The sequence below is a fragment of the Taudactylus pleione genome, unplaced genomic scaffold (assembly GCF_031769625.1).
Source record: "Taudactylus pleione unplaced genomic scaffold, aTauple2 ptg000093l, whole genome shotgun sequence".
In the NCBI taxonomy this organism is placed as follows: Eukaryota; Metazoa; Chordata; class Amphibia; order Anura; family Myobatrachidae; genus Taudactylus; species Taudactylus pleione.
In genome coordinates this window covers 4,532,826-4,677,004 of record NW_028284495.1, presented here as the reverse complement: position 1 = coordinate 4,677,004, position 144,179 = coordinate 4,532,826, and the positions used below count along the sequence as shown (strand labels likewise).

The 144,179-nt window shown below is 42.7% G+C and overlaps 1 protein-coding gene across 1 annotated transcript; it reads right to left on the bottom strand.

Annotated features, from left to right (window-relative positions):
- Positions 1-24,196: 24,196 nt before the first annotated feature.
- Positions 24,197-136,980, bottom strand: OPRK1 (opioid receptor kappa 1). Its single transcript, XM_088469755.1, has 4 exons — positions 136,871-136,980; positions 99,311-99,640; positions 61,304-61,656; positions 24,197-25,122 (listed from the first exon to the last, which is right to left on the bottom strand). Exons 2-4 carry the CDS (start codon positions 99,607-99,609, stop codon positions 24,599-24,601), a joined length of 1,176 nt encoding a protein of 391 aa, XP_088325881.1. The 5' UTR covers positions 99,610-99,640; positions 136,871-136,980; the 3' UTR covers positions 24,197-24,598.
- Between the last annotated feature and the right edge of the window lie 7,199 nt (positions 136,981-144,179).

Genomic DNA, 144,179 nt, shown 5'->3' with positions numbered 1-144,179 from the left:
GCAGCTAAGAATGTTCTAAAAGTAGAGATATAGGGCCTAATTCATCTTAGGATGGAATCACAAAGCGGCATGCAAGCAATTCCGTCCTTGCTAATATGCAAATGCAGCAGGAGGTGTATGACACCCCTGCTGTATTTGCGATCCCAATGGTGGATGGCGCCGGCTGCCGGCCAGTTGAGTAAGCCTCAGGTTACTCGGGATGGCCGGCTTACGAGGCCAGGAAACTGGCTTTGCCACTTCCAGAAAACAGGATGGACACACCCCCTTTTTCGGGAACATACGTGCAATGCTGAAAGAGCTCCATAATGTATCTGTCAACTCAAAATCTCTGAGAAAGAACAGAATGAAATATTGTTCTGGGCAAGGATAGGATGTCCATTTATAAGTAATCAACCCAGTGAGCTTTAAACTAACATTTCCTCTTTCTCTCTGCATTCTTAATGTATTCCATATATTGCTTATTAATTGTTTCATCACTTTTTCTAAGAGGCCAAGCAAATCCTTAATTCTCAGATTTCCATAGAAAAAGTTACATTTCTGGAAAAATAGATCAGATAAACATACCTGGATTGTCCATGCCACTGTTATTGTGAGAAATTACATTAAACATTTTCTTTAAATAAACTTATTTAGCATGAAGCCAAAACTGACCTTCTAAAGCTTACTGGGAGCAGCTGTGGCTGAGCATATGCAGCAACTCCCAAGCTACCCCTGACATTCTGTTTGTAGAGAGCTCTGCAGACTAGAGTCCTCTGTAGCGTCAACTGCGGTAGCAGTCGTGCTTGTGTTATGATGGAGACACACCTGTCTCTGTCTCTGAAAAAAATAATTTGGCCCATCAGGGAGGGTTTCTGGGTATTCAGAAACCCCCCTGCATGCGCCACTGAGAAGGGAGCACGCACACCTGCACTTAGAAGACTCTGACACATGACCAAATCTTCATCAGTAAGCAGGGCATATAAACCTGCTCAGTAAATTATAAATTATTTGTCCTATTCATAACTTGATGATGTTGGAGAGGTAATTCCCCAGTGTATGTGTACCTAATTTTATTTTCTACGTACTGTTTATAGACCATGAATACCTTTAACTTGTTTACGTGTATTGGCGTGTTGCCTTTTCTAAGAGCAGATCTACAAATTAGTGTTACATAAATAAAACTTACATGTTAAAAGTTCAAAACATGCCCCCTTGAGGAAACTGAATGGGTCATTGAAATGCTAATAGCTCCCATATTAAGCAACATTATACATTGCAAAAAGGAACGATTTGTAAATATGTTTTTTTATTAGTGGTTTCAAATATATTTTTAATAGTTTGTAAATGTGTAACTGTGGGGCCAATCATCTCAATACACTGTGAGCTAGTGTGGGAAGTTATAGTTTAGGCATTGTCTCTACTATACACTGAAGCTGATTCAGAGGGGAAAAAAAACAATGTTTTTGAAGTTAAGAGATTATTGTTAATCTGAGCATGCATCTGAGATGTGCTGCACATGATTCAAGTGTAATTTTCGTTGTCACTTGCAGTGAGGATTCATTCACAAAGTGATTGACAGACAGGGACTGTTTGTAGGGGGGTGGCAACTCAAACGCAGGTGTGTTGTGACCATTTTTAGGGCGTGTCTCAGGCGTATCAGGTCCCACGGCCATTCTGTGGTTACTCAAAAGGTTGAGAATAAAAATAATGGATCTCTATAGAGCTCAGATAATATTTACAGATCCAAATACGTTTGAGCAGTGTAATCATGTCTGCCATTCTGTCTGGTACATTGGTGCCAAGAAATAGACTGTGGATAGTGGATATCACATAGCTAAGGGAGAAATGAGGGAGCACTCACTGTTTTTAATTGGGGGCTTTCTAGCTATACTTGGTTCAAAAAATGTATTTTTACTTTCTGTATTTTCTTTATGCATTTTCTATGTGCAGCTGTCTCCTGTGATTACACACAGTACATTGAATACACTTTTTTCCTCACTAAACTGATTTAAAATATGAGCACATTAGATTCCAACTCATGTCCTGAGGTTTCTTTATAGCTTCTCTCATAACGAAAAGTAATGTAAACATGCACTTTCTGACGTAGTTGCAAATCACGCCTAATGTCCAGGGATAGGATCAGTTTTTCTGTTTTTATTCTAAATCATGTATACCATTAGTTAAGATATATTGAGTGTTCAATTTTAAACTGTAATGAAGTTGAAGGTTATGTTGATTTGGGTAGTGGATTGAGTTATGTGTGGCATCAATGCACTGAACAACAATTTGTCCAAAGAGATTCAATTCAAAAATGTTACCAACAACACAAAATTCAGTGTGTTTTAAAGCTATATTTACAAATACTAGTATTGATTGTGCGCTGACCCCGCGTTTTGTTTTTGGATCTGGATTCATTGTTTTTGCGAATCCACCCTGAAGTGTTTTGGTTTTGGTTCTTTTTTTGTCTTTTTTTTTTGATAAATTTTAAACAATAAACAGCTCTAATCATAAATTCAGATTTCAATTCTGAATTCCAAACCGCAGGAAGATCAGAACCTCAACTATCATCTGTCTGGATCTCCTCAGGAGATCAGAACCTCGACTCGGAACTGTCCGGATTCACAAAATTTGGGTGGCTTCAGATTTCTGTAGAACTGAACTGCACATCTTTAGTAACAGTATCAAGATTAATTATTATTTATAAAGCTAGTAGCAAATAGAGATGTGCAGATTCAGCTCTTTTTGCCAAATTAGCACAAGTTTGGATTTATCTTATTGGCTATCAGGTGTCACATGTTTTGGATAGCCAATAAGATAAATCCAAACTTGCACTAATTTAATGAAAAGAACCAAGTAGAACCAAACCCGCACATCTCTAGTAGCAATAAAGGCCACAGCTTCCTGCAGTCACCGATATCTTTTAGCACCAACTCTATAACCTCTAACAACATCACACTCTTATTTTTATACTAAAGAGTTATAGGGTTAAAAGTTATAGTCTTTGACTTGCAGACATCTGCGAGCTTCCAGAAAATCTGGCTGATGTTTTAAAGGGTCAATCATTTAAAATACAAAACCAGCTAATTTGCCTTAAGAATGACTGCTGCTATAAAACATCAGCCAGAATCGACGGGATTTTGCCAATGCCTACAAGCTGCAGGCTATTACATTTCCACCACAGAGTTATTGAGGGTTAATCTGGTTTATCCTACTCTCCACCAGTGGTGTTACTTCCACTGTGTTATGCATCATCTGTAGCATAAAGAAGCATACAGTAGTACATTTGTGGCATTAGAGATGTGTGCGGACCTCTGTGTTTTGGTTCTAATTCAGCGTCGTGTTTTGGCATTGGGTTTGCCAAAACCATCCTCAAGTGTTTTGGTTTCGGATCTGGATTTATTTATTTTTATAATATAAAATAGCTAAAAGCATGTTTTTTGGGTCTATGTTTGTTCCTACAGTATTACTAACTTCAATAACATTAATTTCCAGCTCACAGAATTGTATTCAGTTTTCACCCTTATTGGTCAAAGGCTGCAGTGAGCTTACTGGCTAAACTAAGTAACAGAGCAGTGGCACAAACACATGGCAGTTTTAAAAATAATATAGCACATCTGGGAAACATAGTGGCACTGCAGTGGCAGACAAAACGGCAGTTTAATATAATCTATACAATGCTATAGAATGTTTAATTAATAACAAACTAGATCACAGACCTGAGGCAAGCACAGGAAAATTGAGGTGGAGTACTATAGTGGAAGCCAGGTAAAGCATCAGTTGGTTGATTGATTTATTGTTACTTCAGTCAGTCAGGTTGTCAGACAAGAAGGACATCTGTACCATTCTCAAACAAATCACATAATTTCAGAGCTCTCACAAAACCTGTACTTTAGGCTACACAGTTTTGAAAGAGAGTCTGGAAAAGAAAAAGTATACTTTTACATTAGTAATCCACTGTGCAACTGGATGGCAGTTTTCCTACTTGCTTTCTCTTGCAAGGGATTGTTAATTGTTATTTGAAACTACTAGTCTTCTTGGTTCCCCTCTTGGATGAAAATTCACCCCTAACAGCAGCAGCAGCCCTAGTATACAAGGATTCTTCTGAGAATTCTGGATAGGGGAGTAGTCAGTTACCCTTCACAAATTGTATGCAGGAGTAGTACCTCTGATCATTAATGAGGAGATTGATGATGAAGGTGTTAGCAGTGGAGATTACATAAACTGGGATCTAGCTGAGAGCTGGGAGCTATCTGATGATGGGAGCTAGCTGATGCTGGACTGTTGGTTATTATTTTACCAGATTTTTCAAAAATGTTGCATGAACATGCTGCAAATGATGTAACAGAATAATTACTCACAATAGAGGTGGCTTTTTTAGACTTACTGTATACCCAGGCATGACAATGGCCTTCTAGTTATCATTGGCAAGAACAGCTACCACAGGTGGCTGACTTACTTTAACACAAACAACATCCTCATCATCAACATCCTCATTAATATCAGATGCACTAATATCCCACTCAACCTGTTGCACTTCCACAGTAGCATCTTCAGTTTTCTTTTTTTTATTAAACAAATGACACAAGATCACACAACACACTGCTCTTAAATGGCTTTTTTTATGAAACACACAGTGCCCCTTTAAGAACACATTGCTCGATAATGGCATTTTTTAAATAACACAGTGCCCCTGCCTTTAGTGGCTTTAAGATACACTGTGCAGTCCAAAATGAGTCAGTGCCACTAAGTTTGTTCATTTTTGATTAAGCCAATCACAGAGCCATGATCACACCCTCTCTGTCGAATCTCCTGTGTGAAATGGTGCCCGAACATGAGAGAGGTACTTTTATATGCAATCCAAAACATGTGAGATCCAATGGTGGGAAGATGACATTTTGCCTCATATTCAGATCTAAGCCTGATGGCTATACCCGAGTCGGGACTTAGAGTGCCTCATGAAGAATAAATTCGGGCGAGTTAGGTTTCAAGGGAACCGAACCTGCTCATATCTAATATTGTTATTATTTTTTCCATTGAGAAATTGTTGAAATGTTGCCCTGCAAGTGAAAATTCTGTGATTGTTAAAATGTTAACAGTACAAGAAACCAGAAAGGGATCCAGTATTACGGAAGTGGGACATGGGCAATCGGAGCACCCATGTACTGTATTTAGCTGCCACTTCTGGGTTTCAGTTCAAAAACTGAAAATCCTAAAGAAGCTTCATTGCAGTTTGTCTTATTTTAAGTTTAGTTTAAAAGACAACTTGGACAAATCTTCTCCCAAAGCAAGGTTAATAAATATATATGTGAAGATTCAAAAATGAAATTGCTGTGAAGATAAACTGGAGATTGAGTGAACTGTACGAATACATAAAGAATAGCAAGACTGAAGCTTCAAATAATAAAACAATGTTCAAACCAATTATTTAGCTCCAGGTAGTTGCTAAGCTGAAAAAAATCATTCCATTCACAGCTATAAAAATGTTTTTAGCCTCAAAGGGGTTCAATTTTAATGGAACAGTTCAGCACAAGAATTACATTTTTCTCCCCTGTGCTATGAAATTACTTGCCCACAGCATGGCTGGTTTACTATTCTGAATGACTTTGCAAGTTGATTTACAGCATTCCCTATCTGTATTGGCCTATGAACACAAAGTATCTGATTTTGAGTTGTGAGCAAGTTGTTGGAATATGTGTGTATAGGTGGCTGTAGTATGGTAGAGTGTATGTACATACCAGCGAATGCCCTGAGACAATTAGCATTCCAGTACTTAACCAGTGGGACAGTTTATTTAGTAGCAATGTGAATGTATGCAGAGTGGAGCATACAGGTCACCAGCTGATCATTGTATGTGGGTAGCAGTGCAGGTTGCATGCGGTATCAGCATCTTTAACAGGGTTGGATAGGGAGTAATTGCAGGGTCTTTGAGGAGCTGAATAGAAGATGTTCATCTCCCACTGTGGCGCTCTAACACACTGACAAGATGGAGCTGCTCATGCACAGAACTACAGATGGCAGCCATCTTTGTAAGGTATTGAAGTCTCCCTGGAGGATCCAGTATGGAGTATGCACAGTAGCACTCTCCAGCTCAGGGCTGGATTACTAATGGGCCGGGTGGAGCTCCAGCTCCAGGCCAACCATTAAAATAGGCTCCGCTTCCCTGGGTCATCTGAAGCCCAGCCCTTTCACCCAAGGGGCCACTACTCCCCTCCTCCCTGCGCAATGAAATTAAACTATAAGGTTAGCCTTTTGAGCAGAGTGCAGAGGCTGAGCAGCTGTGAGAAGAAGCCAGCATGCTTAACCAGCGTTCCTTCCCACAGGTCAGTGTAATGTCTGGCATCTATTAAGTGTGTGTATGTACTGTGTGTATGTGTGTGTATGTATGTATGTGTATGTATATTTGTGTATATATACACAAATGTGTGTATTTGTATGCATATATATATATATATACTGTGTGTATATATGTGTGTGTATATAATATATATATATATATATATATATACATGTTTTTGTATATGTGTGTATATGTATATATATATATGTATATGTTTTTGTATGTGTGCACATGTATGTATATATATATATATATATATATGTATATGTTTTTGTATATATATATATATATATATACATATATATATATATATATATATATATAGATAGATAGATAGATAGATAGATCAGTTGTTGAACCTGGCACTCCCATACTCGCAGTGGTGTATCTATAATGAGTGCAGTGTGTGCGGTGCCCATTTTTTTTTTAAACTTACCTGTCCGAGGTCCCGCGTCGGGGGTCACTGCTGCTCAGAACACCGGAAAAATGGCTGCCTCGCCCATTTTCCGGCGTTCTGCGCATTTGTAGTAGACTCCGGGCACACTCTAGTGCACGGAGTCGACTAATGCTCCAGTGACTAGCCAGCCGCGTCAGTCGGCTGCCAGCCACCAGGGAGAGAGGAGGGGGCCCCGCACGAGGAGTGCACACGGGCCCCCTCCTCTCTTAAAACGCCCCTGCATGCTCGTAAATAGAATTTGCGCCAGTGTCCTCCTTAATTTCCAACTTCTGCAATTATGCCAATAAATGCGACCCTGATGGTGATTATGGACCACACAGGACATCCAATTGCTTTCAAAATACAATAACTCTTTAATTAAGCTGGGTACACACTGATAGATATATCCCCCATTCCACTGAACAGGCAATATATCCATAGTGCATCACCGTGTGTGTACAGCGTATATGTCTGTGAACGACATGGTTCACAGACATATCCGATCTGCTGTGCAGCTGTCAAGGCCGGGTCATCGGGCAGATGATTGGTCGCGGGTCAGTCCAACGTCGACCTAGTGTGTACCTGGCTTTAGGTTCTTTCATGATTAAAGAACCTAAGTAAAGAATTGTGAAACATTGAAAGCATCTTGGGGGTTTTGTGTGATCCACAATCGCAGTCAGAGTGTCGCCTTCACTGGTATTGGATGCGGTCATTATACCGACAGTTGGGATTCCGGTGCTTACAATGCCAGCTCTGGAATCCTGACACCTGTCAGAATCCTGGTCCCGGCATCCTGACCGCCGGCATTCTGACTGTAAGTACTGGGCTTAGGGTTAAGCATTAGGGGGAGGGTTGGACACTAAGTAGAGAGGGTTAGGTTTACGGGTGCAGAGGGGAGAGGTTAGGATTAAGCACTAGGGGGGAGGGTCAGGATACTGACCAGCAAGTGTTGTTATCCTAACCCTGGCGGGATGCCGGCGCTGGAAACCCGTACCCAACCCATTGATATATATATTAGTGTTTATATACAGTGTGTATATATATATATATATATATACTCAGGCAATCTAGGAAAGAGGCGGCACTCCAATAGAAAAAAATGCAATTAGTATTGATCAAATAAATATCTACATAATCAACATGTATGTCGACGTTTCAAGGCCCTTAGGCCTTTTCATCAGGACACGAAAAAGAACCTTTTTCGTGTCCTGATGAAAAGGCCTAAGGGCCTTGAAACGTCAACATACATGTTGATTATGTAGATATTTATTTGATCAATACTAATTGCATTTTTTTCTATTGGAGTGCCGCCTCATTCCTAGATTGCCTGAGTGTATTCTCATCTTTCTGGATCCTACATGTATTTATTCAAGGAAGGCACCTGCTTTTTTTGATTGATTGTCCTGAGTGCCGGACTGTTCTATTTGTATATATATATATATATATATATATATATATATATATATATATATGTCTCTGTGTGTATGCATATAGGGAGCTGCTGCATCTATGAGGGGTGATTATGGTCAATCATAACCTCCAGAGGTGCCGCAGGCCGCGGATGGCACTTTCACAAAAGAAACAAAACTTTTTTGTTATAGCTCCACTATAAATTTGTTAAAGGTAGGCGCAAGTTTTGCCCCCATGGACATAGCGATGCCCCCTGTGTAGACCACATCACTGGTCACACTGCCACAGAAGTTATCACACTCCCCTGCAGTGCCACACAATAGGCCATTCATAAATTTCAGCTCCAGGCCCATGTGGACCTTAATCTGGCACTGCTCCAGCTTCAACACAAGTTACTTTGTACCTTGGTAAAACAATGTTGCACTGCAGATGGGGAAGATTTAAAAGGAGCAGAGAGATTTAGATTTGGTAGGGGCCTTTCCAAACTAAACTATAAAGGTGTCTAGTACTTGTGGGCTACATGAAAAAGCAGCCAGTATTTATTTTGTTGATATGAGTCGTACTATTCTATAGTGTACACAAGTGATGAATAGTAGATACCAGCGGAAAGAACTATTGGAGAATATGAGCCCAATAGCCGGATAGACTTAAGTTTTGGTTTATTTGTAGCGCACAGATATAGCACACCCATTCTCACAGATAAACAGATGGATTGCAGAGATGGAGCAGAGCATACAGCAGAGTAGCCAATCATGTACTGTATGTAGGCACTGGCAGCAGGATAGCGAGGGTGCCCCATGGAGTTAAGTGGTATAAAGCCATGTACCACTGTGGCGCTCAAACACAGTGACAAGATGGCACAGAGCATGCACAGACTAAGGGCCAAATGTAATAGGGTGAGAGTTTAGAAAATGTCAGAGTTTAGGGAAAACATCTGGATGTGAATTTAAATTGTGAGATTTTTTTTAGTATAAACCCATGCGAGTTTCCTTGTTCTCAGACTCTATTACATTGGCTGAGTTTAAAAAATTTGAGAATTTACTGCTAAACTCTCAGATTTTCTAAACTCTCATCCTATTACATTTGGCCCTAAGTGCCAGTCGCCATCTTGGTAAAGGAAGATTATTCTGGTAATGGAGCATCATGGAGGGCAGAGCAGAACACACTCCATATTCCAACATATTTATCCTGCATGCAAAAAAAATACAGTAAATGAATTTGTACCCCTTGCGTTACAGCATGATTTGTTCACGATACAAAGACACAAGATACAAAGTTACTTGCTGTTTTTGATTTGTTCCCAACTGAGAATCAGCTCTACAATCTGTTTGGTTCAATTGAGCTAAAGGTATGCGATCAGGGGCGTATCTATAATGGGTGCAGGGGGGTCCGGCACCGCACACCCTGCACCCATAGCATACTTACCTCTCCGGTGTCCCACGTCGGAGCGGGGGTCCGACGCTTTAAAAACGACTGGAAAATGGCTGCCGCAGGTATTTCCCGGTTACCTGTGCATACTCTACAGACTCCGGGCGTACTCTAGTGCCCAGAGTCTATAACTCTGGCATTGGCCACGCACAGCACACTGCGCTGCCGGCTGCTGGATAGAGAGGAGGAGAGGAGGGGGCCCATGTCAGAGACTGCACACGGGCCCCCTTCTCTCTAGAAACGCCCCTGTATGCGATGAAGATTAGTTGAGCTAAAAATGTCCCCCTCTTTTGGGAAGTGTAAGAGGCTTCATTTTGGCACCACTTCTATAGTAGTGTTGAACACTAATGTTACTTGAAGAAGATGTTTGACCCTGCATTATGGCTGCAGTAATAGAACAATCTATGGAACATTTCAAGCTTGTGGAACTCTGATTTCCCAGCACACATTTAGCACTGCAAACAATAGCCCTCTGTCTAGTTTATGCAGAGAATAATATACTGCACAGCACAGTGTTTATGTCACACTTTTTTAGCAGCAAATATAAAGGAATTTAAGGAATGAGAATATATAACATGATTTCCTTACAATTGAAGCAACTTTTTCTCCAATGTTTTGCATTGTGACCAGTCTACTATTGCAGACAGCAAATCCAAAATCGAGGACACCATTTTCTTTCTATTGAATTATATTTTTAGCTTTAGGAAATAAAGATGCGTCTCCATGCTGTGATTTTTTTATGACTAATTAGGTAAATTATTTTAAAACATAGGCCCTCATTCAGAGCCGTTCGCTATTTGCGGTCGTTCGTTTAAAAACAAGGGGTGGCTATTCAAATGATCCGTACGCACATTGCAGTCTGTTCACACCTCTAAGTCTGAATGAGCGTGCAAAACATACGCTCGTTTATTTGTTAAAAACGCCCCCTGGCCGCTCGCATCCTACGTCATGTCCGCTATTTATTAGATTAATCGAGTACATCGACAAGGGTATGAACTGCTCGCTATTCTTGTGGTTGGTGTTTGCTACCACAAATTTGCGAGCAGTTCTGGCTCTAAAATAACCCAGTGACGTGATCAATGACGCTGCTGTTTTAAATATACACACCCATAAAACGCCCGTTTTGACCTTTAAGCACGCCTGCGTTCGGATCTCCACTCCCCATTTTCAAGCACCTTCCCCTGTTACCACCCACATACGCCTCATTCTGTCACTCAAAATAGCAGGCACTCGCTATATAGCGTACAAACGATTTTCGGCCTCACTGACTGGTTCGCGCATGCGTACTAAAAAGCGTACGCATGCGCAGATGTGCAAACATCGCTCCGAACGAGCGTACTGCCGCTAACGAGCGGCTCTGAATGAGGGCCATAGCCACAAAATACAGCATAAAGTCAGCTTGAGAACAGCTGATCTTGATAAACATTAGATTGGTTGGGGCAGATCAAAAATGTAGTTAGACAATGTCCACATACAGTATGACCATGTATACAGTCTTTGGCCCTGATTCAGAGCCGCTCGTAAGCGGCCGCTCGTTCGTTCTGACCGATGTTCGCACATCTGCGCATGCGTACGGATTTTAATACGCATGCGCGAACCAGTCAGTGCGGCCGAAAATCGTTTGTTCGCTATATAGCGAATGCCTGCTATTTTGAGCGACAGAAGGAGGCGTATGTGGGTGGTAACAGGGGAAGGTGCTTTAAAACGGGGGTGTGGAATTCGAACGCAGGCGTGCTTAAAGGTCAAAACGGGCGTTTTAAGGGAGTGCATAATTAATACAGCAGCGTCATTGACCACGTCACTTGGTTTTTTTTTACTCAGAACTGCTCGCAAAATAGCGGTTGCAAAAACCAGCCTCAAGAATAGCGAGCAGTTTATACGCTGGTCGATGTACTCGATTAATCTAATAAATAGCGGACATGACGTATGGTGCGAGCGGCAAGGGGGCGTTTTTTACAAATTTACAACCGCAAGTTTTGCTCGCTCGTTCAGACTTAGAGGCGTGAACAGACCGCAATTAGCGAACGGTTCATTTGAATAGCCACCCCTTGTTTTAGAACGAACGACCGCAAATAACGAGCGGCTCTGAATCAGGGCCTTTGTCTGAGCATGCTAATAGCACACATGATCAGATTAACAATGGGTTGTATGGGACTACAGTAACATTGGACCATCAATATGACAGCATGATGACCAGCCGGGCATGTTGGATAGATTGTCAGCCATACATTTTAAGTATTACATTTGTATTTCTATTTTCCAAAATAATGCCATTTTTTTCTACTTTTACATATTTAGGAGACAATGTGACTAATAGTGTAGTGAGGCCCTGATTCAGAGACGGACGCTCTGAAAGAGCGCTCGCTCTGAATCAGGGCGTTTATTTTTGTGCAGCCTCCTGACCACCCACAGCTATAGCAAGCGGCCAGGATGATGGTTGCGATGGTCAAGACCATCGCGACCATCGGGCTTGCGATGAGACGCTTATGGTAGGGTCTTGTGGCCGCAAGCCCCAGAAAGCTTCTGGCTCTAACAGAGTCAGAAGCTCTCCCACTGACATCACTGGTGATGTCGGTGGGGCCGCCCCCAAATGGCAGGCGTTCCTTCAGGAATGCCTCCGTTTGGCCAGCCCCCCCCAGCCGCCTACCAAACGGGGCGACCTGTCAATCACCATCGACAGCTCGTCCCCTTTAGTGCGAGACCTGGAGCGACGGAGCACCCGTCGCTAGCCGGGTCTCGTGCATGTGCACGATGGAGCCAGCTCTGTCATGCGCATGCCCAGTGGGTAATCATCAACCCAGTTGCGAGCGCTCACCGCTTGTGACCGGGTCTGTATCAGGCCCTGAGTGTGCAGACTCACACAGGACTTGTCACAACTCCTCTGATTCTCACAAAAGGCACTTGATCATTTTTAGCTGCAGGCCCTGGTGGCCCTTAATCTGGCCCTAATGGTAGACTGTCTGATCTGCTCTTTGGCCTGAGTGTCTATTTGGTCATGAACATCTATGAATCCAGGGACCTGGCCAACATTAGTCTACATAGGGTATTTTAATAGACAAGGGGGGCTGTGTTCAGCAGGCTCTCTCTCCCATACCCCCTCACCTGTATCAGCAGCCAGCGTCAGTGTACATGCAGTAGCTCCTCCCTTTACCTGCTCCCAGTAGTACTGTCATCTTTCTGGCAATGTATTCAGGAAGATGGCACATCCGAAGAAGAGATCAAAGACTATGGCAAGGTGCCTTGCTGACACCATCCCTCTGAATACTCAAACTTATGGCACCACCAAGAGCACATATAAGGAGGGCACTGTGTGGACACAATGGTGGATATCTCATGGGTGAAGGGTGTGCACCCATGTGCCTGTTGGCACCACATACCCTGCACCCATTATAGCTATGCCACTGCAACTACAGTATGTTCAGATTACTGGTTTTCAAATTGTTTATTTTTCACAATATTGTTTGAGTAGAAGACAATGTTTCACCTCCACAATTCAATCTATTAACATTTTTTTAGTCCAGCTGTAATACTATGCAATTGTGAGGTATCACTTCAAAATGTCCCAATGGCAGCTGCAGTTGTCTGGAACTACAGCTCCCAGGATGCAGAGAAAGTAAGAAAAACCACAAGAGTTTTAGGTTACAAGAGAGATAAGTGTGACGCCATGGGAGGAAATTTATCAGAGTTGGAGGAATTTGACAAGAGGACAGAAATGACACAAATGAAGAGTCCAATATGGGGAGATGTGCAAATTGCCTGGCAGGCAGCAAGATAAATATACATACAGGGGTCTATTCATTATGTTAATTATTGGAGTCCCCGATAATTAACATACTAACTCGCTGCAAGCGCCGAAGCAATTCATCATCGCTCCAGCATGGAGAAAGCTGATCCGAAAATCAGCTGTCTCCCCAAAGCACTTCACTGCTCCTTTCGAAGGTCACAGAGGCTACAGGTCACGCATGCACACAAAAGCCCCGGCGTCCAGCGGGACTGAGGCGAGGGGATCCAAAAGGATCCCTCTTCACAATCCGGGACTCTTTCCCCCAGGGAAGGAGCAGGTTTGCGAGACACAAGTGGGAACAAATGCCATCCGAAGATGGCGAATGCTCCTGAAGTCAAGCTCTGAAAATATTGTATTTTCATAGCCTGATGAATTCTGTCTCCATACTAGTGTATGGAGACAGCGGGCCATTCCGGGAGAGGAAGGTAAGCAGGAGATATCTGTGATACTAGTGTATGGGGACAGCGGGCCATTCCGGGAGAGGAAGGTAAGTAGGAGATATCTGTGATACTAGTGTATGGGGACAGCGGGCCATTCCGGGAGAGGAAGGTAAGCAGGAGATATCTGTGATACTAGTGTATGGGGACAACGGGCCATTCATAGAGAGAAAGATAAACAGGAGATATCTGTGATACTAGTGTATGGGGACAGCGGGCCATTCAGGGAGAGAAAGATAAGCAGGAGATATCTGTGATACTAGTGTATGGGGACAGTGGGCCATTCCGGGAGAGGAGGTAAGCAGGATATATCTGTGATACTAGTGTATGGGGACAGCGGGCCATTCAGGGAGAGAAAAATAAGCAGGAGATATCTGTGATACTAGTGTATGGGGACAACAGGACATTCCAGGAAAGGAAGATAAGCAGGAGATATCTGTGATACTAGTGTATGGGGACAGTGGGCCAGTTAGAGAGAGAAAGATAAGCAGGAGATACAGTATCTGTGATATCTCCTGCTTTACATTCTTAATGAATGGCCCAGATACTTAATTTCTACAATTGCATGTTCATTTTCACCTGCTTTTGTAGAAATGAAGTGATGATGAATAGACTCCACAGTGAGAAAGCCAGAAATACGAAACAAGTGAGAGAGACAAGCTGCTATAGCAGTGGCGGAACTCCCGGAGACAATGGAGTCATTTGCCGCCGGGCGTCAGCCCTAAAGGGGGCACCTGGCTCCATTATCCCCGGGAGCTGCATGGAGAAGGAGCGCCGCTGATCGGCGCTCCACCTCCTTTGGCGTAACTACAGAGGGTGCAAGGGGTGCGGTGGCACCCCTGCACCCTCCATTTGCCGGGCGCCCGCTGAGTGTGTTACCAGCGGGCACCCGGCTCCTATCCTCCTGGCGGTAGCCGGAGGACGGAGCTCCCTCCGTCTCCCGGGTCCCGCAGTGTAATATGGGAGTGACGTCATAACGTCACTCCCATAGTGCCGAGGAGCGGACGCCGGGGACGGAGCTCAGGAGTGAGCTCCGTCTTCCGGGTCCCGCAGTGCACTATGGGAGTGACGTAATGACGTCACTCCCATAGTGCCGAGGAGCAGACACCAGGGATGGACGGCAGCAGCACTGGAGCGGGGATAAAGGTAAGTGTTTGTTTGGTTTTTTGTGTGTGCACGCAGTGGGGGCCATCACTACTGGGGGCAACTACAGGGGCTCACTACTGGGGGCAACTACAGGGGCTCACTACTGGGGGCAACTACAGGGGCCTACTACTGGGGGCAACTACAGGGGCCTACTACTGGGGGCAACTACAGGGGCTCACTACTGGGGGTAACTACAGGGGCCTCACTACTGGGGGTAACTACAGGGGCCTCACTACTGGGGGCAACTACAGGGGCCTACTACTGGGGGCAACTACAGGGGCCTCACTACTGGGGGTAACTACAGGGGCTTCACTACTGGGGGCAACTACAGGGGCTCACTACTGGGGGCAACTACAGGGGCCTACTACTGGGGGCAACTACCGGGGGCTCACTACAGGGGGCAACTACAAGGGGCTTCACTACTGGGGGCAACTACCTGGGGCTCACTACTGGATGTACTGCATAGGGGGACCATTACCGGGGAGCACTACATAGGCGGACCACTACTGGGGGCATTATATAAAAAGAACTGCATAAGGGGGGCGGTGGCAGCTGGAGCTGGCATAGGTGCTGGGGGTGGTACATTTTAGTTGGGGGGGGCACCAACATTTATCTTGCCTCCGGGCACCTGGGATGAAGTTACGCCACTGTGCTATAGAGAGATTGCATTAAAGAGATGTCATGGATAAAACTGCCTTATTAGTTCTGTTGCCGTACATTGGCCCTCATTCAGAGCCGTACGCTCTGAGCAGAGCGCACGCTCTGAATGAGGGCCGTCCCCCATAACTATGGAGCATCCTCCTGGACGCTCGTATAGCTGTGGGTCACCACCCACAGCCTATACGAGCGTGCAGTTTGTTGGCCGCGATGGTCTTGACCATCGCGACCATCGAAACTGTGAGCCGGAGCCTGTGGTTGAGGTTTTCAATCGCAAGGCCCGGAGTGATTTTGGCTCTATCAGAGCCAAAATCACTCCCACTGACATCACTAGTGATGTCAGTGGGCCGGCTTCTGATGGTAGGCGTTCCCTTAGGAACGCCCCCGTCTGGCCACCACGCCCCCGGCACGCCCACCAAAGGGGGCGTGCTGTCAATCAATATCGACAGCACGCCCCCTTTGATCAGACACAACGAGCGAAGGAAAGTCCTTCGCTCGTCGCGTCTGGCGCATGCGCACGACGGAGCTCCCTCCGTCGTGCGCATGCTCAGTGCAGAACATCGACCCACTTACGAGCGGACAGCCGCTCGCGAGTGGGTCTGAATTAGGGCCATTGTGTCCTGGACATTACCACCCAGTACAAGGAATCATTCATCTGTTTTAGGAGAACTTTCCTGGAAACAAACAGTACTGAGAGCATATAAAAATTCATGTTATTGTATTATTTCATGCTTACGTAACAAAGTATTATTGTAAAGCATTAAGTAAGTTTTATTGTGAAATGTTATGTAGGATTGTACAATTATTGGTACATGATATGCATCTGTGAAGAGCTATCTATTTTGTATTTGTCATATAGTCAGTGAGGTAATATTTGGTAGGAAGCATCACCAAGGTGTAGGTGATATTGCATTAGTGAATCCTGTATTTAATGTGATTTAAGAAATTCTTGCCATCTGTTCCTTATATTGAAGCAACTTATTTTAGTCTTTATTTGTAGTCACTAGAAATAAATAAAAAAAATCCTGTTGCATACATTTGTTTGTGAATGGGTAAGTTTTCATTGCCTCTCTGTTGTGGTATAAAGAATGGAAAAAGCTATAGTGCTGGTAAGGACAGAGGGCCTGATTCAGACCCGCTTGCGAGCGCATATTGCTCGCAAGCGCGTCGATGGTGGCCCAGTGCGCACGCATGGCGTGTGCAAGCCCTGGAGCGAGTAAGACCTTCACTCGCTCAGGAGCTCGCAGCAAAACGGCGCGGCTGTCAATGTTGATCGACAGCTCGGCCCGTTTTGTAGGCGGGTAGGGGGGTGGCTGAACAAACGGAGGCGTTCCCGAAGGAATGCCTGCCGTTTGTGGGCGGCCCTACTGACATCACTCGTGATGTCAGTAGTGGACTTCCGGCTCTATTAGAGCTGGAAGTCCACTTGGTATTGCGAGTGCTGAGACCCTACCACAAGGGTCTCCTCACAATGCCGATGGTCGCGATAATCGCGACCATCGCCAGGCCGCTCGCACAAGCTGTGGGTGGTCACCCACAGCTGTGCGAGCGGCCTGGAGGCCGGAATTTAAAAAAAATAGGGACGCCCTGATTCAGAGCGAGCGCACGCAAATAGCGTGCGCCTCTGAATCAGGCCCAGAGTGCTTGAGTAATAGTAGATTCCTGCTGACACACTGCATCTCAATAACATTACGACTATTATAATCCTACACACTTTGGGCCTGATTCATTATGGATCGCTATTGCTATCGTTGATGTGATTACGCACGCAGGTCTGCTGCGAAAATATGCTTATGAATGCAATCGCAAAGCCGTTGCACAATTAGCACAGAGACGCCCACTACCGATATCTCACATCCGTAATACATTGCAGTCCTGCGTATACATTGGGTACATCACGTAACATCGACCCCTTATGCACAATTACAACAGGTCTGACCTTACTCAGAATTGCTAACCTTGTCGCACTCAGTAAGTACTACAGTCGCAGTGGCTAATTTATGCACGCCCATGCAAAGGCGTTCAAATGGACAAGCACACCTGCATTTCTCCGACCACGCCCCCGTCACCACCCCCAAATGCTGACGTCCCGTTCCTCGATCTGCGATGGCTTTGTGTCTCTGTAAGTGATCGCAGTGCAATCACAATGCTAACTCACGCACGCGCACTTCGGTGCATACATATGTGCTGTACACACCATCGGCTGAGCTGCGTACGTTGTTGCAGTTGCAATCTGTGATGAATCAGGCCCTTTATCATCTTCTATAACTTTATTTGGGGTACCACACAGCTAAACAAAGCACTTACCTCTATTTACTGCTATGCATTTAAACATTTAATTAAAATCATTCACCTACTAAGATCAGATCTCACATTTTGAGGTGTTTTCATGACATGACATTGGTGGGGTGATATAAACAGCATTATTATATGTCACTGGTTCCTGATTTTTTATATTATTTCTGCTGTTGTTCCCTCTAGTTCCCCCTGAAGGTACTGTTCTACTTTATTATACTTTCATTTTATCATTACATAACTTTCAAGTCTAAATAGAAAACTGTATTCATGTCTGAAATATTTCACTTTACAGTATTTGTTTTATATGCATTGGCTAACATTTCTGTGATCATATGTCATGTCGATGTTCTGAATTCAGTTCTACTCGTTCACTATAATATATTTCACATTGTTCTCACTTTATTGCTCTGTAAATAACGTGATTGATCCAAATGCATGAATCAATATGCACACATGCTTACTTCACTTATTAAATTGTACACGTACAGTGAGCTGGACCAAGTACATATTTTGTCAACCAGAAAGCGGGTGATTTTCACATGATTTACAATACTTTTTTTTGGAATAAAAAAGCTATTGAGGGATCACATGAACAATTAGAAACCAGAAAAAATGTTGAAGAAAAGAATACCAGAAGTCCTGAATACTTTATAGGGAGTATTGGCCCTCATTCAGAGCCGCTCGTTAGCGGCAGTACGCTCGTTCCGAGCGATGTTTGCACATCTGCGCATGCGTACGGATTTTAGTACGCATGCGCGAACCAGTCAGTGCGGCCGAAAATCGTTGGTACGCAATATAGCGAGGGCCTGCTATTTTGAGTGACAGAATGAGGCGTATGTGGGTGGTAACAGGGGAAGGTGCTTGAAAACGGGGAGTGGAGATCCGATCGCAGGCGTGCTTAAAGGTCAAAACGGGCGTTTTAAGGGAGTGCATAATTAATACAGCAGCGTCATTGACCACGTCACTGGGTTATTTTATAGCCAGAACTGCTCGCAAATTTGTGGTAGCAAAAACCAACCACAAGAATAGCGAGCAGTTCATACGCTGGTCGATGTACTCGATTAATCTAATAAATAGCGGACATGACGTATGGTGCGAGCGGCCAGGGGGCGTTTTTAACAAATAAACGAGCGTATGTTTTGCACGCTCATTCAGACTTAGAGGTGTGAACAGACTGCAATGTGCGTACGGATCATTTGAATAGCCACCCCTTGTTTTTGAACGAACGAACGCAAATAGCGTACGGCTCTGAATGAGGGCCATTGTCAGATATAAGTGGGGTAGAAGTGTTAACTCACTTATAGCTTTTGCAGACGTATAATAATATTTAACTTTTAAAATATGTTTAATTTATTGACATGAGTTTTACATAAAAATGCTGTGCAAATGGAGATTCTGCTCCTTCCCCTATCTAACGCTCAGGGTCATTATCAAAGGTACGCGCTATTGCAGTCGCAGTGGCGATAATATGCACATGCTACTTACAGTTTTCCCCTTGTGTACTAGTGTGTGCTGGACTGTGCAAACCCTGAAACCCACTTTCAATGCCCGTGGATACTGCAACTTCACCAGTGGTTCTTAACATTCTACCATCGGTGCACCAAAATGCTTATGGTAGGTGTAGTGTCCCATTCTGAACCCCATTTAAACATGGCCTCTGTGGCTACAGCTCTGCATCTGAGAATACAACTGCTGTCACTGACACAGGGGGCGTCTTAAGAGAGGAGGGGGCCCCTGTGCACTCTCTCCCCGGTGGCCGGCAGCCGACTGATGCGGCTGGCCAGTCAACGGAGCATTAATAGACTCCGGGCAATAGAGTGTGCCCGGAATCTACTGCGCATACACAAAACACAAGGAAAATGGCCATTTTCCGGTGTTCTGAGCAGCGCTGACACCCTGACGCTGGACCACGGACAGGTGAGTTTAAAATAATATGGTTGTAGGGTGTGTGGTGCAGGCCTGTGTGCCCCGCACACACTGCACCCATTATAGATACGCCACTGCACTGACACGCCTGCGATACGCTCATAACACACACATAAGACAGACTTTTATTGGCATTCACCTCCCAGTCACCACCCAGGAATGCCCATGGTTTTGCCTCACCATTGCTAATGTCAGTGGTCTTGTATGCAACAGTATGTCCTCCATACTGTACATCAGGCAGTATGGAGCCGCATGCAGCCCGAATAAACATTTTTTCTGGCCCGAGATTGTGGGCTCACATATATATAATATCCAGCCCACACCCCTACCATGATCGGAGCTCATCTCCGATCGGGCAGTGTTTACTTTGTTTAAGCTGGCAACGCTGGATTCTGAAGCAATCAGAAGCCTTTGATCCGCTTCAGAGGCCAGCGTTCCCAGTGATGCAGTGCACGGGTTATTTCATAACGTCACCCGCGTTGCCTGCGATTAGAGGCGCCTGTGTCTGCCGCTCTGGATCTAATTAGATCCAATCAGCAGCAGCGTCTACATGGGATGGTTTGAGTGATGACAGCGTGGACTGTAGCGGTGCCCAGCAGCCATCGTGAAGAAAGGTAAGTACTGCACAGGTAAGTGGGGCCTGTTCTATACTGGGAGGAGGCACAGCATAAGGGGCATTACTGGGGCTCTGCTTAAGGGACATTAAAGGGGCTCTGCATAAGGGACATTATTGGGGGCATAACATAAGGGACATTACTGAGGGCTCTGCATAAGGGGCATTACTGGGGGCTCTGCATAAGGGGCATTACTGGTGGCACTGCATTAGGGGCACTACTAGGGGACATTACTGGGAACACAACAGAAGGGGCATAACTGGGGCACTGCATAATGGGAACTACTAGGGCATTGCATAAGGGGCATTGCATAATGGGCACAAATTCAGGGGCCATTGCATAAGGGGCTCTAATACAAGGTGGAATTGCATAAGGGGCACTACTACAGGGGGCACTGCATTGTTTTTTATTAATAATAAACCTTTCAAAATAGTTTTTTGTTATGGCCCACACACTCTTAAACCTTGAGTTTTCGGCCCGGTTGGTATTTTGAGATTGACATGACTGCTGTACATCATGATATTGCCTTTGTGACATACCATCACATGAATAGATAAGTCAATGTCTTTCAAAAGATCAGCACACTCACCTTCTACTATTGTCAACATTTTGATTATTTACTATGAACTTTCTGGTTACTTATTAAACATCAATGAATAGTAGATGAAAAATTTATTAAATTAAGTGATCAGGCCATTGTCACAGCCTGGACCCATGTTTAATACTTACTACAGAGTCCTGCATCGGTGCTTCAGCAGCAGCACAAATCACTGGGAAAATATTGCGGCGACTGTGATGTTATTGCATTAGATATGCCTAATGTTTGTAGACACTCCCTAACTTGTATGTGAAAGCCTGAATCTTCAGTGACGGTCCCTAGGACCATGGGGAATGCTGGGAAGTGGGTGTAGTCTGTTGTACAGTATGTCTATAGTTTGCAAATGGCTGAATAAAGAGCATAGCAGTTGACACCCATTCATCAGTGTCCATATGATTGCATATACAAGCATTCAAACAAAACAGCGGCCATATTACTAGAGTTTTTACGCAGGCGCCATGTTACAGGAGACCAGTGCATGCGCAGTAGCCTCTGACACAATGCCAGAGTCTATTGGACCACAGAGAGGAGGAAGCCTGCACAAAGTCTGCACACGGACCCCCTCCTCTCTTTAACTGCCCCTGAATTAGGCTATAATTAAATACAATTTAAATCTGAAAGAAAATATCTGGTTGTTTGCTCTGAGGGCCTAATTCAGAGAAGGTTGGTAACGCAGCCATGTTCGCAGCCGCTCTAGTAACAGTCATTGTAGTAAAATGCAAATGCTAATCTCAGCTTTTCATTTGTGATGGACAGTGCAATCCAGTGGACGAACATTGAGATGTCCACTTTCAGGCTCCATGGTCTGTGCATTTGTGATGGAGATCGACGCAAAATCAGTTGGACTTATTGATATTTGTAGCAATCTAGTTCTACTGTAGCTACAGTACTCTCCTCAAATACAACTAAACGTGGCCTCTGAAGCTGTAGATTTGCAACTGAGACTACAACATCATTCCCAGACATGCCCGTGACACTCACATAACATGCACATGAAACTGCCCCTTTTTGCAATCACTTTAGGTCACCTCCCTGTCTCCATCCTGAAACGCCCATGGATCATTAACTCCTTCTCAAGTGTTAGTGATGCCAGTGCCATAGCTAGTGATCCCGAAGCCTGGTGCAGGCCACACCCCTTCACATGATGTCACATAGAGGGGGCACGGCCCGGCACTGGGAGTGGGTGATTATAGAAATGCGCGGAGCATCCTCAGGTTGCTCCAGGCTGCTGTAAAGGCAGCATTGTGACTGCTGCAGAGATTGTGGCAGCAGGGTGCAGATGCAGGAGCTGTGGGTGAGTGGCGGGGTTGTCCACAGAGGGCTGCTCTCTGTGCGCCCGCACAGCTCGCACACCAGTGGCGGGCTGGGGCGGGGGGGCAGGGTGCCATGTGCCCCCCGGGCCGCAGCATCATGCGGGCCGCGGGCCGCAGGCCACGGGAAGTCTGTGTCACTGTGACACAGACTGCACCACGTGTGTAGCGCTGACCGGACGGAGTTCGGTCAGCGCTACACAAGTGACAAACACACAGCCGCTGGCTCCAGCAGCTGTGTGTTTGTTTTGATCAGCAGCCAATGAGAGTCTGTCAGACTCTCATTAGCTGCTGCTGCGCCCACTGCAGGAGCCGCTCCATCTTCCGGCTCCCGCAGTGGGCAATGGGAGAGGCATCATGATGTCATATGACGTCTCTCCCATAATGCAGAGCGGCTGGGCCCGGGAGGACAGACGGAGGAGCAGATGGCAGCGGTGGCGGGAGCGGGGATTCAGGTGTTTTTTTTATTTTGTTTTTTATATTATGTGTGTATACTTGGGGGGGGTCTGGCACTACAATGAGGAGACCACTACTGGGGGCACTACAAAGGGGGGGACTACTACTACTGGGGGCACTTCAAGGGGGTTGGGGGACTACTACTACTGGGGCTACTACAATGAGGAGACCACTACTGGGGGCATTACAAAGGGGGGACTACTACTACTGGGGGCACTACAAGGTGGATGGGGGACTACTACTACTGAGGGCACTACAAGGGGGGTGGGGGTCTATTACTATTGGGGACACTACAAAGGGGAGGACTACTACTGGGGGCACTACAAGGGGGTACTACTACTACTGGGGGCACTACAAGGGGAGGGGACTACTACTAGGGGCACTGCATAGGGGGGAGGGGACTACTACTAGGGGCACTGCATGGGGGGAGGGGACTACTACTAGGGGCACTGCATGGGGGGAGGGGACTACTACTAGGGGCACTGCATAGGGGGAGGGGACTACAACTGGGGGCACTGCATCGAGGGGCCACTGCTGGGGGCTCTATATAATGGACAATACTGGGGGCACTGCATAGGGGGAGACTACAACTGGGGCCCCTATTTAAGGGGCATTGCATAAGGGTTACTACTACTGGGGGCACTGCATGGGGGGTGGACTGCTACTGGGGGCACTATATATGGGGCACTGCATAGGGGGTCCCATTACTTGGGGCACTATATAAGGGGCTTACTACTGGGGGCACAAGGGGCACTGCATAGGGGGATCATTACTGGGGTCACTACTGGAGGCTGCATAAGGGTGTTCTCTCCTGTGGCACACGGGGGCACTGCATATGGGCACTACGACAGGGGGCTGCCCCTAATCTTTATTTTTACCTTACATTAATCCCATATGGACCCGCCCCCTCCCTGGAAGACTTGAGGGGGGGCGGCGCCGTAGCACGCACGTTTTTCGGGCACCCTGGCTACACGCTACTCCTCTGCCAGGGCCGCCTGCATGCATTTGCCCCCCAGCCTAAAAATTACCAGCCAGCCCCTGTCGCACACCCTTAGTTATGACCCTGAGTGATGCTATATGCAATTGCACATGGCATAGGACACTTGGTTTCGCACATGTGCAGTAATGGATTTCTGGACATTGCTTAACTGCATAAACATCGGCAATGCGTCCCTCTGAAACAGGCCCTGAGTTATTTGCCAATTGTACACATTCATACACCATGTTATTATATATATATATATATATATACATATATATATATATATATATATATATATATATATATATATAGGTGTTTGGTTTTACAAGAACATTCCTTTTCATATGTACATTTTATTTGGTAAGATAAGATTTAAACATACTGCACATTATACATAATCAAGTAAAGTTGAGCAGCAAACCAAGAATAGCATAAAGCATATATTTCATGGCTGAGAATGGTAAATAACACTCCAATATCAAATATCACATTACAGCATTTACAATATTTATAGGTATATTTATAAGTATGTTAGTTACTTTTATTTTGCCCAGCGATCAATATATATACATGAAAATCTCTTCCAACTCTAATATCATCACTTATTTTACAGCACGTAAAACGCAACTTTCTACCATGAATAAGTCAATAGATTTTTAGGACTACTAGAAAGTTTCTAGCACTAATCTAATGACATCTGTGTATTGAGAGAATTATACTGCAGAAGTTATCTGAGTTAGTCCCAATTCATTTGTTGCACCACTCCCTTGAGGTGTGTAGGAAGTCATCTCCACTGCTAGTCATACTGGTTTGTTAGTCCGATCGCCATCTCTTGCGTAGGCTGGATCTTGTATAGTGTTCCTAACTCTGCTGTTTCCTTGGCGATCCAATCTTAGTTTTGAGGGAAAGCAAAAGTCTTTGAAACACCTTTTAAAATTTTCATCTAGGAATGCATATAAGATTGGATTTAAGCTGCTATTAGTGTATCCCAAAGCAATGCAAAAGTAATAGATTGAGCTTACAGCAATGCCTGGAGGTACATCTACAAGGGTTTCAACCAGCACAAAAATATGAATCGGGGTCCAGCATATGATGAATACTGCTACAACAACCAGCACCAATCTGGTAATGCGACGGAGATTTCTGTCTTTTTCACGAGATCCAGAGAGCAGACGGACACTTTTTAACCTCAAGATCATTAAGGTATAGCAGATAGTAATAATAAATACAGGAATGATGAAAGCAAAGATGAACACACAAATTTTCATAACAGTGTCCCAATACCAGTAGTCAGATGGAAATTGAAGAGCACATTCTGTGACACCTACAAATGAAAAAGAAAGTTAATGTTAATTCCTGCATTTGAAGACTATGAAAGTATTCCATACTGCACATGCCTACTTTTGAAAAAGCATTTCAGGGAGATTGCAAAAGCAACACATAATCATATGGCGCTAAAAAGAACGTGTACTGCTCCATCTGTGAAGAATGTCATAAGGTTGACTTATCTTCCAACTTCAACTGATGTTTCTGTTTTTCCCAAATTATATAACAGTTTATATAACAGCCTCATACTGTGATTCTAGGGTCTATTTACTAAACAGTGTTAGGATACAGAGGCCCTGATTCAGAGCCGGACGCTCTGAAAGAGCGCTCGATCTGAATAAGGGCATTTTTCTTTTTTGTGCGGCCTCCTGGCCGCTCGCATAGCTGTGGGTGACCACAGCTATAGCGAGCGGCCAGGTTGATGGTCGCAATGGCCAAGACCATTGCGACCATCGGGCTTGCGACGAGACCCTTGTGGTAGGGTCTCATGGCCGCAAGCCCCAGAGAGATTTAGTCTCTAACAGAGCCGGAATCTCTCCACTGACATCACTCGTGATGTCAGTGGGGCCGCCCCCAAACGGCAGGCGAACGCCTCCGTTTGGGCAGCCACCCCCACGGCCCGCCCACCAAAGGGGGTGAGCTGTCACTCAACATCAACAGTTCGCCCCCTTTGTTGCGAGACCCGGAGTGATGGAGTGCCCATCGCTATCCAGGTCTCGCGCATGCACACGACGGTGCCGGCTCCATCGTGAGCATGCGCTCTGGGCATGCGCACGATGGGGCCGGTTGCGACCCAGTTGCAAGCACTCAGCGCTTGTGACCGGGTCTGAATCAGGTCAAGTCTGTGATAAGGTGCCAGCCAATCAGCTCCCAACTGTAATTTTTCAAACACAGCCTGTGACATGGCAGTTAGAAGCTGATTGGCTGGCACCTTATCACTTTTCACTCTGTCTTCTACCACTGCTTAGTAAATAGACCCCTAAATGTGATGTAACGCAGTGCTTTGTGCTGACTAATTAAGTTTGCAAATCATGCAGAGCTGTCACGGTAATAAATAAGTCTGCATTGGTCTCAGAATGAGGCTGCATAGATGCCCAATAAGTCTACTATGAACCCACAAACATGAAATGTTTTACCATAAGCATCCAATTATTCTTTTCACTTACCTTATTTAGCTCTACGTTAGGGGTTAGATTTACTGAGAAGGGGTTTGTCCATGTCACAGATCATCAGCGGTTTTGACCTATAGTTTTCAAATTGCAATAGGAATAAATGCAAAACAAGCATGGATTAGCATTTATTCCTCTTGTCATTTTAAAATGACTGATTTGACAAACTGCTCCTTAGTAAACTTACCCAGATTAACAATGGCTCAAATGGGACTCCTCATATAAATAGGTCTATTATCCTAACAGCATGAAAGTGACCAGTCGACAACTTGCCACACGATTGGCCATATAAAGTATTAAAATTATGTGTCTATTTTCCCTCACAATATGATGATATGTTTCTACATATTTTAAAGGAGCCTCTGGGGCTGATAGTGTATAGTGTAGGGGGTACAAAGTGGCAAACGCAGGAATTCTAGAGGGGGGTTTCCTAGTGGTTGATTTTAGAGCGAGTGTGGCCAGTCCATGAAGAGGGCAGCATTAGTACTTAACCAGCTATAATATGCGTCATACAATGTGCATTGTGTGTCATAATACCAGCATATACAGGATCACAGTAAGTCATTTGATGCGGCAGTAAGCCATCCTGCCTGAGCTGAGTTTTTATTTTTGAGATGTGAGCACCATTCCAGAGTATTAGAGCAAGTCCGTGAGCCTGGAGGAGCAGCAGAAGAACCTAACACTGCCCTGAACATATATGTAGATATTGGGCTCTATCACAGTGCATCCCTAACAGTGCATGTGTGGTGCTAATTATTTCATTTGTGATACTGAGTACATGTAGCACTAGTAAAATTCTATTATATTACTATTCTACTGTGGTCATGGTATGTGCTGGGGAGGGGGGTTTCCATGCAGATGGAAACCCCCCCTGTGTTTGCCTATGTTGCACACAACCACACTTCATTGGTCACAGCTCCTCCTATTCTCATATAGGGCCCTTGATTATTTTCAGCTGCAGGCCCATGTGACCCTTAATCTGTCCCTAACCCCTAAGGATCAATTATTTTTAAATATAACCATTGACCATTGGTCTGCCTGTAAGCATTTTCTGTATGCATGCACTAGCTTTACCATTTTGCACAGCTGATGAATTGAATGCCACAACTTTTACTTTCTTTCGAAAAAAGTTAAAATTAAAAAATCAAAGGTGTGTATATAATATATATATATATATATATATATATAAAACATTTATGCACTATTACAAAAAGAAAAAAAAACTATTTCAAGAAATAAGGTGTTTCATCCTATAATTATTCCCTGCTGTGGTGATAGCGATAAGAGAATTGCAGCTACACTTGTACTGCTCATATCCTTCTTAAATCGGTAAAAAGTTTATCTTTCAGTAGTAATCCTTTGATAAACAGGGATTACTGGTGTTATTGCTGGAAAAAGGGTTTATCTACTTTTGATACATACACAAAGAGAGAAAGCTACTGACATTAGATGGTGAAACTACCGGCACAGTTGGGTGAAAAACAATACCCATTCATTAATTGTGAAGGTACAGATATTAGAGAGTGTATTTAAACAACAATTCATCACAGTTAAGTTTTTCTTTCATTCAACTAATCTTTTCATATAATCATTTTAAAAATACAGTGGCTTACAAATGTATTCAACCCCTACAAAGTCAATAGATTTGTCTGTATTATAAATTATATTTACACAGATTGAGTATTTTTACTGCAAACAGTAAGCTCTTAAACTACATTTTCAAACTCATAGTTCATTATATTTCTGCAGATTTAAAAAATAAAATAAAAATGCTTTCAACCCCTGTGTTGTGGAGGCTTTACGTTTACACAGATGAAAGATATTGCCATATCAATTTGCTATCAATTAACCTAACTGAATTATTATGGATAAAAAAACCGCTAATTCGAATAATATTGGTCATACTGTGAATCTGTAGGAAAGCTGTGAAAATGAAAACCGAAGAGCATTCTACAAAAAAGGATAAAGGTATAGGTATGCACAAGATAGGAAAATTATACAAAATAATATCCAAGTGCTGGGATATTCTCGTGATCACTGTTGATTAATTGTCAGGAAATGGAAGCTGCATCATGCAACCCAGGCACTGCAGTCCCCGAAAACTTAGCATCAGCTCAAGAGGGAGAATTATGAGGGAAGCTGCAGAAAGGGCAACTAACACTTTGAAGGAGTTAGGACAGCATGTGCTAGATATCTGCTTTTCAACGTGTGCTATAAAGCAGTGAATGATTGAATGAGAGTTTTACAACTGCTTTTCTGCTGGACAGCACTGACTGATCAATCCAGAAAAAGGCAAAATGTGCATCAAGTATAAGGGTTCCCCGCTCTGCACACTGTGGGACCCTATCTTGCGCAGACTCTGACATCTGCAGTTTTTAACAGACAGGTGCTGTCTAACTTACAGCATTTTCCTGTACTCTCATTGGCTGGGTCTTTGTGACACTGTGTACATACTTGACCAGCCATAAGCAGATGCAGATCTTTCTGTTATACTTAGACCCAGTGCTTAAAGTGGTCCTAGAGAAGTGGTGGAACTCACCCCCCTCTCTGCATTTTTTTAAGAAAAGGGACAGTGTGCCGAAAAAAGGGGCATGGTTGTTAAAAATGAGGTGTGGTTACACAATAGTATTCCCAATTCAAATTCCGCCACACAGTAGCATAATCTTGATTCACCCCTAATTCACATTACACCACATAGTAGAGTCCCTTATTATGTATGCCCCTTTTACACAATGCCAATATTTGTGCCCCTTATACACAATGCCCACAGTAGTAGTGTCCCTAATACACAATACCCACAGTAGCAGTGCCCCTTATACAACACCCACAGCAGTAGTGCCCCTTACACATAATGCCCACAGCAGTAGTGCCCCTTATACAATGCCCATTGTAGTGGTGCCCCTTATGCAGTGTCCACAGTAGTGGTAGTGCCTTTTATGTAGTTCCCACAGTGGTAATGCCCCTTATGCAGTGCCCTCAGTAGTGGTAGTGCCCCTTATTCAGTGCCCAGCAGTGGTGCCCCTGTAGTAATGACCCCTGTAGAAGTAATGCCCCAGTAGTAATGCACCCTGTAGTAGTGTCTATAGTAATGCACCCTGTAGTAATGCCCCCAGTAGTAATGCCCCCAATAGTAATGCCCCCAGTAGTAGTGCCACCAATAGTAATGCCCCCTGTAGTAGTGCCCCAATAGTAAAACCCCAGAGTAAATGCCCCCAGTAGTAGTGCCCCAATAGTAATGCACCTGAATAAATGCCCCGAGTAGTAGTGACCCCAACAGTAATGCCCCCAGTAGTAGTGGCCCCAAAAGTTATGCCCCCAGTATGAAGCCGCTTACACAAAAAAAAAACACATACCTTAAGCCCCGCTCCCACTTCCACATGCGTCCATCTGGCCGCTCTTTGGAATTATGGGAGAGACATCATGACATCTCTGCCATAGTGCACTGCAGGAGCTGGAAGCTGGAGCTCAGGTGTGAGCTCCAGCCTCCGGCTGGCACTGCGGGAAGGGAGCCGGGCGCCCGCTGGTAACAAAATCTCAGCGGGCGCCCGGCAAATGGAGCCTCCCTGCAGTGCCAGGCTAAAGTGTTTCTATCTCCAAATAGGAGTGACGGAATGCAGTTCCACCCCGTTCCGGCCCACTTTAACCCCTGCTTAGACCCACATGCGATGTGATGCTCTCATTCAATCATTCACTGCTGTAAAGGACATGGTGAAAAACAAATATCTAGCACATGCTGTGATAAGTCTTGTCATAAGAATTTATTTTTTCAATTTACCAGTACTGAAGTGTGATACATACTATATTTCCTTCTGTTATTTTCACCAATTAGTGTGTTCAGACACTCTCATTTGCTGTTCAGTGTCAATTAACAAATCAGCAAAAAGTAGAAATCTGACACCTAAAAGTTTACTATTTTCCATCTATAGTTACCTTTTACTTTATATTACCTAGGTATTTATTTATTCTTTTGAATTGTATTAACTTACTGTAGCTTGTTGGACAATATATATCAATTGATTTATCGTTTTACTGACATGTTTAAGATAATGTTGAATCTGTTTTAAGTCAGATTAACAGCATTAGCAATTTATAAAACTGTTGAATTTTGAAAAACACTTACCACCTCATATCTAAAATTGTATGAGTAATACTTTAATACTTAAATAGTTTTTCATTAGTACTTTAAAGATATTTGCTTTTGTGTTTGTGTTGTTTTATTCTAATAACATTAAATGTTGTACAGTACAGTGAAGAATGCTCCCACAGAGAGAGTTGTTTTTATTTGTTGTGCATATATTCAATTAAACTGTAAGGGAACACCACCAGATTTATAACTTTATAATTATTGTTGCCTGAGAATTTATTTTTTCAGAAAAATAATAGATCATATCACAATAATTCTGGTACATATAATAATGGTAAACCTGTGAAGGAACCTACTATACATATAGTACGTATTGCAGGGGCGTATTTATAATTGGTGCAGGGTGTGCGGGGCACATGGGCCTCTGGGTCCAGGGAGGCCCTGTACCGCACACCCTAAACCCATATTATACTTATCTCTCCACAGTCCCATATTGGCGCAGGTGTCTGCGCTGTAAAAAAACGACTGGAATATTGGCCATCGTGGCCATTTTCCCGTCATTTGCGCATGCGCAGTACAGGGAAAATGGCCACCGCAGCCATTTTCCCGGTGACCTGTGCATACGCTATAGACTCTGGGCACACTCTAGTGCACAGTGGCCCTGATTCAGAGCCGGACGCTCTGACAGAGCGCTCGCTCTGAATCAGAGACGATCTTTTTTTTTTTTTAGAACGGCCTCCTGGCCGCTCGCATAGCTGTGGGTGACAGAGCCAAAATCTCTCCCACTTACATCACTCGTGATGTCAGTGGAGCCGCCCCCAAACGTAGCCGTTCACATGGGAACGCCTCCGTTTGGGCAGCCACTCCACTGGCCCGCCCACCAAAGGGGGCGAGCTGTCACTCAACATCGACAGCTCACCCCCTTTGTTGTGAGACCCGGAGCGACGGAGTGCCCGTCGCTATCCGGGTCTCACGCATGCGCACGACGGAGCGGGCTTCGTCGTGCGCATGTGCACTGGCCCACCATCAACCCGGTTGCGAGCGCACAGCGCTCGCGACCGGGTCTGAATCAGGCCCAGAGTCTATTACTGCACCGCTCAGTATGCTGCCGGATGGAGAGGAGGGGGCCAGTGATGGACACTGCACACGGGCCCCCTCCTCTCAGAAACGCCCCTGACATATTGCCTACAAAATGTATCATCATTGTAGTGTTTCAGCGGCTCCTTGTAAATTTCCTCTATTAGTTCACCATTTAAGAAGGCTGAGTCAAGGTCCAATTGGTACAGCAGCAAATCATACTCAGTAGATATACTGTAGCAATGACAATACGCAATGTACAGTACTGTACCTTACAACAGGTTAGAAGATTTCCCCATATTCAATGCCTGCTTTCTAGGTGTAACCACTGGCAACAAGTTGGGCTTAATAGAGAGCAAGACTTCCATCTGTGTTTAGCTTCTTGCAGAAGACCCACTTTGTTTTTGACTGTTTTATGGCCTGTAAACAATGATCCACATATCATTATCATTTAAAGCTGTAAGCTACAGTACTTGTCTATTGTTGACGCACTTATTTCAGTGTCTGCTTGACTTTGATTCTTGTACTGTATGTTTAGGGGATCACAGCAGACAAAGTTAGCGAATTCCTTGATGAATGATGCTTCATTGGACCAAACCTCCAATGGTGTTTTAACTTTGATGGACACTGTAGGTGTTTAATCCTTAAGATACACTGCACTTAGAACTGACTCTGCCCATAATTTTTTATCCAGACCCACATCACTTAGCATAGTCTGTGCTCTCTTAACAATTATTCTGTTATTCCTTTCACTCATGCCGATCTGTTCAGATGTGGAGACAATCATTAGTTGGTGCTGGATGTTACTTCTCTATAGAAAGACAACTAGATATCTGTTCCCCATCATTGTCAGACCATAGCACTTTCATTTTTAGACCTGTTTCAGTCTCTACCACACTCATGTATTCTGTTATTTTGATGTTCTCTTTACTCTTTGCTTATAGGAAGTGTACTTGCTTCATCCTTGTAGCATCATCTATGAGCATCATAAAGTAGCAGTTACTGCTCATTGACTCCATCTCCATCAGTCCAGACAAGTCTGTGTGCATTAGTTCCAATGGTGCTTTTCCTCTGGATGCTGAGTTTGGAAAGGTGAAACATGTTTTCTTACACTTCACTTTCTCTCTGAAATGGTCACAGACATCCCAGTCACCGTGCCATCTAGAAGTTTCTGTACTCACCCCAGTACCACAGGGTGAGTACAGCTCCATGGACCGGTAGGAAATAGAAGCTGCCATCACATAACACTCCTCAGTATCTAGGATAAACAGTTGTTGGTACTCCATTGATAGTTTGGCAGTGCATTACTCCAAAACTACAAAATTATGTCCTGATGTAAGATTTTGCATTATCAGCATTGCAACCTCCTTGAGTTTACTTGGATGGCAATTGCTGATAGGTAGACAGCATTGTATATGTATATTCATCCATGTTCTTGAATGCACTAAGCGTAGTGCTGTGCACTTCAGGTTGATTCTTCTCGTTAAGCCTTTGTTTTCATAAGATGTCTGCAAAGTCACCCACATTTTTGTTCTGTCACATTCCTGTAATGATGTTATACACATGCTGCTCTACAGCTAGGCCTATGGTACCTATACACATCATCTGGGTTGGGCTTATCCCCGGAATCGCCAGTGACCTTCCACAACTTTTTCAGCTTTAACTGCATCTGCTTGGTGAATATCCAAGTAACTAAGGATACTGCCTTTGAACCTCCATATACCCCTGCCTATACTTTCTAATATCCTATCTATAAACCTCTAAGGATGACGCTAATTTGCATACGCAGTCATACAGTAAATAAAGACTCCAGACCTAGAATCTGTGGTTCCAAAGCACAAAGTATTATTCAAGTAAAAGTACAGCAGTTACACGCTATGATCCTCATATAATCTTAGCGCAAAGAGATTATACAGACCCAAGTACAATTATACATATGCAGCACTCTCTGGTCCAGATGTTAGGCATCAGCAAGAAACCCCTCGTCAATCAGCATTCAGCACAAAGACTAGCAACCCAGGGTCAGAGCACACATATTTATACCCCCCAGAAATAAACAACACAATAGAGAAGTTTGTTGCTAATACCATTGGTCCTAAAGGAGAGGGCATATGTTACAAGGCATTTAACAGGTTGATTCAAATAGACACAACCCAGCCTCTAACAACTGGGGGTCTCTGGTTTCCTGCCTCATGCAACATCCTAACAGTTGTTCATATAATGTACATTTTGTTGCTTGAAGTCTCTGCAGTCCATAAGTTGAGAATGCATGTTGCGATCTCTCCATCGATATTACCAGAATACTGTTGAGAGAGTACGCATCAGTACAATTCCAAACATGGCTTACTTATCACATATAAAACCTTAGTTACGAAATAACCTTTATTTCATAGCAGTTATAGTAAATGTGCATACTTGAATCTTATACCTTAAAGCTTATGGAACCTTGTATGTGAATATGTAAGGTGTGAGTATGTGGGGTTTGATGTAAAGATGCTAGTTAACTTGGGGCAGATGCGTGTGCATGGAGCTAATATTCAGTGTTTTCATACAGGGTCTTATGCATTCGCTAATATGCGACTAGTTAACAGCGCAATTGTGCGTATTAATGTGTGTATGAGAAATGGTGCACTTAAATCTCACTTAAACTAAGTGAACACCTAGCAGTGTGGAATGCTGAGCCTTATAGTTCCATGACTTGCACATGCCCCAGCAGCCCCCACCCTTTTCAGGCTCTAGAATACTGGTCTTTGTTCTCCCAGGGCCTGTGTGGATGCAAATTAGCACAACTACAAGACCCAAACCTCAGATAACACTCTTGGCTTTGAAGGTATTTTATTGTAGGAAGCCTGCTAATGTAAGGTGCTACAAACGACCCTCTTGCTGTATTCGAGCAGGGCCACCTGGAGTGAGAGCAGACGTTATGTCTATGAAGCATGTCTACACAGGCTAGTTGTCACGTGGCCATTTGCTCTGTTTAGCTAATGCAATCCAATTTTGACATACTGTACAGCCATTTCAGAAATATATCCTTTAGGTGAATTATAATAATATACACACTTTATCCAGAGCACCCAAACTACGTAAAGTCATGAAATGGACTTTTGATAAATCACCGTAACTTATGGCGATGGTCACAGATGCAATCGCATGATGCTAATAGTAAAATCGCCACATGTACTAAAGTGTGAGTTTATCTAAAATGGTGCTTAGGCGGCTATTCGCAAAATTCCAGCTTCAACAGTCCACCCTTTGAGAGCGAACAACATGCTATTACATTCTGATTTCAAATATAATTTTGGCATACATTTATATACTATTTAGTATTATTATGGGATGGCACAAGGTGGTTCTTAATCCATCAATAATGTGTCTCTGAGTGGGGACATAAAACTACTATTATACGCACACCGCGGATCTTGGAAGATTATGTGAAAGGTGTGGGGATACACCAGTCCTATAAAGACAGTCTTGAAGGGGAATTGAGACTTTACATTATCTGAGGTGTTTTTTAAAAATAACATTTCAATAATACATTCTATGTATGTCTAAATATAATACATTAAATTATGGTATTTCCTAGTTCAGGTTTGTAATGCAGTTCTGTATTTACCTCGGTATTCATACTGACCACCATCATAATTTTGTTCTTTTGTTTTACTCTATTTTTACATTATCCACACTTCAACACAATAGGAACACACCGGACACATATGCCAATTATTATGATGACAATCAGTATAAGGATTAAGAATTTGCCTATACTGGCGATCATTTCCTGGACCCATTCCCCTAGACCTGAGAACCATTTCACTGGGTTCAGCCATGAAACCCATCCTTCTATCTTCTCCCCTACTTCAGCCACTGAAGCGTTATGGTTCTTATGAAACTCCTATTTTAGCTGCAGAATTTTATCCATCCTCCAGTCTATCACCTCCTTGGGGTCGCTGATATCATTGGTGACATAGGTGCAACATTTTACTCCAAATTGGGTGGCCAACATTACGCAATACCCTCCAGTAACAGCAGTTAAATAATTTAACACTAGCCTGTGTTGCACCAGTTCTTTCTTGTACGCTTGCAATTCTCTCCCTGTCTACCTGAATGTGTCATTGTACATCTCGGTGATATTATCTATCAATTTAGCAAGTTCCTGAATATATCTAAAGTTTAATGTACCCCGAGCGATCCTGATGGGATCCAATTCGACTAAAACTTGAAAGCCAGTTGTCTCACTAATTAACTGAGTGGCTTTGTGCACGTCACCAGGTATCATATTTCGTTTGCCTCTGTGTTCATATTGTGTGTGAAGATATGGTGACGGTGTGTTTTTATGTATACCAAGCATTTCAACATGTGTGAGGGTCATAACTTCTGGGACTACTCTTCCCAGGTAACACAAACCTTCGAAACTCAGGGAGAGCCACTTATACGCTTTTCTTCCACATATAAAATATACATTACCAGGGAGAACATAAGGAATGGTATGCATCATTATCATTAAGCACATTTCCCTTGCAAACAATCCTATTTCTGGGTCATCCATCTGGTACATGCAAGTTTCTGGCTGTATTATTTTAGCACAATAACCATCTGGCACCTTACCAATAATTTCTTTGGTGGAACTCAATGTATACCGATTCCTAAAATGTTTCCCACTAGATTTAATTGAGCATAACAGATCATGGTTTATGGACTCATTATCAGCTCTTTGTGAGAAGGTCATGGTCTGATTATTCCCTGTCACTTCCCAACTCCCGGGTTTACTGGGGTTGGTTATGTTTAAACACAAAAGTGATCTATCTACTTGGAATTGATAGAGTTTGAAATGAGGTGGTTTGGATGAGAGGAATTTTCCATCCAATGTTTTCCCTTTCTGTAATTCTAAAATTTCCGTGATGTTCAGCGGAAATGGCACCAACCCTACATTATGCTGTCCCTGTGGCACATGTGAACACACCCAGCAATCAGTTTGATTTAACACTTTGCCTACCATGCTATGATAATCCTCTAAAGGATACCCACCCCAGTATGGGTTATATTTAGGCTGGAACGTTGAATACAGTTCTCATCAACTAGGGACCCACAAAGCTCACAAATACAGGAATCTTCAGACGATAAACCTCCACACTGTCCCTGAGTATCCGGAATGACAGCTCTCTTAACAATAACAGTACTAAGATTGGTCAGACACTCCCCTGATTGGCATTGCACTCCTCCTGACTCCACTCCATCAGCACTGCCATCAGCTCCCATTTCCGGTCTCCCATCACAGAAACTGGATATTCCCAAACCGACCAGGACGGTGAACACTCTAAAAGAGAATATGAAAATGAACACAGCAGGCCTGTCCTTTTCAATCCTTCTGGAACAAGCTCGAGAGCGACAGGTCCACGCTATCAGCCTTGTCTCTGACTTGTTTCTCCACCGGTTAATTGACCTTTTTGCAGTGAGTGGAATGGACCCAGGTATCTCTCTCAGCCACCTTCAAAGATGTAGTAGTTGTCAGCAGCACCTGGTACGGACCTTCCCACCGATCAATCAAACAACCTAAATGCAAGAAATTTCTGATCATAACATATTCTCCTGGTTCAACATCATGACAGTTAGTTTCAGGCATATCATGGGACAACAATTTCAGTTTCTGCTGCTGTTGCTTTAACTGCTTACTCATTGATATAAGATACTTTACAGTTACCTCATTGTTACCCTTCAAGTCTTCCTGTGGACTTATAATCAAATGAGGTTGTCTACCGAACAGTATTTCAAATGGGGACAGATTTAGAGGGGGTCTAGGAGTGGTCCTTATGCTATGTAGGACCAAAGGTAACGCTTCTAGGTCATCCTAGTCCAGTCTGTGCCATGACTTTACTTAACTTATTTTTAATAGTACCGTTCATCCTCTCTACTTTGGCACTGGCTTGAGGTCGGTAGGGGGTGTGAAGTCGTCTATTAATACCCATCAGCTTACACATATTTTGAAAAACATCACCTGTGAAATGAGTACCCCTGTCACTCTCAATGATTTTAGGGATACCGTACCTGCATACAAATTCCAGTAAACGCAGCAATATTAGTGGCCGCTGGGTAGGCCTCAACCCAATTACAAAATACACCAGTGCACACTAATACATACTTAAGATTCCTGCAGGGTGGTAATTGGATGAAATCAATTTGTATCACCTGGAAAGGTCCATCAGTCGGTGGAATGTGGGACGGTTCGGTAGGGATTGCTTTCCCTATGTTCTTCCTCAAGCAGGTCAGACAGGACATTGCTATCTTTTCTGCTTGTGAAGAAAAACCTGGTGCGCACCAGTATGCTCTCACCAACTTGCACATACCTTGTTTTCCCAGATGAGTCAGACTGTGTGCTGCCTCAGCCAGGCTGGGGTAATATGCCCTGGGGGCTACTGGTTTACCTTGTCCGTCCCTGAAGAGCCCGGAGAACTCTTGCCCACATCCCTTGGACTTCCAAATGGACTTTTCCTGAATTGAACACAAAGTTTGCATCTCAATTAATTTCAGCATATCAATGGTTTGGAAAGACATAATTTTTTCAGTGGGAGAAAACATTTTTAACCCTGCTGCCCATTTTGCAGCTTCATCGGCTCTGTTGTTGCCCAGTGACACCGGATCATCCTCACATGTATGGGCTTTACATTTAATTACTGCCACCACTTTGGGCAGTTGGATTGCTTCTAAAAGATATTTTATGTGTTGGGAATGTGCAACTGGTGTGTCTGCTGCTGTCATAAAATTTCTCAGACTCCATAGAGCCCCAAAATCATGCACCACCCCGAACGCGTACCTCGAGTCAGTGTAAATGTTAGCTGATTTGCCTGCTGCCAGTTCACACGCTCTAGTTAGTGCTACTAACTCTGCCACCTGAGCTGAGTGAGGAGGACCAAGAGGTTTAGCTTCTATGATGTCTGTGTCATTTATAACAGCATAACCTGTACATAACCTGTGTCTGTTTGTCTATGACAACTCCCATCTGTATAAAAAGTCACATCCACATTCTCTAAAGGTGTGTCGTGTATGTCAGCTCTAGCAGTAAAGGTCTGATTCAGATATTCCATACAATCGTGCGTATCATTATGTCCGCTGAACTCACCTCCCGCCAGCAACTCACCTCCTTCCACCCTTTGTACATCATGTTGTACATATGGTAAATACGTTGCTGGATTCAGAGTGCTGCAACGTTTAACAGTGATGTTTGCGGGTGTGATTAGAGCTAGTTCCCATTTGGTAAACCTAGCCGAAGCGACATGTCTGCTTTGAGCTGAGTTCAACAGAGCAGAAACACCATGGGGAGTGTAGACAATCATATCATGACCCAATACTACGTCGTCACTATTACTCACCAATAAAGAGGTAGCTGCTATACTTCTCAAACAAGTGGGGAGTGGTCTTGCCACATTGTCCAATTGGGCACTGTAGTATGCTACGGGCCTACTGGCATCACCATGTTTTTGTGTAAGGACACCTGCAGCACAACCATCGGCTTCCGTACAATACAAATCAAAACGTTTTTCATTATCAGGTATTCCCAATGCAGGAGCTTTTGTCAGACTATCCTTAAGATTAAGAAAAGCCTGCTCTGTTTTCTCTGTGTGTATGACACAATCGGGCTTTGAGGAAGAGACTAATTCCTGTAAAGGCAAGGCCAAAATAGAAAAACCTGGGATCCACATTCTACAGTATCCACACATTCCCAAGAAGGTATGAAGTTGCTGTTGATTCTGCGGCAGTGTTATGTTCTGTATGGCCTGGATTCTATTATTTGTAAGATGTTGTAACCCCTGGGTTAGGCAGTGTCCCAAATATTTTACTCTGGATTGGCACAGCTGTACTTTGTCCTTAGCCACCTTGTGTCCTGTATGCGAGAGATGAAGCAAAAGTTTAGTATCATTCAAACATGACATAAACGAGTCAGAACATAGCAATAAATTGTCCACGTATTGAATTAGAACAGATCCATTGGCAGGTTGAAAAGATTGTAAACAGTCATTCAATGCCTGGGAGAAGATACTGGGGCTGTCTATGAAACCTTGGGGTAACCATGTCCATGTGTATTGTACACCTCTGTATGTAAATGCGAATAGATACTAACAGTCAGGGTGGAGAGGCACAGAGAAGAAAGCAGAACAGAGGTCAATGACAGTGAAATGGGTTGCATTTGGTGGGATCTGCATCAGGATGACAGCTGGATTTGGCACTACAGTGAATTGGCTCTCTACTACCTTATTAACACCTCTAAGGTCTTGTACCAGCCTATAACCCCTCCCACCACTCTTCTTCACCGGGAATATGGGACTGTTGGCTACACTAGCTGTACAAACTAAAATTCCCTGTTGCAACAATCGCTCAATTATTGGAAAAAACCCTAATTCTACCTTCTGTTTTAGTGGGTACTGGGGAATTTTTGGAGCTTGCCTACCGCTTTTTAAATTTACCATTACAGGGCTTACGTTTGCCATTAATACAGTGTCCTGTCCATCCTTAGTCCAAAGGGAGTCTGGAATTTGGGACAACATTTCATCTACCTGAGATGGATTTTCATTTAAACTTGTAGAGTGATACATTATCCTTTGGGGAGTGTCCAACATATCCCGCACCTCGTGTGCAACTCTCTCTGGGATATCTAAAAATACACCACCAGGGGTGCAATATATAACACATCCCATCTTACATAACAAGTCTCTACCCAACAGGTTAGTAGGAGTCGCAGCAGCCAGAAGGAAAGAATGCCTGGTATGCAATGGTCCAATAGTAACCTCTGTGAACTTTGTTAAAGGATAATGTTCCACTTTACCTTTTACACCCATTGTTGGTACTGTCTCGGTCACCTGTAAATTAACGGGAGATTTTATCACTGACCTGGTCGCCCCTGTGTCTACAAGAAAAGGATATTCAGTACCAGCTACATCAACCATCATGACCGGTTCTTCCCTAGTGCTTCCTGTTAACCTGACTATCTGTAGACTACAGGTATGACCTGACCCCTAGTGTTGGCTACCATTCTCCAGTAAAGCATTTACGGCCACAATTGTGTGTGCAGATGCGAGTGTGTCTGTTGGCTGTGATGTTACCGTCATTCCCTCCAGAGCTTGTATACTGACAGCCATTAGTTTTTCGCTCTGGGTCTCTCTCTTCTTTGAGATGTTTTTATCATGTTCTATGGCAGATTCTATGAGGGTATCTATTGTGACTCCCCTCCAGCCAGGTTGTGAGGTCTGAACCCGAGTCTTTAAATTCTCTTTCAGAGCGTCCATGAGTACCGTGACTATCATTCCTCTGTGGTGAGTGCTATCTTTAATATCTTCTAACCCAGTGTACTGGGTGATAGCCTGCAGAGCCTGGTCGCAATAATCTTCTGCAGATTCACTCTCCTTTTGTTTAATGGTGAAAATTTTGCTCCAGTTAACTACTACCGGAAAATATATACCCAATTGAGTTACAATGCGGGAAATGTTACCTTGGTTTACTTGGCTGTTAAGGGAACGTAACCATCCAATACACAATCCGTGATAAATTTTGTCACGTCGGTATTGTGTGGTAGACAGGTCCTTAACACCACACGCCAATCTTTATTAGTTGGCTCATGAGAACTACCCAAATTTCTCAAAAATCTTTGACATTTGGCTAGTTCCTTTTTGGGATCGGGGAAATCATTTATGATGGAATTTAGTTCTGCTCTTGTCCAGGGACAATGCATTACTACTTCCCTCGAGGGCACTATACCGTTCGCATATGCATTTCCATTCGGAATGGTTATTGTCCGAAAGGTATGCAGACCGGCAGCGCTGCTATCTTTGACCTTGTTACCTGGCTGGGGGTTTAATCTGCTGCTGCTGCGTATGGTATTAACAACTTCCTCTACGGATGCAGAGGGTGTTAGCACTTCCCTTGCTGTTACCAATGAAGATGGCAGCACCACTCGTGATTGTGGTGATGCAGCATCTATCATTTGCACAGCATGGGAAATGGCAGACATTACAATAGGCTCATCATCCAAATCATAAACATTTTCTTTATGGTTGCTTAGGAGAGGGTACAAATTGCTTGTTACATTTTTATGGGTATTTTGGGTAACTGTACTTGCACCTCCATCCACATAAGGTGGGGGTGGTGAGCGCGAACTGCTGGCAATACTATCCACAACGCTACCTTGCTGCATGTGCATGCCATTTTGCGGCTCGCCCGTATTGCAATTTAGCGTCGTGGATGTATTCTCTGGCAATGCGCTCGCAACGCTAGTTTGCGTCGCTTGCACATTTTTAAGCCACGCATCCCCTTCATGCTGCCACAACTTTAATCATTCATAATATTTTACCTTTTTCTCTTGGGAGCGCATCAGACTGATGTGATCCCGGACATCATCTAGTACATTTTTATCAAAACTACCAATTCTGGGAAACGGTCTAACACTTTTCATCGTCATTTTAAACCATACATCACAATACCTTATCGCATAAGTACCGTACTTAGTATGCATAATACGACGGGCCGATCCAAACAGCGCTTCCATTAGCAGCACGTCATTGTCTAACATCTCTATTGTTTGCATGGCCCCCATTCTGAGACAACTCCTATGCTTTTCAATAAAGATTGAAACTGGTGAAAGACAATCAAGATACTTTCACTTACCTGTGGACGATTTAAACGGCAGCGCCCACACACCTGGATAAGATTTGAAAAAGGCAACTTCCACACCCGCATAAGATTTAGTAAGGCAACTTCCACACCTATGGAAGTTTATGTCAGCTACTTCCACGCACCTCTCTACAACAAAGACAACATGTACACCTGCTACTGTGTATAGAACGGTAAGCTGCTTACCGAGCGACTAGCACTTAGCCCTTAAAGGTCATACGGTACCTCTAACTGTAGGGAACAAGTTACCCCTACCAACAAATACTCACTGTTACACACTTTTTCCTGCGCAGAAAAATACACGTTAACCCAGATATTGATAACAAACCTCAACAGCTTTATTTAAACACGTGGCAACACAACCGGAAGTACATATATGCTATTGTGCGACCAGTCACATACACAATGTATGTGACTGGTCGCACAGTAAAGACGCAAAAGTGCATCTTTACTGTGCGCAAAACTGCGATTCAGCCGCGTGCTCAATACTGCGGCACCCCTTTAAACGTTAGGTTCTATCAACAAAGGAAAACAAACTTTTCCTCTCTTGTCCCTGGATTCTAGTCAGCTTCCTTGGCTCACACGAAAATGGGTAGCAATCTCTCAGCACCGAGCGGTTGCAGGTAAACCCTGCATGTGGCCACTCCACCCTTTGGTGAGAAATCGATAACCGTAAGTGCCGTGTGAGCGAGTAAGTGACTTCACGATGAGCCCCCAACTAAGGATACTGCCTTTGAACCTCTATATACGCCTGCCTATACCTTCTAATATCCTACCTATAAACCTCTAAGGATGACGCTAATTTGCGTATGCAGTCATACAGTAAATAAAGACTCCAGACCTAGAATCTGTGGTTCCAAAGCACAAAGTATTATTCAAGTAAAAGTACAGCAGTTACACGCTATGATCCTCATATAATTTTAGCGCAAAGAGATTATGCAGACCCAAGTACAATTATACATACACAGCGCTCTCTGGTCCAGATGTTAGGGATCAGCAAGAAACCCCTCATCAATCAGCATAAAGACTAGCAACCCAGGGTCAGAGCACACATATTTATACCCCCCAGAAATAAACAACACAATAGAGAAGTTTGTTGCTAATACCATTGGTCCTAAAGGAGAGGGCATATGTTACAAGGCATTTAACAGGTTGATTCAAATAGACACAACCCAGCCTCTAACAACTGGGGGTCTCTGGTTTCCTGCCTCATGCAACATCCTAACAGTTGTTCATATAATGTACATTTTGTTGCTTGAAGTCTCTGCGATCCACAAGTTGAGAATGCATGTTGCGATCTCTCCATCGATATTACCGGAATACTGTTGAGAGAGTACGCATCAGTACAATTCCAAACATGGCTTACTTATCACGTATAAAACCTTAGTTACGAAATAACCTTTATTTCATAGCAATTATAGTAAATGTGCATACTTGAATCTTATACCTTATAGCTTATGGAACCTTGTATGTGAATATGTAAGGTGTGAGTATGTGGGGTTTGATGTAAAGACGCTAGTTAACTTGGGGCAGATGCGTGAGCATGGAGCTAATATTCAGCGTTTTCATACAGGGTCTTATGCATTCGCTAATATGCGACTAGTTAACAGCGCAATTGTGCGTATTAATGTGTGTATGAGAAATGGTGCACTTAAATCTCACTTAAACTAAGTGAACACCTAGCAGTGTGGAATACTGAGCCTTATAGTTCCATAACTTGCACATGCCCCAGCAGCCCCCACCCTTTTCAGGCTCCAGAATACTGGTCTGTGTTCTCCCAGGGCCTGTGTGGATGCAAATTAGCACAGCTACAAGACCCAAACCTCAGATAACACTCTTGGCTTTGAAGGTATTTTATTGTAGGAAGCCTGCTAATGTAAGGTGCTACAAACGACCCTCTTGCTGTATTCGAGCAGGGCCACCTGGAGTGAGAGCAGACGTTATGTCTATGAAGCGTGTCTACACAGGCTAGTTGTCACGTGGCCATTTGCTCTGTTTAGCTAATGCAATCCAATTTTGACATACTCAACAGCCATTTCTGAAATATATCCTTTAGGTGAATTATAGTAATATACACACTTTATCCAGAGCACCCAAACTACGTAAAGTCATGAAATGGGCTTTTGATGAATCGCCGTAACTTATGGCGATGGTCACAGATGCAATCGCATGATGCTAATAGTAATATCACCACATGTACTAAAGTGTGAGTTTATCTAAAATGGTGCTTAGGCGGCCATTCACAAAATTCCAGCTTCGACATAGCGCAGTTCTCTGAGCCTGTTAATGTAAAATTCATACCATCACCTAAGCTGTACATCTTCTCAATTAATATGAATAAAGTACTTTTCTATACTCACTTTTTATTCTGTGTTGCTGCATCTGCTCTCTCAGTGTTGTTATTATTCACATGCTGGTGTCTGGGCCCATATTCAATTGGCTGAATCTGTGATGTTAATAGGTGGTAGCAGTGTGTGATGGAGGTCAGTCCACATGGTAGTTAAACTAACCAGGCTTGTAGGCATATGAAGCAGCAGAAAACAGGATGCAGGGTACTGGGTTAATGCAGGTATGCAGTAGGTACACAATACAGGCCTACAACTGGCACAACAGATGCAGCCAGGAACATATGGGGTTAATGAAGGTAGTGTGCAGCATACTGTAGCACAAACCTACATATACACAGCAAGTGGTGTCAGTGACCAATATAATATATTCAGCTATGGTGACACAGTGGAAAAACCAGGGTCTTTACTGTAACATACAGTCTCCATTTAGGAGATGCTCAGTGGTACATCCTCTGCTATGGAGGACAGAGAAGAGAAGACACAATAGTGCATTTTGGCTGGCTGGGACAGAGATTGATCTGTGATGTCAGTACTGGGTCGTGGCAGCTTAAAAGAGGAGACAGCACAGAGCACTCTACTCCAAAATTCCTCCACTTTCCCCCAAGCTACTTTTCATTACATGCTTTCACTAGTGAAAATGAGTCACTCTGCACCCCCAGTGAGAACTTAATTTGTTTTTTATTATAGTTATGCTACAGTATGTGTTGATGTTCAGTTTGTTAACACCAGGGGCTTAACTAGGTATATGAAGGCCCCATAAAAAAAAGTTTGTAAGGACTCCTATGTACCACCCAATGGTGAAAAATGTATGTAACACATGTAACTTTGACAAGGAAGATGGGACCCCCTCAGCTCTGGGCCCCATAGCAACTGCACCCCTTGCACCTATGGTAGTTACGCCCATGGTTAGCACCCCACTGAGCCACACTCCTAATCTTTGTTCTGCCTTTTTCTCACTAGATTTTTAGCTTTCTGCAAGAAGACCCCCTTCCTTCCCTTCTACATTTATGTTGTCTACCTAGTATGTTGTAGTTTATGCATGTTCTCTTCTCTTACTTTGGATCTTTGTGGCAATAAACAATATTAATAATTCAATGATAATAATATAAGTGGAAAGTTTGGAGTTTGGGAGGAAACTATTTTTTTTTATAAAGAAAGGGTCTGATTGGTTTGTGGAGTTGTATGGTTTCTTTAATTGGTTAGTGTAAACCCAGCAAGTATCACAAGATCATATATACCTGAGATTTGTTCCAGGCCCTAAAGCGGTAATACTGGCATGGATTTATTATCCAAAACATGAATAAGCCACATATCAAATCAAATCCTGTTAAATTAAAATATAATATGCAGCTAGTCAACTACATAAACCACTGGCTTCTCAAACACATTTTTATGTATGAACTTCTATTGTTATTATGGACACAATAGAATAATTGTATGATTTCTATTTTGAATAAAATACATACTTTTGTCTCTGTCATTACCAAGGCCATATGTGTAGGACTGACATACTGCACAACTAGTTTTCAAGGTTTGTTGTCAACTATAAAATATGTACAAACTCAGATTCCTGGAATGCTATGAAAGCTATTGGAGGTGAAGTACAACAATCAGCAGGAAATGGAAGCTGGTAGTGAGATCCCATAACTGACATGTTTACTGATAGAGCATTTTTGCTAATTAAGGAGCATTAATTCACAACTTGTAACAAAGATACATTTTGTTCAGCACACTTTCCTAAGGGGGCAATTCACTGCCAGGTGATGTTAGCGCAATGCCCTTGATATGCTATTGGAACGGCTTGTAAACTTCACTCCAACATTACCTCAATATTACATATTATGCCCCCTTATATGGTGCAAAGGAAAATATGTAATATTGGTCAACATCACTCGTACTTCACTTGATGTTATCTGATGTAGCATTGCATTGAATCGTCCCTTAAGAAATGTAATGCACAAGTACCAATAAGCTTTGTTCTAACAAACATATAGGGGTCTCTTTATTAGGCAAATGGTTTAGGTATATTTTCTATTTATAAAAAAGGCAAAGTAATACTGTCCCCATAATTTTCAAAGCTTTACTATTCAGAGCTTGGCCCCAAAAGCTACTGTAACATCATCTGAATATGCCATTTTATTTTGATGGGTGTGTATCACTGAAGAGGGATCTTCTGATCTGACCCGAGCAGGCTTGATGCTTCTCCCATCTCTTATATTGCTAAATGTTACTCCAAATGCGCAGCCTGATGCATAGACACAAAAATTATTTCTTTCCTTTACAGTCTTAGCCGTTGCAGGTTTTTATCAAAGTCACTATCCAGGCAGGTGCTATTTAATAAATAACCAAGTAAAACAAATGTTTTATCTCTTTCATTTGCAATGATAATAAGTAATATTTTAAGGGGAAGAATTGTGAAGCGTCATAAATAACCCCCTAAGGCTAAAGCTGGCAATACACCAGACCAACTTTCCTCCAACCATCCAGCTAGTTGGTTGGTTGGAATGATAATCTGGTAATCGACAATCAATTTGCTCCCACTAGAACTGATCCTGGCTCAGGTCTTCCCGCCAAGTTACATTCTCAAAACGAGGCAAAAAGTAATTTCCAGGAAATCTTGGATCTCACGTGTTCTGGATTGTCCCTTGCGATCAGGCACCATTTTGCACACTAGAATGTATGGATAGGTTGTGTATTGTAGTTGTGCTTCAATAGATGCAATTAGAGATGCCATTAGAGAGAGCTGTAGGTAGATGTAGAGGGTGGAAAGGGTGGAAAAGACTGTAGGCATCTTTGTCACTTTGTATTAGGGATGTGCAGGCTCGGTTCTACTCGGTTCCGTTCGGTTCTTTTTACCAAATCTTATTGGCTATCCAAAACTCGTGACAGCTGAAACCCAATAAGATCCGGTAAAAAGAACCGAACGGAACCGAGTAGAACCGAGCCTGCACATCCCTACTTTGTATGCACTTGTTTGTCAGACACTAGCTAGCAACTGCAATCCAGTGCAATCTGCAAACAGGCTACTGTCATTATGTGTTTGTCAGACACTAGTAGCACCTGCAATTTAGTACAAACTGAGTCTCGTGTATGTTCATTAGAAGTGAACTTGAAGTGAGCTGCACTTACTGTACAATTGTTTTTTTCAGAAGGATATCTATCCACACTGTTACTTGTGTATGAGGGCAAAAACATTGTGATTTCAAGTTTAGCTGTCCAAAAAATACTGTGCTGTATCTGAGTGAACTGCACCCCAAATAATACAAATTTTCTGTTTAAAAATATAAAAAATATATCTCAAGTCTTATATAATTAAAGTTACATTTAATTTATGTGTTTTTTTAGAAGTGTATAATACTACTTTATGTTTGTGATTGTGTCCACATTAGCTGCACTTCAAAATAATAAAAGTGCAAAAAAAGTGCAAAAAATATATTTTTCTGGTGTCAAAAATAATCTAAAATTTTTTATAACTCAATTTAAATCATATTTCAAGAGTGTGTGCTTTTGAGAGGCAGTGTATATTATTGTACTTACAGAGTGTGCTTGTGTCCCCGTCAGCTGCTACCTCAAAATACTGTAATAAAAGTGCAAAAAATATATTTTTTCTGGTGTCAAAAAATCTATTTAAATTATATTTCAAGAGTGTGTGTTTCTAAGAGGCAGTGTATATTACTGTATTTACAGTTGTGTCATCATCAGCTGCAACCCAGAATAATAAAATTGCAAAACAGAATTTTTTTATTGATGTAAAAAAATATTGACTTTTACAAGTAAATTTAAATCATATTTCAGGAGTATGTGCTTTTTAGGGGCATTCTTTTTAGAGGCATTAAATATTAATGTACTTATTGGGTGTGGTTGTGTACCCATCAGCTGCACCTCAAAATAGTAAGTGCAAAGAAGATTTTTTTTTCTGATGTACAAAAAAATCTCGTCTTTCAATAAAAGTGCATGGTAAAGGTAACAGTCCTTTATTGCCCTATCTCTTTGTACATTCACTTGGTGTGGTGGCAGTTAAGTTCAACTATAGTAGTTTTTCTTCTGTCCTGGTATATATCAAAAATAGAACAGGAGCATCCCAGTAGTAGTGCTGGTAGTCATAGAACTTCTTCAACATTTAATTTTAAAGAAGGGGTAAGACGAAGGTTTAAGAAAAAGTACATAAAATCTAAACAATGTTTGACAATCTTTAAGAAAGAAACATCACCTCTAACTAGGGGCATTGGAACAATTTTATGTTGGAGGGGCAAAATAAAATCATTCTTCCCCTTGCCTCCCTACTCCCACCCTCCCTTGCCTCCAACTTTCCTGTTCCATCGGAGCACCATGGGCATGGAAGTGTACTTCTGCCCTCACTTAATGTCACTCCCAGGTCATCTGTAGCTGAAGGGGAAATAGGATTAATGCAGGGACTGGAGCGGTGGCCACAGACGGTCAAGTTTATGGCATTAGGCTGCACAGCCCCTGCACCGCACAGAGGGGCTGTGCCGCCTGTTGCTATAAAACATAGCCCCTGACTGTCCACAGACGGTGCCTTTCAAATGTTTTTTTTGGGGGGAGATGCCGCCACAAATCATTAATGATCAAAGCTAGTCCTGCATCCAATTTGCAAATGCAAGCTGACTCCATCCCTATCAAGGATATCCAAAAATAATCCTTACTTGTTAGGGCTGCTCCTGGGGGTGAATCACAGAAAGGTCATCGCAAAAAGGAATAAAAAAGACTAGTAGTTTCAAACAACAATTGTCTGTGAAACAATCTTGTGCAAAAACAACAAGTATGATAACCATCAGCCTCTGGAACAGTGGATCACTGCAGCCATGACAGCTATGTTAGCATTAGATCTGTGTCCAATAACCATTATTATTGCATCTGGTTTTAGACTATTAGTTGTGGTCATGCTTCCCTGCTACAAGATTCAATCCCGATTCTAATATACCAGAACAGCAATTACTCACTTGTAAACCAGCAAAACCAAAACCAGCACTGGATTATTTCTATGAGGATGTAATGCCACAACTGGGGTACCTTGACCGCTAGTCATCCCAGGTCGGGGATCCCTTGGGAGGTGGGGACCCCTCTCCAGGACACCCAGGCCTGGATTGATAGCTATTAACTATTAACACCTCAACCATGACTCAAGCAGATACAGTAAGCAACAATAGAATGGTGGAAAATTACTTTATTGATAATGTACAATTTAGCATCTCACACAGGAGCCCCTTGTACAGTAGCTATGGTGTACTTAAGTGGCTCACTCTCCAGTATGTACTCGGAAAAAGTGTTTAGCAAAGCCAGGAACCTTGTGAGCAATTGGCCAAGAAGACTACTTCGAAAAATTAAAAAAAAACTGATGTTTATCAAAAAGAACTACAAATTCTATGAGGAAGACCTTTGCCACCAAATACAACAAACAGATTGAAATTATGGGTTTCAGTAGGGATGAACAAATATTGTGTAAAGATGATATTAACAAGTGATGAGGGTGATGATGAGGATGATAATTACATCTTTCAACTGTGATGTTGATTAGCAATTCTGTTAGCTACCTTAAGCCCTTTGGTAGCTTGGTTTTATCCAAACTACCAATATGTTTTCTTTTGTGGGAGCCTAAACAAGCCAAGCACTTTAGCCACAAAAGTGGCAGCCCCTGTTGCTGAACAGTTTGGTTTGTTAATGTCCTTTTTAACATACAATATAAGGGTTGGTGGAAGGACACTTCCATCGTCCCCACTTTTCATTATGGGCTCTACAAAGATTGTGTGTTTAATAGGCAGTATACTGTAGATATATTCCCCCTAACTGACTATGACGAGTACAGATCATCCAAGTTGCTCATTTCAGCTTTTCCTCCTTCAGTAGATGTTGAAGTATCAGCTCCAGCTTCTCAATTTTCTTCTAGAGGTCATGGCAACTTGTCACAGGCATTGATGTTCTGAACTGTTGCAAGACAATTTATCACCTGCTTCTCATCCAGGTGTATAGGCCCTGTTTCTTGTAGATTCTCCACAGATACATCCTCCTTTTCATCCTTTATTGTGTATTTGACAGACAGCATATATTTTACTGTACTTTACTGCAATGGGGGTTTTGGCCCTGAATCAAAATTATATTAATGCAAAGCAAAATTCTGATTACATGAAGACAAGGTCACAAGTCTCCATGCGATTATCACCAATATGCTCCCATACAATGAATGTGAATAGTGATGGTGACAGTATGAATACTAAAATAGAGAAGTCAGCAGATTATTTCAGCCAACCCAAATTTATGGAAATACTAATAGGTATATCCTGTTAAGGAGACTCTCTTTTATTTGATTGGGCCTGTGATTTGCTGGTTGTAAAGTTTGTTTTTAACTTGTCAATTAATTATCAATTTCTACTTTCTACAATTATAAATTTCTATTGGCATGAGGCCTGTGATTTGGTAATATAATATATTTTTTTAATTTACTACTAGGATTTTACTTTTAAACTATTAGTTCTAGATAAATAAACACAGTCTCTAGGGTCATATTGTTTATTAAACTGTCATTCTGTCTGCCTGTTGTACCACTATGTTTCATATATGGGCTACATATATTCTTTTAAACTGCCATGTGTTTGTGCTGCTGCTCTGTTTCTTAGTCTAACCAGCCAGCTTGCTGTGAGCTGTGAGGTGGTCTAAGTTGACTATAAATGACTGGAAATAAATCTTATTGATGTTAATAATAATGAAGGAACAAAACTGGTCCAATTTACATGATTGTAGCTGTTTTTATAAATTGTTAAATGAATCCAAAAACAAAATATTTGATGGTGGTTTTGCCAAAACTAAAACCAAAACAGAGAGGTCTGCTCACATCTCTATCACAGAGTTCTAATACAGTATTCAATTATAAGCTCAGTAAAATAGTAGAAATATTTTTTTCAAGATTTGGTTAACAAACTGGTTTAGTTAGCCAAATAAATCATCAATACTCCTTTAGGGGGAAAAATACAAATGTCTGCTATTTTGTATACTTCTCAATCAGTCATAAATTACTGTTGACTATTACCTCTAAATTGTATGCAGTTTAACCCTAACTGCTTGAGGTTAGGGCACACTACCTAGGCTAAAGATAAAAAAAAATGATGAAAAAAATAAAAAATCTTGTCACCCCCAACTTCTGTGCTGCTCCACACATAGGGGTTGTCAAAATCCGTTCTCATAATCCTGTCTTGGTCCCTGTGCCATTATGTGACATTTCCATCCTGGTGTATACCATCTATGAGGAGGTCTTATATCAGACCACTCTTATTGCAAACCTCCTGTACCAGCAGAGAGCAGGTATTGGGTCCTCATCTAAGCAATCCAGAGTCTCCAGTTCTCACAGGATTCAATTCATCATTAATTCATTTCTACAAAAGCACTGTAAAAATTACAATTGTCACTTACTTTTGTAGAAATTAAGGATCAGGGCTATTAATTATAAAGGTAATAAAGGTATTGCAAGAGATATCACTGATATCTCCTGCTTACCTTTCAGCCCCAATCTTCCCCACTGTCCTCAAACACTGGTATGGGGACCAAAATTCATCAAGCTCCAAAAATATAATATTTTAGTAGTTTGGAAGTAGGTGTATTTGCCATCTTCAAATGGCATTTGCTCCCACACCCCCACTCCTTTCCTGCAAAGAGGGATCCAAAATGCCCCTGTGGACCTTCTGCAAGATGCAGGGGCTTGTGCACCTGCGTGAAGCCCAGTTCAAGCTGCCACACTACCACTGCTGATTTGGACACAGCAGTGCTAAGTTACACTGCTACGAAAGTAGCAGTGAAGGGGATTGCAAAGAATGTTCATTTCAGATTAGCTGTCTCTTCACCGGAGCAATGTTGAATTGCTACTGTGAATTTTGTATTCAGTTGGATACTTATTTATTCAGGCCCCTGTTAATTAGCATGATGAATGGACCCCATAAAGATGCCTGGCACATGTGTAGCACTAAGCCCCCCCTGGTACATTTGGCCAGTGCGTAATAGTGGTACAATTATTTTATTATTATATTAAGGCAGTACAAATTCTTAGGGGTCTATTTAATAAAGTAAAAAAGAGATAGCCTAAAATTTGGCAACTCTATATTTAGTATGCTGAATAGTGTTGAGAAATCACAGATTTTTCAACATTTTTTGTTTCTCCCTCCACAGTTCAGCAGCCCCCATCTGTTTCAATGGGACCTTTGCAGATTTCATATTTATAAAGTTGAGAAAAGCTCTGCTTCACTCATCTTTTGTAGAAAACATAACACCATCTCTGGATGGCATCATGTGTATAATTAGTAGAGATGAGCGGGTCCGGTTCCCTGAGAACTGAACCAACCCGAGCTTGCAGATCCGAGGTGAGATCCGATTCCCGCTTGGGTTTTACCACCTTATTCGTATCTCAAAGCGAAGCAGAATTTCATCATCCTGCTTTGTCAGATTCTCACGGGTTTTGGATTGTATAAAAGTCCCTCCCTCATGGTGATCGGCGCCATTTGCTTGCTGAGTCCTGGGCTGTGCTTCATCCAAGAGGGGCTGTTGTTCCATCCAGGCCAGGACTGCTGTGTATGTCCAAGGGCTGCTGAGGGTCTGCTGTGTCCATCCAGGGGTTGCTGTGTCCATCAAGGCCAGGGGCTTCTGTGTCTATCAAGGGTCTGCTGTGTCCATTCAGTGGTTGTTGTGTCCATCTAGGGCAGGGGATGCTGTGTCCAACCAGGGGTGCTCTGTCCATCCAATGGTGCCCAGTGTATAAAAAAAGAAAAGCTAATAAATAATAAAAAAATAATATATTATATATTTTTTTTGTACTGTACCCCAGTGTACTATATTTATTATAATTTTTTTTACTGTGACGCTGCCTGTCAGACCTCAGTATAATATTCATTCACGTTTTGTTTGTGACACTGTAAGTGGAAAACGCAGTGTATTCATAAAAATATTGTCACACTGTTAGTGGAAATGCAGTGTATTCATAAAAAATATTGTTACACTGTGTGTGGAAACTGCAGTGTATTCGTAAAAATATTGTGACACTTTTAGTGGAAAAGCAGTGTATTTGTAAAAAATATTGTGGCACTAAGTGGATATGCAGTGTATTTGTAAAAAAAATTGTCACATTGTAAGTGGAAAACAGTTTATTCATAAAAAATATTGTGACACTAAGTGGAAATGCAGTGTATTCGTAAAAAGTATTGTCACACTGTAAGTGGTAGCACAGTGTGTTATTCTTTTCTTTTTCATAAAAATATCTTGTGACACTAAGTGGAAACTTCACAATTTTACAATTTAATAATACAAAGTTAACGATAAAAAAATGTAACTTCTTTCCTCAATCATGATTAAATGATTAGTCTACACATCAACTACAAGACCACAACAAAGTGCTAAATAATGTGCATAATATATTAAACATAATGACATCACGAACGCCTCAGAATAAATGGAATAAAGCAGCTAAAACTGCGTTCTCTGATTATAGTGTCCCTACTACCTATCCATGGCCCCTCTACCTGAATTTCAGCAAGTCAGAGGGGCAACTCCATGCAACCGTATTCCAGAGTGCAGCTGCTCCTCCTGTAGCCCAGGTCAGAAAATGTGTAGGGGTTGTGGTGATATGGACAAAAATGGAGCTCACATCCACTAACGTGGACAATGAATCCCCAATCTAACAGGGAGTGCAACTGTAATTTATACACAACATAGGATGGGATGACGATATAGACAAGGTTGCTGATATAATCAGTGGTGATGTATACATCATCTTCTTCACACAATATTAATTTGTCCCCAATGGAATCCACCATTACAGATGCCTCTGTAATTTTTGCACGTAAAGTAGAATTTGTAGTTCATTTTGATGGACATCATCTTCTCCACATTTTGGGGAAGTAGTCCCATAGGCCGATCACTGACAAGGTTCCTGGCTGTGCTGAAAACTCTTTCTGAGTACACACTTAAGGGCGGGCAGCTCAAGTAAAGCAAAGCCAGTTGGTGCAAGGCCCTCCAAATTACCTTTTTTTCCTGCCAGTAGTCAAATGTACTGTCTGACAAACCTAATTGAATGCTATCATTAAAAATGTTTAAATAGTCCTCAACCATTCTGTAAATGGTGACCGTATCAGATGGAGTCACGTTAGAGGTGTCATTAATTGTAGACAATTCTGACCCGACCAGATATCAAAACTTAGTTGTGTTGACTCAACTGCATCACCAGTGGGTGTTTTGAAAATTTAGTTTTTTCTCAGCAGATGCACTTGCTGGTGAAACTTAAGGAGCAGTCATCGCTACATCACGTGCCACTTGAACTGACAATTTGCTTATCAACAGCACTTTACATCTCTTCAGATCTGTGTCAATTGGGATGAAGAAACAATGTCTTCATCCCTTCAGGGATGAAAATCCACTCCCAGAAGCAGCATTGGCACTCAAGGATTCTCAAGAAAGACACAACGTAAGACTTAAACCTTAAATCTGAAATCTTGCATTTGCTCTGTTCCACTTGTCCATCTGTGCTGGTTAAGTGGACAGTGGGCACAATGGCAGTTTGAAGACCACTAACTAATTATGTTTTTTTTAATGTCCCTGTACAAGTTGGGGACATCAAAAAAGTGGAATCTTTGCAAAGGATTATTTAACAGTCAATTGTTTTGGAAAGCACTCTTTCTGGTACCCTTCTGGGATGAAAATCCACTCCTAGCAGCAGGCATGGTGCTCAAGGATTCTTCTGGGGCAAAGACTGATGTGAATGAGTAAATTAGTTTTTGTAAATGCCTCCCCTCCTCCCCTCCCCCTTTCCCTCATAAATTTACTTCAGAATAAAAAATGGAATTAAATTTGCTACCAATCAACCCTTCCTGCCCCTGCTTTCAACTACATACATACTCCAGTTCCCTCAGGCCTCTTGAATAATAAAAACATTTGTTTCCTGATATGCCATATTGGAAGTTGAACTGCAACGTGTTTGTGCTGCCCACTGCTGCCGCTTTGCTTACTCAGCCAACTAGCTTGGTACAAATGTTTGGCCTAAAATGGATGAAAACAATATTGTGAGCTGTGAGGTGGTCAAAATTGACTGGAAACAAGAGGAAATAAATGTTATTGAGGTTAATAATACTGTAGGAACAAATATAGGCCCAAATTATGTGATATTAGCTGTTTTTATGATTTTTTTTAGAAAAAATACAGATCCAAAACTGAAAACAAAAAACAAAACATGCAAGGGCGTTTTTTGGCAAAACCAATCCAGATCCAAAACAAGAGGAGATACAGATCCAAAACACGGGGGTTGGCACTCATCTCTAATAATTAGTGTCCAGAGAAAAGTGTTCTCTTTTTTCTCTACCCCAGTGCAGTGCTCCCTCAGCTCCTCTACACAGTCATTCAGGCAAATTTTACATGTTGTTCCAGTACTTATAACATGATTGCACTGTTGCACAGTGGCAGATCCAAGTGGTGGGAGGTTGCAATCTCCCCCCATAACACACCTGTCCCCTCACCATGTTCACTTTGGGCAGTTTAAACCTTCTTTTACTTCCAGGTACTGAGTTCTCAGCTAAGTGTGTTATGGGGGCAATCACCTTGATCGCCCTCACCCCCTTGCCTGGATTTGCCACAGTTTTCTGCTTGTCTGAGGCTCCAATCCTTGTCCTATCCTGAGATGTGGAGGAGGAGACAGAAGTGCTGACATCACTGGCCCTGCCTTGGAGAGTGATAAAGTGGAGAGAGATAAAGTAGCACCCAATCAGCTTCTCACTGTCAAAGGCTTTGTTTGAAAAAAGACAGTTAGGAGCCGTTTGGCTGGTAGTTTATCTCTGTCCACTTTATCACTTTCCAAGGCTTACTAATTTGCGAAAGACAGCAATATTAATACATAGCAGTGCACATTTCATTTATCTTTTCACCGGGACAGGTCTATTTTGTTTGTCTATTCCAGAAGGGCCTTTATATATAAATATGGAGATGTTAGGTATGCAATGTACAGTACTGTATGCTGAAAAATGCTAATAATTATCCATCTACAAATACATTTTGTACTAAATAGACAACCTAAAAACTTTTAGCGCTAAATCTTGAGGTAGTATGCACTTTTTTCTACCGTATGTGCATGCTGAAACTTGTGGTGCCATAGGAATGAGCATTATGAATGAACATTTTAATCTTGATTCCTACTACTGTAGCTTGGAATACAAGGATGGGGCTCTAGGCATTGTGCCGGGCATCTCTAGGCACAGGGGCTCAACGTTTCTCCACCATCTCCTACGAGAATTTCCCTACTAGCGTACCTGGCTCATGGCTGAGTTACACGGTGTTACTGAAGATGGTGGGAGGGATTTATTTTATTATAGATTCTGGCAGACAAGATAGCCCAAATAGCCTTTCACAAACAACTCTTTTTTCCTGTGGAATGTCTGGCGATTTGTCATACAAAAACTTCATAGATTTCACATATTGTATTGTTACAGTGCAAAACTCGGGACAGGGATATCTAGGGGCCTGATTCAGAGGTGGACTCTAACTGAATGGAATGCCGATATTGGTTCAGTTCAGCAATTATTTGTTACTAATTATGTGCAAGTGAATCAGAAAATCCATATGGTGCATGCGTATCACATAGTGGTACGCACCGGTCCTGTTGTGATCGGGAGAGCTGGTAACAGAACTTGAGAGGCAAAATGATGGGTGTTGCTGAGCAGTGTCTGAGAGGCCTAAAGTGAATGTAAAAATATCTGCCACACGAGCGTGTTATGAAAGTGTTGTGAGTGTGTCAGTGGACGCAAGCTGTAGTCTCAGATGTACAGGTGATTCCACAGAGGCCATGTTCAGACAGAGACACTGCACCTGACATAGACAGGTGCTAGTGTTGATGGTAGATGTGATGGTGCACCGATGGTGGACTGTGTCATTATGAGACTCTCATCCTACCAGCAGTGCTACTGTGTACAGGGATTCAGAAAATGGGTGTCTCAGTGCTTGCACCCTCCAATGCCAGGGCCGTAACTAGGGAAGTGCGACCAGTGCCATGGCACAGGGCACCGCAGGGCAGGAGGCACTGTTTGTGCCTGTCAATTTTCCTGTTTATTATCATTCTCACTTGTAGCTGCCTCTTCTTTTATCCCCAGCATCTCCTGGCCTCTCCTATCTCTTCCCTGGCCCTTCCCCATGAGGCCATGGCCACTTTTCCGGTGCACTATCTTATGTCCCTGTTTAAAAAATGGGGGTGGGGGGGTGCCAATGCTCTCTCTGGCACAGGGCACTAAAAAGTCTAGTTACAGCTCTGTCCAGTGCTCAATATTTCACAAAAGGAGGGCTGAAACTAACATATGCATATTACCCACACCCGCAACATTGACAACTAGAGCGGACCCAGCTGTGTCCATCTCTGAATCAGACCCCAAATGTGGCAATTTGCAAACCAGCATATTTGAGGGATTTGATTTTTGCAGAACCAACATCTTTAAAAGCGCACTTTAATAAATTTCCCCTGGTGCTGGAAAGTGTTGGGTACATCAGTAAACTTTTTCTGTCCACAACTACCTGAATAAAATGCAATATTGCAATAAATACAACTCAGATGAAACATTTATGGATGATTTTAAAAAGGCAAAATATCTTATCCTGATTTGTAAAGTACAAATTATGACAAAACACTCTTCGCTTTTTTTGGCACCAATAAATTATCACATATTGATTAACTGAAATTTGAATCTCAATATAAGAGCAGGGGGAAGAAAACTAATTAAAGTGAATACAAAACAGAATCAATATTAAGATGCAGAAGCGAAGCAAAGATTTTCCCAAGAGGGCTTGAAAACTGCTTCAGCTTTATTTGCATTCACAGTTAAATTGTGACAAACAACTGCAGTTTTATCATCATTGCATGAGAGCACCTAGAATACTTCACAAACCTGCTAACAAAAAAATAAGCAAGTCTTAAGAGATATTATCCTGTGTATGAAATTGGTAAAAAGAATGATTATGTACAGTAGATGTTTAAACTATAACATTTTATTTATTTAAGGTTGCAAATGTGAACTCAGGGCTGGTTTTCCATCAGAAATTCCACAAACAGTCTCGTTGAATAGAAAACAGTATTCCTGGTCAACACACGCTGTATTTATGGACCACAACATGTTGAAGCGAAGAAGCCTAAATCAAGAAGCTAAGAAAAAAAGGCAAGGCTGGGGTAATTTGCAGAGAGCCTGTGGAATTTGTAGTGGCTGAGCTGGGCAGCACCCCCACTCAACTTGCACGGAATTGGTATGATTTACCACCGGAACCCTGGCCAGCGGTTCAAATCCCGACAGCGGCAGCCCGACAAGGATGGAAATCCCGATCGTCCCCATGTAAGTAATCACTAACCTATTCTACCCCCTAACCCTAACCCTCCCTTAGGGGTGCCTAACCCTAACCTTCCTCCCAGTGCCTAACCCTAATCCCTCCTCTAAGTGCCTAAACCTAACCCCCCCTTCCCCGCCGCCTAAACCTAAGTCTCCCGGGGGGGTGCCTAACCCTAAGTCCCCCCCGGGGGTGCCTAACTGAACCCCCCTTACCCTAGCCTAACCCTAACCTCACAGGGGTGTGCCTAACCCTAAATTCCCCCCGGCATCCCAAAACCTAACCCTCCCCCCCTGCGGCTGTCCGCGCTCGGCGTCCGGCATCACTTTGATCGGGATGCCAGGTGACGGTCTCCCGGCGTCAGTAAAATTACAGTCGTCTAGATTTAGATGCCTGTCATTTAACCCTCCCTGGGATTAAGCAGTTGGGAAGCCAGCTGTCGGGATTAGGTCCACCGGCTTCCCGACTGCATACCACTGGCACCCCTGGCAAATAACATTCTGGTTAACCATTACTTACAGTCCAGGTCAGCAAGCTAGATTAGTATAAGTTGATCAGTACGGAAAACTTCATAACGCATTTTATTACTGTGTTTGTTGTAAGGAGTTGCTGAATATTCTGGCACTATATAAATAAATGGTAATAAATAAGTAATGACTGCATTTAACTTCATATGCACATGCATATATGATGCATGTTCTGCCTAGTTAATGTTTTCGTGACAGACTTCCAAGAGCTGAACATAAACAGCTTAAGCTGGGTACACATTATGTTGCATGATATATCGTTACAACGCAGATTGGAACTATATATCACGTGGATTGTAGGGTATATGCCTGATCGTGCATGCCGGTGTGATATTCATTGCATCATCCCATCTGCTTGCTGCACAGATGTGGTGAACGAAGCCATGCTGCTACATGCAGGATGTAATGACACATTGTGCAGTCATACACTGCATCATACAGTGAGTACAGACGGTGCAACTTCTGCTGCACCTGCGCACACGCTGCTGCCAAAAAAAAGGGCAGACGGGGGAGCTGCTGGCTCCTCCCACAAGCCTTTGCATTGCCTGTCAGTCACCACTGATAGCTCCTCCGTCCAACCCCTCTGTGGCCTGGCTTGACTCCCTTCTTCCAGGACAGCAGCTGACACAGTGACACCGCAGCCGAAACAAGCAGCGGAGCTGCAAGTAAGTGGTGGCAGCAAAGGGGGGGATGGGGGGGCAAGGTTGAGACAAACACAGGGGCTGGTGGGAATGAGACTGACAAACATTGGGGCTGGGGTACACAGGGGCAGCTGAGACACACGGGCTGGTGTCAATGAGGCTGACACACATTGGGGCTAGGGCACACAGGGCCTGAGACACACAGGTGCTGGTGGGAATGAGGCTGAGACACATTGGGGCTAAGGCACACAGGGGCTGAGACACACAGGGGCTGGGGGGAATGAGGCTGACACACACTGGGCCTGAGACACACCGGAGCTGAGACACAAACTGGGGATTGAATTGGGGAGAATGGGGCTGACACACTGGGGCTGAGACACACACTGGGGCTGGGGAATGGGGTTTAGACACACATTGGAGCTGGGGAATGGGGTTGAGACACACTGGGGCTGAGGAATGAGGCTGACACATACTGGGGCTGGGGGAATGAGGCTGAGAGCTACAGGTGGGCCTAGGTATGGAGAGATGTAGGGGGTCCTTGAGAGAGACATGGAGGCCTGGAGATGGAGAGACACAAGTACCCTGGAGAACCACAAGGGACCAGGAGAACCACAGGGGGCCTGATGATGGAGAAACATAAGGGGTTCTGGAGTAACACAGGGGCCTGGAAATACACAGAAATTGTTTGATCAGGGAAATTCACATTTTGCCCTGCACAAACACTTCTGTTACTATACATTATCTGGTTATGATAATGACATTGGTTATATTTCTATATAAGCAGGCATCTTCCAGACAGTGTGATCTATATGAATAGTGAATGCCAGCTGAAGACGCTGCCCAGTAAGGCTCAAATTCCTCAGAGGTTCCCCGTTACAGAAAAACCGCCATATAGGTAAGAAAAAATGACTTCCAAACTGACTGTCCTATACCTAGTGCAGAGGGATGGGGGTCTCCAAAAAGAGTGTATCATTCACCAAGATATCTGTTGCTGACCCTGCTCCCCTCAGTGACTTTCAAAAGCCCCTCCAGGCCCTAAGGGAAGGGAGTAACCTGCCCTCCTCCACAGACCCCGACCCCTCAACAGACCCGCACCCATAAGGGCTGCTTCCAGAAATTTCCCGGGCTGGTTTTCCATCCCAATCTGTAGATAGATAGATAGATAGATAGATAGATAGATAGATAGATAGATAGATAGATAGATAGATAGATAGATAGAGACTCATTTGTTGTACATAAGATAAATATATTTAACGTGCTATAATTAACATTGACATCCAGTATTTATGTATACAAAAGGTATATATTTGGAAAAAGAAAACAGTAATTGTACTCACCATCACTCATTTTGGTGCCTCCAAGCACAATGGCTGATATTCCAACAGAGGAGGACAGCATCCAGATACACACATTGATGACTTTTGCTTTTAATGGTGTTCGGAAATCCAACGCTTTGACAGGGTGACAGACCGCAATATATCGGTCAACACTCATCATAGTTAAAGTAAATATACTGGTAAACATGTTATAATAGTCAATTGAGATAACTATCTTACAAAGAATATCTCCAAAAGGCCAGGAGTTCATTAAGAATTCAGTGCTTTGAAAAGGCATTGTGGTTGTCACTAGAGCATCGGCCAATGCCAGGTTAAATATATAAATGTTGGTTGCAGTCTTCATTTTTGTGTATCTGTTGGGGAAAAACATAGTGTATGAAACACATGGAAACCAAAATATTTTGAAACATGTTATTGATTTAGCATAGATCTATGGGCCTGATTCAGGCCGCTCGTTCGCTCCGAGCGATGTTCGCACATCTGCGCATGCGTATGGGTCGTAATGCGCATGTGCCAACCAGTCAGTGCGGTCGGAAAACGTGTGTTCGCAAAATTGCGAGTGCCTGCTAATTTGAGTGACAGGATGAGGCGTTTGTGGGTGGTAACAGGGGAAGGTGCTTGAAAACGGGGAGTGGAGATCCGAACGCAGGCGTGCCAAACGGTCAAAACGGGCGTTTTAAGGGTGTTCATAATTAACAAAGCAGCGTCATCGACCACGTCACTTGGTTGTTTCTTAGCCTGAACTGTTCGTATGATTGCGGTAGGAAAATCCTACCACAAGCACTGCGAGCAGTTCAGACGCCTTTCGATGTACTCAATTAATCAAATAAATAGCGGAGATGACGTATGATGCGAGCGGCCAGGGGGCGTCTTTACAAAATAGCGAGCGCATGTTTCGTTCACTCGCTCAGACATAGAGGCGTCAACAGACCGCAAAGAGCGAGCGCTCAATTTAAATAGCCGGACCCTTTTTCTGAACGAGCGAGCGCAAATAGCGTCCGGCTCTGAATCAGGCCCTATGTCATTACATGGGTATTACAGTATGAATGTGTTTTAGACACTGGTAAATGGCCAGACAGTGATTTGTATTAATAGCATTATATTATTAAACAAGCCTTTATGTGAGTGCAATATCCCAGACATCACAACAAAGTAAAAACAATGGACTGTAGAGAAAACATTATGGGGCTACGGCAGAGTTGAACACAAGTCGGCCATAAAGGCTGGGGAATTGCTTACATTGAAATACTGTAAATGTGTATATTTGCCCAATGGTATACCTAGTTGTATACATGTTTGCGAGTGGGTTGCCCTTTGTTTCACACTCGTCAGCATCTTCAGTATGCACAGTACTTTCACCACCAGGCCTGTCCTTTGTGCAAAGGATATTCCTGAAATCATGGGTTATACACTACTGGCCAACTGTGACAATATACTGAACATTGACAACACCCCACTAAAGCCCAGTTATGCCCCTTCAGTCATAATTAGGAGATGCAACTTAATTGCATATGATTGTTCATCATCTGTGCTTGCATACGCTTGGTTCCAGAGCATGCGCAATGTGAAAACATTCAACGTGCAGATCAGGGATTAAAATGGGAAGGAACTGAGTTCCGTCACCTCTAATGGTAGGTGGAACTAGTTCCACCTCCACCATGTCCCTGCACAGAAGTCCCACAGAGAGCCACTCACTGTCTGCCTAGGGAGGCTCAATTTCTTCAGAGGTCCCTTATTTTAGAGAAAGCAGCATATAGGTAAGGAAAGAATTAAGTGAAGGCAATACATAGGGGTTGCAAAAAAAACATTGGGTATCCAAGTGACAGACTAGTTTGTGGGGACTCAGAGGGACTGCAGAAAAATAACACTGATTATATACTGTCTAGATGGCCCCTAGCCATTCACTTTACCATTTTCTATATACAACAGCGTGTGTGTGTTTGTGTGTGTGTAAAGAACAGTTTTCACACTTGTTTTGGCCTGTTAGACTAGCGTGGCTGGGGATTGGGAGTAGGCGGCGGGAGAGATAAATTCCAACACCTCTCCAGGACCACTTTAAGCCCTGGTGCAAACCTATGCTACACTTTGCACCAGCTTCTAAGACTATGGCTAGAAATATAATATACAGCCATGGCCCAAAGTTTTGAGAATGACACAAGTATTGGTTTTCACAAAATTTGCTGGTTCAGTGTTTTTAGACCTTTTTGTCAGATTTTACTATGGTATACTGAAGTAAAATTACAAGCATTTCATAAGTGTCAAAGACTTTTATTGACAATTACATTAAGTTTATGCAAACAGTCAATATTTGCAGTGTTGACCCTTCTTCTTCAAGGCCTCTGCAATTCGCCCTGGCATGCTGTCAATCAACATCTGGGCCACATACTGACTGCTGGCCACACATTCTTGCCTAATTAATGCTTGGAGTTTGTCAGAATTTGTGGGTTTTCATTTGTCCACCCACTTCTTGAGGATTGACTACAGGTTCTCAATGGGATCAGGGTCTGGGGAGTTTCCTCACCAAGGACCCAAAATTTAGATGTTTTTCTCAGAGCCACTTAGTTATCAATTTTGCCTGATGGCAAGATGCTCCATCATGCTGTAAAAGGCATTGTTCCTCACCAAACTGTTCCCTTATGGTTGGGAGAAGTTACCCTTGGCTGAGAAGCACCACACATGAATGGTCTCAGGATGCTTTACTGTTGGCATGACACAGGACTGATGGTAGCGCTCATCTTTCCTTCTCTGCAAAAGTGTTTTTCCAGATGCCCCAAACAATTTGAAGGGGATTCATCAGAGAAAATAACTTTACCCCAGTCCTCAGCAGTCCAATCCCTGCACCTTTTGTAGAATAGAGATATGGAAAAAAATGGAAAGAAAGTACTTTCTTATTTGGGGGCACAAGAATCTACCTTGGATAGTAAAACTTAACTTTCAATGTTTTGTCATAAAAGAATCATAGGAAACAAATAGATTATAAACATACAATAATATACATACAATAATTGCACAACGTTATATTAAAAAAGCGAACACTTGTATCGTATCAAACAGCACATCAGAGAGTGGTCAAGATTTATGTAAATAGATTTAATAATCCAAGGTACCAATGCCACAATACAAAATGTAAGGGAAACCACCCCTAATTGGTTCTGATGCAGCTGTAGCCAAGGTGAAGATTTAAGTATATATATATATATATATATATATATATATATATATTTATACAAGGGAAAAATATCCTAATATCTGTAAGACAAGCACAATCCAACCACATATGAATTAATAGCAGATGATTAACAGTTAATAATCTATAATCTTCTGAAGAGGAAAAAAAGCAAACTAATGAATATTCAGATCACGATTTAGGACAGCATTTTTCCTCATATATCAATCATCTCAACATAATATCTTTTTATGAATATGTAAAGTAATTATTCTTTCAGACTAGGTGCAAAATATCTAGTAGGAGTCAAAATTGTGGAGCAGTGTAGTTTCACTAGTCTGGATTGTTTAAGGTGAGGTAAAGGCAATAATTAAATACCACAGTAATTAGTATCAGGTGAGTACCAAAAGGGATAGTGGAAAAAATTTACTGTTCAGTATAGTATGGTGCAATGGGCTGCTGTATCTCATATACAGGTGTAGTTAATGGGGTATTAGTGGACCTGCCTCCTATATCCTGGCAGTATGAAGAAAGATATTGGCATCTGCTGTTTATCGGGTCTACCTCACTGGGAGTCTGGTGAAATCAGCGCAGGCTCCCTGGTGCAATGGCAAGTAAATGAGAGTGCCATATGTATAAGAGATAAACAGAAAATCATGAGAAGGAGGAAATCCTGAATGCTGCTGCCCTATATGTGAGCTATAATCTCAGAGAATATGAGGTGAGTGGTTTAGGAAGCTCCAATCCCAAAAGAAGAAAGATATGGGGAGAGAGCTGATGTGTATAGGTCACTCTCACCCCACTGTTGTCTGAGACAGCGCAGTGGGTGGCCCAAAATTAGTGAGGTGATAACACCCAGAAAAGGTTCTTGATGTTGAGTATGCTATAGTGGTGGTGTGCTGTCCATGGAGTCGCCACATGCACAGCAGGGGCTCCGTGGTCAAGATGCACATTTCACCAGAGAGTGGCTTTATCAATTGAAGTCTGTATGAACTCAGGACTGGTCAGGTATATATGTGTATCTCTGGCCAGTAATAGTAAGTAAGTGAGTGAGTAAGTAGCAGGCAGCCAAGCTAGGTGCCACTAAAGGTAGGTCTAGCCTCCAGCGTATGAAGTGAATTACAATATGGTTAATTGCCTGTCATAGGCTGAGCATCCACATCTGTTACCTTGTTACTGGTATAGCAAGTAGTAAGCTAGGATAGGAGAAAACGGGGCAGGTGTTAAGGATCACTGAGGTTGTTGCACTAGTAAATGAGGCCATCCTCCAAAAGTCTTCACCTCACTGTGTGTGAAGATGCACTCACACCTGCCTGCTGCCATTCCTGAGCAAGCTCTGCACTGGTGGTGCCCCGATCCTGCAGCTGAATCTACTTTAGGAGATGGTCCTGGTGCTTGCTGGATGTTCTTGGGCACCCTGAAGCCTTCTTCACAACTATTGAACCTCTTTCTTTGAAGTTCTTGATGATGTGTTAAATGATTGATTTAGGTGCAATCTTACTATCAGCAATATCCTTGCCTGAGAAGCTCTTTTTGTGCAAAGCAATGATGACTGCACCAGTTTCCTTGGTTAACAGAGGAAGAACACTGATTTCAAGCTCCACCCTCCTTTTAAAGCTTCCAGCCTGTTATTGTAACTCAATCAGCATGACAGAGTGATCTCCAGCCGTATCCTTGTCAACACTCTCACCTGTGTTAACAAGAGAATCACTGACATGATGTCAGTTGGTCGTTTTGTGGCAGAGCTGAAATGCAGTGGAAATGTTGTTTTTGGGATTAAGTTCATTGTCATGGCAAAGAGGGACTTTGCAATTAATTGCAATTCATCTGATCACTCTTCATGACATTCTGGAGTATATGCAAATTGCCATCATAAAAACTGAAGCAGCAGACTTTGTGAAACCAATGCTTGTGTCATTCTCAAAACTTTTGGCCATGGCTGTACAGTATGTGTAGTGTGACACAGTTAGGTTAGGGGGTCCCTCTCCTGGGTAGAGGACTCCTTCCTTTCACACACAGCAGCTGGAAAACAGTACGCCAGACTGGATGCAAGTACAAGCTGGTTGGCACCAGTCTTTATTGTACAATGACAGAAACAACATAAAGAAAACATAAACATAAATCCTAGCCCTGTCAGTGCACTAACTTCACAGGTAGTTCCCTCACTACCAGAACCTGGCAGGGCCTAATGCCCTCACCAGCAACAAAAGCACAGTACAACACTTACAGTTAGGTTTTCAAGTGTCTCTGAGCAAACTCCCTGTCTGCTCTCCCATGTGAGACAATCAGCCCTCAACACACTAGGCTTATATTGGCCACCCTCAGGTGGGAACCCAATCAAGCCTGTTACCAGGCTGCGAGAACCAAAACCTGGAGTGGCCGTGGGTGGAGCCCTCCCTCTCCTCTCACCCACAACCCCCAGGTCCCAAACCGGCTTTTCAAAAAGCCGAGACTCAAGCCTGCTACACTGCAGACTTTCTCCTGGAGGTTTAAAACACATAAGACAGGAATCTGGGACAAATGTACCTGCCACAGACCACTTTACCAATGATCCTATCACATATCCCCCCCCTTTGTTTCAACCTGTGGGGCGGAACAACTGAAGCCCCCAAACAATGAACGCATGACAACGCGTCAGCATTGGCCAGCTGGCTTCCTGGCCTGTGTTCCACTGAAAATTTAAAAGTTTGTAACGCCAAGAACCATCTCGTAATTCTCGCATTACTGTCTTTATTTTCGGACATCCACTTCAAAGGGGCATGGTCAGTGATCAATTTGAACTTTCTTCCAACCAAGTAGTACCTGAGAGCCTCTAACGCCCACTTTATGGCCAACGCCTCCTTCTCCACTGTGGCATAGTTTCTCTCATGTACATTCAACTTTCTGCTTAGATAGAAAATAGGGTGTTCCTCACCCTCCTTGTTCTGGGACAGGACCGCTCCTATACCTATTTCTGATGCATCGGTTTGTACTATGAATTCCCTGTCAAAATTAGGAGTCATCAGGACTGGTTGGGAACACAACGCTACTTTCAACTCCTGAAAAGCTTTCTCCGCCTCAGGACTCCATTCTACCATGACTTTTTGTTTGCCTTTGGTCAGGTCAGTCAGTGGGACTGCCATGGTGGCAAAGTTGGGTATAAACCTCCTGTAGTACCCCGTAATTCCCAAGAAGGCTCTCACCTGCTTCTTATTCAGAGGCCGTGGCCAGTTTTGTATGGCATCAACTTTATTGAGCTGAGGCTTTATCAGGCCTCTGCCCTGGTGTATCCCAGATATTTTACTTCCTCCATGCCTAGACAACAATTTTTTGGGTTGGCTGTCAAACCTGCCTTATAGATGGAGTCCAAAACTGCTTGTACCCTGGGTAAGTGAGACTGCCATTCAGGACTATGAATGACCACGTCATCCAGATAAGCAGCCGCATACCGTCTATGGGGCCTTAGAATCCTGTCCATCATTCTTTGGAAGGTAGCAGGTGCCCCATGTAGCCCGAAGGGCAACATCTTGTACTGAAACAAGCCCTCTGGTGCTGAAAAAGCTGTCTTTTGTTTGGCGCTCTCGGTTAACGGTACTTGCCAATACCCTTTGGTTAGGTCAAGAGTGGTTAAATACCTTGCCATCCCTAGTCTCTCAATCAATTCATCCACTCTTGGCATCGGGTAGGCATCGAATTTTGAAACACTGTTCAACTTTCGGAAGTCATTGCAGAAACGCACACTCCCATCGGGCTTTGGAATCAACACAATGGGACTTGACCATTCACTATGTGATTCTTCAATAACCCCTAACTCTAGCGTATTTTTAATTTCTTTCGACACCGATTCTCTTTGTGCTTCTGGCAACCTATAGGGCTTTAGATTAACTTTAACCCCTGGGTCAGTGATGATGTCATGTTTAATGACCGAGGTTTTCCCAGGTACATCAGAGAACAGCACCCTATTTATGATCAGAAACTCCTTGACCTCTTGTTGTTGAATTGCCGACAGGGTTTTTGCCACTGTCACTTCGGGAACTAAGGGCCCTGGATTTACTGGAGGGGCTCGGACGGCCGACAGTGCCGTTCTATCTTTCCAGGGCTTTAACAGATTTATATGGTATATCTGTTCCGGCTTTCTTTTCCCCGGCTGGTAAACTTTGTAATTGACCTGCCCCACTCTTTCTAAGATTTCAAAGGGCCCTTGCCATTTAGCCAAAAGTTTATTTTCCACAGTGGGAACCAACACTAACACTCTGTCCCCAGGAGCAAAGCTGCGTAACCGAGTATTGTGGTTGTATACCCTCTGCTGTGCCTGTTGAGCCTGTTCCAGGTGCTCTCTCACTATCGGCACTACCGCTGCAATTCTCTCCTGCATTTGAGAAACATACTCAATCACGGTTTTGTAAGGACTAGACTGCCCCTCCCATGTCTCTTTGGCAATGTCTAGTAACCCCCTTGGGTGTCTCCCATACAACAAGACGAAGGGTGAAAACCCGGTGGAGGACTGGGGAACTTCTCTTATGGCCAACAATAAATACGGCAATAAGTAATCCCAATCCCTACCATCCTTGTCGACCACTTTCCTAAGCATGTGTTTTAACGTCTTGTTAAACCTCTCGACCAGCCCATCGGTTTGGGGGTGATAAACCGAAGTTCTTAACTGTTCAATTTTGAACAGGCGACATAACTCTTTCATGACTTTTGACATAAACGGTGTACCCTGGTCAGTTAGTATCTCCATGGGTATACCCAGCCTGCTAAAGACATGAACTAGCTCTCTGGCAATGGTCTTGGTTGACGTATTGCGCAACGGGATCGCTTCCGGGTACCTGGTAGCGTAATCCATTATGACCAGAATATACTGGTGTCCCCTGGCAGACTTCATTAAGGGTCCAACCAAATCCATCGCTATTCTTTCAAACGGCACCTCTATAATAGGCAATGGAACTAGTGGACCCTTAAAATGTGGCCTGGGAGCATGATACTGACACTCAGGGCAGGATGCGCAAAAGTCAGACACCTCTTTATGAAGCCCAGGCCAGAAAAACCTCTGCATTATTCGCTCAGTGGTTTTCTCTACCCCTAGATGGCCTGCCGTTATATGACCATGGGCCAGATCCAACACTGTTCTTCTGTAGGCTTTGGGAACTATTAGTTGTTCCACAATATCTTCCCCCTTCTTAGTCACCTGATATAACAAATCCTGACACATTGCCATGTGGGGATAGGACAAAGTACTATCAGGGTCTACGGGTTTACCATCAACTACTTTTACATTCTCCCTGGCTTTTACCAAAGTAGGGTCATTCAACTGCTCCACGGCAAAGACCTCTCTTCTGACCTCTAAATCAGGCAGATGATCACTTGGCCCAACAACACTTCCCACCTCAATGGGAGGCACATCAGTTGGTGGGCCACCGTCACGTTCCGCATTCTCTAGTTCGCCAACCATAGTAGAAAAAGGGAATAACTCTGACTCAGAAGAAACTCCCTCCTCCACTACATCAACAACCTTCTCAAATGGATCGGGGTTGTTCACCTCTGGAACAAAACGGCTTTCCCACAACTTCCAGAAGTGAGCAAAGTCTCTCCCCAATATTGCATCGTACACCAGACCATGCACCAAACCCACAGAAACTATAGCAGAGCCACATTGTGTCTCGATGTTCACCTCGGCCGTAACATAATATCGAGTATCCCCATGTATGCAGGTCACACCAACAGTTTTCCCTGTATGCCTCAAGGGGTTCACCAGCTCAGCTTTTATAAGTGTCACCAAGCTACCAGAGTCTAACAGTGCCTCTACTCGGTTGCCATCTACAGTGAGTACACACATGTGCTTATCAATCTCAGCCTGCCGGTCAGCCATACAGGCTATCTGTGCAAAGAAAGACCCCCTGCGGTAGACATGAGCAGTATCACATTGCATAGGTTCAGTTGTAAGTGAACAATTAGCGGCAATATGGCCGAAGCCACCACATCGGAAACAGAGTCATATTAATGTCTAGTCGTTTACGGGGCAAGAACCTTCCTGGCCTGGCAGGCCTGTCTACAGGTTCTACACCCTCAGTCTTAGGTACATTCCACCACCCAGCACCCTTCTCCCCTGGAACAGTCTTACCAGTGTCTGTGGGAGTTCGCCGGTGCACCTTCGGGGCTCGGTGGGGCATACTCATCAGCTCCTCAGCTGCCACGTACCTCTCCACCAGCTCGACCAACTGGTCCGTGGACTTAGGGTCTGCATGGCTCACCCACTTGTGCAGAGTCACAGGTAATGATCGCAGGTACAGGTCCATCACGACCCTTTCCACGATCTGTGGTCCCGTCAGCGTCTCGGGCTGTAGCCATTTTGAGGACAGATGGACGAGGTCATGCATCTGTGAACGTGGAGGCTTGTCCCTATGGAACTCCCAGCGGTGGACCCGTTGGGCACGAACAAAGGTGGTGACTCCCAAGTGAGTTAGGATCTCCTGTTTTAGTTTTTTATAGTCCTTGGCATCAGCCAGGCATAAGTCGAAATATGCTTTTTGTGGCTCCCCAGACAAAAAAGGTTCCACCAGACTTGCCCACTGCTCCTTGGGCCAACTCTCCCTTTTGGCCGTTCTTTCAAATGCGGCGAGATAGGCCTCCACATCATCACCCGAAGTCATCTTTTGAAGGAAGTGACTGGCTTGTACGGAGTGAGTGGGGGTGGGAGGACCAGTAGCAACATCTCTGGGCCGGGCGACCAGGTGCTGTACCACCTCTCTTATGGCCTGGCTGTTTTCCGCTAAGGCCTGGCGGGTTTCCTCAATGGCGACCTGTTGAAGTCTGTTAGTCTCCTGCTGAAGTTTGTTTGTCTCCTGCTGAGCTGCTGTAGCTTGAAGCAAGGCCTTAATAATGTCCTCCATTTTGTCCTGGGGTGTAGGTTGGAAGCTGAACCTTGCCTCTCTGAGCATTGGCTGACGCCTCCTCTATGGGACTCCAAGGACACAGTGTTATTTTCACACTCACAAATTGGGTGTCTGTCCCTTTAATTTTTAAACGGAAAGTTTTCCTCTCGCTGCAACTTCAGTGTGTGTGGGTGCCCGCATTCTCCACCCTATTGTGACACAGTTAGGTTAGGGGGTCCCTCTCCTGGGTAGAGGACTCCTTCCTTTCACACACAGCAGCTGGAAAACAGTACGCCAGACTGGATGCAAGTACAAGCTGGTCGGCGCCAGTCTTTATTGTACAATGACAGAAACAACATAAAGAAAACATAAACATAAATCCTAGCCCTGTCGGGGCACTAACTTCACAGGTAGTTCCCTCACTACCAGAACCTGGCAGGGCCTAATGCCCTCACCAGCAACAAAAGCACAGCACAACACTTACAGTTAGGTTTTCAAGTGTCTCTGAGCAAACTCCCTGTCTGCTCTCCCAGGTGAGACAATCAGCCCTCAACACACTAGGCTTATATTGGCCACCCTCAGGTGGGAACCCAATCAAGCCTGTTACCAGGCTGCGAGAACCAAAACCTGGAGTGGCCGTGGGTGGAGCCCTCCCTCTCCTCTCACCCACAACCCCCAGGTCCCAAACCGGCTTTTCAAAAAGCCGAGACTCAAGCCTGCTACACTGTAGACTTTCTCCTGGAGGTTTAAAACACATAAGACAGGAATCTGGGACAAATGTACCTGCCACAGACCACTTTACCAATGATCCTATCACAGTAGATATAAGTGTCCTATTTGGTATAGAACAGGAGAGTTTAGAATAGGCACCAGTAGAATGTGTATCATGAAGCTTAGGGCCTGATTCAGCATAGATCACAAGGCTGCATTCGCTCGCACCCACTCACTGTGAAAATATGCTAATGGATGCAATCGCACTGCAACCGCAGCAGTATACCAAGACGCCCATCACTGTATAAAGCCGCCCACTTCTCATGACATGCATCCGCAAGTCAGCAAAAACATCGGTAACATCGGAATCAATCACACAGTTGTGGTTGAGCTGACCCTACCTCACAAACTGCTAAACTTCCTGTTGCCATCTAGACCTCTGGCAGCGTATGCAATCACAGGGGCATAATTATGCACGCCACTGTAATGGCTTTCAAATGCACAGGCATGACTGCGTTCCGCCAACCAACTCTCCAAGGCTTGAAACATCTTCCCCTCATACACCTCCTGCTGCATTTGCATAATAGCAAGGGTCACAATTGCAAAGCTGCCTGCGTGCATACATCATATATCTATAGCCTGCGTGCAGCTTTGCAATTACAATCCTTGCTGAATCAGCCCCTTTGTGACCTAAACATGGAAAAATTTGAATCTGGTTTTCCCAAATACTGTATTATAAAACTAAGAAAGTCACTACATTCTAAAAATGACATTAGCGGTAACTAGAGATGTGTGTGGTTTGCTTCTCCAGAAATCTGAATCCACCCAAATTCCATGAATCCAGACAGATCCGAGTCGCGTTTCTAATCTCCTGAAGAGATCTGGACAGATCTGAGTTGCAGATCTGATCTTCCCGCGGTACGGAAATCAGATTTTAATTTTAATTTTGAGTTTTTGATTGCAAAAATTACATGATTTTAGCGGTTTTTAAAAACTTTTATAATTTAAAAAAAAAAAGAAGACTGACAGCAGCATCCCCATGGTGAACATCCTGACAGGGGCTGGTAAGTAGCCTAACCTTCCCCTCTCCCCCCTAACCCTAACCTCCCCCCGGTGGTGCCTAACCCTAACCTTCCCCCGGTGGTGCCTAAACCTAATCCCCCCTTCCTGCAACCTAAACCTAACCCACCCCGGGTGTTACCTAACCCTAACCTCACCCCAGTTGGTGCCTAACCCTAACCCACCCAGAATGGTCCCAAAACCTAATCCCCCATCCCGACCTAACCATAACCCACATACTTACCTTCGGGATGCCGCGGTTGGGATGCTGACATTGGTATCTTGATCCCTCCAGGATGCCGGCGACGGCATTCTGTTGGCATCAGGATTCCGGTATCGGTATTCTGACCAGAATCTTGACTGGATCCTGGAATATGCATATGCGTGACCCTCCTAGCCGGTTCACTTTTGTGCTGCTTTGTAACTAGAAGCCAGGGCTTGGGATTTCAGTAGCACTTACTGTAAAATAAAATCTATTTTTGATCATTCCTGAATGAAAAAATGCTTTACTTATATAATAAACATCTTTATGAAATGTCCCCTGCTATTGCCAATCTGAGATGGCGATAACAGAAGAAGTATTGAGGAGTTACTCATAATGCAGAAATCTTTGTCAAAAAGGGTTCCCCTTTCTTTGCATGGTGGAAGCTTTCAGCAGAGAAACCTGGAGAATGTCTGCAGGGACTGTCACTGGCAATTAGCAATTGATAGATGAGGAGATAGGGCTTTTCTCAATTTGTTAAATAGGGCGGTTAGTCTAAGAGTTACAGTCAGTACATTTAGAGACCATCCTATTACAATGGAAAACTGCTGCACTGATCTGACATAAAGAAACTGCTGGAAAATAGTAACTTCAGCTGAGACATCTACAACCACCCTGTAAAATCAGTAAGATGTGGTACTGTCTTAGCAAATTTATGTTCAGCACTATAATTAGCCAAAAAATGCAACATTGGTTACATTAAACCTACAAGTTTTACAAGAACAAATACAATATATGTTAGCCCTGTCGAGCTGTAGTAAAGCCAACTGACTTGGACTTACTGTAATTAATTCTGTTTCAGAATAAATTTCCATTTGTATGTGTCACAATGAAATACTTAAATTTAATTCAAAGACAACAGCTGTATAGTGAGCATTTGTGAATTGAATACTTTAAAATTATATTGATGCTGTTAGGGATAATTTACTTTGTCAAACAATATTTCCAATGGGAGATGTCGGAAAATATGTTCCTGTTTTCTTTTTTTCATGCTGAGGGCTTAAAAAAGAGATGAATAGAGAAAGCTTGTTATATGAAACAGTTGTTCCGCTTAATTTAATAGTAGATCTGCTACTGACAAGTCTCCCTGTGCAAATCTCTCTCTCTCTCTGCTGCTAGTGATGAGTCTCCCTCTGGGGATTTGTGGACATGATGTGCTACTGACAGAGACATAAGAGACAACATTGCTTTATGTTTCCAAAGAGAATCTTTTTGTTCCCTGGATTTGTAGACTGGACACAAGCACATCAACTATTAGTCATTGGCTGATATATTGATTCCTGACATTCGAACAGACATAGGGCCTGATTCAGAGGTTGAGGCTAATGTCCTCAGATCATGACTTTTTGCGGAGTTGCAACAGTGATAATATGCAAATGCAAGATCCAGCCATTCTCTTGTGTACTAGATGCGCTGGACAATGCAAGTCCAGAGACATCCACTTTCAAAGCCCATGGGCAGTGCAACTCTGCCAGGGGTTCCAAACATTCTATCATCGGCTTACATTATGCTCACCATCGACACTAGCACTTGGGTCTTCAGGTCTCTTTGCTCAAGCGCAGTAGAAAATTATTTCTTAACTATGCAAACATCGGTATTGCATCCATCTACTGAATCAGACCCATTGGCCATATGATTGAGGTCAGCCCTGACCAATATTAAGCCAAGCTTGATCCATTGTGTCAGATCCTGGTAGATGGCCCTTCCCCAGGACACTGCTAAAATGTCAACAAGATAGAATATCATCAAACAGTCCCTGGTGGTCTACACAGTAGATGAATGAACGGTGCTATTAAACTAGTAACCATACATTATATTGAACTGAATTAGTAAGGTAGATGTTGAACTCACACAATGGATCAAATAATATAGATGTAGGATCATAATACGACGAATCTCCTAACACACAATACAATAAAAATAGCAATTTATATAATGGACATATAATTAGATGACTCTAAGCGGTTTGGTTGTATAGGAAATGGCTATTTATTGCTGCAATTTCATAAAAAGGATTAAAAACATGCAATATATGATATATAAACAGATCATCCAGATGCTTGGTATTCAGTTCCGAATGAAGGTGATAGAAAACATGAAAATAGATGAAATGATAAATTAATGCAAAAAAATGCTAAAAAAATATAATAAATATATAAAGTGCTAGAATAAGCATAGATGACTCTTAAAAAGTCTCAGTTCCAAAGGACAATCGACATTACTTGAAAAACGCAGTCACTGGTCTCAATTACTTTAAGTAATCCAGAATATTATCCAGCTTGTTGGTATTTATCAGACTTGTATTAGAATGCCACGTCCCAATGAGCAAGCAGGAATTGCTGCAATGGTATGCCTGAATAAATGAAACATAATACTGGAATGAAGTGAGTGGTGCCATTCCAGAAAATGTCCAAATAAGATCCCAATGTTGGAGTCCCTGGTGGTCTAGTGGTGACTTACCTGCTCCTTGTGGTGACATTTCTCCAGATGGCTTCTGGGTCCTGGCAGTAACATGTGAAGCATGTTTCGGCACAAACATCTGATGGAGTGGTAGTTCTGGTGAGTATTCTGCCCTTATATAACCCTAATCCCTACCCCTAACCCTCTCCCTAGTGCCCAATCCTAACACCTCCCATCTGCAAACCAACCCTAACCCTCTCCCCCCCTTTCCCCATTAATGTTACCTAACCCTAACCCTCCCATCTGGCAGCATAACCCTAATGTCAACATGCTGAGAATGTAGGGAACTCATATTTTGACATTTTAGATGTTGACATAATAACTGTTGCCATTGTGGTGTCTACATTTTGAATGTCTACCTTATGACTACATGCCATCAACACTCAGTAACCTGTGCTGAGTTCCAACAAGTGGAGTAAAGAACACACTCCTGACTCATGCCTTAATTGGGGGAGCTCAACATATTTACTGTCCTGGGTAAGTACAGTGCATGTACCGCCCTAGCTGCACTGTAAAATTGGGAAGGATGAGGGATGATCAAGGAGAAGGTTATAGAGGAAGGAGGAGAGATGAGGCAGGAGGAGAATGAAAGAGGAGCATCACAGGAAGGATTACAAATGAGAAAAGAGTAGGAAGGACAGATGAAAAATGAGTATAGAGGAGAAAAGAGGAGATGATGGAGGAGAAAGATCAAGATAAGAGGAAGAAGAAAAAGGTCAAAGATGATGACATAGCAGGATAAAGGGGGGTAAAGAGGAAGCTAATGATGGAGGAGGAGAAAGGAGTAGAAGGTAGAGAACAAAGGAGGAGAAGGATGGAAGAATAAGAAGAAAGTCATAAGTCTCTACAGTGATCTCTATTGTATTGCGGTACTTGGAATGCTCTCTGTATGGAATTGGTATGAAATACGGTTCGAATCCCGTCAGCGGCAGCCTGACAGGAGCAGAGTGCAAAGCAGCGGAAGCCCGAAAGCGCTGGAAATCCCGATCGTGGATAGGTAAGTATGTACTAATCTAACCCCCCTAACCCTCCTTAGGGGTGCCTAACCCTAACTTCCCCCCCAAGTGCCTAACCCTAATCCCCCCTCTAAGTGCCTAACCCTAACCACCCCCTTCCCCGCTGCCTAAACCTAAGTCCCCCGGGGGGGTGCCTAACCCTGAGTCCCCCCCGGGGGTGCCTAACCCTAACCCTCCCTCCCCCTAGCCTAACCCTAACCCTTCCAGGGGGGTGCCTAACCCTAAGTCCCCCCCGGGAGCCCTAAATCTAACCCTCCCCCCCGCGGCTGTCTGCTCGCGGCGCATCTACATCTAGACGCCCGGCATTTCACCCTTGCCGGGATAAGACAGTCGGGAAGCCGGCTGCCGGTGTTTAGGCAGTCGGCTTCCCGATTGCCTCCCCTCTGTATTATATGTAGGTAACTAAAATGCTCACTTTTTTGTACAGTGGTAACTAGGATGCTTTCTCTATTGTGTATGCATCTCTAAGATGCTCTCCATATTGTTTATCAACCACAGGGATGCTCTTTGTATTGTATGGTGCTCACTAGGAAGCTCCCTGTATTGTATGTTGGTATTTAGGATGCTCCTTATATTGTCACAAGGATGTTCTCTGTATTGTATGTCACTAGTATTGTACTGCTCATGCATAAAAGTAGAATATTTGTTTTGTCTTACTTGCAATATGTGTGATTTTTTTTAAGGATGCCAAGTGATTTCTCCTATCTCTATATTGACATAATTTAATAATTACCAATTTGATTTATATCTTCTTTATAATCTTATATAGTCTCTTCTTTATTTTGATTGATACAATTTATATACAGTTTCAGTTTTGTAAACATTGTCAGTTAAATAGCAAAACATTACCTCTCAACTATCCTGATTCCATCAGAATAGTTAGATTTTCACAATTTGTCCTGCACAGAGAGGAACTTGATGAACAATTAGCTTCTTCAGTTTCCTTATTTGCTGCATTCATTTGTTAAAGGTGCATGCATGATGTAAGGGAGGTTGAGAGGGAGATGGAGGTAGTTGGATGGGGCTTTATCTTCTAAGAAGCTACCTCCACCCTCACCTTCATTACAGGTGTGACTGGGCAGAGTCATGGGGAGCTCACTTTGCTGCCCCCTCTTTTCCCTGCACATGCAATCTATTAGTAGGAGATAACTTCACTAAAAAAATTATTGTGGTTTTCACAGTGAACTGGGTAGGTAGGCCTCGAGTCATAGAGTTTACTCTGCAACCCTGTAGTTCCACTCCTGCCTGGACCATAGTTCCTTACATTCTCCTGGTACCAGTGATATATCAATGTCTGCTGTCAACACATTAAAAAAAAACTGTTCCTTTATTGGTTTAAATGCATGTTTTTCCTTGTTGTTACTATGATATATTATCACAACTGTAGCTTTAAATGGGCAACAATTTGAGATTTACAACTGGATAACCCTTTAAAAACCCCACCTGGAAACTGGATTGCCCTTTAAAGATACCACCTGGACTTCAAATTTGTCACACAAGAAGACTCATTAATTGGGGATTGGGGATTTCTAGACAGGTGATGGTAAAGCTGTGGGACACACAAAGAGACATGTCAGGACCATTTCTGTATTGAAAATCTCATCTACACTGGGATTTCTCCATATAACCTTTATACACCTGGACCAAGCCTCCTTCAATCTTCCTGGCTAATCATGCTTCAATTGTAGTGAACCAACTCTCAGCTTGAACACAGAAAGCTCATCCACAAAGCTCATCCTTTTAAGGGACTACCATCTTGCAGGATTGCGTCTGCTATTAACCCTCTTGGTTGGACTCAAGTGGTAATTATGTGAGACTGTGTTTTCTTCTACTACATCCAAGTGTTGCAATAACATTTCTTGCCACGGTATTGAGGCTACAAATAGGAAAAGGTGTTTGCTGAACTAGGAGAACTTTGCCCTGATGTTCTTTATTACAGCGCTATATCTGTGTTGTCATTATTCTACTGCAATAGAGATAAAATTAGAACTTATCTCAGTATTTATCTATGAATTAATTTGCATGATTTTAATATCAGCTGTGTTTTAATAAATTGTTCTTTTTTACACCTTACCACAATCCGTTCCACTTGTCTCTTATAATATGTTTAAAACATCCAGCGCTGTTATCATTATCTGTATATGTTCATTACCAAAACCCTAACACACTAGATCCATATTCCTGAATATACTGGAACTACTGCCATATAACATTACTATGCTGATTTTAATTTTCATTTCAAAACCAGATAAAGGCTATGACTAACTAGAAATGGATGTCATTTAGATGGATCTTGTATGGTTTTGTGGATCAACTGATTTACCTAATTTTGACAAATTAACCAAATGGAATGTCAGCAGCTAAATTGCTCATCTTGTCAAATTATATTGTTTACAATTTATTATTTTCATTCTTGCTGCTACCTTTTAGAGTAGACTGATGCAAGTATTAGCTGTTATACAGTATATAATGGGATAATGTGAATAGCTCTGTTGGCATGGTGAACTCTACTCTAGTGGCTCTAAGTGGCTTAAAACTTACTTACAGTACATCATTATTGTACACATTATTTTCCATGTCAATTTCTAAAAGTTCACAAGAAAAAAAAAGGGGAGGATTACTGCACTAGTTACTGATTGTAGTGCACAAAATATTATAAAATGAACCCCATATACTCCAAATCACTAATGAATTTCAGTAATAATGTTTTATTACTGTTGGGGGTGCAGCCTGTTGACAATAAGAGGCATATCAGAATATATAGAAAAGAAAGAACTAAAATTAAAACATAGCTTTTATTTATTCTACAGTGAATATATATTATACAAAAGTAAACAGTGAAATCTTTAAAAGAAACAAGAATGTTTCAAGACTATAAACAAACATATATAGTGTAGACTGGACAATAATAAGAGTGTCAATAAAAAGATATGTATCACTGTGTGATTGGAATATCAAGAGATATGCTGTAATAGACTGTGAGAGACTGCAACTGAGACTCTATATGTTTCTCAAAAGTTGTAACATTATTATCATTTGTCAAACTCCCAATTCTTGAATGTATCAGATTGGATGCCTAAATGTAACTATGTTGGCTATAGCCGAAGTGTTCTACAAGAAATATTAGTACTATTTATAGTGGTGTCAGAAACCAATCCACTGCAAGGTCTATAATATGGATTGTCACCATGTCAAAATGTGTAGTAGGTGGTTTAGTACTACCAGGCAGTTGTATTCCTGCTTGATTGGAATAATATTATCAACCCACTAAGCCGCTGGATGTCTGGTGTGTCTAATATATATCTCTATATCTATACATGAATTGTGTAGATTACACCACTATGGGTTTCATATATTGTATATTGTGGGTTCCTACAAATGAAACTCACATAAACGGACACACTTGTGCACTGTCCCTATCATATGGGTCAGTGCTGTTGAAATACTGGGCGGCTTCAAGTTTTGAGTACTATTAACACCAAGCTGTCTTCATGTCTTAATGCACTTAACACCTCACAGCAAGCCGTGTTCTGGAATTGCACCATACGATAGATAGCATCGGTGTGTTACTAAATGTAAGTATGCTGCCAGTATTATCTCACAAAATAAGCCTATAGGTATATCCTGACACTGCTGATATTATAGAGCACATAGTTTTAAATTACACACTTTAGTTGAGTGTTGTAGTGGATTACTCAGGATTAGTTATGTATACATGGATCTTAGTGAGACGCTGTCCCTGTGTCAATATATTGGCATTGTGAGTACACTGTGCGGCTGCACGTGTAAAGTGTTGATAACATACGTCCGTGCTCCTATATATCTTTTCACAGTAGTTTACAAGGTAGGCATCACATATTAAATTATTGGTCTATTACGTTGAAAAAAACATTAGGTCACACAGCGGGACCAGCTGCCAATGCATGTTTCACTGAAAATTAGCTTTATCAAGGATAACCAGATTGCCCTGTTTGACATCTTAAAATACATTGGTATATCCAATCAAAGTTCATGATTTTAGTCACATGTTGATCTTAATAGGGTTCATTATGCTCCTGTTATCATTATTTGTATATATTCCCCTTGAGGTTGACTAGCCTCTTTTTTATACAGCTGCTTCAGAAAGACTACCCTCCGCAGCGCCTGCAATAGATTTACTTGATAGTTTTTTCTACCTTGCATTCATTATCCTCCTGCTTGTCAATCTAAGTTCCGTTCGTAGAGATACTATAGGTGCAGGGAATTTTAAAATACACCAATCAAAGGTATTCCCCGCAAGATGTATAATATATAATATTAACAGAATATTAGACCCTGATTAATAAGGTAAATAACGATTAATAAACTAAGGGTATTAATTCATGCTTCTCCTCTGTGAAAATATCAGAATACATACATATATAATCATATTATATACAAGAATTATATTATATAGTATGTATAAAATATACTGACAAACTAAATAAACAAATCCTAAATATATTGTCATATATGTAGTTGAATAATTATAAACATCATTTTATATACTTAAAATGTATTAAATAATTTAATATATGTGACCTATACCCATGATTAATATCAAAATATTCAATTCATAACTAATTAAATAAAATAAAATATAATAATTGATACCATGTTATGTGCCTTAAATATCAAACTATTGCATAAGTAAGATTGCAAAAAATATATATAATATAAAGAAATGATGAAGAATGGACAAAAAGAATTAAGTACTAATATAGTGTAGTGTTCAAAATAGAAAAAATAATAATGAAAACGTGCCTAAAAACTAAATTAATCATATGTAATTGCCGAATTAAAGCAAAAAAGTATAATACTAATAAATTTGGTCCTGTGTGAATCTAAGGTGCTACTCTTACAAATGTGCTATCTTAGTAAATGTACATCTAAAACAGGTAATATTGACCTGTGAACCACCTAAATACGTGAATTTAAATTCATATTATATATTACATATATTGGATATATAATAATGTTTATAATTATTCAAGTACATATATGACAATATATTTAGGATTTGTTTATTTAGTTTGTCAGTATATTTTATACATACTATATAATATATTTCTTGTATATAATTCATGAATATATAGGTATGTATTCTGATATTTTTACAGAGAAGCATGAATATATACCCTTAGTTTATTAATTGTTATTTACCTTATTAATCAGTGTCCATTATTCAGTTAATATTATATATTATACATCTTGCGGGGAATACCTTTGATTGGTGTATTTTAAAATTCCCTGCATCTATAGTATCTCTACGAATGGAACTTAGATTGACAAGTAGGAGCATAATGAACCCTATTAAGATAAACATGTGACTAAAATCATGAACTTTGATTGGGTATACCAACGTATTTTAAGACATCAAATAGGGCAATCTGGTTGGCCTTGATAAAAGTAGTTTCAGCGAAACGCGTGTTGGCGGCAGGTCCCACTGTGTGACCTAATGTTTTTTTCAACGTAATAGACCAATAATTTAATATGTGATGCCTACCTTGTAAACTACTGTGAAAAGATATATAGGAGCACGGACGTATGTTATCAATACTTTACACGTACAGCCTCACAGTGTACTCACAATGCCAATATACTGACACAGGGACAGCGTCTCACTAAGATCCATGTATACATAACTAATCCTGAGTAATCCACTACAACACTCAATTAAAGTGTGTAATTTAAAACTATGTGCTCTATAATATCAGCGTGCAGTGTCAGGATATACCTATAGGCTTATTTTGTGAGATAATACTGGCAGCATACTTACATTTATTAACACACCGATGCTATCTATCGTATAGTGCAATTCCAGCACACGGCTTGCTGTGATTTAAATAGGTGTTGAGAGCATTAAGACACGAAGACAGCTTGGTGTTAATAGTACTCAAAACGTGAAGCCGCCCAGCATTTCAACAGCACTGACCCATATGATAGGGACAGTGCACAAGTGTGTCCATTTATGTGAGTTTCATTTGTAGAAACCCACAATATACAATATATGAAACTCATAGTGGTGTAATCTACACAATTCATGTATAGATATAGAGATATATATTAGACACACCAGACATCCAGCGGCTTAGTGGGTTGATAATATTATTCCAATCAAGCAGGAATACAACTGCCTGGTAGTACTAAACCACCTACTACACATTTTGACATGGTGACAATCCATATTATAGACCTTGCAGTGGATTGGTTTCTGACACCACTATAAATAGTACTAATATTTCTTGTAGAACACTTCGGCTATAGCCAACACAGTTAGTTACATTTAGGCATCCAATCTGATACATTCAAGAATTGGGAGTTTGACAAATGATAATAATGTTACAACTTTAGAGTCTCAGTTGCAGTCTCTCACAGTCTATTACAGCATATCTCTTTATTGATATTCCAATCGCACAGCGGTACGTAACTTTTTATTGACATTCTTTTCATTGTCCAGTCTACACTATATATGTTTGTCTATAGTCTTGAAACATTCTTGTTTCTTTTAAATATTTTGCTGTTTACTTTTGTATAATATATATTCACTGTAGAGGAAATAAAAGTTATGTTTTAATTTTAGTTTGTGCGCCTGAAAGAAGACATTCTTTCTTTTCTGTATATTCTGACAATTTGTAAAAGTAACAGTCTATAACTATAATAGGTTTTTCAACCAAGGAATGTAATATCACATTTGATTAAAAAAGCAAACAAACAGGTACACAAAGCACATTAGGCACAATGCTAGATGGTGAAAAAGAGATGGAGGGCCCCTCTTATCCTACCCCACTCGCCCTTGACCATTTGGATGCAGAGGTCCAACGAGGTCTGCACACATGCTATGATGCTCCTTCCCACATGACTTTCATATATATAAATATGTTGTGTATATATATATATATATATATATATATATAAATCTGTCTGCATTGTACATACTGTAAGTCCCTAAAATGATCATATTGCGGTACATGGATGCTCTCTCTGTTATATATCAGCAACTAACATGCTCTGTTTGGGGGGCGTGGCTTGCATGCTGAACAGAGCTGAGGTGTTGCCATTGAGCTCTGCATATAACTGGATATAAAACATACATTGTTACTACCCTGTTTGGGGCTCCTGTCTATCACTTATATAAATATGAAGCATGCTGATATTACATTTTTGTAAGAAATCCATCTTATAAACCATAAATATCTAAAGCTTGTTGAAACAACATGTTCTTTCCTTTTCATCATATAACTCTAAATCCAGAGGAGTTGCTATTCTTACATGTAAGGGCCATTCATATCAGGTTGGAATATCCAATGTGAATGGCAGATATTTACTGCTTCATGTTGACATTGAAGGAGCTCACTAAATTTCATGTTACAACTATGCTCCTGCTATGGACGATAAATCTCTCTATATCTCACTAGCTGAGTTACTTTACCCTTTTGTTGACACTCCCTTGGTGCTGGGGGGTGATTTTAGTATTATTGCTTCTCTTTTTATGGATAGACAGTCATCAGCACAGGGCCCCTATAGACAATATAATATTGGTATTGACTATATACATGTTAATGATGTCTGGTGCCTTCCATAACCTTTGGATAAGGAATTTACATTCTACTCTGCACCCTACTGGACACATTTCAGAATAGATTTTATCTTAATTTATAACACTTTGATACATTGTGCCGAGCATTTCATATCATTCTATGGTTAGGATAGAGCTACATTCCCGTAGCTGGTCACCATTCCCAGAAATAGGGGCATGTCATCCCCATTTTCCAAGAGGGATGAGGTCAGGGTCTGCGTCAGCAGATGCAGAGATTCCTGGCCTCTTATGTGACCAGCACCAGTTCAAGCTGCAGGAGGCTTCAGCTCCCGCAGCCTAACCAAAGAAGCAACCATCGGTCATGATGGTTGTAATGGTGATCCCAGCCTGCTACATTGGTCACAGTGCTGGGATTGCAAATGTAGCAAGGAGGTATCTGACACTGACCTCAGAATTGCATCTGAGATGGAAGGATTTGCTTGTGTGCGGCTCTACAAATCCATCCATCTCTGAATCAGGCCCAGAGTGTTAGACCTTTCATTTAGTGAAGAGATACACATCGCTTGGAAATGAGTCTGCTAATCATGCTAAGAGGATCAGAGTGATCAATATAAACAACCCAGAGTCTGGCCTTAAAATGATCTGGGATAGACTTGAGGAGGATTAGGGTTCACCAGAGATAATAGAAAGTGCACTATTCAAAAGAATTGATGATTTCCCTAGATTACCTAACAAAGACTATCAGAGACTTAGAGAACTTAGTGCCTGATTTAGAGATGGACGGTATTGCACAGACACAAGGAAGCAGCTGTGCAGTATCATCCAACTCAAATGCAAATACAGATACCTCCTTTGTGCATCTGTGATCCTTGTGCAGCGTCCATAGATGCTGACTTGGATCACTGGTTGCGATGGTTGCTCCATTGGCCTGGCTGTGTAAACTGTGATGTACTCAGCTTGGCCAGTTCCTTGTTTAGCCAGGAAATCAGCATCCACTGATGGAAAATAGGGGTGACATGCAGTGGCATCCCTTCCCATGGTGACATCCGGAGCTGGAAGGGTTGTAATGCATTCTGTGTTGCCGCACATTGGCAAAAAGGGGTGTGGTCTTGAGTGCAGGGGGCATGGCCTCAGGGACTGAACCCCCTTATTAGTCACTCCTGGGGTCCCAGAAATGCAGACTGTCCCTGGGGACAATTCTATGGTATATGCAGTGCAGGCTCCCTCACTGTGTCAGGAGCTGAGTGTTGCATGTAATGCTACAGTGCAGCCCCCGGCTCCTATCACAGAAGAGTTGGCACTTTGGTACCACCTCTCAGTGGGTGACACCCGGGATGTGGCCTGTACCCCCCTTGTGATGTCACTGGTGACATGCCCTTGTTTCCATAATGCTGGACAGCTACAACCCCGCTCCACCTCCCAATTGAAAGAGCATGTCAATCATGCTGCAGCTTGGGAGATCGGCAAGTGACATCACAGGACCCATTCTGCACATGTGCAGAACGGGTCTTGCGCATGCGCAAACCTAAAAATATTAGAGATGTATGCAAACCATTGGGTTTGAGTACATCTCTGAATCAGGCCCTATGTAACTTAGTAATGGAACTTCAAATAGCCAAGTCTGAAAGAGATTTACTGGGACTTGCTTTCCTTGAGACAGTCAGAGGCTTTAATGCTATAGTGTAAAAGTTACCTCACAATCTGCAGGTTCCAAGTATAAACAGCGGAACAAGATGTAATTTTCTCCAGTCTCTGATTTGTGGACTTTGTAGACTAGCAAGCTAAGATCAAGAACGTTCCTAGTTTTGTCTTTAACCTGCCAGGGGCAATTCCTATGCTACCAAACCCATGCAAAATATCTGCTGCAGGTCACAAGACTCATGTGTATCTTTCAGAATCCTTACTGAAAGTCCAGAGCCTTCAGAGAGATGTCCCTGGAGAACTGCAAAGCTTTCTTAAGGCAAAATGGCATCTACTACAAGTGCTGCTCTTCAACCACCCACTTGACCAAGGACGGTAAGGTTAGTGCTAATTGCACAAAGTGTGACAGCACAGATCACAAAACAGCTCTATACTCTGGGCCTTCCCAATGGACTTTACTACACAGTCGTGGTGGCATCAAGCATGGCGGGATGCACAGTGGAGAGAAAAGAAACACTACTCTAGTCCCACCAGAAATCACTTCAAAATGTACCAAAGTCTGCAGAGAAGCCATAAGCAGTAAGTCAAAATCTGTTTTGTCAGAGTCTACCCAAAAGGCCAGCTAGAAAAAGTTGTCAAACTTTATACAATCCTAGATGATCAAAGTAACAAGTCTCTAGCCAGATCAATCTTTTTTGTGAACTTTAGTATCAAAGGCCCCCAGCTCTTCTTACTTCTTAAATACTTGTGCAGGGAGTTTTGCAACTACGGGGAGGTGTGCCACTAGCTATTATGTCCAGTCTATAGGCAGAAAGACATGACCTTTTCCAACAATCACTGAATGCAACCAGATACCAGATAATTGGTCTGAAATTCCTATACCAAGCACAGTTATTCTTCATGTGCATTTGAAATGTACAGCAGATGATACCAGAACTGGACCTTCATGTCCAGAGGGAGATATCTTAAAAATCTTGAAAGACAGGAGTCAAAATAAAGGTCAGTACAATGTCCCTTATTGATCAATGACTAGATCTAGAATGGGTCATAATAGGGTATATATGTCTAAGGAGATGTACACTTATCTGTACTTTAGAAAAAGGATGCCCTTCTCTTTCCCAACCATGTGTCATGATCTGATGCAAGAGTTCCTCTGTGGAGGACGGTGATCCAGGGGGTTCGAATGGCTAGGGAAATGACAGCCCTAGTTCCCCTAATAAAGGTAAAACCCAGGTATTGGCAAGACCTAGCCAGAGGCATGGAGTCTAACCCACTTGGTCATCACCAGTGACCCCTCCAATTTGGATGTGGGTTTCGCCACACAGAGTGAGCAGGTCGTGCCCCCCCTGGCCAAGTACCTGGTAGAGACGAGGAAACTAAGGAATGACACTTTAATACTGGAGATTAACTGAATACTTGAACACAGCAGTTGAACTGAAAACTTGAACACTGGAGTTGAACTGAAAACTTGAACACAGGAGTTGAACTGAAAACTTGAACACAAGAGTTGAACTGAATACTTGAACACAGGAGTTGAACTGAAAACTTGAACAAAGGAGTTAAACTGATAACTTGAACACAGGAGATTAACTGAATTCTTGAACACAGGAGATGCACTGAGAAATGGAGGAGAAGTAATCACAGGAATGCAGGTTGACAGCTGATTTAGTAATTAGCTTGAAGCTTAGCACATGTAACACAGTCAGCTTGGGAGCTGAGCAGCACACTAATAGATAATACAAGAACTATTACATGAGACACTGGGGATCTGTGAGAAAGCAGAAGTAACACACTGATAATTAGCATGGGAGCTAAAGAAGTGACACTGGAGAGGTCAGCATGAGGGCTGAAACAACACACTGGGCATATAGCATGGAAGACACTGGAGAGCAAAACAATCACTGGAACAGCGAAGTTGAACAGCAGTTTCCTGTTCCTGGAGTCAGACTTAAATACCCCTGGGTAGCTGGTCATTGGATCAGAGGATCAGGTCCAAGTCCCCATTACAGGGTCTGACTGTGGCATCTCATGGCCATCCATGCCCCCCCTGACTGCAGCTGGCATTCATGAGGGCTGGACTTGCCCATCTGCACCTAGACCTAGCATTCTATCCAGGCAGTTCCTGCAGTTGTGTAGCATGGGTGCCACCAATTTGGATTTTACTCACATAACTGCATCTACCAACCTGGATCCTGCAGTCATGCTCACATGATCTACCCAGCCAATAAGTGCAAGGAGCTCCCTACTTAAACTTTGTATGATGCTATTCTCATTGCCAAAACAGCTCTCTCTCCTCGAGATCAATATCCTAGTTCCTGGCTTTGGTTGCTTCCTGCTTCCATTTCAGATACTGCAATGCCAAGTGCATTTTGCATCTGAGAGTCTCCAGTTGCTTGCATTATCAAATGCATTCTGCATTTTACTCAGTCTCAAGTTACCTGCATCATCAAATACATTCTGCATCTGACTTAGGCTTCAGTTGTCTACATTACCAAATGCATTCTGCATCTGACTTAGGGCCTGAGTCAGACCCACTCACGAGCGGCTGTCCGCTCGCAAGTGGGTCGATGTTATGGACTGAGCATGCGCACGACGGAGGGAGCTCCGTCGTGCGCATGCGCCAGACGCGACGAGCGAAGGAAAGTCCTTCGCTCGTTGTGTCCGATCAAAGGGGGCGTGCTGTCAATGTTGATTGACAGCACGCCCCCTTTGGTGGGCGTGCCGGGGGCGTGCCTCCCTGACGGGGGCGTTCCCACGGGAACGCCTCCCGTCAAAAGCCGGCCCACTGACATCACTAGTGATGTCAGTGGGAGTGATTTTGGCTCTGATAGAGCCAAGATCACTCCGGAGCTTGCGGTTGAAAACCTCAACCGCAGGCTCCGGCTCGCAATTTCGATGGTCGCGATGGTCACGACCATCGCGGCCATCACAATGCACGCTCGTATAGCCTGTGGGTGGTGACCCACAGCTATACGAGCGTCCAGGAGGACGCTCCATGAAAATGGAGCCCGGCCCTCATTCAGAGCGTGCGCTCTGCTCAGAGCGTACGGCTCTGAATGAGGGCCTTAGGCTCCAAACAGCTGTATTGCCAAGTGCATCTGTCTCAGTCCCCAGTCAGTGCCAAGTACATTCTGCAACTGATTCGGTCTACTAGCATTCAGCTAACATTCCAGTTATCTGCCATCAGTACTGTTGCTGCACATCACACCTATTCCAATGGGTGTCCTACGACATGCAGGTTCAGCATCACTTGACACCTGCTTCCATTCATGTGCAGCAGTCAGTATCTGCACCTGCTGCAGTCTATCACAAATTCTACAAGTACGCTGTGGGCGATTGTCGCTCATCTGCACATGCGTATACATCAATATGCACATGCGTGAGTCACTCACTGCGCTCGGGAATTGTGTGCTCATTGTACACAGACCGGGCGCTACTTTGAGTGACAGTGCCATTTATGGGTGGTAACAGGGGAATGTGCTTGTGAACAGGGGAGTGGTGCGGCAAACACAGGTGTGTCTGGGCGTCAAAACGGCGTTTTATGGGTGTGCATAATTAGCATGGAAGCGTCATTGTACACGTCACTTGGTTGTATTGCAGCCTGCAGTGATCACAGTGCTTGCGGTGAGGTAGGGTCGACCTCAAGGGCTGCGAGCAGCTCCGATGGTTCTCGATGGTTCTGATTAACACTTCATGGAGATGACGTGTGCTAAGAAAGAAAAGTGGGCGTCTTTTCACTATACCGTCACTCTCTAAGACATAGAGGGCATCCTTAAACCTTGCCGTGCTATCGCGGAATTTGCATACCCTGCCCCTGATGGCTGTGAAAGTGTGCTGCTTTGCGTCTGGGTCTGAATCGCCCCCTTTGTTCCTATTTCACCTGTGGTCTGCTTCCCCTGTACTCAAGTCCTGAGACCAGCATTTCCTATAGACTGTAACCATCATGCTATCGGCACTCCCTTCAGTATACCTACAGACTATACCACTGCTCAGGGTATTCAAATATATAGACTGATTCAGCCTCAGTTGTCTAAACACCAACCAGTAGCAGTGGCGTAACTACTGCCCCCGCGGTGGCTTGGAGGTGCCCCGGGTAGCTTGGGGGCGACGGGGGCAGTAGTTACGCCACTCGGTGGCGGAACTCCCGTAACTATGGAGGGTGCAGGAGGTGCGGCTACACCCCTGCACCCTCCATCTGCCGGGCGCCCGCTGAGTGTTTTACCAGCGGGCGCCCGGTTCCTATTCAAACCCCCGGCGGCAGCCGGAGGATGGAGCTCCCTCCATCTTCCAGGTCCCACAGGGCACTATGGGAGTGATGTCATGACGGCAGCAGCACTGGAGCGGGGATAAAGGTAAGTGTTTTTTTTTTTTTTTTTTTTTTTTGTATGTGTTTGTGTGCACTTGGGGGGGGAGCAACTACAGGGGGCTAACTACTGGGGGCAACTACAGGGGGTGTACTACTGGGGGAAACTACTGGGGGCTCACTACTGGGGGCAGCTACAGGGGGCTCACTATTGGGATCAACTAGGTGCAACTACAGAGGGCTCACTACTGGGGGCTCACTACAAGGGACAACTACAAGGGGCAACTACTGGGTGCAACTACAGGGGGCTCACTACTGAGGGCAACTACTGGGCACAACTACAGGGGGCACTACTAAAATGGGCACAACTACAGGGGGCACTACTAGAAGGGGCACAACTACAGGGGGCACTACTAGAAGGGGCACAACTACAAGGTGTACTGCATATGGGCACAACTACAGGGGGTACTACTAATGGGCACAATTACAGGGGTCCCTGCATAATGGGCACTACTACAGGGGGCATTACATAAGGGGCACTATTACAGGGGGCATTGCATAAGGGGCACTAGTATGGGGGCATTGCATTTGGGGCACAACTACAGGGGGCACTACTTTAATGGGCACAACTACTGGGGGCCCTGCATAATGGGCACTACTACAGGGGACATTGCATAAGGGGCGCTATTACAGGGGGCATTGCATAAGGGGCACTAGTATAGGGGACATTGCATTTTGGGGCACAACTACAGGGGGCACTGTATAAGGGGCACTAACTTGATACACACATTTTACAGGTTATAAACTATGTTCCCAATAATCTGGTTCTACACGGACATAAAAACTGTGCAACCTGTCTTGAGCTGAGGTGACAGACTGGCAGGAGCAGAGAGGAGGGTTGGTGAAGTAGATCTGTCAGGGTGGGATGTAATGGGGATTACTGTTTGGCATAATGTGTATTTGGCATTACTGTGTGCACAATGTGCTATTAGGGGCATTACTGTGTGGCATAATGTGTAAGGGGCATTACTTTGTGGCATAATGTGTTGGATGTGGCATTACTGTGTGGCATAATGTGTTGTATGTGGCATTACAGTGTGGCATAATGTGAAATAGGGGCATTACAGCATGGCATAAATTTGTTATAAGGGCTTTACTGCATGTCATTATGTGTTATACGTGGCATTATTGTGTGGCATGTGTAAGGGGCATTGCTGTGTGGCATAATGTGTTGTAAGGGGCATTCTGGTGTGGCATAATGTGTTGTAAGGGGCATTCCGGTGTGGCACACTGTGTTATAAGTGGCATTGCTTAGTGTGTCATAATGTGTAAGGCACATTGCTGTATCATGTAACCACACACCTTAAACGTCGTCTTTGGGTGTGTTTGATATTTGGTGGGGGGGCACCTGAAACCTTTTTGGCATGGGAAGCAAAATTTATAGTTACGCCACTGACCAGTAGTTTAAGTACAAAAAAAAGAACCCCACATGTATGTGAATTACTTGCTTATGCATCATGTAGAGCACCTACATGGGTGCAGCTATAAAAAATGCATCTATCTGAGTGCAACATGCTAAAATTTGTCTAATCTGGTGTGCGCATGGCTCTTGAGGGAGATCACACAGGAACATACAACCAGAGGCAGCTGTAATGCATGGACTGGTTCATTACAAAATTTTCAAATGTGGACATTTTTTTTTCTAGATTGTGCTAAAAAGGTAAAAGAAAATTTCTACTAGTTGCAAATGGGGGAACGCATTTCTTGGGGATCTGTACTTCCCATGGGATTCTAGCTCTGGCCTGAGCAGTCTAGGGCTGATTGACAATGTGACATGGTGGCCCCATGCTGCTTGTCAACCTACTGTAGGTTCACTAGCCCTGGCTGTTTTAGCCTAGTATTAATTGGGGAAAAAAAGGGGTAACCCATACTACAAAAATAGGAAAAGTAACATAGGGCTGGTTATGAAATAGAGGGTTCATCACACAGTTTTGAAAAAATATATATTTTTTAATTGTATTTTAACACTCTTAGAAGTGTGTGCAGGCTTGTAAACCACAGCGATATTATGGCATGTCCATGGCAGGTTAGGGTTTAGAAACCATCAGGGATCAACGGCAGGTTCTATTTAGAAAGTCAATACGATTTTTAGTAACTGATATGATTTTGAAATAGGACCTACCATGAATTTGCAGCAAATATCGACTGATTCTAAATGAACACAATCCCGCCACTTAATAAATTTCCCCCATAGCCTTACATGTCAAGTATTGTGATTAACAACTGTTATATATTTTATTTTACATAATTCTGTATCTACTGTAGTTGTGTCTGTATGCTGTCGCTCTGGAATAGCTAGAGTGTCTGTGTATTGCGGATAGTAGACATCCTGTTTATGTCACAAGTAATAGGCCTTGATAGCCTTCAACAAACACTTCTGCTTGAAGGCTTTATTTATTTTCATTCATTTAGATGTTAATTGCTTTTTATGGGCTTACTTCATTAGTCCATTTCACGACTAAATGCACATAAAAATTGTATATGTATGACTCCTATCATTGGCAAAACTATTCACAATGCTACAGGCTAGCTTATTTAGAGGGAACATTTTAATCAACATGGCTAATATTATTTATTTGTTTGCACTTGGGTAGGGGGTTTGTACATTTTTCTAAGTAATCAAATGACCACATAATGACACAAGATTAGTTTATAAAGATTTGACGGTGACTTTGCAAACATACATTATCATTAGCAGCTTACCATATGCTTATAACCTTATAATGAATTAATACAATTTATACTGAATTTGTGATCCAGCCAGGCAATTTTGAAGTCAATTAAGTCGTTAACCTATAACTGTATTTACATTATTATCATAAACAAGTGGTTTCAAAGAAAATGTATCTGCCATACATTAAGTACAGTTTTTTTAATAATAGCTGATTTCAGCAGGTGACAGTGAGTAAGGTAAGGAGACATTTCAAAGAGAGAACATTTATCTTTAACAGTAATTTATCTTGCACATGTATATTCTGCAGCACTTTCACATCAGTCCCTGCTCCGGTGGAACGTACAATCCATATTCTCTACCAAAATTATTTTTTGTCAGAATCCAATTAACCTGCCATTATGTTTTTGGATAGTGGGAGGAAACCAGGGTACACTGGGGAAACCGCATCAGGACTGGGAAAAAGAGGCATATACGCCTGAGAGAGATGTATTAATTGCAGGGGCAGGTGCAAATTGCAGGTGATTGTACTGACGATCAACAGCACTAGCGCCAAAATTGTGATTGGTTGTTTAATGGTCCACTGATGCTGTTTGCTGTTTCTTCATTGCTCAGACATATGTTATGCTCTTGTGTGTATAAAGCACATTTTTGTTTTTATGCAAAGTGGAAGTTACTTCTGCTGTGTTATAGAGGTTATGTAGTTTATTAATGCCTAATAACAATTGCATTCGTTACACATAAAATAAATCATGGCTGCAAATGGGATATAAATCTATTTCATATGTTTATTGCAAAACAAAAGCATACTGTAGGCTTACCAGTTGTAACTTATACTTATTTTTTGACCAACTCAACGGCCATATTATGTATAAAAAACAACAACTTTAATTTACTTAATGATTCTGTTTACATAATTTTATTTTGCTGTGTATGCTTATCTTAATATAACATCAAAATCAATTCTCACTTCCAACCTACTTGAGGCTTTACGATTGCTTCGAATCGATAATTTGATATTATTTATCCTACATCATAATTTATTCACATCAAGTACAGAATGGGATGAAAATTGATTAGAACTAGAGGGATGATTATTTTGCTTAGCCATGAAACATTCATTACATAGTTAGTAAGTGGTCCCAATGGAGCATTAAAAACATGCATGAGATGGTAATTAAATTGGGATGAATAGTCAAAGCTTGATTCTCTACATGAGATAAAAAAGCACAGTATAGTGATATAACAAAGAATACGGACACAAAATCAGTTTACATGCCAAGCTCCTATGCTCATGTTTTATATGGGTAAAAAAATCAGACAGTATGTTACCCTATTTCTTTGTTCATTTCTCCATTTTTAAGGTATGTTAAAATAGTTTTTATTTATTATGTTATAATAAAAATTTAGATAGTAGCTGTTCAATTTTCACTTACAAAATGAAAGCCTAGAAAATAAACAAGTTATATAATACGATAAGGTTAAATTTTAAAAGAAACACCACTATTTAAAATAGCTATAACATAATATCAGCATACAGTATGCTGTGGAAGACTGAAAAAGGCCGGTGATGGGTGTCAGGGTGAAAAGGCTAATTAAGATTAGTATGGAAATTAAAAACAAACTGGTGGTGGATAGGGTCATCAGAGTAGGAGTCGATAAGATGATTTTGATTACTTTTTGACATGAAGACAGTGGATAAGATTAGCACAATCTCATATTATTATCATCATAAAATAATATTTATAAATTTCTAACATTTACATAGCCTTGTACAATAAGTATACATGTTAACTGTGGATGAACAGTTTTATAAGGGCAAGAGGGTGAATGAGCTGAGCACAGATATCACATTGAGATAATTAAGGTTGATAAGGTAAGCACAGCTTCATATTAATATTACTAATACTAATAAGAATTTATAAACTGACATTTTAAAAGTTGTACATACATTTACATGGAAATTCAAAACTGAAACCAATGTTATAAAGGGCCTACGTATGAGAGCTTACAATTAATTATTACTATTATTATTATTATTATTATTATTATTATTATAGAGGGCCTATGTATGGGAGCTTACAATGTAGTATTATTATTATTATTATTATGAATAATAATAATAATAATAATAATAATAATAATAATAATAATGTTATAGAGGGCCCTACCACTTATGTCTTTTTTGTCTACTTTGATCTTAAGTGGACATCAAGATCTGGTGAGAGACCAACCAGTCCTTGTTATATGTTACTCAATTGTATTGTATTTTTAATATTTTTTATATATGTTGAATTAAAAAATTGACCTATACCATATGGAATTTCTCTTCCATTTATATATGGAGTGATAATCTGCAACAAAGGGACAAATCACTACAGCTGGGAGATACAAATGATATTTGTCTACCACATATGTAGACAACATCATCTGGTAGGAAGCAAAAATTATTTTATTCTGTTTTAAAAAGTTGTTACAATACCACCCTATGTGAGGTTAATGTAGTTTTTTAATTTTGGGTAAAACAACATATATCCAAAGGAAGAAATCAGAAAATGAACAGACCAGTACCATATCATCTAGCGCCTGAGGACTTATTTGGTGATATATTTATATATTTTATAGGTGAAACTTTGCCAGCCCCAAACGGTTTGGTCAAGTCATCTATTTAAAATAAAAAACAAATAGATAATTGCCACAATATTTTTTTGAATGAGGCCTTGCTTGCTATTAATGGACACAATGATGTATTAAGGACACATTTGAACCTTATGACTCTAGACATTTTTTGCCCTTTTTTAAAGCAAAATAAAGTTTATATTTGTTAAAGGTATTAGTGGCACTTTTATATACTGTATATCATCTTTAACACAAATATTTTCACAAGTAAGAGTGTAAAAGAGTGGTACTGTTTGATTAATTATTATATAACATTATCACTGTGTAACATTTCTTTATGTCTTGTTCTTTTTTTATACTTATGTCTGGAGTTTTCCTTGATACAGGGAAAGTTTAAGCCAGGAGCAAGTGTGGCCATATGTACCCTAGGCCAGTCCCTCTGCCTATGAACTATTTTCTATTTTTTTATCAACCTAGGAAAGTATAGTGAGTAATATACCTCTACTTCATTCCCTCTATGTCAATATCACATCCCTCCTTTATCCTTTTCCTTCCCGATGCTTATGGAAGCTTCACTTCTACATTACTGTCTGTAGAAAAGCAGATGACTCTCTCACAGCTTTCTACAGATATGGATGGTGGGTTACTGATATACTGTGGTGGTATTAATGTTACTTAAAGACTGATGTACGGAATAGATATATATTATGTGGGGACCAATGATGGGGGGTGACATGAGGAGCAGACAGGTGTAAGTGACGGTTGAGGCTACGGGACATTTTCTTTACTTACTATTTGCAGATATCCCCCAAAATGGATATATTCTGCAAATAGTAATTGATAAATATGCCCCTATGTGAGAACTGGTACTGTATAAGAGAGTGACAATTCTATGTGGGGACTGGTGTTTTGAATTAAAGTCTTGTGCGGATTTGTGTATGGGGATTAAAGTTTGTATGTGTTTAATGTTATGTGAGCATTGGTTTGTGTGTGGTACTGTAGTTAATGTTATTTTATCACTGGTTTTTGCAAGTGGGGGGGTTAATATGAATACTATTAATTTGATGTGAGGTTTATTACAACACACTCGCCCTCCACAGCTTGGTTACTCATTGTCTGACAGTTGCACACATTGGCAGCTGCATAAAGAGGAGTTCTGGGGGAACTAGGAGGGCCCAAGTTAGCTTCTGGTGACCCTGGGTATTGGGACACTCAGTTGGAATCAGGCCCGGTGACAGGGAGGGACTAAGGAGACACCCGCACCAGACCCCGAGGTCCAGAGGAACCCCAAGGTCCAGACGGGCACAAAACAGGGCTGTGGACAGCTGACTTACTGTTTCAGCTGCGGCCGCCAGGACCCATAGCCGCCGCCCAGCCCCAGCTCTCCTGGAGCCTGGCCCGGTCAGCACTGGGCTCTTACAGGTAGCTCAGCTGCGACCCGGACCAGGCATGACCTTTAACTCTGTGATGCGGCGACGTGACATCATAGGTCACGTCAGCACACATGTTCCCTGGCCAAGGGGAATTGTATAGCCTCCCGGCCGGCCGTCAGGCAGTCTAAGCTGCTGCGGTAGTGTTGGCAGCACCGCTGCAGTAGTTTAGGCTGTGCCGCTGTGGTAGTGAAGGCTGTGCCACTGCAGTAGTAAGGACTGGAGTTGAGGTTGCCATTAGGGATGGGACTAAAGTTGGCAGAAGGTGAATGGAACAGAGGAAGGTGACAAGGGCTGGAGCAGAAGGTGACGAGCTGGACACAGAGAAAAGCGAAGGAGGCTGGAGTCAGAGGAACATGATGGGGGCTGGGGCAGAAGATGGCAGGGGCTGGAAGCAGAGGATGGTGAAGTGGACAGAGGAGATGAAGGAGGCTGGGGGCAGATGAAGGTGATAGGGGCTGGAAGCAGAAGGTGACAGGTGCAGGATGCAGAGGAAGGTGATGGTGCCTCGGGATGGAGGAAAGTGAAGAGGACAGGGGAAGATGAAGGAGTGATGGGGGCTGGTGGCAGAAGATGATGGGCTGGACGCAGAGGAAGGTGATGGGGGCAGGCGGAAGGTGATGGGGGCTGAAGGCAGAAGGTCATAGGGCCTGGGGACTGAAGATGGGGGCTGGGGATGGAGAAAGGTCATGGGGGGCTTCTGAGCTGATGGTGACGAGAGGCTGATTTGAGAAAGGTGATGTGGGGCTGACAACTAAGAATGGCTGGCTGCAGATACCATCCCCTCTACCCCTGAGGCATCCACAGCACTGTCATCAAGAAGACCTTGCAATTGACAGCAGACAAGAACTACAGCCTGCATCGTCCGTGACAAAGGGACGGTGTAGTAAGTCATAGTGTAGTTTTACTTTATTTAAAGGCTGGCTTATCTTTCAGTTAACAGTATCATGCATCACATATCACACATGCAGGGAAGGGATGTCTGGGATCGGGGGTGGTGGTGAGAAGATGGGGCCCCCAGAGACATCAGTGTACCGGGCCCCGAGATTTCTGTTGCCGGCCCTGTTTGGAATATTCCATTGGATATTGGGCAAACATTAAAGCCAGTCCCATGCAGTGCTATAGAGTTAATGACAAATACCTACAATTATAAACTTCTCAAGAGTATTAAACTAAGGGGGAGGGTTCTGTGTCCTGACAGATGAACTGTGAAGTTAGAAGGGGTTGTGTCCTGGCGGGCAGGCAGTCAGTGACAATTGTGAGCTTGTGTGGCAGGGGGCTGTGTCCTGTCAGACATCCAGTGACAGCTGTATGGGGATGCGGCAAAGGGCTGTGGCCTTGCAGGCAGCCAGGCGGATGTGTCCTGGTAGGCAGCCAGTGACAGCTGTGAGAGGGAAGTGGCTTACATTATATATAAAAGCTGAATAACTAAAAACCACTAACATATAACTCACAATCTCCTAACCTGTCAATGCCTTTCTGCTCTCCGTGTCAATCCCTGATGCTCCCACACCCTGGCACATGTGACATCATAATACTGTATCACAGTAGCCAAGTATTCCAGAATTATACTGTACTCAAGAGTCCAGAATATCAGGGGGATCGCCCAGACTTCCGAAATAGTGGGATAGTCTCCTGTATGCTATACACTTCTTGAGTGAAATGTTTGTCCTAGGGTTTGATGTTGCAGTTTGCTGCTTTGAATAGTGGGGATTGAGCCATGATAAAATGCTCATGGCACCATGTCCCCCAGACCTCAAACATGGTTTCCCCTTCTGGGAGATGCTTTTAGAAGTTGTCAAGAAGCCTCAGACAGGTGCCATTGGGTCATCAACAGTGCCTACCCCATGACCTAGGCACACCCCTCATTATAACCCTGGCACATACCACCATTTGATTATACTACCACAGTTTTAACTTCTATTATGTATGCATGTCAGTACTTTACATTAAACTTCCACATATGAGGAGTTAAAAACCATTAAATACAGTATATACAGCTATCTTGCATGAACTCTTATATGGAATATGTAACTTAGATTACTGTAGTTGCTTAAAAGCATATAAACTCTAATATGACATAGATATTACATACTATTTTTTATACTTATGCTGTATGTAGTATTTAAGCTTAGAAATAATGAAGAACTGGTTATCTAATTAAGAACTGCCGATATAAAAAATGCAGAGTAAAACTTACCTTATTATCACAAACATTACCAGTGCATTGCCCACTAAGCCAACAACAAAAACCATGGAGTAGACAGCTGTAATGATGACCGAAATTGTAGGAGAAATAGTGGTGTGGTTGCTCTCATGTGTAGGTGCCACCGGATATTCACTAACATTTTCATAGTCACCCCAGCCAATCACCAAACTGGAGTTGGGAAAACAACTGGATGTGCAGACCGGTACACAACTTGGGGAACACGTAGATACCATTGGAGGTCTCTTGGGGTCAATCTCTTCCTCCCGAAAAATCTGCACTGGAGATTCCATCAGGGCTAATAAACTGAAGGTCTGGAATACCCTGCACACACACATAAACAAGAGTGAGCTAGGATACATTTTTCATGAATAAAGTAATAAAACACAATTAGAGAAGATCTACATTACAATTACTGCAGTATAAGTAATCACTAAAACTAATTTGAAATGAACATCAAAGTAAGTAAAATGTATAAAACATTAATCTAACATTGAACATAACATAGCAAGTAACTATTCTCTGACTAATTGCATTCTTAAACACAGGATGTAGTTATGAGACCAGCGGCCGCGAGGTCGCCGGTCTCAATCCCGACGCTGGAATCTCGACAAGGGAGTTGAGATTAGCGTTGAAATACTGTCGCCTATCCTAATCCCGATGCCGGAATCCAGGAGGAAGCGTGCCTGTAGGAAGGGGCACCCTTTGGGGTATATTCAATTAGAGACGAAAAGTCCGAGGTCGGACTTTTTGCCATCATCGCCGTTTTTCCTGGGGATAAAGTATCAGGCACGTGCCTGCGTATCCCCATATTCAATTAGGAATCGGCGAAAACGGAACCCGGCGGAAAGGTAGGTTGCGAAAAGTCCTGTCATTTTTGGGGGAAATCAGCCTGTCACCACCCAAAAGATGGTCTGACATGGGGGTTCACTATGGGCATCCCAGATTTGGCCTGCTGAAGGTATTTGGGGTTTGTAAACGGTGTCGGCAGGTCCTTTTATGCGTCTTTAAAGAAGTGGTGAAGAATAGCATTTAGCAACGTTTTTTGGGGGAACACAACTACTCCCATCAAATTTGGGGTACATGAAAATGGGTGCAAGAATATTTTGAAGTCCCTAAAGTGAACTTTCAAAATTCTTCAAAAATCCACATGCCGCAACCACCCGCATTCTAGAAAAAAACCTGCCGCATACTTGGGGACTCCCACTGAGTCAATTTTGCTAGTTTTTAAGTTTGTCCCCCAACTTTTTTTTTTTTCTCGCTACCCAAAATGACATCACTTTTTTTGGGGTGCCCTATGCTAATTTTCTATTTTTTTTGACAAAGATAACTGTTAGGGGACATTCCAAAAGCTGCAGGGCACTTTTTAAAGTCTGCACCCCTAAACCCCAATTCTGCACTTTTTTTTCGCCACCTATTCTATGGAGAAAATTTGTTCCCATTTTTTGACAAAGACTTTTCACACCTGTGAAAAGTCTTTGTAATTGAATATGGGGATAAGTGAAAATGGCGAAAATGACGTCAATCTAAAAATTATCGCCAATAACGTATTTTTGTCCTCTAATTGAATATGCCCCTTAGTGCTAGCCACGGGGGTGAAGGTTAGGTTTAGGTAAATTAGTGGGGAAATAGTTTGGCTTTTTTGGAGGGAGGTTATGGTTAGGCACCCCTAGGGGAAAGAGTTAGGATCAGGCACCCCTGGGGGGGGTTAGGTATAGGCACTAAGGGGGGAGGGTTAGGTTTAGGCACGAAGGGGGGAAACTTAGGTTTAGGCACTAACGGAGAGGTTTAGGGTGCGGGGTGGGGAGGGTTAGGCTACAAGAAGGGAGGGTTAGTGTGAGAAGGGGGGAGGGTAAGTATACTTACCTGACCCCTGTTGGGATACCATCCATCGGGATGCCGCTGTCGGTATTGCGACAGGAGGCATCCCGACAGACGGCATTACATACCCATTTCCTTAAACACGTGCCAGAGTAGCACAAACATTATTGTATAGATGGTCTAAAAAATATAGTAGTAAATAATAATCAAAAGTTTACTAAATAGTCAGGAAAGGGATGCAGTCATAATATCGACATTTACAATGTTGACAATCATGTCGAAACCACAGTGTTGAAAGTTCTGATGTCAACATTGAATGTCTCGGCATCTACAGAAGTTGACAATGTCGACAAATGTCAACTTTATGCACGGACCAGTGTGTTATCATTAGGTTACAGGGGGGGATGGTTAGGTAGTAGGGGGATGGTTATGGTTAGGCTACGGAAGGGGAAATGGTTTGGCTTAGAGACTAAGGGGAGGGTTAGGCTTTAGCGACACTCACCGCCAGACGCCGAAGACACAGCTGGAGTCACCAGACCAGGTAAGTTACAGTTAAACCACCAGGAACATTTTGTCAACATTCTAATCATGATGACGTTTCATAAGTGTCGACATGGTGAATTATTATTCCCATACATACCTTAAGGAATTGCATATGTGAATTCCATTAACAGATTTCTAGCTTTGAATTGTTTAAAAATATAGTTCTATTGAGTAAAGAGTAGCTCTCAATGATAACTGCTTTGTGTACAGTCATGGGCGAAGCTATAGCGGGTGCATAGAGTGCCATTGCTATGAGGCCTAGAGGCTTAGGGGGCATACATCTGGGGCCTGACTCTACTGTACCCAGGTCATAAAGTTGTCTACTACTGTAGGTTCCCGAATTGCCTGCTAAGCACTGTGTGGCATAATGTGAACTAGGGCCACTTTGTACTGGCGGCATTACAAAAATGAGTCATATTAACTTGGGGCACTATAATATGGCATAATAGGAACTGTGTGCACTATATGGTATAATGTGAAATAAGACACTACTAAGGGGCGCTATCAGTCATAAAATCCACTAGAGAATTACTGTGGGCATAACATGAACAACTGCTTTGAAGAGAGCGCCTTATTGAATAATAAACATTGTTATATTAGCGACCTTTACACCCACATAAGCAGCCAAGTGTTATTTGCCCTAGTGGGGAGCAAGATATAAATGAAATTAAAGTAGGGAGAAGCACAATAGGGTAGAGGGCCCTGCCTGAAAGAGCTTTCATTCTTTAAGGGAGAGGCAGACAAACAGGAGTGACACAGATTAGGTAGGCGGGGAGGAAGGAAGATGTAGCAGCAAGCTAGGATGAGAGCTGGAAGGCTTTAATTAAGTAGTGGGTCTTAAGAGCTCATTTGAATGATTGTAGAGAGGTGCAGAATCTGATGGGGAGAGGGAGTGAGTTCCAAAGATGGGGAGCAGTGCGATCAAAAGGCAGGAGTGGGTGGAAGTAATCAATTGGCATGAAAGGCGGTGTATATTAAGTGAACAAAGAGGGCGAACAGAACAGTGAAGGGAGATGAGATCAGAGATGCAAATGGGAGAGCAATAGGTGAGGGCTTTGTAAGTGAGTGTGAGAACTTTGAATTGGGTTCTGAAAAGGAAGGGGAGCCAGTGGAGGGCTTGTAGGAGAGGGGAGGCAGATGTAGAGCATTTGGAGAGGAAGATGAGCCGATCAGCAGCAGCATTGAGCACAGACTGAAGAGGAGAGAGATGGGATTTGGGGAGGCCAGATAGGAGGAGGTTAAAGTAGTCCAATCTGGAGATGACCAGTGAATGTATGGTGGCATCCTGGGTGAGACAGGGTCTGATCTTGGAAATATTTTTTCGAGATGGAAATGACAGGACTGTAAGAGGTTATGGTTTGAAGGAGAGGGAAGAGTCCAGGATTACTCCAAGACAACGCACTTAAGGACTAGATGAGATAGTTATGCCATCTATTTATAAAGAAATAGTGGGAAATTAGGTTATGTTAGACATATTAAGTTTGAGAAATCGCTGGGACATCCAGGAGGAGATAGCAGAGAGACAGTTAGAGATACAGTATGAGTCAGTACAGAGGGGGTGAGGTCAGGTGAGGAACGGTAGATCTGAGTATCATCAGTATAAAGATGATAATAGAGGTCAAAAGAGCGGATGAGTTTACCTAGAGAGGACGTATAGAGAGAGAATAGGAGAGGTCCAAGAACAGAAGATTAGGAAACACCTACTGTTAGAGGCTGAGGGGGGAGGAGGAGTCATGAGAGGAAAAAGAGAAGGAATGGTCAGAGAGGTAGGAGGACAGCCAAGAGAAAGCAGTGTCATGTAGACCAAGGGAATGAAGGATATGCAGCAGTAGAGGGTGGTCCACAGTGTCAAAAGCAGCAGAGGTCAAGGAGAATGAGCAGAGAGTAGTGGCCCTTGGATTTGGCAGCTAGGAGGTCATTGCTGACTTTCGTGAGGGCAGTTTCAGTGGAGTGGAGTGGAGAGATCAGAAGCCAGACTGAAAAGGGTCAAGGAGGAAGTGGGAGTAAATAAATGTGGTGAGGCAGTTGTAAACAATACACTCAAGGAGTTTTGAGGCAAAAGGGAGGAGAGAAATGGGTCGGTAGTTGGAGAGATTGTTAGGATCAAGGGTAGGTTTTTTAAGAATGGGGGAGAAAAGGGCATGCTTGAATGCAGAAGGGACAGGGCCAGAATAGAGGGAGAGATTGAGGAGGTGGGCAAGATTGGAGCAGGCAGAAGGAGAGAGGTAGCAGAGGAGGTGGGAGGGGATGGGGTTGAGGGGAGAGATGGAAGGGGGGGGCGGACTGGATAAGGGCCTTTACTTCCTCTCCAGTTACAGGGGAGAAGGATGTCAGAGTCAGTAAAATGGATGGGGAGAGGTGATCCGGGAATGGAGGAGGAGGAGAGCTGGGGGACTCGTTGGATATGATGTCCTGACATATGGAATCAATTTTAGATGTAAAATAGGTAGCAAAGTCAATGGAAGAGAGCAAGGAAGGGAGATGAGGAGTGGGTGGGCAGAGGAGGGAGTTGAAAGTGGAAAAGAGATGCTCAGGATTTGAGGACAGGGAGGAGATAAGATTCTTGAAATATGACTGTTTAGAGAGGGAAAGGGCAGTACTGTAGGATGACAGCAGGAACTTGAAATGGAGAAAATCTGCCTAAGAACGTGATCTTCTCCACTGTCGCTCGGCAGTTCGTGAACATTTTTCCAGGTATCTGGTGCATTTGGAATGCCAGGGTTGAGGTGTGGATTTGCGAGGGTGAGTAGTGATCACCAGCGCAACAGAATCAAGAGCAGAAGTAAGGGAGGCATTGTATAGGGTTAGCAGCTTGTTCAGGGCAGGAGAAAGAGAGTGAAGGGAAGGACCAGATCAAGTAAATGCCCACTCACATGGGAGGGTGAGGAGGTCCATTGGGAGAAGCCAAATTAAGAAGTGAGGGTGAGTAGTTTGGAGGCAGAGGATTTTATGGGGATATCAATCGAAATATTGAAGTCACCTAGGATAATAGAGGGAAGGTCTGATGAGAGAAAGTGAGTGAGCCAGGAAGCAAAGTTGTCAAGGAACTTGGAGGGAGGGCCAGGGGAGCGGTAAATGACAGCTACTCAGCTGTGTACTGGTTGGAAGAGGCATATAGCATGAACTTCAAATGTAGAGAATGTAAGGGATGGTTCTGAGGGTATGAGTTGGTATGAGTAAACAGGGGATAGAAGGACCGATCATCTTATTTGCAGAGAAGGTGACCCAAAACACAGTGTATATTAGAAGAAGTCAGCCAAGCAGTACAAGGAGCTGATTCTAAGCTGGACCCAGCCACTGTAGCACCTGCAACTTTATGCTAATGCCACTACAAAGCCCTTCCCTGGTGTGCAGCCATGCATCTGAATATGCAAGGACTTTGAGTGTGTTTAGGTGCTCAAATACTGCTTGGTGTGTGTCACCATCGATTGCACCATCGAAACTTGCAACAGCCCCATGCTAAGTGCAGATTATCCTTCTAAGTATGGCCTCCAATATGAGCAATTAAGCGTCTTTGTTTCTGATTCTGCAGGTTACATAAGTGCACTGCTGAACGAATATTCCCAATTGTCAGAAATCCGTACAGGCACTGGACCCCTACTGCCCATATGCAGACTTCCTGGCCTCACAAGCTGCCAGGAACCGGTCAGACTGTGGTAAGCTTCAGCTACTGCAGCCTGACCAATAGTACAACCATCGATTGGCGCGATGGTGGTTGAAGCGCTAGAATCGCAGATGCAGCAAGGAGGTATTTATTTCCTAAAGACACCTCCTACTGCATTTGTATTTGAGATGGACCAAATTGCACAGCCACTTGTGTGTGGCTCTGCTATTTCATCCATCTCTGAGCAGGCCCAGTGTGAGCAGACAATCAGGACGCATGCATGATGTGACTTCAGTACACACTGGAGCGATGTTGTTCCGACATTGGTAATTTGGCCAAATCGGAATAACAAATCGCACAAATATCATGCAGTGTGTATCCACGATATGCGCACTCCTGTGCTCAAATTTGACATCGTTAGGTTTGATGTGAAGGACAGAATGACTATTTTATATATTGTTATGACAAATAAATATACTGTATGTATTTTTTTATACTTACTGTATGTTGGAATCTAGCTGGTTTACAAGCTATTAACTTTTTACCACCAACACTGTAGATTTGGGCAGATCTTTTTAAAACTGAGTCTAGACTGTACCTATGCTATATTTCCTATTCCTTGCCTATCCCCTTTCTTCTACCCAGTATGTCCCCTTTTTTTCCTATTGTGCCAAGGATTTATACATATATGATTTAACTGGAAAGTGACAAGAACTTGCTCTTTACCCTAAGGCTACAAATTCTAAACCATCATTAAGAATTTATAATATATTGAACAGATAATACACTGACTTCCATACATTGTAGAAATATAACATGTTATGGATAAGGCCTCTATGTCCATGTATGACTTCAATACCACAATGAAGCACCAGCTAGCGGTATTTAAGGAGCAGAACAACAACATTTTTAATTGATTAAAGGGAAGTCCAAAATTGACAGTAGTCAGGTTATTAAAGTGGGAGGGGTTATGTGCGCTCCTGGCTAGTTGTGTATAGGAGTGGGGGGGGAATGGAGGGAGGGAAGTGGTGGAGGTGTAGGGTGGTCAGTGTGTATTGTGGTGGGTGTTTTGTGGTGGGGTGCGAAGAAAACACAGAAAGGCCAATGGGCCGCAACGCTTTGGAGACTTCCAAACCTGCACCAACCAAGAACTAACTTTTGGACTTTTGAACTTCTCATACTGCACCACCCGCCCGCTCGCACCTCACCAGTGGCACCCAGAACAACGTTCGGGTCCCGCACACCCGCGAACAGCGGCACACACAAATGGACACCGGCACCTCTCCACCACGGCTGCACCCCCACCAGCATGCTACACACGCAGCTGTGCCAGCATCAGCGCGTGCAACTCCCCAACACACCTGATGGGTCGAGTTCGACACACACAGCCGGCACACATCATGCCACAGCTACAATCATGTCATGCTTCACTGCCTTGCACCTACACAAGGGCGAACGCATACAGCCAGCGGGTCCAACCTGCCCTGCACCCACGGGGACGTGGACGGCCCACGTCAGCCTAACAGAACATTTGGCCCCAACTGGACTTTGAGAGAGCTGCTCCCTGCCACAGAAGTCGAGCACCTACTGGTACCAACCACCTCTCCTTAACAGTGCGGGACGCCGCCATTGGGGACAACCCCCAACCACCACCACTAGGGCATCCCAGTTCCCAAGACTATAGACCAAAGGTCCAGCAGGGGAACATGCAGTAGTAAGGACCGCATGTAAAGGAGCCCCCTCAAAGGGTCCACCCGTCCCCCATACTGTGGATTGCACCAAGCTCACCCCCACCGGGCAGCACGCCCCCACAAATTATCCAGAGACAACGAATTCCCGAGGAGCACTGTGCCTCCAAACAAAGGAAGGAACTTTTATCAACACAATTAACACAAATAAATTCTATCACCTTTACTCATCCACCCAGCAATCTATGTGTTCTTCGCACCCCACCACAAAACACCCACCACAATACACAATGACCACCCTACCCCCCCACCACTTCCCTCCTACCATCCCCCCCCACCCCTATACACAACTACCCAGGAGCGCACGTAACCCATCCATTATCTAGCTAACTCTAAGTAGGACCAGGTACCCCTACTAATACACTGCAGCACCAGCCCCTATCCCTCCTCCCCCACCCCAGATGTTCCCAACCACAAATCCCCATACTCCACCCCACCACGAAGCGCATCCTAACCAACCAATTTCCTAAGGTTATTAAAGTGATACGTTTGCCAAACCGTCAGAGTATTTGATAGTATGCTACTACGTGTACACGTCAGACATATAGGCACATTTAGCAAAATGATGCACTGCTCTTTTATATTTGACCCCCAACCTATGTGTGCACTTATTTTGTATTCGAGTTTGCCTTTGAAACTCCTTGTAAGCAGTGCTATTGTGCACTTTGGGAGTACCCTAGGTGCTCCCTCTTAGACTTACCCAAAACATTGCAAAGACAGATTGATTTGTTAACTAATGTAGGCCCTCATTCAGAGCCGTACGCTCTGAGCAGAGCGCACGCTCTGCATGAGGGCCGGGCTCCATTTTCATGGAGCGTCCTCCTGGACGCTCGTATAGCTGTGGGTCACCACCCACAGGCTATACGAGCGTGCATTTTGATGGCCGCGATGGTCGTGACCATCGCGACCATCGAAATTGCGAGCCGGAGCCTGCGGTTGAGGTTTTCAACCGCAAGCTCCGGAGTGATTTTGGCTCTATCAGAGCCAAAATCACTCCCACTGACATCACTAGTGATGTCAGTGGGCCGGCTTCTGACGGGAGGCGTTCCCGTGGGAATGCCCCCGTCAGGGAGGCACGCCCCCGGCACGCCCACCAAAGGGGGCGTGCTGTCAATCAACATTGACAGCACGCCCCCTTTGATCGGACACAACGAGCGAAGGAAAGTCCTTCGCTCGTCGTGTCTGGCGCATGCGCACGACGGAGCTCCCTCCGTCGTGTGCATGCTCAGTGCAGACCATCGACCCACTTGCGAGCGGACAGCCGCTCGCGAGTGGGTCTGAATCAGGCCCGTAGTAAGTAAATGATACCTGCCAATTAGAGCTGTGCGCCGGACCATTTTTGCTGGGTTTGGATTTGGTTCTGATTCATCGTCTGGCTTTGGATTTGAATTTGCCAAAGCGCCATGACAGGTTTTGAATTTGGATTTGGATTTTTTACAAAAATTTACAAAAAAAAATAAAATCACATAATTTGGACTTTTTTTTTGTTCCTATAGTATTATTAACCTCAATAGAATTCATGTCCAGTCATTTACAGTCAATTTAGACCACCTCACAGCTCACAAAATAATTTTCACCATTATGCTGCAGTGAGCTGGCTGGTTACTAAGCGATAGAGCAGCGGCACAGACACAGCAGTTTAAAGCACATCTATGAAACATTGCCAAACAGTAGTGGCAGAAATGAAAGGTAGTGAAAGATGGAATTGTCCTTAGGCCCTCAGTGGGGTATGGTCAGCAGAGCCACAGTACTTGTATAAACAGTGGGCTACGGCCCAAGGAGTCACAATGCTTGTATACACAGTGGGGTATCACCCATGGAGTCACAGTGCTTGTATACACAGTGGGGTATGGCCAACAGAGTCACAGTACTTGTATACACAGTGGGGTACGGTCCAAGGAGTCACAGTGCTTGTATACACAGTGGGCACTGGCCCAAGGAATCACAGTGCTTATATACACAGTGGGGTATGGCCAAAAGAGTCACAGCAATTGTATAAACAGTGGGCTATGGACCAATGAGTCACTGTCAGGGGTGGATTGGCCATTGAAGTCAGCGGGAAGATTCCCAGTGGGCCGATGAGCTTGTGGGGCCGCCTGTCAGCTGCTTATTTTTTTTTTTAGCAATCATTGCAATTATTCTGCCGGCTGGGACTGTGTTAAGTGACAAGCGGCCGGCTAAAGTATCGAGGCCAGGCTGACAACTCAGTCAGCCTGCGGGGCTGAGGGGCCGGGCTGATCATCGAGGTAGTTGCAGCTAAGGTGGCTGGCGGATAGTGAGTTTCAGCTGGCTGTGATGAGAGAGGCCCCCGGGCTGACTGATGAGGTGGGTGCCAGATGGGAGCTGAGGGTGGGAGGGAGCAGTAAAGGAAGGTACATCATCTGACAGAGGGGCAGGTGGTGCTGAAGATCACAGCTGCACCCTGCTTCTTGCTCACAGACACGTCTCTGCCTGTCAGTCAGAAGCATACTTGCCGATATTCAGCTCCCTCCTTCCGTGAGGGAGCTGAATGCCTGCATTCTGTGGGGGGCGTGGCTGGGTTATGATGCCGTTTTGGGGGTGAGGCCAGGGGCGTGACCACACGGTTGTGTCATCGTGGCCCCGTCCCCTCTTCACAATGCTGAAAAAAAGGCATTGTGAGGCAGGGGGGTGTAGCCACGATGACGCGATTCATCGCGAATCGCGTCATCAGGCTCCCCCGCAGCAGGGGTTTTTACCAGTAGTTCGGGGGGTAGGCGGCAGCCGGGAGGCTTGCCTGCCTTTCTGGGTGGTCGGGAGCGGCACCCGATATTCGGGAGGCTCCCGACCAGATCGGGAGGGTAGGCAAGCCTGGTCAGAAGCAGTTTGGGGCTGGGATCATCAGCACCAGCAGCCCCTCTGTCAGTTTTTCTCATTAAATCTAGCCAGGTTTTAGATGAGGGCATTGAGGGTATGTGCTCTCCTCTCCCACTCTTGCAGGGCACCAGGCTGTCCAGAGTCTGGGCTAGCTTTTACTTTCACTTTCTCCCTCTCCCTCTCACAAAGCCTGTTGTTGCTCAACCCCTACATCTCCTCCCTTCTCCTCCTCCCCTTGCTTCCCCTGACTAGGCTAGACAGTAGCCCTTGACTAGGCTAGACAGTAGCACCTCGCCATGGGTGCCTCTAAACCCCCATCAATGTGTGCCCCATCCCCTGTATCTGCTGTGCCTCTGCCCCTCCCCCCTTCTATGCCTCATTCCATTTTCCCATCTATACCTTTGCCACATTCTCCATCTGTCCACCTCTATCTGTGCCCCTGATACTATCCCCTGCTGTGCCTCTGCCCCCTTTGCCATCTGTACCTCTGCCATCATCTCCATTTGTCCCTCTGCTTCTTTCCCCATCCAGTACCTCTGCTACCTCATCATGTGTGCATAGTCCACCCCCAAGGCCGTTTACAGTACCACATAACTCAGCTGAAGGTAAGCACAATTTCCTATTAATAATAATTTTCTATTATATATATATATATATATATATATATATATATATATATTATGTATGTGTGTATATGGGAGGTAGTTGAAATACCAGCGTGCAGGATGCCGGTGCTCAGAATGCTAGCACTGGAGTCCCGAAACCAGTCAGAATCCCAGCGCCGACATTCAGACAGTAAGTAATGGGGTTAGGGGTTAGGGTTAGATACTAGGGGGGGGTTAGGGATGCTGGTGTCAGGATTGTTTGATAAAGGAAACTCAAATTTTTTCCTGCCCCACAATTTCTGTTACCGTTTATTAATGATCGCTTTTGCAATGCGATCAGGGCATGTCAGTACCGCCCATGATCGCATTGCAAAATGCAATAATATTGTCCGGTTGTATTAACTGACACATGCAGCGACACGGGCTCCGGATTGCTCCCTGGGCTGCTGCGCATGCGCAGTCCCACAGACTGCACATGAGTGGCGGCCATTGCCAGGAGAGGGTTCCGAGGGATCCTTCCGCCGGCTGATTATGCGTTATGTAGCCATAGGTTACACTGGCTAATGTCATCTCTAGATGGCATTAGCTGTGGGGGCCAATATCTGGTATCCATTGCATTCCGGATATTGGTACGTCTGGCAGCATCGTATCCCCATAGAAACCTATGGGGGACGCATCTGCCTGCGGGACTGGAGGGATCACAGCAGAGATTGCAGCTGCGGTCCCTCCTTGATACATTCAGGTGATACTTAATATTTGAGGTAAACTCCCGAAAATGAGTGTTTTCGGGGATTTTACCTCACATATTCAATGATAAATGGCCCCATGTATGATCTGGTTGAACCTCTGTTGCATGTTGATGACATTGGCTTTATTCCTACGCAAACTGGCGGCTTCCAGACCATGTGATCCCCTGTATGAATAGTGAATACCAACTCAAGACACCACCTGTAGAGGAAGGATCCATTTCTTCTGAGAGTCCCCGTTTCAGAGACATCGTATAGGTAAGAAAATACTAATTCACATGGTTGTTGTGCCTATTCACTGCAAAGAGGGACTGTGGGCATGCCCCCAGCATGACGAAAATGGGGGGTGGCCTGTGGGCATGACACACCCCTTTAAACAAGGCCCCACCCACTTTTTTGGATGCGCGCTGAAGGGCCACTCTCAGTGCTTTTTCCAGGGTCACTTTACATTCCCAATCCGCCCCTGGTCATGGTGCTTGTATACACAGTGGGGAACAGCTCCCAAAAATAAAAATGTAAAACATTTTTTTAAATATTATTTTTCTCTTTTCTTTTTTACACTGGAGCAGATGGGCATGAGTACAGCACAGCATACATCAGCATGCCTTGTACACACAGCCACTTTGAGTCTGGACTTTAATCAGCAGAGTATAGCACAGCATACGTCAGCGTGCAGTGCGCCCCCTATACACAGTCACTTTAACAGCACAGCCACTTGTGAATCTGGACACAGCCACTTTAATCAGCAGAGTATAGTGCAGCAAACATCAGCGTGCAGTGTGTCCCCTATACACAGTCACTTTAACAGCACAGCCACTTGTGAATCTGGACACAGCCACTTTAATCAGCAGAGTATAGTGCAGCAAACATCAGCGTGCAGTGTGTCCCCTATACACAGTCACTTTACCAGCACAGCCACTTGTGGGTCTGGACACAGCCACTTTAATCAGCAGAGTATAGTGCAGCAAACATCAGCGTGCAGTGTGTCCCCTATACACAGTCACTTTAACAGCACAGCCACTTGTGAATCTGGACACAGCCACTTTAATCAGCAGAGTATAGTGCAGCAAACATCAGCATGCAGTGTGTCCCCTTGCACAGTCACTTTACCAGCACAGCCACTTGTGGGTCTGGACACAGCCACTTTAATGAGCAGAGCAGTGCGCAGCGTGCAAGTGAAATGGCGCCAAGTCCCGGTCCCGGTGCCTTATATAGAAACCAACTCTCGCTAGAATCCGATGTCCGGAGGATGACGTACGGCCTCGAAGTGAGATCTGAGTCAAGCGGGAACACCCGACCCGGAGCAGTTCGGATTCCGCAGAATCCGAACTGCTCATCTCTACTGCCAATGGAAAAGTATTACTGCTGTGCAATATATTTTTGCTATATATTAATCAATCCAAATCCAAACCAGCTTACTAAATAGTTGTCATCAATGGAAATTGATTGTTTCTTACATGTAATGGTATAAAACTATAGATCTTTAGTAAAAAGGCACAGTCCAATAGAATTATTAATAGAATAACTCCTCTGGGATACACTATTCATTTTTATATCAAGAAATCTATTTAATTCATCTTTCCAACTCATTCTTCTTTGCTCGCTGCAACATCAAGGTCCTTATATGTTCTAATCAATACAAAAATCCTATAAATACACAGAGGTCCCTAATTCCAATAATTCTTTCTGGCATTGCCATTGATTATTGCATATAACCCATTTTAGGAGATCAGTCAATAGCACTTTGGCCTGCAGAGGTGCCGAATCCTTTGTCCCTGGCAAAACTAAAAATATAGTTAAAGAAAACAACCAGGAACAGTGAGACATTATCACATTTTATTGCATGTTATTGTTTCTTGGGTGGTTGTATTGGTATAAAAATACAGGTATTTGCTGATTTCCTAATGAGTTTAAAGAATGGCATTAGTCACCACCATACTGTGCAATAATCGTGAAAAAAGTGCTCGAGTCTAAGCATGGTAGGGTTTCTTTATCTTATGCACTTACTGCCTGTCTTTAGAGCATAAATGTGTCACTGTCGTAATTTCCCTGCAAGATGAACACTAAGGAGTATTTTTACTAAAGTCTAGGTTTTTAGAAGTGTTGCTCATTGCCTCCAATCTGATTTTAGCTATTATCTTCTAGAAGGTGCTAGATAAATGTTAAGTAGAATCTGATTGGTTGCTATGGGCAACATCTCCACTTCTAAAAACCCGCACTTTAGTAAATAAACCACTAAAGGTCATTTACTGAATTAAGAGTATATATGTGGACATTGCACAAAGGCTTTTATACAGATTTATAATGGGCAAAGGGGTATGGGCAGAGCCAAAGCATACCCTGTTCCTGCAGCCTAAGGAGATATAAGGGTTCCTCCAACCCTTATTGAAATACAAGAGTACTCTCCGGTGCAGGGACGTTACAAACATAAAACATGTGTCTATGAATTTTAACTAGACATTCCCTTACTCACCCATCAAGAGAGAACACATGTGCATGTATCTGGGAAGAGTCACAAGGATGTCAAAGATTAGCAAAGTAGAATGGGTAACCTCAAAATAAAAAACCTGATGTTTATAGCATAGGAATAACCAAAACAGGTTAACAATTGTATAATTTATTTATTTATAAATAATTTTTTATAGTACATTACCGTTCTGTCCTGGACAAACATGTTAATATAATAATAACAGTCAGTATGCAGCTAAGTATAAAATTAATAAAAAAAAATTGTAAAGCATCAAAAAATAACAAAGGCATACAATCATATAGACCAAAAAAATTTTAAAAAATTAAAACATCAGAATAAGATAAAATATTCCTCAATTAACGGTAATACTGTAGACGTTTCACAGCTCCTGGCTACTTCCCCAAGCAGTAAAAGTGCGTACACACTGGGCGATCAGGAAAGACAATATGATTACGACATTGTAATCGTACCATCATTCCTGTTGACCTGTAGTGTCTGTACATTGAACGATCAGTCGTTCAGTGCAGGCACAGTCCATCATTCCTGAACATGCAATCTGTTGTTATCATCAGATTGTGCTGCATATTCAGGCGATGGACAATGTCGGAAACGACCAACGGGAGCGCGCATCGCTGGTTGTTTCTGACATAAAAGTGCACGATTTGTGCACGATTACTGAGCCATTGCACGATTACGATGTTGTAATCATGCAAACGCTCATTAATATCGCCCAGTGTGTACGCAGGGCCGCCAAGAGCCAAGGCGGGCCCCGGTAATAGGGGGCGTGGCCTAATCTCGGGAGGCGTGGCCACGCCCCCTTGCCGAAAAATAAATAAATGAAAAAAATTTGCAGCGCCGGGGAGGGGGGCGCTCTGAGCCCCCTCAGCCCGGCGCAAAGCCAGGGGGGGCGCGATCAGTGTGATCGCTCCCCCGCACAGGCATAGGAGACTGCTGTGGCTGCTTCTCAGCAGCCACGAGCAGTCTCCAACTGCAGCTCAGCATACGCTGTGTGCTGGGCTGCTGTGAGGGAGGGGGGGCGGCGTTGGACCCGGGCCCCCGCCGGGCCCCTCAGAAATCTGTACCCGCTCCCCCCCCCTCTCGGCACCCCTGTGTGTACGCACCTTAAGAGTGAATAAGGGTAGTGAGAAAGGATCTGACTTATAAAGTTTATGAATTAATTGGAAAAATTAGACTAGAGTAAATGATAACAGAATTTGTTAAATGGAAACTATTTTAAAATAGGAAGTAACTATTTTAAAATAGGAAGTAAGTTCATTCAAGGTGGTCAATCAAGACACTTTGTATTTAATTCATTGTATGTTATTATTATATCTTGTTTCTGGTTTTTGTATATTTGTAATGCAAATTAAATTGATGTAAATACATAGTAATAATTTCATGGAAAGACAAACATAAAGATAAAATGTTGATTCCCAAGGAAAACACCATGTTTACGTTCTAGTACACCTGTATACACAGGTGGCAGCTAATCAATTAGTATTGGAAGCACTACTGTACATAAGGACATGAAGTTTTTGACAAAACCACTCTTTAATAAAGCCTCCATTAGATGCAATCTCATCAGTGGTTTCCTGTCTACCACCGTGTACCTTCTAGTAATCTACGGCTGTACGATTACTAGATTACTGTAATCTACGATTGATTTATTGCTAGTTGGAGGTTTTAACACAGGGGCAAGTAATTCAGCCGATTGTGCGCTCACACTTTCCAACAACAGTGGTTGACACAGCACATCAGCACCAGTATATCTTTCAGACTCAGCATACTCCACCAGAGGTGTATCTAAGGGTCCGAACACCCCCTCCAATGACTGCTTCTACTGGAAAAAAAAATAACACACACTGGGGGTAGTTTAATTCACACACCTGTAGAAATAGGGAGAATATTTTTTGTATTTCTCTTTTTTATATATATATATATAAGTATATATATATATATATATATATATATATATATATATATCCTTTATGGAACTTACTCTATTGCAAACCACTATTTATTAACTTATTTATGCTAAAAAACACAGGAAAAGAGTAAAAACATTGCAGCAAAAACAAACAAGATGCATTATGGGTAAAATAATTTACACATATTCAAATTGGGTTATATAGCATTATGCTTTTTAACAACTGATAGTTACACTACACCAGATAAATCACTGGGATGACAGTCCACATGGGTCCTGTCCAATCTCCCACATATGAATTAAGACAGTCCATAAGTATCATGTCCTATTCAAAACTTGGGAGTATCCACAACCTATAGGAGTCACAGCCAATCCCTCAAACAGAAGAAAAGATAAATATACTAAACTTACACTGCAGGTAGTTTAATTTACATGCCTGTAGAAATAGGGAGACCTTGGTGCAACATTTTGGCCTAAGTTGGATGAAAACAATACTGTGAGCTGTGGGGTGGTCAAAATTGACTGGTAATGAGTGGAAATTAATGTTATTGAGATTAATAATACTATAGGAACAAAAAAGGCTCACATTGTGTGTTTTTAGCTTTTTTTGTCAATTTTTGGGAAAAAAAAATACAAAACCAGAACCAGTCACAATGGTTTGGAAAAACCAAAACCAAAACATCTCTACTTAGAAGTGAATTGTTAGTGCTTTTATCATCATTAAAGGGGACAATCTACACTTAAATAAACAAGTCCATACTATACTTCACTAAAGCATGGCCTCTCCTATTATGCTTCCAAAGGTGTACGGAGCTGCAAGTCTAACATATGCACAATTTAGACATTTTTTAGTGCACATGCACTGCATGGATTTTCATATTTACAAACAAACATTTACACCCAACTGAAAAGCAAAGTAAGCAAATTTGTTATCTAATTAGGGAAAGTAGATTACATTTTGGGGCATTCAGTGTAGTATGGGGTATTCAGCAACCATTGAGTATTGAATCAGCTGCAACAATAGTTCCATTTGCTATGCCACCAACTTAAGAAAGAGCTAGTAGCCAGTTGGAATTCCATCCATTATATGCTTCAGCGACTAGAGGAATAACAACAAGCCTTCCAAATGTACACAACAAGCCATGACATAGGGATAGGGAGAGGGGGCCATTGTACCTTAGTCCAGCACATTGGAGAATACTCGCTGTTTTATGCAAGTTACCAAACCATTTTAAATAGTAACCAATTACGTGAGGCCAGACACTGCCAGTCAGGTAAATACCTTAATTAATCTACTAAAAAACCAGCTAGAGAAACTGAAGGCAGATGTTAAATGAAGCAATTCCTCTAAGTATGTTGGACTTGTAGATTGTTCTTTATTTGCTTCACTAGGACCAAAGGGGTTGCAACATCTTGCAATTGGGTCACTATATTTTTGCAACTATGCTTGATCTGAGGTTTAAGTTATACGTAATGTCTTTCTTTCCAACTGACACATATCTTAAGAGAATCAAAGAGCTCCTTGCAAGGAAGTTGTCAGCTCAAGTGGCACATGATGTAATGACATCATTTGTTTGAGTTTCTCCTGCAAATGCTGCTGCCAGGAAAAAACTGCATTTTCCGAGACACACTGGTGATGAAGTTGAGTCAACTTAATGCACCAGAGTGAATCACCATTATGACATCTGGTCAAGCTTAAAATAATTGCCCAAAGTTACTGACAACTCTACCATGACTCAAACTGTACAGTAAGCATCAACAGCATGGTGGAAAATTATTTTAATAACAATGTAAAAATTAGCATGTCACACGGTCCCTTTGAATACTGGGAGGTACATAAGGCAATTTGGAGTCACTTGTACAAACTAGCTTTGCTTTACTTAAGCTGTCCACCTTACATTGTGTACATGGAAAGAATGTTTAGCACAGCTGGGACCCTTTTGAGCGATCGGTGTAAGAGGTTACTGAGGAGTTGCCTTTACTGAGTTGCCTTTTCCAAGAGACACACTGGTGATGAGGTTGAGTCAACTTAATGCACCAGAGTGAATCACCATTATGACATCTGGTCAAGCTTAAAATAATTGCCCAAAGTTTTTGACACCTCTACCATGACTCAATCTGTACAGTTACCATGACTCAAACTGTACAGTAAGCATCAACAGCATGGTGGAAAATTATTTTAATAACAATGTACAAATTAGCATGTCACACGGTCCCTTTGAATACTGGGAGGTAAAAAAGGCAATTTGGAGTCACTTGTACAAACTAGCTTTGCTTTACTTAAGATGTCCATCTTACATTGTGTACATGGAAGGAATGTTTAGCACAGCTGGGACCCCTTTGAGCGATCGGCGTAAGAGGTTACTGAGTAAAAACAGATGTTCATAAAAATGAACTACAAATTTTATGTGTTGTTGTGGCCTCATGCCTGATTTACTGTAGTTCTTTCTTAGCGAAAACATTCTTTAGCATTGTATAGGTTATATAAAAGTGCAATGCTGTCTGCAACTGCAGTGCTAGTATGTATATATAGATGTGCTATATCTATATATTAATTATATTAGGTTTTTTACTGTGAGATCTATTTTGAGAGAACTGCTGAACATAAAAATATGATTGTTATTTCAAAATAAAGGTCTTACCATGTAGATGTGTCAGTTGAATATAAAAATTAGATTGGGGCAATGCTTTGGGCATGGTGGAGTAGCAAAGTTCCCATGTAAAGTAGTGAGTTATAATGACAGCATTCCCACTAACATGATTGGACACACTAGATCACATAACTGTGCATTATTTCCCAATGGCTGCACGCTTCCCAGCGTAACTGATCACCTGAACTACTGTACTTCAAACTGTCACATTGCCATCTGTAAACAAATCAAACATTAAAGTACTCATGTACACCAGGGGTATTCAGGGGTATTCAACATGTGGCCCTCCAGCTGCTGTAGACCTACAGATGTGTCCTATTGCATCTTTGCCATATTCGCGGCAAATCGTGCCACGCTTGGTGCAAGTCGAGTACCCGTGAGCGGTTATGTGCGCTGTGTACACAGCCATGACTCCATAGGATTGCATGGTATGAATGCAGTGTGCGGCATGGTGTAGCGTAGTGCACGCAACTATGGCTAATTGCATGGTGCAATGCGTGCGCATCTTTGTAGAGAGATCGTCAAAGATGTAAGAGGACACATCTGTACACATTCCAGTATGCCCTGCCACAGTTTTAGCATGCCCTAATAGCAAAACTGTTTCACAGCATGCTGGGATGTGTAGTTCCACAGCATCTGGAGGGCCACATGTTGAATACCCCTGATGTACATCATAATCATATACATTCTTGCATAAACATATGCACACTCTTCTACTAGAAGACAGAGCCTTAACATGGTCAAAGCAGCCTTTATGACTACTCAGGTGACCATCACTATACTGGACCAAGGAACCAAAGCAAACCTGTGCCTCTAAAACTATTAATATGGGTTGTAGCTTGCAAAAGACAAAATTCTTTGAAAAGTGTTATTTTTTTTTCAGAAGCATTCAGCACATGTGTGTTAGGTTAGTTCACAGGTTCTCAAACTCGGTCCTCAGGACCCCAAACAGTGCATGTTTTGAAGGTCTCTTCACATAATCACAAGTGAAATAATTAGATACACCTGTGGATCTTTTAAAATGTGCCAGCGAGTAACGAATACACCTGTGCACCTGCTAGGTGACCTGGAAAATGTGAGCTGTGTGGGGTCCTGAGGACCGAGTTTGAGAACTACTGGGTTAGTTCATCCAATTAATGTGACATTTACAAGTTGTATGCATACCAGAGGGTATGCAGTCGGGAAGCCGGCGGACCTAATCCTGACAGCCGGCTTCTCGACTGCTTAATCCCGGCGAGGGTTAAATGACAGGCATCTAAATCTAGACGCCTGTCATTTACCAGCGCTGGGAGACCGGCGCCCGGCATCCCAATCAAAGGGACGCCGGGCGCCGAGCGCAGATAGCCGTGGGGGGGATGATTAGGTTTAGGGCTCCTGGGGGGGATTTAGGGTTAGGCACCCCCCCCGGGAGGTTAGGTTTAGGCTAGGGGAAGGGGGGGTTAGCATTAGGCACCCCCGGGGGGGACTTAGGGTTAGGCACCCCCCCGGGGGACTTAGGTTTAGGCGGTGGGGAAGGGGGGTTACTCTTAGGCACTTAGAGGGGGGATTAGGGTTAGGCACTGGGGGGAAGGTTAGGGTTAGGAGGTAGAATTAGGTTAGAGAATACTTACCTTGGACGATCGGGATTTCCTTCTCTGCCGGGATGCCGCTGTCGGGATTCCAACCACTGGGCATGGGTCCGGCGGTAAATCATACCGATTCCTACCAGAGAAAACAGTATACAGTATGTAGAGAGTGGTTGTTATTTGTTGGGTAGCCATCTCTATTTACCAAAAGGTAAATAGAGATGGTTGGATACTCCTTGGATACTCATCCAGATAACAATTATTCAATATATCTTATATATAAAATTAATTTGTCTGTTTGTTTGTCCGGTTATGTATTTGGACACACCTGCTCTGATTGGGATGAAACCATTTTGAGGTGGTCCAGTTGGGTCCTGGCCGGGTTTGTTGTGGGGTTGGGGTCCCAGTCGGACCTCCCATTGGTGTACCCTGGGTAGACCTTTGACCTGGAGAAACTGGGCAGAACTTTGTCCTGGGGAGCCTATTCTGGGCCTTCCATTGGATGGATTTGGATGAGAACTTCACAGAGGGGTGGCAATTGGTCTAGGATGCCTAATAGAGTGGTTGGGGTCCTGGTCAGACCTCACGGCAGAGTGTGCCAGACAGCACTTTGACCCATGGAACAAGTTCTGGGCCTTCCATGAGATGGGTTTTGATGACATCACATAATTTAGACAAAAATTTCACAGAGTGGTAACATTAAATATCAGAAGACTCCCGTTGGTGTATGCTGGGCAGAGCTTGGACCCAGGGAGCCTGTTCTGGGCCTTTCACTGGATGGATTTGGATGAAAACTTCACAGAGGTGTGGCAATTGGCCTGCAATGCCTAATGGAGTGGTTGGGGTCCCAGTCTGACCTCACAGTGGAGTGCACCAGGCAGAACTTTGACCCAGGGAGCCTGTTTTGGGACTTCCACTGGATGGATTTGGATGACATCACATAATTTGGACGAAAACTTCACAGAGTTATAACATTGGATCCCAGAAGACATACTAGGTGCTTGAGGTTCCGGTTGGACCTCCCATTGGTATATGCTGGGCAGACCTTTGACCTGGGGAGCCTGTTCTGGGCCTTCCGATGCATTGATTTTGAATGAAAACTTCACGGAGGGGTGGCAATTGGTATGGGTTACCTAATGGAGTGGTTTGGGTTCTGGTCAGAACTCACAGCGGAGTGCATCAGAAATAACTTTTACCCAGGGAGCCTGTTCTGGGCATTCCACTGGATGGACTTGGACGACATCAAATAATAAAGCTTAATAACTGGAAGATTTAAACCCAGATAACGCTGGGTACTTCAGCTAGCCCTTTTTTACACTGTTATGAGTTTGTGCCACTGCTCTGTTGCTTAGTTTAGCCAGCCAGCCCGCTGCAGCCTTTGTCCAATTTGGTAAAAACAATATTGTGAGCTGTGAGGTGGTCATAATTCACTGGAAATTGCTGGAAATTAATGTAATTTTGGTTAATAACACCAAAAGAACAAAAACATGTCCAAATTACAATATTTTAGCTATTTTATAAATCTTTAAGAAAACCACGGCCCGATGGCCATTTCGGCACCTTAATCATGGGGCACAGGGTCTGATTCAGCAAGGATCGCAACTGTGAATGCAATAGCAAATACAATTTGGATCCACTGCGATAGTATGCTAATCCATTCTCATCGATATGCCGTCGCAGCACACCATAAGGATGCCCACTTTACCTTACACACATCCGTAATGTTTAGCAAGACTGTGAAATCATCGGTATCGCAACCTCATGCAAACTTGCACAAGCTCTGACCTTACTCAGGAACTGCTAACTTCATCGCATGCTATAAATGCTCCGGGTGCATACAATATGTGGCAGTGGCTAATTTATGCACGCCCATGCAACGGCGTTCAAACACACTGGCATGCCTGCGTTTCGCCGACCACCCTCCCATCACCACCCACAAAAGGCAGTTCTTGTCAATCACTCTGCGATGGTTTTGTGTAGTCACTGCAATCGCAGTCCCGAACACAGTGGCCAGTTCACACACTGCGATGCATATGCATGCACAGAATGCAACAAACGACCGATTGCGTGTGTAATCGCAAATGCGATTGGTAATGAATCAGGCCCACTATTCCATGTGATGAAGGTGCATGTTGGTAACAAAACCGGCTATCTGCTGTACTATGTGATAGATACATGATTGCTGTGTGACATGATGAATATATAGCATTATTACATGTTTTATTGTAAATTATGGCATGATGTTATGTTAATACACTTTTTTATTTTGTATTAAATTTTTTTCCATATGTGGAGTGATTGTTTATTTCTGAATATTGTGGAATATATATATATATATATATATATATATATATATATATTGCAGCAATTTTAAATCATTGACGGCAAAGATTTGGACAAATGTCCAAAGCGCTTAATAAATATGCACTGACTATGAAATACATAATACATTACATTTCAGCAGAACCAAACAGAATTTTAAGTGCTTTTTATAAAATGTGAGATTTAAAACTGATGTGCTTTCTAGCTGCGGTACTAAAATGGTGTAGGCATTAAACATGAGTGCTCCTTAAGTGGAAAAAGATTTAGGGAGAAAAAATTCCTGAAGACACCACCCTAACAATATATTCCTACTAAATAATTCATAACCCATTGCCCACAATGCATACATTGTACATAGAGTATATACTTTAAAATAATTTCTATCTTACTTTTGAAAAATAATCTTCAATTAAAGTTGAAACCCTATGGGCTCTATTTATCAACATTATTTTTACTAAAATAATGTGAAAAAGGGTGTTTTCACACCCTTTTCACATTATTTTAGTATCACCTATAGTTATTACAGGGCAATTGGAGTAGAATTCGTAAAATTCTACTACAAGCCCTAAGTATAACTTATTTTTAGTAAAGCAGATCGCATTTCCCATAACTGTAATGGGAAATGTGATCTGACCATAGTTACTAAAAATAAATGTGAAAAATATACCGGGGAAAGCCCTGTGATAATAACGCCACCTGGAGGTGGCGTTATCCAGGGTCTTCCCCGGTTACTGGCCTCCTGCCCTGCTCTAACGAGGAGAGCAGAGCCGGGAGTCGGTCCCAGTAATCAGCTGTGTGGTCTAAACAGACCGCAAGCTGATTACTGTAAAAAAAAGAAAAAAAAAATAGTAAAAAAAAAATTTACTTACCTGACTCCAGGGACCGGTGATTGGGCCACCGGTGATGACTCCCCTCCGGTCAGCTGGTCTCCCACAGTGCACTGCTGCCCGGTCATCAGGTGATCGGGCCCCAGTGCAGTATGGGGGATCACCTGACCGGAGGAATGGAGAACGTCACCGGAGGCCTGCAGCATGCAGGTAAGTGTAAGTAAGGGAGAGGGTGGTCACGGGGGGAGGGGAGGAGGGTCACCGGGGGGAGGGGGTCTGCGATCGCGAGGGCGAGGCTTAGCGCTGGGGGCAGGGCTTAGAGCCTGAGGGGGGGTAGCAGCGGCGACCGGTCGGCGCATGCGCGGGCACTTAATCACGGTATTTTTTGCAAAAACACCGTGATAAGGCTCCGAAGGGGATTAGCAGGGACAGAGCTTTATCACAAGCTCTGTCCCTGCAAGGGATTTGTAGTAAATCCCTGTGATATTGCCTGAATTCGCAATACGAATTCACTCGGTAATATCACACTACAATCTGCATTACCAATGCGGATTGTAGTAAATAGAGCCCATGGATGATAAATATACAGATTTTACGTTTGGAAAGCCCATCTATGTTGATCAATCTACAGTAGATCGATTTTAAAAAGTTTTAGAACTCACTCATTTTTGCAGTTTTTATTGAAATTTTCACAGATTAATGTCTATGTAGACTGTAATTAAAGCATACAACAAAAATCCATTGGATATAAAAAATAGGAAGAAGTAGTCATAGGGGTAAATTTAATAAGCGATAGGCTTGAAATCCTAGAGGTTTTGTGGCGGTTTACCAGTGTGATTGCATCCTGCAGATTTACTAAGCTGAAACTCTAAACAAAACTGAAGAGAAACCAAACTTTAGAAAATAATATTGAATTTAGAGATGTGCACCGACCCCCGTGTTTTGGTTTTGGTTCTAATTTGTCAGTAGGTTTTGGTTTTGCCAAAACCGCCCTCATGTGTTTTGTAGGGATGTGCGCCGACCCCTGTGTTTTGGTTTTGGATCTGTATCTCCTTCAAGGTTTTGGATCGGGATTTGGTTTTACAAAACCACCCTTGCTTGTTTTGGTTATGGATCTGTATTTTTCTCCCAAAAATTATATAAACAGCTAAAACCACATAATTTGGGCCTGTTTTTGTTCCTACGGTAATATTACCCTTAATAACAATAATTTTCATGAATTTTTAACCACCTCATAGCTCACAATATTGATTGCACTATTTTTTACCAATATAGGCCAAAGGCTGCAGCGAGCTGGCTGGCTAAAGTAAGCGACAGAGCAGTGGCACAAATGCAAGGCAGTTTAAAAAAATATAGGACATCTATGAAACATTGCCACACAGCAGTGGCAGACAGGATGGCAGTTTAATAAACTACAATAATGTCAGTCGGCAATGCCCTAAATTATGCAAAATGTAAAGAAAAGAGGTGCAAGATGGAATTGTCCTTGGGCCCTCCCACACACATATGTGGGATATTAAAAAGGACATGCACAGTTTAACAAACCAAGCACAAATTGCATGAACTCGATTCAAATGATGTAACAGGTAGGAGGGGTCTAGATGGTTAACGTCCCTTCCTCTGCTAACTTTGGCTTTACAAATGGAACAGATGCCTTCACAACTGTTGTCACAATTTAGATTCAAATAATTCCACACCCAAGATGTGGCTTTTCTGGCTTTCTTTTTATACTGCTGCCACTGGTGGCTGATTTACGCCAACAACATCTTCATCATCAACATCCTCATTAGCATCAGATAGGACACATATTTTCCAATCATCCTTCTTTTGCACTTCCTCCACACAGTCATCCTGATTTTCTTTTATTTCACCATCTAATACTAGCACAGCCGTCATGGCACCAGTGATCTGCTGTGCAACTGGGTGACAGCTGTTATACTTACTTCCTCTATCAAAGGATTGTTTAATAGTCAATTGCTTTTTTAAATTACTACTAGTAGTAGTCTTCTTGGTCCCTTTCTGGGATGAAGATCCACCCCCAGCAGCATCAGCAGCAACAGGCGTAGCACTCAAGAAACCTTAAGAGGAATCACGGATAGGAGAGGAGTCAGTTATGCTTATGAAATTCGATGCAGCAGGACTACTTCCAATCATGATTGAGGATGTTGATGATGCAGGTGTTGGTGGTGGAGATTGCAGGCGCTTGGATATAACAGAAAGAAGGGAGCAGCTAGGTGACGCTGGACTGATTGGTACATTTTTAGCCAAAGTTTCTGAATTTTGCAAACACTTTGGAATTTGATGAATGCACTGCAAGTGATGTAACAGGGAGGAGGTTCATAGATGGTTAAGGTCTTTACCTCTACTCACTCTTGCTTGGCAATCGTTACAGAAGGCCTGAAAAATGTTTTGGGTGGAAATAATTACACACATGAGAAGTGGAAGAAGTGGATTTTTTTGTCTTTTGCCCCAGCATGACAATGGACTTTTTTATACCATGGGCAACAACTGTTGTCTGATTTACACAAACAACATCCTCGGCATCAACATCCTCATCATCCTTGTTAGCGCCAACTAAAGAAATATCCTCCTCATCCTCCTGGTGCAATTCCACAGAAGTATCCTCGATTTCTACGTCAGCATGTTCACTTGTGCTGACTTATCCCCACAGTTGCAAAGGGCACACAAATGGTGGAAGGAGGATCCTCTTCAAGTACAGTATTAGAAAGGTCAGGCTCACACATGGCAACCACGGGAACACTTGGACTCTCCTCAGGGATCTGTGACATTATTGTGCCTTAGAAATTTAATTTTTTTTGACACTTCTACAGGGAGAAGAGCTTACATCATCATAAGATGCAGATCCACCAGTCATAAATAAAGTCCAATGCCTTATACTTTCCTTGCTGCTTCGTTGAGTAAATAACATATTGCCAATTTTGTGTTTCTCTGCAGCTAACTTGGCTTTTATTTATTTTTTCCGTTACACTGTAAAACATTGCTTGTTTAATTTTAAATGCCCTGACTTAAGCCCTTGGGCATCAGCCTTCATAGATGATGTTGACAGCCTAGCATCATCATAATTTTTATTTTTTTGTGGATTGATCATATAAATTTTCTTTCACTTTTATTTTTTTTACACTGGGGAAGAGCACCCCAGAATGAAGCAACAGCCCCTTGATGAACAAAACAGACAGCACCCCTTTTTTATGGACAACAAAGCACCCCTGGCGAGTGCAGACAGACCAACTGCAGAGTCACAAATACGTGGACGATAAACTGCAGCAGTGTCACCCAACAATAACAGCACAGCTAAGTTGCTAATGCATACACAAAAAAAAGAAAAAAAGTACTATTTTATTTTACACTGGGGGAGAGCACCCCTAATTGACAAAACACCCCTCCTGGAGAGCACAGCACCCTTTAATGGACTGCAGCCCTAGCCGAATGGACAGGACACCAACACAGCAGCAGCCACAGTTAATTGACAGAACAAGTGACACAGCAGCTGCAGCACCCACTGGTGGAAGCCCCCTTTATATTACTGCATCCTAAGCCCCTTTATGGACAACACAGCAGCAGCCTTCAGGCCAAGACCCCAACTGGACACACACACTGAGTAACTGACAGTGACTGACTACGTCTGCTAGCTTTTTTCTCCACAGCCGGAGTGAAAATGGTGCCGATCGTGGGGACCTTTATATAATCCAAAACCCGTGAAAATCCGACAGCAGGAGGATGACACGTATTGCCTCGTTTTCGGATCCGAGTCAGACCGAAAAACTGGAGCCGGACTCTGATCTCGCCTCAGAACACGAAGTTCGGTTGGGTTTGGTTCTCGGAGAACCGGACCCACTCATCTCTAGTGTTTTGGTTTTGTATCTGTATTTTTTTGAGAAATTGGTAAAAACAGCTAAAATCACAATAATTTGGACCTTTTTTTGTTCCTACAGAATTATTAACCTCAATAAAATGAATTCCAGCAATTTCCAGTCAAATTTCACCACCTTACAGCTCACAATATTGATTTCGCTTTTCACCAATATAGGCCAAAGGCAGCAGTTGGCTGGATAAACTAAGCAATAGAGCAGCGGCACAAACACACGGCAGTTTAAAAAAATATAGGACAACTATGAAACATTGCCGCACAGCAGTGGCAGACAGGATGGCAGTTTAATAAACCATAAAAATATCAGAAAGCAATACCCCAAACAGCGCATAATGCAAAGAAAAAAGGTCCAAGGTAGAATTATTCTTGGACCCTCCCATCCATCCTTATGCTGTATATTAAACAGGACATACACAGTATAACAAACCAATCACTTCAGCGACAGGGACCGCCACTTGTGGCCGAAGTGATTGGTTTGTTTGGGCCCTCGCAAAAACAAGATACCAATGGACAGCTGATATTGGGTGATCTTTGCTAACATTATCTGCTCTGTTTTGTTTGGCCTTTTCAGTTGCTGACGTTTTGGTTACAGAATCTGCTGTGCTTTGTAAGTTGCAGTCTTCCCAGGTGGATCAATTGGGTCGTGGCATTGAGTTACGCTTGCTGTGCATATAGATGTTTGGTTTACGTGGTGCACCTTTCTGTTGCATCCATAGGTTGACAACCCTCTGGCAGGCAGCAGTGGTTAGCCCCACTAAATTTCAGTTTGCTGCTCTTCTTTGCTTAGTGGCATTAGGATTAGATAGCAAAAGTTTGGTACTCATTCTTGACAGATTGGGGCTGCAGCTTGCGCAGTGGGGCATCTCCTTCTTCCATCCAAATGTGTGGAAGGTGGAGGTCCTCAGCATATAAGTCTTAAGTGCTGGGTGGTCAGTTGTAGCTCGCGCTCCCTGTGCCAACTCAAAAATGTTGTTAACCACCAGTTGTTGCATGGCTAGCCTTCAATAAGTGGGGGTGCGAAGGGATTTTACATTTTTCCTCTTGGGGCCACAATTCAGCTCAACTTAAGTTCACAGGAGGTTTTTTGAGTTTTGCTCTTCACTTGAGTTACTAGTTTCTTCCCTTTTCCCAGGCTTGGCTAGGTTCTGTGATTGTGTATTATATTCTGCTTGGTTTTGGTGGGGTGGCTTATTGGTGAGGTTGTTTTCTTTACAACTGAAGAGTATCCAGTGTGGCAGGTATGGCTGCTCGGCCCTTCCTTTATTTAATGGGCTAAGCTGCATGAGCTGGCTCTATGTGCTGAGATGTTGTTGGGTTGGCAACAGTTTCACTGGATAGGTGTTTGTAAACTTGGTTGTGAGGCTTTGATGGCTTTGCTGCTCTCTCTGCAGCTCAGTGGGGTATGCCTGACCAGTTTGTCCTGCAAGTTGGAGGTGATGATATTGGTCATTTGAAGGGGCTGGAATTGATTGTCCAATTGTGGTGTTGGCTGAGGTCAGGGCTCGATCGCCTGGAGTAAAAATAGTCTGGTCTAGGTGATTCCTGCAATCATAGGGCTTTGGATGCACTAGGAATATATTAGGTCCTGAGCTTGCTTGGAATTTCAGACATTATGTGGTGCACCTTAATTCTTTGGGTCTAGATTTGTTCACTGAGAATTTTTTGTCATTTTGGATTAGCTTGTTTAATGTTCATTAAGGATTTGTTGTCTTTTTTGGATTAGCTCTTTTTGTGCAGGTGGCAGGCCAGGGCCTTTGGTGCCTGGTTGTGGCAGGAGAGTGCTGCATCTCAGTGGCCTTCTGTGGTGCACTTACCCAGTGCGGGGGACCTAGGGTGCTTCTAGTGCTGAAGCGTTTTGGACTTTGCCCATGAGGGGGATTTGAGTCTTCTGCATCGCAAGTGTCTCAGTAGAGGAGATGTTTCAATTGTCCCCTAAAAGCGTTACATCTGTAGAAGCTAGAACTGAGATTGCAGCACCTACTGGCCATCGTTCTCAGATTATAGAACTAATTAAATAAAAGCTGTGACCTTGTAGCCAAACTGTTTGTATGTGTGTGTCTTTATTTTAGTCAGCTAAGTTAATAATAAGTTGATTTAAGTTAAGAGTGTTTAATATTTGTTAATTAGCAATAAACCAAAGGAGATCTTATACCATTAGAAAAATAGAAACCCTATATTTACTAAGCAGCGGGTTTAAAACCCACCACAAACCTGCTGCAATTCCACCCAAATAAATGATCTGCCTCTGACAGGGGGATTTGCACACACTCCACAGTTCATTAAGTTTGTGGATCTCCAAGTGCCATCATGCCCTGCCTGACTAGCTGGCATCAGTAATTCACCTGTAAAGAACACTATTAATATTATTTAATAATGTGGCTGTGAAGTTATTACCAATGAACAAGGGCTCTTGCACTGTGTTGATAAAATGTTTTTTACTATAATATCTTCATACTAGCTTGTCCGTGTATTTATTAACTTGCTGCCTAGTTGGACCTTCTTAAAGATATGAAGAACAACTTTGTTGAGTACATTGCTCTTGCTGTCACAAGAAGTGTTATACTATGGTTACAGACCCTTCATCTCACCAGTAATTTTTATTTTAGAAACACACTTACTGGTGATTGGTTTATAAGATAAGACTAATATTTTTACAGACAGGACTCATGCACAGTTGGACATAAATGCAAGTTGCACCTTTTTTTCTCAACAACTTGCTCTTTCTTTAAGTGCACATGTATGTCAATTTGCGATGCACATCTTTTTCTCTGGCAACCCAGCCACATTTACTATTATGTTTCCCTGTGCCAGGCAGCCGGGAAGAGAGGTGGAGGAGCATGTATATACTTCTAAAGTATAATAAGGGTGTGTTGATGCAAGCTGCATTCCAAATAGGCCACCAACCATTTATGAAACTGCCTGTTTGGAGTTGGATGACTTGTGCAAGTTGCCAGATGAAAATTATGATGATGATGATGATGATGATGATGATGATGACTGCAACGGGCCATGCCTGATTGTTTGAAAGCGTCTAAGACACACCCTATTATGCAAAAAAATTTTACATTTTTCTGGTACTCCATGGTTCAGATTGGTTTAATTTATTTTATAACTAGTTTCAGAAATGGATTCCTTATAACTGATGCGGCTTTGCTCTAATAGCAGATTAAAATGCACTGAACAATATTTTTTAGAAATAAAGCAGGTTACTCAGCTGTTCAAATGTTTACTGTGGACTTTACAAAATAAAAATGATATATTTGATTGCTCGATTTATTTTTGATAGGCTCCATTCGACTTGGGTACTTTTTACCTATACTTCTGACCGAGAGGGGAGTCAGGTACTAATTTCCCAAGCCTGGGCTTGTTCCAGGGGCCCAGCAGGGACCTGGGCAAGCTGTTGAGGGAGTATGGCCACACCTCCAAAATTTGGCTACGACCCTCTTTATCACCTGGTATGGGGTATATTTACTAAAGTGCAGGTTTTTAGGAATGGAGATGTTGCCCAGATTCTACTTAACATTTAACTAGCACCTTCTAGAAGAAAATAGCTAGAATCTGATTGGTTGTGATGGGCGACACCTCCACTTCTAAAACCTCTCACTTCAGTAAATATACCCCTATGGGCCATATTCAATTTGGAGCAAAAAGGCCGTTATCTGCGATAATTTATCGCCGATGACATCATTTTCGCCTATTTTCATTATCCCCGTATTCAATTTCAAAGACTTTTTGCAGTCAATAAAAGTGCAGAATTGGGGTTTAGGGTTGCAAACTTAAAAAAAATAGCCTGCACCCCTGGGAGAGTCCCATAAAAATGATCTGTGTAAAAAAAAACTAAAAAAAATTCGGGACACCCCAAAAAATAAAGTTTAAATTTGGGTTGAAAAGAAAATGATGGGGAACAAAACTAACAAAATTAATTCAGGGGAGGTTCCCAAGTATGCAGCAGGTGTTTTCTTCATTGCAGGTGCATTTTTGGAGAATTTTAAAAATGCACCTTAGGGACTTAAAAATATGCTTGCACCTATTTTCATGTACCCCAAATTTGATGGACCTAGTTTTGTTTTATAAAAAAAAAACCCTGCAGCGGCTATTTAAAAACCACACTTACCTTCCGCAGGCCAAAATGGGGGCACCCATAATGATCCCCCATGTCAGGACATCATTAGGAGGGTGTCTGTGGATGCTTTCCCAAAAATTCCCAAATTGTTCCCTATCCTTACCTTTCTGCTGGGTCCCGTTTTCGCAACTTTCAAAATGAATACGGGGATAAAGCGGGCACGCGCCTGATACTTTATCCCCGTAAAACCTCCGATGTGGAGCGAAAAGTCCAGCACGGACTTTTCGCTCCAATATTGAATACCCCCCTATGTCTCAATGGCCCTGGTAATATGGATTATATGTGTAGTGTCTTTTTGATTATATTTTTATTTAAGTGAAGCCGCACCTTCTACTGTATTCCTGGCACATCTGCTCCTATTATTTGCAGAGGGTGGGAGATGCATTTCCTACCTATGCAGAGTTGGTTGCATCTCAGGTTTGTGGCCACCTCAGCACAGGTAGCAAAGTGTGTTTTGTTTTTCTTTTATGTATTTTATGTTTTCACTGAGACATAAATTGCTTCCAACTCTGCCTTAAGGCAAATAATGTATATTTTAGATTAAATACTGAGTATTGTGAAATGTATATAGAAAAGATTGACCAGTCTGAAGACTTAAGGGCAGAAACTTTGTATTTTTTATTTTATCGAGCCACAAAAGGTCACATTATGGTGGAGAAAATGAAAGGAAATGTAGAGAAGAGCAGTAAAATGATTATATGCTGAAAAGAGACTGCAAAACAGTAACACAGAACTGCAAAGGATAGAAAACAGAAATGAATACACAGAAGTAACAAACACAGAGTATAGCCCATGTTTAACGATTGAGAAGTTTGAATACTAGTTAATTTTAAAGAGAAATACCACCCAAAATTAATTTTGTACCCCATTCCAAAGACCTTGGTTTAGGCATACACAAGATTTAACTGGTCCCTTGACATTATGTATGCTCTTGCAGAAAGGGGCCAAAGCAGAGTTGAATGCAAATCAAATTTGTGGATAGATCTTGTGCATATTTGCCAGAGCTGAACCAATGGGATGTAGTTAGCAGACCAGCAGATGGGATGCCGCTAGTCTAAATCCCGACGGTGCAAGCCCGACAGGGGACTAAATGTAGGCGGCAAAATACTGACACCTATCTTAATCCTGACGCCGGAATCTAGACAGACACCATCCTGAACGAGGTAAGCCATAGATGTCTTAGATGTTAGCCGGGGGGGGAGGAGTGGGAGTGTTAGGTTTAGGCAGCATAGCGGGGTTAGGGTTAGGTTTTGGGTAGAGGTTAGGATTAGGCACCAATGGGGGGGGTTAGGGATAGGCACGAAGGGGGGAGACTTAGGTTTAGTCACCAACAGGGAGGGTTAGGGTGTGGGGTGGGGAGGGTTAGGCTATAAGAAGGGAGAATTAGGGTTAGGGGAAGAAGGGGAGAGTATACTTACCCGTCCCCTGTCAGGATACCATCCATAAGGATGCCGCTGTCTGTATTTTGACAAGAGGCGTCCTGACTACTGGTATTACATACCCATTTTGTACCAAGGGCTCTGAGCATCCTGTGTTGGTCACTCCCCTATGCATGACATCACTGGCACACGGAACTGCAGCAGTGCCCTGTGAGTCTAGAAGACTCTCCGAGCAGCTGTAGTTATGATCGCACCACTCGCGCACCCCTAGTTATGGTTCTGGTTTTCGTACTGCACATGATCCATAGTCAAGCACATTCATTTACAGCAGGGGTGGGGAACCTTTTTTCTGCTGAGAGCCATTTTGATATATATAACATTATTCGCAGGCCTTTTCTTTTTAAAACCGGCCTCCTTTTGCGAGCAGCCAGGTGATGGTCGCAATGGTCGTGACCATCGGGTTTGCGACGAGACCCTTGTGGTAGAGTCTCGTCTGCCACAAACAGCAGCTGGAAGCTCAATACTGACATCACTGGTGATGTCAGTAGGGCCGCCCACAAACGGCAGGCGTTCCTTCAGGAATGCCTCCGTTTGTCCAGCCACCCCCCCTCCCCGCCTACAAAATGGGGAGAGCTGTCGATCAACATCGACAGCCGCCCCGTTTTGCTGTGAGCCCCGGAGCGAGTGATTTCTCTCTCCGGGGCTCATGCATGCGCACTGCCCGGCCATCGACCCGCTTGCGAGCGGGTCTGAATCAGGCCCCTAATCCCGACAGCCGGCTTCCTGACTGTCATGTCCCGACAAGGGTCTAAAGACAGGCGTCGATATGCCGACGCCTGTCATTAGACATACACCGGGAGCCAGACGCCCGGCATCCTGATCGAAGGGATAGCCACGCGGGGGGGGTTAGGTTTAGGGTTCCCGGGGGGACTTAGGGTTAGGCACCCCCCCGGGAAGTTAGGTTTAGGCTAGGGGAAGGGAGATTAGCATTAGGCACCCCCGGGGGGAGTTAGGGTTAGGCATCCCCCCGGGGGGCTTAGGTTTAGGTGGCAGGGAAAGGGGGGAAATTAGGGTAAGGCACTGGGGAGGAAGGTTAGGGTTAGGCACCCCTAAGGGAAGGTTAGGGTGTAGAAATAGGTTAGTTAGTACTTACCTTAGCACGATCGGGATTTCCTCCTCTGCCGGGATGCCGCTGTCGGGATTCCAACCGCCGGGCATGGGTCCGATGGTAAATCATACTGATTCTGGTAAAACAGCGCACTGATAATGATGGATACTGTATAGTGTATGGTTAGGGTCAGTGCAATCACATAGATATGGTCAATAGTCCATACAGGAAAATAGCAGCCTTTCTCCTGCAATGAATGCAGGAGAAATTACGGCTGACTTCCATTCAGCTCTGCATTAACTCCACTTTATAAGACAGGCATACTATCTGAATAATACAGAAGTGAGGAGAATCCAGCCAACTCAGTTTATTTTCGGAATGTTCAATATCATGTAAGGCATATTTGTGTTATCTAGGTGCATTTTATACAGGATCAATTAATTAATAGGCACATATTAATCAATGACATTAAAAAGTCCAAACTAATCATTTTGACACATAAAATAAGTCAAAATTAGTACCATGAGCTCTATAAGACCATGCTGAGGTAGTCAGAAAAGCAGCAGTTTATGGCTGAAAGCAAAGGTTTCAAAATAATTAAAGAAGTAGTTTAAATGAGATAAAAAAATCAACAAGACATCTGCTCAATCGGGCCATGAAACTGTATAATGAGGGCATACACCCACACAAATTCACTGTTCAAAGTTTCTATATTACCTCCCTTGTCTCCTACTGGCAAGTAAAACACAAACATTTTCATCATTTGTTGCCCTATTAATTGCCGAATTCAATTAACTGCGATAAGCCGCTCTCCGGTGAAAAATATCTTATTGTGCAAATTTATACTTATTGTGCAAATTTATACTTATTGTGCAAATTTATACTTATCGGGCAGTCCTATTAGCCGTGGTTTTCACATCTGCAAATTCTCCCCCACCAGAGCTGGTGGTAAATTTTCCAAAGCCCCAATTTTAAGATAAAAATCTCGTGACATGGTGCAGTACCCCTTGGACACTCCCCTTAATGACAAATTAGGGGGAAAAAGTTTTTAATTAGCGTTATTTGGCCAATAAGGAAATGTCATTTTGGGGAAAAAAAATATGGAAAATGGGTTTAAAGTAGTGGGTCAGGTGTTTTGGGGACTATATGCATGGGACATGTGTTTTAAACATTGCAGGTGGCTGCACCAGGTACTGTATGCTTTTAACATTTCTTAAAAGTGCCCTAGAATTACATAAAAATATACTTGCACCCATTTTAATGTACCCCTAATTTGACTGCACCATTTATTTTGGCCAAAAAATATTGCTTTCTATAATTTTTCCACTGTTATAGAAAAATGCATATAGCAGCCTTTTAACACAATTTGAAAACCCCAAATACTTTTATTAGGGCTACTAATACACTTCTTTGCCTTCTCCATTTTCTGCTGTACATTTCGCCAGTTACACCATGGACAGTTTTCAGGGGAATGCTTTTGTGTTGGATTGTGCAAAAAAATGGGAGCTCATAGGCAAAAGACTCGAAATTATTGCTCAAAAGTAACAAAGTGTGTGATAAGTTAACACCTGTTGAGTTATCTTCGCACTATTGTGGCTAATTGAATTCAGCCCCATCTAATCATCATTGTGTATATTTCCTATTCCCACCTTCAATATTCAAATATAGTAGGTAGTGCTTATATCCATTCAAGGTTGTGTTAATATATGTAGGGGGCAGACCTGGACATGCATATAAATGGTACAGATGCAATGATAACAGAAAGTGTATACCCTTACTAAATTACCCCTTTATACTGTATGTATATTGAATGTTTACATAACATTTTCCATATCGTCTAATATACTGTATGTCACGTTCCAATTTCTGGTAATGCAAGATGAATTAATAATACATTTTACCATATGTATTTTAGTATCTACATATTTGGTAGATCTTAAATCAGTATGGCATCACAGACCTGCATTATTACAATACCCTCCTTTCATCCAATCCCATATTACATCTCTACCTTCTCTTTAGTACAATATTGTTCATACCACGTGACCTACGAATGCAAAAGTAAAATGAAAACTTAACTGATATTTACAAAATTTATTTCACTGCAAACTACCAGGGTAATATATTTAATTGTTTTTCTAAACAATGTTTGTGCTACTGTACATGTTTTATTACTTTAATCGACTTTATATAACACAGCTGTGCTATAATACACTGGTGGATACATCTGAGCTCATACTACTGTTCATAATGCATTTAAAGTTAACAGTATACATTTCGCAAAGTTTTAAACAATATACTCATTAACTAGACATGTACATTTCCGATCCCAGATGGTACGAGAATACAGGCAGTACCTATGGAAACTAAGACCTCTCAGGAAAAGAGACACGCTGTCATGTAAATCTGTATCTAATCGTTGCTGATTGCTATCACCATGGTTAGCGAGCACTACTGTTCCAAATAACACAAGAGGTTACAAGTGTTTTTGACATCAAGATCAACCGCTAAACTAAGTGACAGGCAGCTCAGTCTCATTTAGCATGGAAGGTATCAGTAATATGTAACCACAGGTCTTGCAGTCATATTTTATGTGCAAATGTATCTATTTTGTTGAATATTAATGCATATTTATTTTCCCAATCCATTAGGTATTCAAATAATCTGTGTGATAATCTACAGAAGTGATAGAGGTAATAGATCAAATGTCTCCTACTTTTATTTTAGTTACTGTACTACTTACAGAGCAGAGCATAATTCAAAATACAAACAGTTCTGGTAAAATAAGATTCACTCATCACACTGTGCTTGCATGACATCAATTTCATTGTACTAATGCATCAAACCATTATTTTTGTTACAATGTGAATTAAATACAGATACTTGTGTAAATGACAGAAGTATGATCAATAACGCAGTACTCATAAATATATTCTACTACAGCATAAAAACTATAATAGACATATTTCTTATAATGCAATAGCCATGGCAGTATTGTCCTTCAGTAAACCACATTTATGAATTAAAAAAGAATATGATGGGAACAAGTTATTGTCATACTGTATATGTTATAAAAACAACAATTCTGTACTGTATATGAATATATGGATAAATAGCAATACATCAATCACAGTATCAAGTCTCTTGGTGCACCCCTTACAAATGTACACATTTGTCAATGAAGGTTGCTTACCATTTGTACAGACACAGTACAGTGCTTTCTGCTGTCCAAATGAAAGTTGTTAACTAATGTTCTAAAATGTTCTGTACTCTTATTACAAAGCATTACAAAAATATAGGTGTAAAACATTTTATATGTATAATATATTTCCATTTTATGTTGAATAATACAGCTATGCAATGAGTATGGGGACTTATAAAGGAGATTTACCTGTATCAGACAGCTTGGAAGAAGTGAAATGTGATGCAGGTTTAGAAGCTGAAGATTTCCTTGTCAGCGCTTGTCCTCTGACACCTTGTACACAACAGATTACCTCTCTGTAGAGCTCCACACTGATAGCACTATGTCAGGCTCTAACACAGATCAGGGTTATCCCTCTTTCACAAGTTATCTTTCTATGTGAAAACCTCCTTTTTTCATTTGCTACTTTCATGTTCTCTCTCCTAGCTTCTCCTTATTATTCTTTTTTATTGTATTATTCGCTAACCTCATGGTAACACTTCTCTCTGCTTGCCATTCACAGTCCCTCCCCTTCACTTGCTCACTCTCCCTCTCTCCCTCGCTCAGTCTCTCACTCCCCAGATCTTTGTCTCAAGCAGCACTCTGGTCTAACACAGATCTCTGATGCCTGGATACGTTGCAAGCTAAACCACTATAACATCTGCCTGCCAAGTAAAGGAAAAAGCCAACAGGCAAGCTGTGGATGAAAACCACCCAGGAGCAATAGTTGTATGTCTGTGAGTGTAAGGGGCAATACACAGAACAGCAAAACATTTATCTTATGTGAAGAGACGTGTCAGTGGTGTGTACAAAATACAGCTGCTTCAAAATAAAGGACTTGCAGTCTCAGAAAAAAAAATAATTATATATATATATATATATATATACACACACACACACATGCACACATGCACGCATGTGTATACATATTTGTATGTGTGTCTGTGTATGTCAGTATTTCAAACAATGAAGAGTTATTCATACTACACTAAGGTCAAGAATTGTTCTAAACAAAACAACATATATAGCATAATAGAGACCTTTAGATTGAGTATATTGTTACCTGTTGCTATAGCAGCATAATGAAATACTGTAAAAATCAATGCAGTATTGCCCTTTCAATTGACAATGCAGCCAACTCAATGACAATTTAAAATGATCAACAAATTGGGAAATATTATTTTAATAATCCTGGAAATAAAGAGAAAATTAATTTCACTAACAGCCACAGAGATACAGTATGTTAGTTGTTACGTTATTTTGCGAGGTAAAACATTTTTTGGATGACTATCTACTAATGTAGTAATGGGACATAGCATCAACTTTTATAATTTTGTATATGCAAATTCATTGCAGTTATGTGATCTTGGAGACTACTGTATTTAAAAAGAGCAGGACTTGCTGTATTGCCTCATAATCATATTATCTATATATACTGTATGCATTATTGATTTTTTTTGTTTGATCCATGAATACACAGGTGCACTTACCCACTGAGCCAGTTCATTGTACATCAAAACAATGACCCTCATTTATGTTTCATAAAATTCTCAAAAGTCAAGAGACATTAGGGATGAATTATATATAACAAGAGAAATAGATACAGTAAAAGATGGTTGTAGTATACTGATCTCTGCCTCATTTGAGGTTCCATATAAATGCTTATGCCTATAAACCCATGCCACAAACCAGAATATCAGGATTGCCATCAGGTATGCTCGCCTAATAGGTAATTTCCTATCTTTGTTGCCTCCCATGCACCAAATTCATGACAAATGATGTATATGAGAGCCAGTAATTTTCATATATGAGGCCAGCAGACAAATTGTAGTGTCTGACATTTATGCTTTGTTAAGCAATAAAATGGTCTGAAGTATCTCCCACAATCCATATAAAAGACAGCCTAAACATGACAGTTAATAGCTTAAGGGCTGCTGACATGGATCTGAAGAGTCAAATATACAAACAGTTATTCACCTTCATACTTGCATTGACATCAGTGGTTGTAATCTTGAACAGCCTATGACAGAGACTAGAGGATCATCTAAAGCAGAATAGATAGAAGGATCATGACAATTTTCACATGTTAGATCAGTGCAATAATTTATTCATGATAGTGTGACATAAAACTTCCAATAAACTTTTAAAGCATTGTAAAAACCTCCAGCCAATTTCTGTTTCATTACATATAGGCTTCTTTGTTATCATGATTAGATCTCTGTACTGATCTAAGAAGAAAAGAGTACTATGGTCCTTCTAGTTTCAAATTGTGTTATACTAACTCAGACACCATGCTTCTATCGTGGATGGATATTGTGAGACAGTGGCGAAATTTTATTCAAGTCACCCAGATGTAAGATGTTGCCCCCTCCCCACATTAGTATATATTATAATAAATTCCTTACCCCATCAGTATTTATTCTTTGTTCCATTGTCTTTCTTTTCTTGTGCTACTCAACCCTTCTTTCTGCATGTTCTGTAAAGTGCCTGTCACTCCCCACTGTGCCCATCAGTGACTACCTTCTTTGAAGTGCTCCAGATACCCCCTTCCAAATAGTAAATACCATAATGTCTATTCCTCCCCCAATTTTACTTAAGTGCCGCTCACAGGGAGCATCACCTCTTCACTTATTATATATGCAATGCTGCAGGGAGAACAATGATGTGTTGGGGAAGAGAAATCCATGTTTATGACAAAGATGTCATCCTGGTCCATGTTCAGATCTGGCACTGATACGGCATCCTGAGGCATTATGCCTCAGGACAATCGATCTATCTGCCATCCCTGTGCAGGAGCCGGCAACTGGCAGAGATGTGGTCCAGCATGACCCTGCCGCAAGCCTCTGCCACAGCAACCCCTCCACACTGGTGGTGCTCAGGACATATGTCCCGACTCCATCTATGCTACCTTGTTATGCCGCTGGCCTCAGCTACACTCCAGCAGTTGTTAACAAATAGTGAGAGCGCCACCACCATTGCAGCTGATCAGCACTTGGCTCCTGTCAGATCAGTGTGGGGGGAGTGGGGGCTCTGGTGCTGGGACAATGGAGGAGATGTTTCTCCTTCAGTGCTGGCACCCAGAGACGACTGTCTCCATTTTGTCCATAATGAAAAGACTATGTGCAGTGCTGAGAAGCATGTCTGACTCACTGACTGACTGACTGACTCATCAATGCCCAGCCCAAACCCCTGGACCTAGAAACATGAAAATCGGGGAGTATATTCCTTCCATCATGCAGGGGTCCGCTAAAAAGGGATTTTCTGAAATTCGACTCCTAAGGAGATTAAAAGGGCTAAAATGTTTCCTCCCCCTGTGCAGTGTCCTTCCCGACTGTCTCATTGTGGGTGATTCAAGTCAGCCAGAGTTGAGTAGCGCCAGGAAGTTGGTCCCGAGACCATTCAATTCAGCGCACTGTTTAGTCCAACTGTTACAAGAAAGTCAGAGAATGCCGGTTCTCGGGTCTTAACCTGGGTGTTTAGTCACGAGAACCTGCATTTTCCAACTAAAGTGCAGGCCACAAGGTTGTTAGCGCCACGCTAAGCCAGAAAACAGCCTTGTGGCTGGCACATTAGAATGATTTCTCCTCGCACCCTGAGGAACAATTGAATCTATAAGCAGATAGGTTTCGAGAAAAGGAGTATCCAGAAAACCTCCTGATTATAGCAGCTAATAAAACAAGAATTTTGGACCGGAAAGACCTATTGGAATAATAAAGACAAACAAACAAATCAAATGGTCCCATTTATAACGGCATTCAATGGAAATGAGGATAAAATCAGACAAACTTTCAAGAAACACTGGACTGTCCTTCTTATGAACCCCGTATTGAAAGAAGTGCTACCTTCTAAACCCCAGATCATCTTCAGGAAATCTAAAAATCTCAAAGACATTCTGGCCCCTAGTAGACTAAGCAATGACTATCCTCAATTAAATGAGTTACTTCCAAGATGCATAGGATGCTACAAATGCAGCCATTGTAACATTTGCAAGTTTGTACACCCACAAAGGAAAAGTTTTACCAATTTTAATGGTTCTAAAGAATATAGGATTAAATAATACATGAATTGCAACTCCATATCTATTATTTATTTATTGGAATGCACATGTAGGATGAAATACTGTATGTGGGAAAAAAACAAAGAGACCATTAAAATTAAGGATACAGGAGCACACTAGGAACATTAAAAACAAGGTGGAAGGACATGCTGTATCAAAACATTTACAACAGTTCATAATTTGAACCCAGAAGAAATCACGTCCAAGGCTATTTAATATGTCAAGTTGGGAGAAAGAGGAGGAGATCTGAGTAATCTACTATCAAGATGCGAAATGTATTGGATTTTTTAACTAAATACCCTCACCCCTTCGGGCTTAAACCACTTAACTGATGATTTTTCCAGTAAAACCGGTCAGAAATTGCCGGTTCTGCAGGAGAGTTTGGGGAGTCAGAAGAGATCGGTTCTGTACATGTCGCACCTTGGCAGCTGAAGCACATCCCATACGACCACATCAGTTAAGTGGTTAATGAAAATTATAAGATTGCTCCATTCTTGCTCCATTCTTAAAAGATTTATGGAATACCGACGAGGAGGAAGGTGGCAATATGAGGGAAGAACTCCACATCTGTATAAATGCCCAATCTCGTCTGATTTTGGAAGCTAAGCATAGTTGGGCCTGGTTAGTACTGGGATGGGAGACCTCCTAGGAATACCAGGTACAGTAGATGGTATAACCCACATATGAGCGAATTAGTCCAGTGAAGATATAAGTAACTTCTACTGAATATCCAGTAAAGAGAATGGAAAATCCAATAAAGAAAAATGAAAAGGAACCTTGAGCCTTGAACACTTAGTTCAAAGAGAATATATTTTTTGAATATTACACTGCCCTTTTCTTTAAGAACTGCTACACCTTGAATTATTCACCACATGGAGAGAGGATGACTACCACGTTGATCACCCTCTAATCTAATCTAATTTAATATTTTTAAGAATTAAAAAAAATAAAAATTATTATTATTTTTTTAAATATTATTCAACAAGTGATGATGTTACATCTTAATCGCCCTTTTTATTTGATGCTGTGTTTTAGCAAAATAACTTATAAATTTTTTATCAATTATATGCTGTGCCCCAATATCAGATGAACTGATATACCTATAGTTTATATACACTATAGGTCCATTTTGTAATCAAAGGATACACTTAGTTTTGTTCCAGTCATGTGTTATATAAAATATCCACACCTATGTTACTCATGATGTAAATCACCTATTCATAGTCAGAAATATACACAGAAGGACTAATACTGTTTATTATTCCACATTCCCAAATAAAATCAACCCTGATGACATCCAAAGTATTGGTGGATATGGTGTCCTTAATTAGATGTACATCGTTCATTCCCATGGTAAAGATGGCGCCGGAGTTAACGCCTGCACACAGAGGAAAATACAAAGATGATGAATGTGCATGCACAAGTACTTATGGTGACAACAGCATAAAGGGAAAGTTCAGTGTCGCAGATCCGGGTGGAAGTGACGCTGGGGAGATGATCGGGCGGAAGTAGGGAAGACGTCTGGACGGTAGTATCATCGGGACTCGGAACAACAGCTTACCGGGTTCCCTCGCCTAATATATGCCTAACATTGGGATTTTTGAAATTTTAGTTGTAGCGACCACCTGATCCTTTGTCCACATAGGTATGACACTAGTTAAGCATGCACTGTTAACACTAGGTGTTTGAGATGGAGGTGGACACCGGAAGTGATGCCTAAATTAGGATTCAATCAGTCCCTCCTCATTGGGTATATAAGCAGGGATACCCCAATGAACAGTATCCCCTTGATGAAGTCTTGTTGAGATGAAACACGTTTTAATCTTTAGAAATTCAGATAAGCATACCCCTTTTTTAAATAAGCTATTTATTTGACAATATCTCTACCATTATTGTATTTATGTGATCTAACAGTCTATGAAATTGGTTTTAATTTTTTTATTCACCTTGTGTTCACTTATAATAAATTGTTATTACTTTTTCCATATTTATTAAAATTTTTATTATCACACTTGCACTTCTGAATATTTACAATACTATTCACATATATAATAAACATGCTGGTCGCCATATGTCAATTACACTAATCGTACTTTAAATTCTTTTAGTACACCAATACTATTTCTAATTCATGTGAGCTGACACCCCTACCCTGGGGTTTTGTGGTTTATTTTAAATAGGTTAAACCTGAAGCATGGCTGGTTCTAATAGGCACTATATAAGCCGACGCAGTTCCATACATTTTCAACTATATATTTATATATATATATATATACACACATTAGCTGATGTACCTGGTTTCACTAGCATGATGTCAAGGCTCTGGTATTCTGTAGATCTGGCATGGGGTACGAGGTATTAATTGTGGAGTGCAGGAAACGGGGAGGCTTCAAGATACCACGACTGATAGGAATACAGGTACTGGCAGGCTAGAGACACTAGGAATCATGGTCCGGAGCAATGCAAGTATACTAGAATTGGAACAGGAACCGAAGCCACCAAGCAGCCTCTCACTTAATGGTCCAAGGACCAATCAGGCCAGAGAACTACTCCGGTGACAAGAAGAACCTGAACTCAAAACAGTATAGTACTGAAAGTCTGGACCTGGGAACCAAGCCAGGAATTGAAGTCTTATGTAACCAGGTAAGAACTTATGATGCTATACGCCTGGTACAGCTGTGACGCAAGACCTGGACCATAATCCAGAAGGAGAACTCAGGATAGAGAGATACTTCAGGCACACACAGTACTGAACACCTTGATGCTAAAAGACTGTGACCTAATCATGCCTTCCAGACCTGGAACCCCAACGCTGCCTGTCAGCCCAAGACAAGAGCACACAGTACAGGATAACCAAAATAGTCAACCTAGATTATGCAAGAACCCACTATAGCCACAGAGTGTAGTGATACTTGCAACACAGTCCAGATGATGCCCACACAACACAGAGTAGAATCCACACAGATGATAAGATGTGTGCCAACAGCAGATGGTATGTACCACAGGTAGACTGACAGATCTGGAGTTGGAAGCTGTCTGAGTGCAGCATGGGAGCCGCATCACTGATAGATGGTACACAGCGGTAGATGGAATGCAGACAACGATGATCAGTCTGTGTGCAGCATGGAATCCTCGGTGCTGAGAGATGATACAAAGCAATAGATAGAATGCAGACAATAGCAAGCGGTCTGTGTGCAGCGTGGAAGCCGTGGCGCTGAGATGGTATGCAGCGATGGTACAAGTGGGTAATGGTTGAGTTTCAGCAAGGAGAGTAGCCACAGGAGAAAGCTCTGGAAACACAGGAGACACTGAGCCTGGAACGATACTCAGGAAGGAACACGGTTGTTCAGGCAATGAGTCTTTTCTAGGCCTGGAAATATATAGGGAGTGGTAACAGGTAATTGGTCAGGCTGACCAGGTGAGCGGCCAGGTGAGCGGTAATCACTGGGATAGTCTGTTGGA

Coding starts and splice junctions, on each gene's coding strand:
- OPRK1 (XM_088469755.1), bottom strand. CDS start 99,609: ATGGAATCTCCAGTGCAGATTTTTCGGGAGGAAGAGATTGACCCCAAG. Junction 61,657..99,310: donor GTAATGTTTGTGATAATAAG/GTAAGTTTTACT, acceptor TTTCCCCAACAG/ATACACAAAAATGAAGACTG. Junction 25,123..61,303: donor AGGCACCAAAATGAGTGATG/GTGAGTACAATT, acceptor TTTCATTTGTAG/GTGTCACAGAATGTGCTCTT.